Source organism: Salmo trutta, chromosome 31 (genome assembly GCF_901001165.1).
Source record: "Salmo trutta chromosome 31, fSalTru1.1, whole genome shotgun sequence".
NCBI lineage: Eukaryota > Metazoa > Chordata > Actinopteri > Salmoniformes > Salmonidae > Salmo > Salmo trutta.
The window spans coordinates 10,300,910-10,444,465 of record NC_042987.1 but is presented as its reverse complement, the minus strand read 5'-3'; the positions used below and the strand labels follow the sequence as shown (position 1 = coordinate 10,444,465).

The following is a 143,556-nucleotide window of genomic DNA, read 5'->3' as shown; positions in this document are numbered from 1 at the left end:
GACACAATACCTGCTAGCAAAGGTGTCAGCTAGAGATGACGTGCAGGAGCTTGCATGGATTTGTTGTCTTGCAACAAATTCTACTTTGATGCTAACTAGCATTTTCGAATCTAAAAGTAAATATGGATAAAAGTCACCTAGAGAGATTTACGTGGTTATCAAAACGTCACACCAGGATAAGCTTACATGAAACACAGCCCTTATTTGAAATGTTAATTAAAATCCCTATTGAAAAAATGAATGGTGGAAAAACAACCGCTATGTTTTATGGGTATTATGACACCTCCACTGTGGGGCTTTATAGACATTGAAATGTAAAATGGTTAGGGTATGGGTTTAAGGTAATAATATCCTGGAACCCGGATAGCACTAACCATTACATTTCCCATAAGAGTCATTGGGCAAAGGCACCCAGTGGGCATACGTGATACAGACGTGTTTTACTGGTTGAAATCTGGTGGAGACATGATATATATCCAGATCACAACCAGATTAAGAAGTCTTCATCGTGATGTCTTTTTGACGTCATGAAATGGTTGAAATCTGATTAAACTACTGACCAGCTTTCTAAATGCTACTCAATTAATAGAAACCAATCTATATAAACATGTGCATAGTGACTCCGACTTGGGTGGGGCGGGAGAGCATCATGCTGGCTGAGCTCTTCCCAAATCCAGCAGAATCATATTAGTCTGGGCTCTGGCAAATGGGAGTCAGGCCGACTTCACTTCAGCTTATCAGGCCCGATTAACTATTTCAGGAGTGAGGCCTGTAAGGGAATTCTGCCCTATGCACGTAAAATATACCACAGGAAACTTCTTTGATCAGAGGTTAGTTTGTTTAATAAGGATTGCAACCCGGAGTACACACTTACAGCAATTTGCAAGCAAGACACTCAGTTCTAAAGATTTTGTTTTCACTTTTTATCCCCTACTATGGTTCACCCCGCCCAGGGTGATGTCCCTTAACTTAATACCATATAAGCTCATAATTATCAGTTGCTAATACAAAATTGTCTCTGCTTAGGTTGAGTTCAGCTTATTGTGCAATTGACAGTTAGTTTCCCAATCCTTCTTTCTCTTATTGCTATCATGTTGTAGCAGAAGACTGGAACATAGCATCAACAGAAACTGGCTTAGTTCCCTTTATCTGTTACCAACAGTATCGTTCAACACACAGGCATATGACTGTGCAGAAGTACAATTGACCTCTTAATGCACTTGTAATGTGTCTACCACTGATCCTTAATCTCAAGCTAAAGCAACACATCAAACATTGTACTTTTGTAATTACAGGTGTTCCTAAGTAACAGTTCATGCATAGTATGTCTTTTCCACGCCCAAGCATCTTCCTATAATGTACAGATATTATAAAATTCCTTACAGGCCATTTGAGGTCTTTATTCGGCAGGTGATGAAATGTGATATATTTCACCTCCAAGTCATCGAATTTACTAGGTCATTAAAAGCAAAAATGTGTAACTGTCACGTCTGCTCCCGCTCTTCCCTTCCCCTAGCGCTTCAGGACGCCAGATTACCCTGCATCACACGCTCCTGCCATCCATCACTCACACCTGCCCTCCCTCGTCACTCGCATCAGCGTTATTGGACTCACCTGGACTAACTTATCACATGTTGTTTTTGTCTGTTCCCTTGCTCTGTTCCCTACTGCTGCATTGATTGTTTTTGTCTTAGTTGTATGAAAAATGTTCCTAATAAAATAAAGAGATTTATGACATACTCACGTTCAATTGTGGAATCAGTGTAGGAAAATAATGTCGAACTTAGAAATGTCAATGGTTGTATGCAATTTGAGGCCAAGATATAGTTTTACATCAGTCCAGAACACTTCACTATATAAACAATGACAGAATAAGTGTTCAATAGATTCAGTTTCTAGTTCACAAAACTGCATTCACTGGTAACATCAGGTATATATTTAGAAATCAAGCTATTACACGGATAGAATCTATGGATAATCTTAAAGGAGATCTCCTTTACTTTATTGGTCACCATAAATTTGTGTGGAATGAGCCAAGCATGGTGCCAGTTTACATCAAACGATGAAGCCCAACAAAATATCGCAGAGGGAATAGACTTCCTGTAGAAAATATCCCTTAATAAACGATTGTTGAATTTTGTATCTAGTAGACCTATGCCATTCACCTGGATATCGCTTACAATCGGAGATATTCCAAAATATGCATTATTCTTAAAGTTTTTTTATCCCACTAGGTATAGCTTTAATAACAGTGTCATATTCCTTGCTTGAAACCTCAAAGTTGAATCTTTCCATAAATTCCATCCTCATAAATAGATTCCCACTAATATTAACTAATTGGCTGACAAGGACAATGTTTTTCGAGAACCAGTTATGGTAAAATAACATCGTGTTTCTATGTAATATTGACCCATTGTTCCATATAAAACATTTATGAGGTGAAAAGTTGTGTTTATACAACAAAGCCCAGCATATTAAAGCCTGCTTGTGAAAAGCCGCCAGTTTCACAGGAAGTTTACCCACAATATATGGACATTGTAGTACAAAATTAAGCCCTCCGAACTTCTGAAAAACAAAATGAGGTATAATATTCCAGAAACTATGAGGATTTTATGTACCTTTTAATCCAGTTGACCTTTGGTATCTGATTGAAGAGAGTGAAGTCTGACATGCTGACCAGACCGGACACGTCGCGTGCGCGAGCGTCGCAAAATAAATTTAGAAATCCATGTTATTAATTTATTGCACCCACACTGCTCGCGCGCCAACAAGCGTCTGCGATGCCAAGGGCTAAAATAGAACTCCTTTCTATTTCTGACGCAGATCGCGCTGAAAGTCCTGCCTCTCCCATCTCCTCATTGGTTTATAGAATTAGGTACCCACGTGCCATCTCCTTATTGGTTATACCCACGTGGGTGATTGAAAAATGAACTGTTTTGCCCATCGTCGTGGTAATACTATGAAAGTTTGGATGCAATCACCATATAAATTCAAAGATGAAAAAGCCTGGAGGGAGGAGAGATGACTAGAAACGATTTGGTTGGCCGTTTTATGTGTGGATTAATTGTCGGAGTAGAGGACCTTGTGCATTTCAGGTAAAATAACAACTCAATGTTTATATCCCGGGACAAATTAGCTAGCAACAGCAAGCTAGCTAAATAGGACAAATTAGCTAGCAAGTGCAAGCTAACTAGCTAAATTGCCATACATGTTTAATGCTTTTCGACCTGTCCCTAAATTAATGTCATTGGTTCAGAGTTTGTTTTGATATTTTAACCTGCGTGTCGTGATCGCCTTTGGTGTGGGGGGACAAAATAAATGTATGCACAATAGCGCACGCGCGCAGCAGCCGGTTTGGGTTCCGTGTAAGACATTTAGACCGCCATCACAAACCCTGTTGGTGATAACATCTCTTTTTATCTTATGTGGCTTGTTTTTCCATATGAAGTTGTACAATAGCCTATCTAAGGTACAGCAAGTGGATTTGGGAATGTCAATAGATTTAAAAAAAGATAGCCCCTCAGAAAACACCCTTCCTTGAAGACTTAAATCCCTCCCTAACCATGAGGATATTTTTTTTTGACAGATTCAGTTACAGGGTTCAAATTAAGATCATTCATAGCCTTAAGATTTTCGGTAATCTCTACACCGAGGTAGGTTACAGTATCTTTTTCAGAGATGTTACAATCTGCTAGATTGACAGCTCCTTTCAAAACAAACATCTCACATTGTCACGCCCTGGCCATAGAGAGGGTTTTGTTCTCTATTTTGGTTAGGCCAGGGTGTGACTAGGGTGGGCATTCTATGTCCTTTTTTCTATGTTTTGTATTTCTTTGTTTTGGCCTGGTATGGCTCTCAATCAGGGACAGCTGTACATCGTTGTTGCTGATTGGGAGCCATACTTAGGTAGCCTGTTTTCCTTGGGGTTTTGTGGGTGGTTTATTTCTGTTTAGTATACCTTACAGAACTGTTTGGCTGTTGTCTTTTGTTTCTCTGTTTGTGTTCTCAGTATAATAAATTCATGATGAGCACTAACCACGCTGCGCCTTGGTCTACTCCCTGCAACAGCTGTTACACACATTTGGAAAGATTTAATACAAAACCTGAGATTTTGGAGAAATGCTTCACGATATCCAATGCTAATCTAGCTTGTGACACATTTTTCAAAAAAAGTGAGGTGTCATCCGCCAGTTGGGATATCTTGATCTCTTTGGCCTGGAATGTAATGCCTTCAAATTGACTTTTATGAACTAATGAGCATAACATTTGAGATACTAACAAAAATAAAAAAGGTGAAATTGGACAACCTTGTCGTATTCCTTTGTAAATGTTCAACCTTGAGGATGTTCCATGACAGAGTTTGATACAGCTATTGCCACCATTATATAGAGTTCTAATAGCATCAACAACAAAAAAGACCACATTTCAAATGCTTAAGACAATCAAAGATAAAATTGTGACTTACTGTATCAAATGCTTTCTGAAAATCCAAAAATAGGATAACAGGGAAGTCATCCAATAGATCACAATACACAACCAAGTCTAACACCAGCCTCAGATTATTAGATATATGGCGCCCTTTCATAAACCCTGATTGACATTCATCAATCAGATCATTCAAGCAAGACTTTTAACCTTTTTGCAAAGATTAAGGCTATAATTTTGTAGTCGTTATTTAGGAGAGTGATTGGACGCCAATTATCAATATTTAAGAGATCCTTGTGTGGTTTAGGTATAAGAGTAATAACCCCTTGCTTCAGAGAGGCAGGTAGTTCTCCCATCTTTATAGCCTCCTTAAAGGTTTCAAGTAAAAATGGTGCTATTTCCTCAGAGAAGGTTTTGTAAAATTTAGAGGTTAATCAATCACAACCTGGAGATTTGTTATTTTTTAACTGAGCAACCCCGTACTGGATGTCCATAATGGATAAATCTTGACAACAAGAACGAATGAATTCTTCAGTAACCGAATTAACATTCTCTATAGAATCAAGGAGATCCTTAGAGTCACTCAAATTGTTATCTAAGGAGTAAAGATTCTCATAAAACTTAGGCTTCCTTAAGTTTCTGAAGTGTGTTGAGTTCCCCTCTCCTCTTTTCCAAATTAAAAAATGATCTACTGTTCTTTTCGCCTTTTTCAAGCCATTGTTTTCTGGATCTTATGAAAGCTCCTCTAGCCTTTTCCTCATACAATGTATCTAGTTGATTCTGTAAATCATTCAATTTAGCTTTCTCATTAAGATCAAGACGCTCAAACTCTGTGATATCCGCAATTGTCTTAGAGAGTTCAGATACCTCACATCTCCTTCTTAAAGCAAGCCATTTTCCATAAGTAATACAGGCTGAACGGATTTTACATTTCAGCAGTTCCCAATATTTCCCATATTCTGCATTAGATGTAGCTAAACTCCAGTAAACAGAAATTAGATTCTTAATCACATTTTTTAAATCATCATGCAATAACAATGAGTTATTTCATTTCCAATAACCACCAGAGTATTTCTTACCATCATTACTGCACATTCTTACAGTCAACCATATGACTTTATGATCCGTCAGGAATGCAGGCAGTATTTTTAACTCTACATTGTTGGGCTCATGACTAGAGGTTATCACCCACAAATCAATTCTTGATTGTAAAGAACGATCTCTATTACTCCATGTGTATTATTTCTCTCCAGGGTTTTTAACTCTCCATATGTCAATTAAGTCCAGGCTTTGGCAGAAATTCACCAACTTGTTCACACCAATGTTAGGCCTATGGGGCAATCTATCAGTCTCATTAGAATAAACCATATTCAAATCTCCACCAACTATAATCTGACTGGATGGATATTTTCTCAGAAGACTTTTAAGAATTTCTTCAATTTCCTCTAGAAGTAAGTTATTTGGAGGACTAGAACAGTATCCATATACATTACACAACACAAATAATCTGTCCATGTGGTTGATGAACGCTACTAGCCAATGTCCATTGGTGTCCATTTGAGTAAACAAAAATGTCCCTTTGAAATTGTGTGCTAAAATTGCAACCCCAGCTGAATGATTAGCCCGTGGGCCAAAAAAATGACATTGCCCCACTGATTTTTCCAATAATTTTAGTCCTCTTTGCATGAATGTGTTTCTTGATCTGCGTTGCAGTCCTTACAAAAAAAAAAGCTTTTCTCTTCAACAGGTTTCGTATCCACCTGGCATTGATTGACATAAACTTCAAGTCCATATCTACAGAATAGAAAGAAAAATCCTATGCAATCTCAACTCTACCCTCTCTATAAAAAGTTGCTTCATATATATATTAACAGAAGTCTTAACCTGTAAACATTAACACCATAATTCAAAACTAGAACGCTCAGTTTGCAGTGGGGAAGGAGCTACCTTGTAAACCTACCGACAGAACAAATCACCCCGGTCCTATTTATTTTCCATCGGCGAAAAATACATGTAAAGATGTATAGACTACTTGACATTATGTTTTGCTAGATTACCTGAGTCAACTGTGCCACTTCTGTGGGGAGGTGGACAATACTGAGGAAGACACTAACTGGGTAATTGCTTGTTCACTTCTAAAGGCACATTTTTCCGAGTATGAATTTGTATAAGCAGTAATATTTCTAAAGGCAGTATGATCCGCTCTGTCTGATAATGAAATAATTGTATTTCATGTTTTAAATACATAACTTTTTCATAAATTTCAGATTGGTTGTGACTGCTGCCCACGATGGTTCCACCAGTCCTGTATGAAAACCATCCCATCATTGGAGGATTATGTCTGCGCTGCCTGTCAGGACTAGGTTAGGCTTGAGTTCCAGTCGACGATATCACCTGGAAAACTTTTCATAAAAAGTGGACTAAATGTTCAGTCGAGCTGTTGCAGGTTTCCAATATTTGTTTATATTATTTGTCTTTTTATATTTGATTTATTGTAATTGTATATCTTATTATGCAAAGATCTAAATTTGTATTTCTTAATGTTTGTTAACAAACTTAACTTTCTGTGATGTTTTTGTGTTATTGTGTGATAATATTTGTGTATTATCTTTATTTTCTTAAACCTTACAAAATGTTTCTAAAATAAATGTTTGTTTCTCAATACTTTAATTTTGCTTTCTGTGAAGGGAGAATTTCGGCAGGCAAGAAACTAGCCTTGCCGAAATCACCCCCCCCCCCCCCTTCTAATTTCCTTAATTTTGTGGGTAGAGTCAGATACTTTCTGTGGCACACACTACTGGTCAACATGAGCTACCAAAATTATTCTGAAGTGTGCCAGACCTTGCAGTCCCAAGATAGAAGGGGGAAGAATTTCGTGTGCCAGGACTTGCTGTCACGCGTGCTCCCTCTCTGGCCTCTAGGTCACTAGGCTGCTCGTCATGGCGCACACCTGTCACCATTGTCACGCACATCAGCGCATTATGACACTCACCTAGACTCCATCACCTCCTTGATTACCTGCCCTATTTATGTCACTCCCTTAGGTTCATTCCCCAGGCGTCATTGTTTCTGTTTCTGTGCATTGTTCGTGTTTTCTTGTTTTGTATTATGTTACGTTTATTAAAACACTCATTCCCGAACTTGCTTCACGACTCAGCGCACATCGTTACGCTTGCAGTCCCAAGATAGATGGGGGGAGAATTTCAGCTGGCAAGGAAATGGCCTTGCCTAGCCCCCCCCCCCCCCTTCTAATTTCCATACTTTTGTGGCTAGAGTCAAATACTTTCTGTGGCACACATCAGAGTCAAATACTTTCTATAGAACAAACTTCACGTCAAGATAGGCATCCGAAATTAATAATTCATGTATGTGTGATATATTAAACATAGAGGAGTGAGTAAAATGTAGGCAAGCAATAAACATTTCTGAACAACTACTAGTCGAATAAGACATGGGAGAGATGACGAATCTTGGCAAAGATATTTATTTATAGACTAATACACTTGAAACAAATAGCCAAACCGAAAACTGCAGACATTACTAGTGCCTCCACCGTGATCAAACCGACATTTGCGTTCACGCGAAGGGGGGGATTCTGGCAGGGGGGAGCTTTTTGGCACACAACAACAGCTGGAAAACAACGACAGTTTCTTGAAATGTACACAAAATATTTAAAAAAGGTTTGACTGCTAAATGGTAGTCCCTGTTCTCCTGCATTCTTGTTTAACTTTTGTAAGTTAAGTGGCGGTTTGTTGGGGAGAAGAACGTCAAGGAAAGATTTGCTAGCTAGCTACTGTAACGTTAGTTAGCTACAGTACTTGCTAATTTAGCTGGCTAATGTTAGCTCTTTGTAATCCTCCATGGACATCTTACATTTTCATGTTGACCTGTTGTAGACCTTGGTTGTAGCTAGCTAGCAGACATTTGATTTATGTTTAGTTATAGTAAATACGTGCGTGTCTGTGTGTGTGTGTGTGTGTGTGTGTGTGTGAGAGAGAGAGAGAGAGAGAGATATGATCACTAACCTTAGAAAACATTGTCATGTCAACGTTGTCATGCTAACTGTGTGTATCTATCTGTAAGTGAGAGAAAGCAGGGGAGAGATGATGATTATGATCACAATAACTTACAGAAAAGATTGTCATCATGTCAACCGTGTGTGTGTGTGTATGAGAGAGAGAGAGATATGATACATGAATACACAAAACATTGATTGACTGTTTGTGTGGGTAAGACATTAAGCTAGACTAATTGTTGGAACTTTTACCCAATTTGGATGTGAGTTTCTTGATTTATCAGAGATCTTTGTATTTTTGTGTATTTTGTATTTGAGAATACCATATTTTGCCAGTCCCTGCTTACCCTCAACACACATTCTAACGTGACACATCTCAACTGCCTTTGTCAATTCTTGATTCTCTGTTTTTGCAGGAATCTTCTAGCTTGGATGACAGGATGGAGGAGGAAACAAAGGGAAGGAAGTTATCCAGCCGGCTGACTAAAAAATGTAAATAGCCTATTCTTTGCTGTCTATCGCTCTCCTTCTGTGTCTGACTGCCAAATTGCTGAGGGACAGCATAGTCAATGTACTTGCTAGGCTAAGCCTAACTTAGTGAAGACCTTAGGTAATGGTTAATCATGATTTGTCTCTGTCTTTACAGTTCCTGAAACACGTCATTGACCGGATGCGTGGCCTCTACAGCTGTGCTTGGCCACCCACTCAGTTACCAGTGACCTATTCTGCAACATCCCAGGGAAAGGAGAGAGCAGAACCACCCCGCCTTAAATCCATACTCATTGACAGTAAGTTGTGTGCAAAATGTTGATGTTTGATACTTTGATCTTCAATGTGTATAGATTCCTACTAACCAGCTTTGTAAGAACTACAGTAGGGTTGTACTAGCTATGCTGATGATCATGAACGTTTTTTCTCTGCATCAGGTCTCACTGAGACTGGATTTCCCAAGAGACATGCTATTCAGCTGCCCATGATTGTTTGATCTTACACTCTTAGAAAAAACGTGGTATCTAGAACCTAAAAGGGTTCATCGGCTGTGCCCACGCTTTGAAGTACCCTTTTGGGTTCCATGTAGAACCTTTTCCACAGATGGTTCTACCTGGAACCAAAAAGGGTTCTCTGGGGACAGCCAAATAACTATTTTTTTATTAGAGTGTAGTATAAGTAAACTCAGCAAAAAAAGAAACGTCCCTTTTTCAGGACCCTGTCTTTCAAAGATAATTCGTAAAAATTCAAATAACTTCACAGATCTTCATTGTAAAGGGTTTAAACACTGTTTCCCATGCTTGTTCAATGAACCATAAACAACTAATGAATATGCACCTGTGGAACGGTCGTTAAAACACTAACAGCTTACAGACGGTAGGCAATTAAGGTCACAGTTATGAAAACTTAGGACACTAAAGAGGCCTTTATACTGACTCTGAAAAACACCAAAAGAAAGATGCCCAGGGTCCTTGCTCATCTGTGTGAACGTGCCTTAGGCATACTGCAAGGAGGCATGAGGACTGCAGGTGTGGCCAGGACAATAAATTGCAATATCCGTACTGTAAGACGCCTAAGACAGTGCTACAGGGAGACAGGACGGACAGCTGATCGTCCTCGCAGAGGCAGACCACGTGTAACAACACCTGCACAGGATCGGTACAACCGAACATCACACCTGCTGGACAGGTACAGGATGGCAACAACAACTGCCCGAGTTACACCAGGAACGCACAGTCCCTCAATCAGTGCTCAGACTGTCTGCAATAGGCTGAGAGGGGCTGGACTGAAGTCTTGTAGGGCTGTTGTAAGTCAGGTCCTTACCAGACATCACCGGCAACAACGTTGCCTATTGGCACAAACCCACCGTCACTGGACCAGACAGGACTGGCAAAAAGTGCTCTTCACTGACGAGCCGCGGTTTTGTCTCACCAGGGGTGATGGTCGGATTCGCGTTTATCATCCAAGGAATGAGCATTACACCGAGGCCTGTACTCTGAAGCGGGATCGATTTGGAGGTGGAGGGTTCGTCATGGTCTGGGGCAGTGTGTCACAGCATCATCGGACTGAGCTTGTTGTCATTGCAGGCAATGTCAATGCTGTGCGTTACTGGGAAGATATCCTCCTCCCTCATGTGGTACCCTTCCTGCAGGCTCATCCTGACATGACCCTCCAGCATGACACTGCCATCACGCACAGAACGAGCAGTATGGCTGATTTCCTGCAAGACAGGAATGTCAGTGTTCTGCCATGGCCAGCGACGAGCCTGGATCTCAATCCCATTGAGCATGTCTAGGACCTGTTGGATCGGAGGGTGAGGGCTAGGGATATTCCCCCCAGAAATGTCAGGGAACTTGCAGGTGCATTGGTGGAAGAGTGGGGTAACATCTCACAGCAAGAACTGGCAAATCTGGTGCAGTCCATGAGGAGGAGATGCACTACAGTTCTTAATGCAGCTGGTGACCACACCAGATATTGACTGTTACTTTTGATTTTGACCCCCCCTTTGTTCAGGGACACACTATTCCATTTCTGTTAGTCACATGTCTGTGGAGCTTGTTCAGTTTATGTCTCAGTTGTTGAATCTTATGTTCGTACAAATATTTACACATGTTAAGTTTGCTGAAAATAAACGCAGTTGACAGTGAGAGGACGTTTATTTTTTTGCTGAGTTTAGATCCAATTGAAACGGCACCGCTTCTAATAACTTAAAGCAAATCAAATCCAATTTTAACTCACCTTTTTTTTCAGCTACAAAACTCTTGTGAAATGATTCAACAGACACCTCCCTTGGTGAGTCATGTAAAGTTTCTTCCATTTCTCTCTTGCTCATTCTCTCTGTCGCTCACGCAAACTCACACACGTGTGCAATTGCAAAGAAGAGGAAGAGATTTGCCAATTACATCCATTTCTAACACTGTTTGTTGCAGGAATGATATGACAGACATCTCTAAGCTATATAACTGCTACAAAATTCTTCAACTAGTACCATGGAAATACTTTTAGCCAGCTGAGTCCACAAAGTTTCTTCAAGAAAGTCCTTTTATAGTTTACTTATTAAATCTCAAATGTATAAAGTTGTAATGCGCTGATTCTCTTCACTTCAGATGACTCTTCGAGAGGGCCACTACGCTCCAGATCGCCTTCTGTGCTCAGAGGTCCTTGATGAGCATCTACCCCATCACACCACTTTTATTAATCATTAAACAAATACAACAATGGGCCTTTATATACTCCCAGTATTTCTATGCATGTAATTTCTGTGGGTGAATTATGAAACAATTACTGTATGCAGATGTGCAAAATTTTTTATGTAGATTTGTTTTTTCCATTGCTTGATCTGTTTTAAATGTAAGAATATGATGCAGATTAACTTTAGTTGGTAACTATGGAAACAAATAGAAATGTAATGAAACATGTTTTCAATATCCAACTTTATCCTCTGCAAAACTTTTACAGTACACTCTTAGAAAAAAAGGGTCTGTCTAGGACCTAAAAGGGTTATTCAGCTGTCCCCCTAGGATAACCCTTTGAAGAACCCTGTTTGGTTCCAGGTAGAACCCTTTTGGGGCTTCACATCGACAGGGCTGTAGTGGAGCGGGTCGAGAGTTTCAAGTTCCTTGATGTCCACATCACCAACAAACTATCATGGTCCAAAGACACCAAGACAGTCGTTGGACGCACTTTTATTGTACAGTATAATTAAATGTAGTTGCTCATATTATGAACATTATGGTAGTTGAGGCGTGGTTACATGGGCTGATTTCCATATCAGTGCATATACTTGGCCATGTACATATTCAAAACAGTCCACCATTATCGACTGGCGATACAAGAGGAGTCTCAAGCAACTGTTTACGCCAACGTTTTGAAACTGATAAGAGGTAAAACAACAATCGTACAGGATTATTTTAGGACGTGATTGAAAAATGCTACGTTTTTTTTAACGTAAAAGGCAGTAAAGCCCTGTTTAGAGTCTATGTTGTGTTATTTTTCTTGTTTGGTAACCAACCAAATCTTAGTTAAGGCGATATGTTAAGCGTGTTTTGGTCTTTCTCGCTCAACCGCTGGTTTACCAAATTATGCTCTTATCATAATGTAACATTAATTGTATTTAAATACGGTATCATACTGAGGTCCAGAATGACGTCGTTACCCACGATACGTTGTCAAAAGGTGGCGCTATATCCCCCTATTATTTAATCGTATTTTCCTCCAGTGTAGGCTCAGTTTCAAACATCACGACTTAAATTCACCATCCATTTTCATTTCCTTCCCTTTTTCCCCTCATCAGCTAATGGCCCTCTCAGGCTGGGTGTGTTTGGTGACAGGTGCCTCTCGTGGCATTGGAAGAGGCATTGCCCTGCAGCTGTCAGAGGCAGGAGCTACTGTCTACATCACTGGCCGACAGGAGAAGACCCTGAAGGAAACTGCTGCTCAGGTGAACTTTCATACTTTCATGTGTACTAAATGTCCCTAGTACACATAAAAGCTTAATGGAGGTCTCGTGAGAAAGGTGACAAACGAGGCTGAAAGATATTTCCACTGAATACTGTTGTTGGGGGGGGGGGGGGGGGGTCAGAGAGACAATTAGACGACATATTGACCACTGTTGTTTGGTTGAAGACTAATTAACCACTGTCCTTCTCCAATCTCAATGGCAGGTGAAGGAGAGGGGTGGGAACTGTGTGCCAGTTGTATGTGATTCTACAAGTGATGAAGACCTAAAATATCTATTTGATCAAATCCAACGTGAGCAGGATGGCAGACTGGACATCCTAGTGAACAACGCCTATGCTGGTGTACAGGTCAGTGACATCGTTGCAGGGAAAACTGTCAATAGACTACATGACAATAAGTTATTGACAGGGTTTGTAAAAACAACACTGGTTGTTTGAAGTGACATTAGTGTATGGAGAGGGAATTTCAATCACCTTATCAAAAAAGTGTAAAAAGTATTTATGACTAATGACGATGATGATTTCTAATGTTATTTCAGGCTATTTTCACTAACATGGGGAAGAAGTTCTGGGAAACCGATCCAACCATATGGGATTCCATAAACAACACTGGCCTTAGGTACTCTCTCATTAGTTTAGTAAGGTCTTACTTTGAACTGCACCCTATTGCAGTGTTTCAGTCTCTTTGTTCTGATGGGCAGACCGCTTTCAGCTTCTGACAGTCCACTCCACCTTATACTCACAAGTCGGTAGCAGATAAGTAGATAACAGTGCTTTGGTTATCTGTAAGCTTTGACACTTTGCATTTATTTCTGTCAGGGGACACTATTTCTGCTCAGTGTATGCTTCACGGATGATGGTGGCACAGGGCAGGGGCTTGATTGTGGTCATCTCTTCTATGGGAGGGTTGAGGTATCTCTTCAATGTGTCGTATGGGGTTGGTAAGGCTGCGGTGAGTTCTGCCATCTCTCCTAATTATTAATTATCTGCTCACCTCAATGACATTTCCTATTTTTAGTGTGAAATAACTGTAGTCATCCAAAGTAACACAGATCTTGAACATATCACTCCATCTTTTAAGTTCAAGTTCGTGTATTAGTTTGTTCAACTTTCAACAAGTGCATTTTATGCTTTGTTTTTATCTCAGCTCTGATACTCTAATCCATATCCTCTCCAGTGTGACAGGCTAGCTGCAGACACAGCAGTTGAGCTGAGAAGCAGGGGAGTAGCCTCTGTCAGCCTGTGGCCGGGAGCAGTTCAGACAGAGCTGGTGTCTCAACTCATCATTGAGAAGGATGCTCCACCAGGCGTTGATCCTAAGGTAGATGATAAACCATTAGTCAGCGCCTAAAATTTACTTTTTGGTCCACCAGCCACTGTGGCAGGTAGATTTAAACAATCTACCCTTTAAGGGCGGGAGGTTACCGTGGTAATGGGGCCACTGTGTGTGTGTGTGAGATGGGATCTGACTAGGGCGTCTCCGCTATCAGTTAAAGCAGCAGACTCAAACTAACTTTGAAAAACAACCTGAGCTTTTGAACAAAACTATATCAATAGCCAGTGTAACTGGTGTGAAATGGCTAGCTAGTTAGCGGGGTGCGCGCTAATAGGGTTTCAATCAGTGACGTCACTTGCTCTGAGACCTTGAAGTAGTTGTTTCCCTTGCTCTGCTTTTCTGGAGCGATGGGTAACGATGCTTTGTGGGAGGCAGTTGTTGATGTGTGCAGAGGGTCCCTGGTTCGAGCCCAGGTAAGGGCGAGGCGAGGGATGGAAGGAAAACTGTACACCAAGAAACACGAAGACAAAGTCTCACTTTGTAGACTTTCGAGTAAATTAGACAACTTTTATGCCTGTGTGCAGCGCCTACAAAAAGGAATATATCAGCACTTCACTCAGAGTGCACAGCTCTCCATCCAGGCGGTGTTGCTGCGTGAGGGGGGATATAGGATTCGTATTTCTTTGTGTGACTAGCAGCTATGAAAGAAAACAGCAGAAATACTTTGAAAACAGGTACTGCAGCATTTTTCTACTATAAATCGCAATATACACATGTGCTCATACTTGACTTTTGACTATTTTTATTCGCAAATGTCATGCTCGCACTGTAGAGCCTGGCAAATTGACCAACTGCCAACATGGCTGGACATTCTTACCTTCCAATACTTAAATCTACCTGCATTTGGCTGATGGCGGGTGTTCATTTTATGCCTTGATTAGAGTATTGCCATTCAGTATGGGTGGTTTGAGAGGCTGATGCAGTTTTCTCCATGTTCATTAACCAGATTATTTGCTAAATTATACATTTTCATAGGCTTTACTAGTTCTTATTCTCTCTTACTGTATTGAGTTTGTGGAAATGACATAACTCCCTGTTTCTCTCAGTTCAGAGCCTTCTTTGCCAATGGAGAAACCACAGAGCTGAGTGGGAAGTGCATTGTTGAGCTGGCGAAAGGTACATTATGCTACAGCATGTACATGGCCATGCACCATTATATTTCTACAGTTGATAATAAAGCCACATTTTTATTAAAATGGGAAAAAAATAAACAAAAGTAGCTTCTAAGCAAAATACAATTTCTCAAGCAAGAATTTAGCTATGACTGTCTGGGAGTGGCCTGAGAGAGGGGTCTAATTGGATGAGCCTAATGGGAGGGTTGTGTAACCTGAAAAAATGATTTTATTGGCAGAGAGGATGGCAAACTCTTTGTTATTGGTCTATTAACTTATACCATGACGTCCAAAAATCCCACTCAGTCAAACAAGCTGAAATTTCAGGTGTTTTATTTCATACAGCTCTTACACTAAAGGTGTAAACATTTTAGCAGTCGTGCTTATCCAGAGCGACTTACAGTAGTGAGTGCATACATTTTCATACTTCTTTTTTCATACTGGGCCCCCATGGGAATTGAACCCACAACCAACTGAGCTAGACGAGACCATAATTTTCACAATTTTACAGTATTATTGCAAACTCAGTGTGGATACATGCATGCATACAGTTGAAGTCGGAAATGTACATACACTTTGGTTAAATGAAAACTCGTTTTTCAACCACTCCACAAATTTCTTCTTAACAAACTATAGTTTTGGCAAGTCGGTTAGGACATCTACTTTGTGCATGACACAAGTAATTTTTCCAACAATTGTTTACAGACAGATTATTTCACTTATAATTCACTGTATCACAATACCAGTGGGTCAGAAGTTTACATACACTAAGTTAACTGTGCCTTCAAGCAGCTTGGAAAATTCCAGAAAATGATGTCATGGCTTTAGAAGCTTCTGATAGGCTAATTGACATAATTTGAGTCAATTGGAGGTGTACCTGTGGATGTATTGCAAGGCCTACCTTCCAACTCAGTGCCTCTTTGCTTGACATCATTGGAAAATCAAAAGAAATCAGCCAAGACCTCAGAAAAATAATTGTAGACCTCCACAAGTCTGGTTCATCCTTGAGAGCAATTTCCAAACGCCTGAAAGTACCACATTCATCTGTACAAACAATAGTACGTAAGTATAAACACCATGGGACCACGCAGCTGTCATACCACTCAGGAATGAGATGCGTTCTGTCTCCTAGAGATGAACATACTTTGGTGCGAAAAGTGCAAATCAATCCCAGAACAACAGCAAAGGACCTTGTGAAGATAATGGAGGAAATAGGTACAAAAGTATCAATATCCACAGTAAAACGAGTCCTATATCGACATAACGTGAAAGGCCGCTCAGCAAGGACGAAGCCACTGCTCCAAAACCGCCATAAAAAAGTCAGACTATGGTTTGCAACTGCACATAGGGACAAAGATCGTACATTTTGGAGAAATGTCCTCTGGTCTGATGAAACAAAAATAGAACTGTTTGGACATAATGACCATCGTTATGTTTGGAGGAAAAAGGGGGAGGCTTGCAAGCCGAAGAACACCATCCCAACCATGAACCACGGGGGTGACAGCATCATGTTGTGGGGGGTGCTTTGCTGCAGGAGGGACTGGTGCACTTCACAAAATAGATGGCATCATGAGGAAGGGAAATTATGTGGATATATTGAAGCAACATCTCAAGACATCAGTAAGGTAGTTAAAGCTTGTTCGCAAATGGGTCTTCCAAATGGACAATGACCCCAAGCATACTTCCAAAGTTGTGGCAAAATGGCTTAAGGACAACAAAGTCAAGGTATTGGAGTGGCCATCACAAAGCCCTGACCTCAATCCCATAGAACATTTGTTGGCAGAACTGAAAAAGCGTGTGTGAGCAAGGAGGCCTACAAACCTGACTCAGTTACACCAGCTCTGTCAGGAGGAATGGGCCAAAATTCACCCAACATATTGTGGGAAGCTTGTGGAAGGCTACCTGAAACGTTTGACCCAAGTTTAAATTGTTTAAGGCAATGCTACCAAATACTAATTGAGTGTATGTAAACTTCTGACCCACTGGGAATGTGATGAAAGAAAGCTGAAATAAATCATTCTCTCTACTATTATTCTAACATTTCACATTCTTAAAATAAAGTGGTGATCCTGACTGACCTAAGACAGGGAATTTTTACTAGGATTAAATGTATTTGGCTAAGGTGTATGTAAACTTCTGACTTCAACTGTATATGTAAACACAGGAAAATCCCTTTTGACTGACTATCCTTTGAAGAGTACATTGTTTTAGATCTGGGCTTTCACCTTTACTGTTTCGATTTGCAGATTTGTCATTCCAAAGTTTTATTTGTGTTTTGCATTCTTTTTATGATTTGAAGATAAAAACCTGATGTCGCTGTCAGGAAAAGTGTTGATGACCTGTGACCTGTCTAGACGATACGGAATACAAGATGTTGACGGTAAAATATCACTCCCATCACTAATTTTAGTTAATTGAACGGTGATCATGCACATTTCCAATAGGCTAAATATCGAAGGTAGGCTATTATTTGAATGCTGGTGACATGATGGTCGGTGGTGCTTGGCTGCCAATTATCATATAAAATGATATTGCTCTTAAGCCATATGCCATCATATAACCCGCTGTCCACTTAATCAGCAAACTCTTGTCTAGAGAGCATGTGCCAAAACCAGATTGGGCAAGTTTGCTATTTATTGCAACAGTTTTTGTGACAAAACCATCGGTAGAGTTGAAAATGCAATGGAAACCCATTTAACTTGTCTTCTATTCAGTGCATTGGAACTTATGTGCACTCTGTCATCATGCACAGCCTTTTATCTGCAACAAGTCAGTTTGATGGCAACACCTCTAGTGGGAAAATATGCATATATTTTACAATATTCACATAAATCTGTCCCCAATTGGATGGAAACCTAGCTATTGTAGTGTGTATACATTTTATTATTATTCCCCCAGGACTGTACATAGGCCTACACAACACACTCTGTCTTAATCCTTTACGTACTACTCCCTCTTTCTTTCAGGCCGCAGTGTGACTGACTACACCTCCCTTAAATTCCTCCTGACCCAGGTCCCATATCTTTCCTGGCTCTCCTCGATGGTACCCTCATTCTTCCGGGTTCCTCGGTTTGTTCTTACCCTCACCAACGGACGTTTCTGAGCCACCCCAAACTCCTCTGTGACACACAGATTACTGACACTGCAGTAATGTACATTTATGGTATTCCTATACATAGAATACTAAATCATTTATAATTCTGTGTTCATATGCATAAGAAGGATTTGCACCAGTGTACTGAATGTACCGTATTATGAATATTACAAGAGTTTATAAGCTTGTATGTGATTAAACTTGTCTATTGCCTCTGACTGACATACGTACATTGGGAAATGCCCCATACAGTACATGTCAAAACCAATGAGTGGAATGGTATCCAATACATCAAACACATGGTTTCCATGTGATTGATGCCATTCCATTCTCTCTGTTCCAACCATTATGATATGTCCTCACCTTAACAGTCAAAACAAAAGGACTGATAACTTTCTTTGACAAAATGCTATTTTTGAGGTGATCAAAATGAAGGTATGCTAAATAAAAAAATGAAGTTATGACTATAACACTATACTGAATATTTCATCGTATGAAGAGAAATTCCAGCTGTGACGTTTTTCTGCATTTAAAAATACTTAAGCAAATGTGAGCGCATTTTGTAATACTGATAAGTAAATAAAATTCTCTACATTCCTATACCAACTTGATACTATTTGTTATGTCTGTGAAGCAGGCTCTTTACTTTTCACTCATCTAGCAAACTGGGGCCATACTTGCGAACATTAGAAACCGTTTCTCCGGCCTCACAAGTGGTGCAGCGGTCTAAGGCACTGCATCGCACTGCTTGAGGCGTCAGTACTGACCCAGATTCGATGTCAGGCTGTGTCACAGCCGGCCGTGACCGGGAGACCCATGAGGCGGCGCACAATTGGGCCAGTGTCATCCGGGTTAGGGGAGGGTTTGGCCGGGATTTCTTTTGTGTCTTTGCAAGCTGACCTCGGTTGCCAGCTGGACGGTGTTTCCCCCGACACATTGGTGCAGCTGGCTTCCGGGTTAAGCGAGCGGTGTGTCAAGAACGAGTGCGGCTTGGCAGGGTTGTGTTTTGGAGGACGCAAGGCTCTTGACTTTCGCCTCTCCCAAGTCCGTAGGGGAGTTGCAGCGATGGGACAAGACTAACTACCAATTGGATATTACAAAAAAGGGGTAAAAGTTTTCTCCATCTCAAAATGCGCATCAGCCAATTAAAATCGTTGATTTTACTTGAACGTGATAGGTTACATTGTAGCTGGGCCCATCAGATAAACTTGTACACATCAAATATGGTGGATAAATAAGACTGTTTAACATTAAAAAAACTTGTCAGAGTCCTGTCTGTGTAATTTAGTAGGCGTTTCCTCTCGGTTCTCGCGGGAGTTCACAGTTCCGCCATAATATCTAGGATGCTGCTTGGGTCATCACCAATGATGTGTATAAACCCTGGATGACTGACATGGGGCACTGTATTGAAGCCACCGCACAGCCTTCTTGGTACTCCTCAGTTGTCTTTTTTTTGGGGGGGGGGGGGGGATGCTATAGAAATGCATTAATGTCTACATTTGTTTTTGACACATTTATTCTATTACAGATGCATACTTTGATGCATAATGCATACTTTTACATTTTATTGTGAGCTAAACATAAATATATAAACATTTTCCTTTAGTATTTTTGTTGTTGAGACTACTAATGTTACTGTCCCCACTACTATAACAAAAATGCTTAAATACATGTAATTTTCTCCTTGAAACATTTAATTGAAGTACTGTAGAATTCCATTCATTCCTACGGAGGACTGCTCCTACTAGGGAGTGCCAATATAGACAACCGGTGGCTTCAAAGCCTCTCAATGGCCAATACATAGCATCAGCAATCCAGGGTTATGTACAGTGAGGGAAAAAAGTATTTGATCCCCTGCTGATTTTGTACGTTTGCCCACTGACAAGGAAATGATCAGTCTATAATTTTAATGGTAGGTGTATTTGAACAGTGAGAGACAGAATAACAACAAAAAAATCCAGAAAAACGCGTATCAGTGTAGAACACTAATTCAAGGGTTTTTCACCGTATCAGTGTATTTGTCAATGTTTTTCTCTGAGGCTACCTGGAACATATCCAGGTCGGCCATGACATCATTTTCTGGAATTTTCCAAGCTATTTAAAGGCACAGTCAACTTAGTGTATGTAAACTTCTGACCCACTGGAATTGTGATACAGTGAATTATAAGTGAAATAATCTGTCTGTAAACAATTGTTGGAAAAATTACAAGTAGATGTCCTAACCGACTTGCCAAAACTATAGTTTGTTAACAAGAAATGTGTGGAGTGGTTTAGAAACGAGTTTTAATGACTCCAACCCAAGTGTATGTAAACTTCCAACTTCAACTGTGTATGTACACTACCGGTCAAAAGTTTTAGAACACTAATTCAAGGGTTTTTCACCGTATCAGTGTATTTGTCAATGTTTTTCTCTGAGGCTACCTGGAACATATCCCAGTCCGCGTGATCAAAATCCCCAGCTACAATAAATGCAGCCTCAGGATATGTGGTTTCCAGCTTGCATAAAGTCCAGTGAAGTTCTTTGAGGGCCGTTGTGTTATCGGCTTGAGGGGGAATATACACGGCTGTGACTATAACCGAAAATAATTATCTTGGGAGGTAATACGGTCAGCATATGATTGTGAGGTATTGTAGGTTGGGTGAACAATAGGACTTGAGTTCCTGTATCTTATCACAATCACACCATGAGTAGTAAATCATGAAACATACACCCCCGCCCTTTTTCTTCCCAGAGAGATATTTATTCCTGTCTGCGCGATGAACTGAGAACCCAACTGTCTGTACGGACTCAGAATGTATATCCCGAGAGAGCCATGTTTCCGTGAAACAGAGTATGCTACAATCCCTGATATCTCTCTGGAATGAAATCTGTGAGGAAACCTGATTTCTCTCTGGAACGAAATCTCTGGGGTACAAACAAATGATCCGATTCGGGAAAGTCGTATTCCTGGTCGTAATGCTGGTAATGCTGGTGAGTTACCGCCGCTCTGATATCCAAAAGTTCTTCCCGGCTGTATGTAATAACACACCAACAATTTCCTGGGCTAATAATGTAAGAAATAACACACAAAAAATACTGCAAAGTTTCCTAAGAGCTAGAAGCATTGCAGCCCTATCCGTCGGCGCCATTTTCAGTCTCGAAGCAACGCTGCCGCCACTGCTGATTCCTTGCTTCTACCAGAGAGCTACAGTACCTGGCTGACAACAGTGGAGCTGTTAACATCACCAGGCAACGTTCCCACACCACATCTGAGCAGAGGATCCAATACCGACAAACCTATGCATGTTCTCTATCCCAGTTAACCCGTGATTTTTTTCAATACTGCTTTATTGGCGTGAGTGTAATTTACCGACTCGGTACTGATACCCTGTTTATATAGACAAGTTATCATTATTCTTTGTTTATTTATTATTACTTTTATTATGACGTGTTTTACTTTTATATTTCTTCATCTCTGCATTTTTGGGAAGGGCCCGTAAGTAAGCGTTTCCCTTTTATAACAAGATGCCCAGCGCTTCAAGCCTCCTCCTCAACCCTCTTGCTCTCTCCCCACCCGCAAAATTGCAGGTACATCTTGCGCCATAGGCTATACTAATCTGTCCATCACGCATGTAAACAACTACACCTGTTGTTTACCTGTGAAATATATATTTTTTTACATTTATCTTATTAAATTACATCACCAATCAGTGCGGATAGAGCAAGCAAGCTAGTTGTTTACATGCGTGATGGACAGATTAGTATAGCCTATGGCGCAAGATGTACCTGCAATTTTAACAGTCAAACATAGATGCATAAAGTACCAGTCTGAAGTGAGCTCTAAATGGGCCTTCCTTATATAGTGCCTTATATACGGTTACATAAAAACCAACATAAACATGATTCATTGGATTGGTTCCTACATGTGACTGTCTCCGTCTCCTATCTTAACTTAAACATATTCTGGCCGTTCTGCCAGATGTTCCTAAGGAGAGGGTCATGGCCGTCTCCCCCTCAAATCTCTACCCGGCACCTACAGGAACCAATAATTGTATGTACAATTCAAGGCTATCTCTTCAGACAACAACATTTCCCTCACATTCCCTCCTCATCACTCTGTGATAATAATCTTTACATTTTATGGTAAGCATTAGATTATAGCTTCGTTCAAAGGGAAGTTCTATCAAAATACCTCATTATAAGTAAACGAAATCAACACATAAAACAGGCACTTAATCCTTTCAAACCCTTAATTCTGGGTTGACAATCCAATTTCTAAAACCATTGCAGTAGAATGGCTTAACTTAAGACCTTCACTTCATTCAGTTACACATATGCTTCTTTATGATCCAATTCCATTCATGGTAATACTATCATCATAATAAATCATAATAAAGGTTATACTTCTTTTAACGGGAGTGAATCTAATTTCATTCATAATCATCATAAAGCTAAAATCTACAATCAAAGGTTATAATCAACGGGAGTGAGTATATCAAAAATGCACACACATACACAAGAGATCTGTAGATTCAGAGGTGAATAAATCTCCAAAGCTCTTACCGCAATCGGGTTGCATTGACATATGTTCCACGTAATATAGACAGATTATTGGTTTAGATGACATTACCTTCTAAACTTGTTAAAATGAAAACAGCATTCTATCATTACTCATCCTTCTCTACAGGGGGGAATGAAAGCTGATAGCTGCTGAGATCTTATTAGCCAGAGAGGCACAGATAGCCTTACAGCATGTTAGTAATTAGGCAAACTAAGCAAAAAATGCACGCTGTAGCACATTGGGCAATTTGGGATCCCCAACTTCCAAACAGGGATTCCAACCAAGTTGCAAGCGTCCGCTCTGATTTTGGGGGATTTTTCTTAGCAACAGTGGCAATGTATTCAGCAAGATCAGTCACATTAGAAGAGTGGTCACCCTGAGGAAGGCACAGTGATGCCGAAACATTGGTAAAAACCCATTCAATTGCTGGGAGTTTATACATGGAGTGTGCGACTTTCTTTATTTTGATAATTTATTCGCCGTTAGTCGTCTCCACACAAACTATTTTTTCTGGGTGTGTGCCAGCTCATGTTTTTGAATCTGGGACCAAAGTACAACCTTCATTGTCAATCATTGCACAAGTTCCCCCTTAACCTGCCAGAAGAGAGGGTTTTGCAGAGCTAACTTACGCAATTATTTTAGTTCATTGCCAATTTTCTCAATGTGTCTAGAGATGTCACGAATTTGGTCTAGGGCACATGCAACTCCATACCCAGGGAAGAACACACCAAATAACCTGGAGGCAGGTGTGTGAGTGATGTCAGTTAGAGACCTCTCATCTCTCCTCATTCCAGGAGGTTTGTAGTCTCTTAACAGAGCCTTCAGATCCCTCTAATTATTTGGAACGGTTCTCATAGCTGTCACCACAAACCCAACAGCACCTCCCCAGTTCGAGGGAAGGCTATAAGCCATCTTACCACACAGCCAATAGGTTCCATCAATAGGTTCCATTCGGAGCTCCTCACAAAGGGATAATAACATTATAGACTGAAATACCATAAGTAACATTACCAGGTTCCCCAGTGTCGGCATTGTTAATGGTTAACTGTGGTTGTGTAATGCAGAAAATGTCATTGGGTCAGGGTTATGTGGCATCTCTACTAAGAATGGTAAGTCCATTTGCATAGTCAGACTTACCCCTATGGGAACTCCCACAAGTGGTAAACCTGCTCCTACCTTAACTGGCCCCAACCCACACATCCAACACACTTTTTGTCCAGACGTAAGATTAGCAACCATTTCTGCTCTAGAGAGGAATAGATTGTCATCATGGTTATGGGGGCCCAGCAGGGCTCTCCTTCTCCGATGACCATCTACTTCTTGGCCACTACTCCGGGCCTGCGTTGTTCCCATTGGCTTAGGACTCATCTCATCTATTTCTGTCAGGTTTCTCACAAGAGGACAGCCTACTGTTCTTATTAGCACTCCTGTGCTAATGCAGAGGAGGGCCACACTGCACCACCGGAACTGGCGAGGGCCCATCTTCTTCTGGATCAGGAACTCGTCTGCAGTGCAACTCATGGATCCAGGTTTCTCTCTCAGCAACCTTCACCGCAGTGGGGGTGGTCAGATGAACTTGGTACGGGCCTCTCCACCAGGGTTCCTTCCAACTCTTTCTCCTAAAGTCTTTCACCACCACGAAATCACCTGGATTCAAACAGTGTTCAGCTCCACCTGCTAGATTTGACAAATTCACCCGGGGGAAAAGACTCTTAATATATTATTCCAAATAAGTTGGGTTCATGGAATGCCTCTGCTGATCCTATGCAGTATGCAGTAATCATGTGCCTATGAACCAGAGTGTCCTAGTAGGGAGTCCACTGTGTGCAGCTCACCCTGCACTAACATAACATGAGCATGTCTACTTCTGCTAAGCTTCCCAGTAAAGCAATGAAAACAATCAAGCATCCCAGAAAAGTGCAAAAAATAGCCCACGTTAACATATGTAGCTTAAGAAACAATGTTCATGAAATAAATAATTTGCTAGTAACAGATCACATTCATTTTCTGACAATCTCTGAAACTCACTTAGATAATACCTTTGATGATACAGTGGTAGCAATAAATGGTTATAAACAAGCCAGAAATGCCAAAGGTGGAAGTGTTGCCGTTTTATATTCAGAACCACATTCCTGTAAAGCTTAGAGAGGATCTCATGATACTGTTGAAGTAATATGGCTACAGGTTTATCTGCCTCACCTAAGGCCCATTCTGGTGGGAAGCTGCTATATAACAGTCAACAGAGAGGTATATTTTCTGGGTGATTTTAATATTGACTGGCTTTCATCAAGCTGTCAACTCAAGAAAAAGCTTCAAACTGTAACTAGTGCCTGCAACCTGGTTCAGGTTATCAGACCAACCTACCAGGGTAGTTACAAACAGCACAGGAATGAAATCATCAACATGTAGTGATCACATTTTATTAATGCTGCAGAAATGTGCATTAAAACAGTATCCAAATCCATCAGATGTAGTGATAACAATATAGTAGCCATATTTAGAAAAACCAAAGTTCCAAAGGCTGGGCCTGATATACTGTATAAGAGGACATACAATAAGTTTTGTAGTGATTCCTATGTTGTTGATGTAAATAATATTTGTTGGTCTGTGCTGTGTAATTTGGAGCAACCAGACGCTGCACTTGACACATTTATGAAATTGCTTATTCCAGTTACTAATAAGCATGCAACCATTAAGACAATTACTGTAAAAATTGTTAAATCCCTGTGGATTGATGAGGAATTAAAAAATTGTATGGTTGAGAGGGATGAGGCAAAAGGAATGGCAAATAAGTCTGGCTGCACAACCAATTGGCAAACGTACTGCAAATTGAGAAATCATGTGATGAAACTGAATAAAAAGAAGAAACTATACAATTAAACAAAGACAAATGATAGTAAAAACCTTTGGAGTACCTTAAATTAAATGAAAAGACAAGCATTGTAATTTTGAATTCCGTAAAGTAAGTGTGAAAGAAATAAAAAAATGTTTGTCTATCATCAATGACAAGCCACTGAGGTCTGACAACTTGGATGGAAAATTACTGAGGATAATAGCGGACGATATTGCCACTCCTATTTGCCATATCTTCAATCTAAGCCTACTAGAAAGTGTGTGCCCTCAGGCCTGGAGGGATGCAAAAGTAATTATGTTACCCAAGAATAGTAAAGCCCCCTTTACTGGCTCAAATAGCCCACCAATCAGACTGTTATGAACCCTTCGTAACTTTTGTACAAAATTGTGTTTGACCAGATACAACGCTATTTTACTGTAAACAAATTGACAACAGCTGTTTTGTTAGACTTCAGTGTGGCTTTTGACATTATCGATCAGTCTGACAGAAAAACATATGTGTTATGGCTTTTCATCCCCTGCTATATTGTGGATAAAGAGTTACCTGTCTAACAGAATACAGAGGGTGTTCTTTAAAGGAAGCCTCTCCAACACAATCCAGGTAGAATCAGGAATTCCCCAGGGCAGCTGTCTAGGCCCCTTACTTTTAAAAACCTTTACTAATGACATGCCATTGGCCTTGAGTAAAGCCAGTATGTCTATGTATGCGGATGACTCAACACTAAACAGGTCAGCTACTACAGCCAGTGAAATCACTGCAACACTTAACAAAGAGCTGCAGTTAGTTTCAGAATGGGTGGCAAGGAATAAGTTAGTCCTAAATATTTCAAAAACTTAAAGCATTGTATTTGGGGCAAATCATTCACTAAACCCTAAACCTCAACTAAATCTTGTAATAAACAATGTGGAAATTTAGCAAGTTGAGGTGACTAAACTGCTTGGTGTAACCCTGTCATTGACAAAACATGCTGATACAACAGTAGCTAAGATAGGGACAAGTCTATCCATAATAAAGGGCTGCTCTGACTTTTCAACAACACTATAAACAAGACAGGTCCTACCGTTCAGTCATGTGGTCAGGTGCCACAAAGAGGGACCTCAGAAAATTACAATTGGCTCAGAACAGGGCAGCACGGCTGGCCGTTAAATGTACTTGGAGAGCTAACATTAATAATATGCATGTAAATCTCTCATGGCTCAAAGTGAAGGAGAAATTGACTTCATCACTACTTGGTTTTGTAAGAAGTGTTGACATGCTGAATGCACGGAGGTGTCTGTTTAAACTACTAGCACACAGCTCGGAAACCCATGCATACCCCACAAGACATGCTACCAGAGGTCTCTTCACAATCCCCAAGTCAAGAACAGACTATGGGAGGGGCACAGTACTACATAGAGCCATGGCTACCTGGAACTCTATTCAACATCATGTAACTGATGCAAGCAGTGGAATCAGATTTAAAAAACAGATGAAAATACACCTTATGGAACAGCAGGGACTGTGAAAAGAAACACACACAGGCACAGACACATATACACATGATAAGACACACACACTGCACACACTTACACATGGATATTGTATTGTAAATATGTGATAGTGGAGTAGTGGCCTGAGGGAACACACTAAATAAATTGGGTAAAGTTTTATGAAATGTAATATCATGTCATAATTTCAATTGTATATAACTTCCTTAATGTTGCTGGACCCCAGGAAGAGTAGCTGGGGATCCTTAATAAATACAAATACAAATAGAACAAAATGTATAAGAACTCCTAAGCCTGTGTTAACCTCAGACCTTATTTAAGGCACTGATCCCAAAACCCCATTCTTTCCCCTATTCATTTCCTCCATAGGAATGACCAATGAACCAGAAGTAGAAACCGCTAACTCATATCCGTTTTTTAGGACTACAAGCTGGCGAGCTCTATTGGTGGCGTGATCCACTAAGGCGGTAAGACCAGAGACCCTATACGGAAAAGTAATATATGGCCATATATGACCTTATATACCAAAGTATGTGACATATATTTAAAAAATATATGATCATACAGCGCCTTCGGAAAGTATTCAGACCCCTTCCCTTCCACATGTTGTTAAGTTACAGCCTTATTCTAAAATTCATTGAATAAATGTTTTTCCTCATCAATCTACACACAATATCCCATAATGACAAAGTGGAAATAGGTTTTTAGACATTTTTTCAAATGTATTAAAAGTAAAAACAGAAATACCTTATTTACATAAGAATTCAAGTGCATCCTCTGGTGGATCCTGTTTCCATTGATCATCCTTGAGATGTTTCTACAACTTGATTGGAGTCCACCTGTGGTAAATTCAATTGATTGGACATGATTTGGAAAGGCACACACCTGTCTATATAAGGTCCCACAGTTGACAGTGCATGTCAAAGCAAAAACCAAGCCATGAGGTCGAAGGAATTATCCGTAGAGCTCAGAGACAGAATTGTGTCGAGGCACAGATCTGGGGAAGGATACCAAACAATGTTTGCAGCATTGAAGGTCCCCAAGAACACAGTGGCCTCCATCATTTGTAAATGGAAGAAGTTTGGAACCACCAAGACTTTTCTTAGAGCTGGCCGCCCGGCCAAACTGAGAAATCGGGGGGAAAGTGCCTTGGTCAGGGAGGTGACCAAGAACCCGATGGTCACTCTGACAGAGTTACAGAGACCCTCTGTGGAGACGGGAGAACCTTCCAGAAGGACAACTATCTTTGCAGAACTCCACCAATCAGGCCTTTATGGTAGAGTGGCTAGACAGAAGCCACTCCTCAGTAAAAGGCACATGACAGCCCGCTTGAAGTTTGCCAAAAGGCACCTAATGGACTCAGACCATGAGAAACAAGATTTTCTGGTCTGATGAAACCTTGATTGAACTCTTTGGCCTGAATGCCAAGCCTCACGCCAGGAGGAAACCTGGCACCTTCCCTACGGTGAAGGATGGTGGTGGCAGCATCATGCTGTGGTGATGTTTTTCAGCGCCAGGGACTGGGAGACTAGTTAGGATCAAGGGAATGATGAACGGAACACAGTACAGAGAGATCCTTGATGAAAACCTGCTCCAGAGTGCTCAGGACCTCAGACTGGGGCGAAGGTTCCCCTTCCAACCGGACAACGACCTTAAGTACAGTCGTGGCCAAACGTTTTGAGAATGACACAAATATTAATTTTCAAAAAGTTTGCTGCTTCAGTGCCTTTAGATATTTTTGTCAGATGTTACTATGGAATATTGAAGTATAATTACAAGCATTTCATAAGTGTCAAAGGCTTTTATTGACAATTACATGAAGTTGATGCAAAGAGTCAATATTTGCAGTGTTGACCCTTCTTTTTCAAGACCTCTGCAATCCACCCTGGCATGCTGTCAATTAACTTCTGGGCCACATCCTGACTGATGGCAGCCCATTCTTGCAAAATCAATGCTTGGAATTTGTCAGAATTTGTGGGGTTTTGTTTGTCCACCCGCCTCTTGAGGATTGACCACAAGTTCTCAATGGGATTAAGGTCTGGGGAGTTTCCTGGCCATGGACCCAAAATATCGATGTATTGTTCCCCGAGCCACTTAGTTATCACTTTGCCTTATGGCAAGGTGCTCCATCATGCTGGAAAAGGAATTGTTCATCACCAAACGGTTCCTGGATGGTTGGGAGAAGTTGCTCTCGGAGGATGTGTTGCTACCATTCTTTATTCATGGCTGTGTTCTTAGGCAAAATTGAGAGTGAGCCCAATCCCTTGGCTGAGAAGCAACCCCACACATGAATGGTCTCAGGATGCTTTACTGTTGGCATGACACAGGACTGACGGTAGCGCTCACCTTGTCGTCTCTGGACAAGCTTTTTTCCAGATGTCCCTGAAAGAGGATTCATCAAAGAAAATGACTTTACCCCAGTCCTCAGCAGTCCAGTCCCTGTACCTTTTGCAGAATATCAGTCTGTCCCTGATGTTTTTCCTGGAGAGAAGTGGCTTCTTTGCTGCCCTTCTTGACACCAGGCCATCCTCCAAAAGTCTCCGCCTCACTGTGCGTGCAGATGCACTCACACCTGCCTGCTGCCATTCCTGAGCAAGCTCTGTACTGGTGGTGCCCCGATCCCGCAGCTGAATCAACTTTAGGAGACGGTCCTGGCGCTTGCTGGACTTTCTTGGGCGCCCTGAAGCCTTCTTCACAACAATTGAACCGCTCTCCTTGAAGTTCTTGGTGATCCGATAAATGGTTGATTTAGGTGCAATCTTACTGGCAGCATTATCCTTGCTTGTGAAGCCCTTTTTGTGCAAAGCAATGATGACGGCATGTGTTTCCTTGCAGGTAACCATGATTGACAGAGGAAGAACAATGATTCCAAGCACCACCCTCCTTTTGAAGCTTCCAGTCTGTTATTCGAACTCAATCAGCATGACAGAGTGATCTCCAGGCTTGTCCTCGTCAACACTCACACCTGTGTTAACGAGAGAATCACTGACATGATGTTAGCTGGTCCTTTTGTGGCAGCGCTGAAATGCAGTGGAAATGTTTTTTGGGGGGGGATTCAGTTCATTTGCATGGCAAAAAGGGACTTTGCAATTAATTGCAATTCATCTGATCACTCTTCATAACATTCTGGAGTATATGCAAATTGCCATCATACAAACTGAGGCAGCAGACTTTGTGAAAATTCATATTTGTGTCATTCTCAAAACTTTTGGCCACGACTGTACACAGCCAAGATACCGCATGACTGGCTTCGGAACAAGTCTCTGAATGTCCTTGAGTGGCCCAGCCAGAGCCCGGGCTTGAACCCGATCGAACATCTCTGGAGAGACCTGAAAATAGCTATGCACCGACGCTCCCCATCCAACCTGACAGAGCTTGAGAGGATCTGCAGAGAAGAATGGGAGAAACTCTTCAAATTCAGGTGTGCCAAGCTTGTAGCATCATCTCTGCCAAAGGTGATTTAACAAAGTACTGAGTAACGGGTCTGAATACTTATGTAAATGTGATAGCAAAAATGTAATATTTCCATATTTTTTTAATACATTTGCAAAAATGTCTTAACCTGTTTTTGCTTAGTCATTATGGGGTATTGTGTGTAGATTGATGAGGGGGAAAACTATTTAAGCAATTTTAGAGTAAGGCTGTAACGTAATAAAAAGTGGAAAAATGAAAGATGTCTGAATACTTTCACGAATGCACTGTATATTTAAAACTCATATAAACGTGACATATTTTTTAAATGTATGATCATATATTTTAAGAACATAAATATCACACCCCCATACAAAAAAATATTATATGGATATGTATTTTCATCATGCAAAATGTTCCACAATTTTTTTTCTTCTTCTTCAATTAATTTATTTGAACTGTATTCCAGAAAAGTTCGTTTTATGTCATATTTTTTAAAACCACATAAATCACACACATAGGGACGAATTCCTTTCTAATTGCATTTGGTGTTAGGCAACTTTATGATTACTTTGTTCCTTGTAGGTACTGTAATTGATACTTGCTATCTCATTTTGAGACTAGATTGAGATGGCGTAGACAACAATAGAGGGCTCGCAGTTGACGTACGACGCCTCCTGGCTGCCATGTTGGAAGACCACCGCATTTATTCTTCTGACAACAGCCGAGTGGCTTCCCCAAACTAAATGATAACAGTGCCTAAAACTAGTTGATTCATTACCACGGTAATTTTCTGTAGAGTATTTGGCTGCTCTAACAAGGCAGGAAAGACAACGGGAAAAAATATGTTTAAAGATTCCCCGCAATCATGAAACACCATTGGTGACACCAGTGAGATAAGACTCAAAAACTGTCAGAAAAGCGAAGAAGCCGTTTTTCTTGTAAAGGCCTGATCAGACAGCTGTCAGTAACTGGTCTGCTACGATCATTTCATCACTGGTAAATCAAGTCTGATCGATTTCGAGTTTTGTTAGCAACAACACTAAATTAGCTAGCAAGATAGCTTGTAGTCTATCAATTAGCATGTGTCGCGTGAGTTTAAAGTTGTAGGGAAGCTATTTTTCACCATTAAAATGCACCTTTATAACAAAGAATCGTGTGCCTCTATCATCGCATTTGCAGACTAATGTAAATCTACTATTCATAATGTGATGAGTAGATTGTATAGTGATAATTTAGGCTATTAATAAGCGCGTAACGGTAGTGACATAGGCCATATCAGAGCCGTTTCCTTCGCATGGGAATAATGTGGCCTTTTGATAAACTTTTCATGCAATTATACTACACTTTATATGACCGGCGAAATTAGCAAATGTTTTTTAATACGATGGTAGCCTACCGTAATCAAGGCCTATGAAAAAGGGTCCTGGCTAAAAGGGATCCATCTTTTGTCAAAATAAAAAATGTTTGTGGGGGGGATTTTATCTAACCGTAAACTAATTCTCCTAATCTGCTACGAAATATCAAATATGACGTTAATTTTACAAAAACTGGATCCCTTCTAGCCATGACAATGAAAAGGGGAGCCACAAACTGTACAATATGACATCCATATTGCCTGGAGGACATTATTTAAAAAAAAAAAGCTCCAGTGGTTGTCATATATTCATATAATAACCCAATGGAAATTTGTTGAGAACTTTATTCATAAGAGTGAAAATGTGTGGACATTACAACATAGGAAAAAGGCCTCAATAGGATAGGACAACCTGCTGTGTTGACTATTGCTTGTTCCAGCCCAACAATAGGTATACTCTTTATATTGCATTAAAACACCAGAATGAATTAAACACAACCAAACAATTAAGAGCCCTGATGGTATAGGTGACCTGAAGAAGGGATATTGTAACATCAGGTGTGCTTTTCATTTGTTGATGTACTACTGTAGGTTCCCAGCTGACCTCTATTATTAAGACACCCATGCTGACTGGATTCCCACTGTGAAGATGAGCAATGCTGCAGAAGCATCCGTTTCTACTTCTACTACTTTGTCCTTTTCCAAATATGAAAGGAGACTCCCTCAATTATACAAGATGGTTGTTATATGTGCTTTGGTCAATCTGAATGATTCTGTTGTGCCATTTGAGTAGAGCACCTTCACCTTGTCATGACAAAAGTGCCCCCTTAAACTGTATGAATATATAAAATGTCATTTGGAATGTGTAAAATACTGTTTATGATATTGTAAACATACTGTACTTTAAAAATAGGCTACATTGTTGTATGGGTGAATTGAAAATAGTAATATTTGCTTTGCCTAATCCCATTGAATAGAAAGTATTTCTTATAGCCCAACTATTTTATTTCTTAACAATTTAAACACATTTTGCAAAGACAATGTAATTGTTGTGGTAGTCTTAGTCAAACCATCTTCATTATCACAGTGCCACGCAGACCTTCTTGGAGAAAAGTATCTGGCATTGGACTTGGTAGTAGTAGTTGTGTATGTTTTAAGCTAAGGATCCCATCTCCTGCTTCCAGACATTTCACCACCTAGATTACAAGGGTTGAATTTGAAACAAAATATGGAATGTCAGCACAAGGCATGTACAAAATCTAGTATAATGATTAGCTTTACAAACATTGTCTCCTGGTATCATTTTTAAATTGAGAACATATAGCTGAACAATATGTAAACAGTGTGATTGAAGCTATCCTATGCTTCAGATGCATAATGTCAAGGGGTGCATTGCAAATGCCCAAAAGGCAAAGGCCATTATACTGTGGGCAAGTGGTTCCCTACTCCGGTCCTTGAGTATCCCCAACAGTACAGCTTTAGTGTAGCCCCGGACAAACACACTTGTCAACTAATTATCAGGCATGTTTGTCTGGGGCTACAACAAAAATGTGTGCTGTTGGGGGTATTCAAGGACTGGGAACCACTGCTGTAGGCCTATGGCTGCACTGGCATTGTATGATATTATCAGCTGCAAAATGGGTTCACATGGTTGATATCCTGAAAAAAATTGCGAGAATCAAATAAAACTAATTGGAGAGTTTATGACTGAACAAAAAGGTAATGTTCATTTGAGAAAACAGACATATTTGAGACAGATTCCCCTCTTTATTGCAGGAATGTGATCTGTGATTAATCAACATCAACACTAGTTAATCTTTAATAATAGTTAACAATTAAAACAAGTTTAAAAACAACTTCAAAGAATCAACAATTTCATATAATTTCAATGTGTATAAGTAAGCTAACGCATATGTAAAGGTTAGACATTTTAGTAACAAGTAGGCTATTATTACCAAAACAATTTCAGGTGAACCAAAAAGAGCCAATAGCAGTGGTGGCCAACCTCGAGCCACTGATCCCTGATCTACTGGGTGAGCAGACTAGGCTTATTAACTAATTAGGCTTGATATATTGAATCAGGTGTTTTAGTGCTGGGCTAAAACAGAAGCGTGCACACCCAGCAGGGTTGGTCTGCTCCAGTTATAATAGGTTTACACATTGTGTGACTTTTAAAAGTGTATACCCTTACTCTCCAGGGACATTCACTGGGACCTCTTCATCTGCAGACAGGCTTTGACAGCTCTCTGCATCTGAAGACAGAAAACATCACTAGGAAACAGGCTGCATTTTTTTCCCTTTCCATTATACTCAAGTTAGACAGCCCTTAATATTACGTTGCTATATCACTCTGTCCTCAGTTTCTCGCTATGGACAGGAACTTCCCTATCCCGAGTAGCCTACTCTCCCTTCTCTGACACCTGGACGTGCTAGCTAATCCTTTCACCCTCTTCCATGGCTGTTAGCTAGCTAACGTTACCTACCTAGCTACAAATGCATTTGGTGTTACAACGATAAATAAAGTGCATCAAGATAGCTAATATGAAGTTAGCAAGCTGGTGATATGTAAAGTTAACTAACTAGCGACATTTTTACTTACTTGAATAGGTTCTCCCACTGCCTCTGTTTTATGGGTCCTTAGAAAACTAAATAATGATTGTAGCAAAAGGCAGCCAGTCATGTTGACGATTAGAGGACTTTCCACTTCGATGGAGGTTTAACGACGGTTGGCATCCAATTTGTTGCATTACTGCCACCCACTAGACCTTATACTTTACTTAAAATAGAAAAATGTACTAAATAAATACCCTACCATCTAACACTATATTCACTAATTTCAAAATGATATAAAATAAAATTAACACCCCCCTACCTCACTAATTAAATGTATTTATTCCTACCTCATGCCATCACCCTAAAAGGATGGGACATCACCACATCCTGTAACTCTCCTGCTGTCAAGTCCTGCACACCCAAATGCCTCTCTGCACCACAACCTACATTTTCTGAGACTTCTGATCTATTCCTGCAGTACAATTAATAACCATTGCTATAAATGCCAAAAATACAATCTTACTGAAACTTATTTCACTTTTTGGCCTATCCCTCTGTACTGGTATATCTCTACTCTCACCACTTCTCCCCCTTAACCCATCTTCCTCTACTTTCTCCACTGCCTCAGCATATGACGACTTCTGCTCTACTACAGAAACCTCAACCTGCTTCTCTAGCACGGGACATTTCTGATCCCCAGCACCATGGGCACCCCTACAATTAACACATACCACTACTTTCCCCAATACTACACATTCCTTTGTCTCATGCCCTTCTGCACATTTCTCACACCTTGGACCCTCCCTACACACTGCTGCCACATGCCTATAAGCTTGACACCTGTAACATCTTAACATATTCGGCACATACGCTCGTACAGGATAACTTATATATCCTAACTTCACTTTATCAGGCAAAGACTCAGCTTCAAAACTCAAAAGAACAGACTGACTCTTCTGTTTCCCCACCCTGTCTGCGTCGCATCAAACGCCGAGCATCACTTATACCGGGAATCTTTCCCCTCGGCTAGTCAACGTTTATATCTACTGCTACCCCACTTATATCTCCTTTCATTGGTGCCTTTTTCTTGAGAACGAAACACTTTACTTACCCCCATTCGTTTTACTTCAAGCGCATTCTTCCTCTGCCCAACAGAAACACAAACAATTAATTATCACTAGACCATTTCTAGTTACCCTCACCGATTCCACATGACCCAACACTTTTTTCCCACCCACCGTGAAACCACAAATGGATCAGCCAAAAGGCAAGAGTTCACTTTCTCCATAAACTTCACTCCTACTATCACAGATTCTTCTTCATCCTGATCCTCGGTGCATACATCGATCTCCGATACTTCGCCCTCATTCACTTCCATTTCTCCTCCTGTCTTCTATCCGGCGTACAGCTCACTCTGCTTACACTTTCTACCATTCTTCTTTAACAAACAAACCATATTTTTTTCCCGCCCACCATTTCTAACCTACTCACACCCTTTTCCTCCTTCTCTCTCTTAGACCTCATCTGCCTCTCTTTTTCCCTCTAATCCTCCCCCGTATTCCAAGTATACCTTTCCTTGTGATAATACTGCACTTTTCATCCTGACATACATCTTGTTCTTGTCCTCTCAAGGGATGCCATTTAACTGGCTTTTCCAGTTACATGTGCTTTTCCAACCACCATCTACTGTTTCCCTCCCGAAAAGTCTGATGTTATTTTGTGATGTAGCTAGTAGTCCATGGCCGTGTTCGAGAGGATCAAAACCACAATGTATCATGGGTAAATTGTGACTGACTGACTGATCTACAAATACCAATTGTAGGTTTATAATTTGTGATGTACAAGTTTTGAAAAAGCTCAGAAACCTATCTTAAGTATGAATGTTTATTTTCATACAGTATAGTTGTGGCTGCCCATAAGGTAATGTAAACACGGTTTAGATATTGTTGTGTCAAACAGTGGGTTGCGCCCACAAGGGGGAGCGCGCGAGGTCTGCAGGAACTCAGTCCGGCTTTAAACTTACTCTTGAAAGTTTTAATAGTAGAACGGTGCAATTTTGAAATTGGGTCAAATGCATCATCATTGTCATGTTAGTCATTGCATACCTTAGAAAGAGATGTATAACTTTTCAGAAATGTCCAGATCAATTAGCTCATGTCAGCTACAGTGTTTTTATTTAGATTTTTTAGACCATAGATATTGTTGTCATTTTTTAGTCACTCAAATATCACATGATTACACATTAGACATGGCAAAATGTATAGAATTGCAAGAAAATGTGGCAACATTTTCTTTGCAACCCATGACAAAATGTGTAGAATTGTAGGAAATAAGCTTTAAACCTGAAAAATTCTCTCCATCAACAAGAGGGGTGTAAACAGTTTGTGTCATGAACAGTGTTTGTGCCCACAGAAATAGACTTGCACGAGATGGGGGTGCACGGGATGTTCCCCAATTCTGGAAGGGAGGAGCCGATTGAAAAAGTTGGGGAACCCCTAGTAAAATCCACTATTATTTTGGTCTTCCAACGATTTCCATTGGGAATTGTTTATACCTGTTGCCACCAGCAGGCGTCGCGAAGGAGAATGAGCACAGCGGTTTGCTTCTCCCCTCCCTCCTGTCTCCTATTTCTTTGTTCTGTTAAACAGGTTGGTACACAGGTAACAATTTCAAAGATTTTACTGAGTTACAGTTCATATAAGGAAATCAGTCAACTGAAATAAATGAATTAGGCCCTATGCTATGGATTTCACATGACAAAATACACATATGCATCTGTTGGTCAGACACCTTAAAAAAAAGGTAGAGGCGTGGTTCAGAAAACCAGTCAGTATCTGGTGTGACCACCATTTACCTCATACAGCGCAACACAACTCCTTCGCATAGAGTTGATCAGGCTGTTGATTGTGGCCTGTGAAATGTTGTTCCACTTCAATGGGTGTGCAAAGTTGCTCGATATTTGTGGGAACTGGAACACGCTGTCATACACGTCGATCCAGAGCATCCCAAACATGCTCAATGGGTGACATGTCTGGTGAATATGCAGACCATGGAAGAACTGGGACATTTTCAGCTTCCAGGAATTATGTACAGATCCTTGCGACATGGGGCCGTGCATTATCATGCTGAAACATGAGGTGATGGCTGCGGATAAATGGCACAACAGTGGGCCTCGGGATCTCATCATGATACCTCTGTGCATTCAAATTGCCATTGATTAAATGCAATTGTGTTCGTTGTCAGTAGCTTATGCCTGCCCATACCATAACCACACCATGGGGCACTCTATTTAACACATTGACATCAGCACACTGCTCGTCCACACGATGCCAAACACACTGTCTGTCATTGCCCGGTACAGTTGAAACTGGGATTAATCCGTGAAGAGCACACTTCTCCAGTGTGCCAGTGGCCATCGAAGGTGAGCATTTGCACACTGAAGTTGGTTACGACGCCGAACTGCAGTCAGGTTAAGACCCTGGTGAGGACGACGAGCTAAGACGTTTTCTAACAGTAATTCTTTGGTTGCGCAAATCCACAGTTTTTCATCAGCGGTCTCAGACGGTCCTGCAGGTGAAGACGGATGTGGACGTCCTCGGCTGGGGTGGTTACACATGGTCTGTGGTTGTGAGGCCGGTTGGACGCACTGCCAAATTCTCTAAAACAACGTTGGAGGCAGCTTATGGTAGAGAAATGAACATTCAATTCTCTGTCAACAGCTCTGGTGGACATCCCTGCAGTCAGCATGCCAATTGCACACTCCCTCAAAACCTGAGATATCTGTGGCATTGTGTTGTCTGAAAAACTGCTAATTTTAGAGTGGCCTTTTACCAGCACAAGGTACATCTGTGTAATGATCATGATTAATAATCAGCTTCTTGTTATGCCACACCAGTCAGGTGGATGGATTATGTTGGCAAAGGAAAAATGCTCACTAACACGGATGTAAACAAATTTGTGCACAAAATTTGAGAGAAATAAGCTTTTTGTGCATTTGGAACATTTCTGGGATCTTTTATTTCAGCTCATGAAACATGGGACCAACACTTACATGTTACATTTATATTTTGTTGAGTGTAGTATACACAAGCACATTATCTATAAAAATGTTAGTCGAAATGGTTATCTGAGTGATACCCTTTTATGTTGAAATTGTAAAGTTTAAATGTTGACATTGATCGAGTGAAATCTGTCAGCGATCTTGATATAGAGATGAATGGGTTTGCGGCTAAGCTAGGCTAGCCCATGGAATAACAAGACAAAATGCTAATATTCTGGTTTGAATTGATTGATTTATAGCTCCTCTGGAGGAAATATTGTTGTTTCTTTTTTATTTATATGGTCCTAACATCTCCCCAATCAAGTGTTATATATTACAGAGCTGTATTTTTACAATACACTCTAAGCTAACTACGGCTCCTAACCTAATAGCCATCATTGTAAATAAGAATTTGTTCTAACTGACTTGCCTAGTTAAATAAAGGCTAAATAAATAAATTAAAAATGACAAAGGTTGAGAGAATGCCAAGTGTGTAACGCTGTCATCAAGGCAAAGGGTGGCTATTTGAAGAATCTCATATATATTGTTATATGTTATTTCATAGTTTTGATGTCTTCACTATTATTCTACAATGTAGAAAATAGTATAAATTAAGAAAAACGCTTGAATGAGTAGGTGTTCTAAAACTTTGGACTGATAGTGTATATGTTAACACATATTGCTAACATATATTTTGAAATATAAAGGGACATACATATAAGGGAAATACACATACAATAAACATTTCAATAATATGTGTCACATTCAGACCCCTTGACTTTTTCCACATCTTGTTAGGTTAAAGCTTTATTCTAAAATTGATTAAATCGTTTTTTCCCCCTCATTAATCTACACACAATACCCCATAATGACAAAGGAAAAACTGTATATTTATTTTGCTAATTTATTAAAAATAAAAAACGGACATTTTACATTTACATAGGTATTCAAACCATTTACTCAGTACTTTGTAGAGATGGGACAAGGTATCAGCTTTGATGTTTTTTTAACCTGGGCGATATGTCAGTGTGAAATCAAATCTGGTGAAGAAAAGGGCCCACTTGGCTTGGTGCGGGTTCAGTCGCCTCACTGTCCGTATGTACTCCAGGTTCTGATCGTCGGTGAGGATGAGAAATGGGTCCTCTAATGCCAACTTCACCACCAGTAGCTCCAAATCATCAACATCATAGTTACTCTCTGCAGGAGACAGCTTCTTAGAGTAATATGCACGTTTTCTTTGGATTACCTTGACGTTGGGACAGGATAGCTCCCACACCTACTTCTGAAGCATCCACCTCCACCACGAAGGGCAGCGTAGGATCTGAATGTTTGAGCAATGGGGCGGAGGTGAAACATCCCTTCAGTAGGCGGAAGGCTTCGTCAGCTGCAGGATTCCACCCCAACTTCCGGGGACAACCCTTGAGGAAAGAAGTGAGGGGAGAGGCGATCGAGCTAAAGTTATTAATGAATTAGCGGTAGTAGTTGGCAATCCCCAAAAACGTTGGAACCCCTTTATGGGGGTTAAGACTGGCCATAACCTGACAGCCTCCATCTTCTTCTCATCCATCATGACTCCTTGCGGGCCGATCTAGTAACCCAAAAAGGAGACATCCTCCTGATGGAATAGGCACTTCTCTGCTTTGACATACAGGTGGTTGGCCAGGAGGCATTCCAAGACCACTCGGACGTGAGCAATGTGATCCTCCAAGGTAGCCGAGTAGACCAGGATGTCGTCGATATACACGACCACCTGGCATCCAAGCATGTTCCGGAGCACCTTATTGACGAATGCCTGGAACACTGATAGAGCATTGGCTAATCCAAAAGGCATCACCAGCTACTCGTAGTGACCATCTAAAAAAGAAAAGGAGAGCCGCACACTCTAGGATCTCAGATGCAATAATTTAATAACCTAATAACCAACATTTCGACAGACAAGCTGTCTTCATCTGGGTATAATGACAAACACTACGGGTCACTAGTTTATAAAGTGTCAAAGAACACACACAGGTGTCTGTAATCATGGCCGGGTGTGGCCTGATAACATTGGTTAATTCTCAGATATAAGAACATACAAAAACTGGAATGGATAGCATACGATAATAGATACATAGTCCTACAAAGATTTACAATGAATAGCGAAATCACAAGAATGGCTTCAGATCAAAGTCAACGTTGAGACCGAAGGGAGCAAGGGTCTTCAAATTAAAGATCCATGCAGCCTCTCGATTTAACAATAAATTGTCGAGGTCACCCCCTCTCCAAGGGAGGGCGACATGTTCAATGCCGATATACAGTTGAAGTCAGAAGTTTACATACACTTAGGTTGGAGTCATTAAAACTCGTTTTTCAACCACTCCACAAATTTCTTGCTAAGAAACTATAGTTTTGGCAAGTCGGTTAGGACATCTACTTTGTGCATGACACAATACATTTTTCCAACAATTGTTTACAGACAGATTATTTCATTTATAATTCACTGCATCACAATTCCAGTGGGTCAGAGGTTTACATACACTAAGTTGACTGTGCCTTTAAACAGCTTGGAAAATTCCAGAAAATGATGTCATGGCTTTAGAAGCTTCTGATAGGCTAATTGACATCATTTGAGTCAATTGGAGGTGTACCTGTGGATGTATTTCAAGGCCTACCTTCCAACTCAGTGCCTCTTTGCTTGACATCATGGGAAAATCAAAAGAAATCAGCCAAGACCTCAGAAAAACAATTGTAGACCTCCACAAGTCTGGTTCATCCTTGGGAGCAATTTCCAAATGCCTAAAGGTACCACGTTCATCTGTACAAACAATAGTATGCAAGTATAAACACCATGGGACCACGCAGCCATCATACCACTCAGGAAGGAGACGCGTTCTGTCTCCTAGAGATGAATGTACTTAGGTGTGAAAAGTGCAAATCAATCCAAGAACAACAGCAAAGGACCCTGTGAAGATGCTGGAGGAAACAGGTACAAAATATCTATATCCACAGTAAAATGAGTCCTATATCATCATAACCTGAAAGGCCGCTCAGTAAGGAAGAAGCCACCGCTCCAAAACCGCCATAAAAAAGCCAGACTACGGTTTGCAACTGCACATAGGGACAAAGATCGTACTTTTTGGAGCAATGTCCTCTGGTCTGATGAAACAAAAATAGAACTGTTTGGACATAATGACCATCGTAATGTTTGGAGAAAAAAGGGGGAGGCTTGCAAGCCGAAGAACACCATCCCAACCATGAAGCACGGGGGTGACAGCATCATGTTGTGGGGGTGCTTTGCTGCAGGAGGGACTGGTGCACTTCACAAAATAGATGGCATCATGAGGATGGAAATTATGTGGATATATTGGAGCAACATCTCAAGACATCAGTAAGGTAGTTAAAGCTTGTTCGCAAATGAGTCTTCCAAATGGACAATGACCCCAAGCATACTTCCAAAGTTGTGGAAAAATGGCTTAAGGACAACAAAGTCAAGGTATTGGAGTGGCCATCACAAAGCCCTGACCTCAATCCTATAGAAAATTTGCGGGCAGAACTGAAAAAGTATGTGCGAGCAAGGAGGCCTACAAACCTGACTCAGTTACACCAGCTCTGTCAGGAGGAATGGGCCAAAATTCACTCAACTTATTGTGGGAAGCTTGTGGAAGGCTACCTGAAACGTTTGACCCAAGTTAAACAATGTAAAGGCATTGCTACCAAATACTAATTGAGTGTATGTAAACTTCTGACCCACTGGGAATGTGATGAAAGAAATAAAAGCTGAAATAAATCATTCTCTCTACCATTATTCTGACATTTCACATTCTTAAAATAAAGTGGTGATTCTAACTGACCTAAGACAGAGCATTTTTACTAGAATTAAATGTCAGGAATTGTGAAAAATTGAGTTTAAATGTATTTGGCTAAGGTGTATGTTAACTTCCGACTTCAACTGTAAGTAGGGACAAAATCGAGAGGTTCGCTTCCAAAAAGTGGGCTGCAACTGGGTAAGTCGTGTTTTTGCACCTAATGGTACTACGATGCTCTGAGATTCGTACTTTTAATTTGCGCTTTGTTTTACCCACATTTTTTATCACAAGGACAAGTTAAGATAAATCCGAAAACACATTTCCAATACTGTCATCGGATCTTAGAATGTGCCAATGTTTGTGAACTATTCCCTTAATTTGTTCAGAGAACTTTGAATAGCGGGTAATTAGAACGCAAGAATGCTTATTTTTGCGAGACTGTCCTTGAAAGAGATCATGTCTCAATTTGTTTAGAATTTTCTCAATGGCAGTATTAATCTGACCATTTTTGTACCCCCTCACCTTGAATTTTCTTTGCATCTAGGCCATATTCTTGTCGAAATCTGTTTTTTGCAAATTCTTTTGATTCGACAGAATTGGCTGTAGGGCAAACTGTGTTTCAAGAGAAGCAGGTGACAACTCATAGTGACCAGACATCGTGCTGAAGGCCATCTTCCATTCATCCCCCTTCCGGATGAAGATCAAATTGTAGCCCCACGGAGTTGTTCGATCGCGGCCGGCACCAACGGGAGAGGGTAGCGGTTCTTCGTGGTGATGGATTTCAGATTTCTGTAATCGATGCACGGGCGCAACCCTCCATCCTTCTTGGCCATGAAGAAGAAGCCTGTTGATGCAGGGGAGGTGGACGTGCGAATGAAACCCTGCTGGAGCGCGGCCACGTGGAGGCGCAGAGCCTGCAAGCAGGTCGATAGCACAGTCCCAGAGGTGATGAGGAGGGAGACAGGTGGCGCAGGTCTTGGAAAAAACCTCCTGAAGATCAATCAATCAAATATATTTATGAAGCCCTTTTTACCTCAGCCTATGTCGCAAAGTGCTGAACAGAAAGCCAGCCTAAAACCCCAAACAGCAAGCAATGCAGATGTAGAAGCATGGTAGCTAGGAAAAACTCCCTAGAAAGGCCAGAACCTAGGAAGAAACCTAGAGAGGAACCCGGCTCTGAGGGGTGGCCAGTCCTCTTCTGGCTGTGCCGGGTGGAGATTATAACAGAACATGGCCAAGGTGTTCAAACGACTTGTGGTAGAGAATTCTCTGCTGTTTGGAGATGATGCCGCTTAAGTGATGTTGACTCATTGAAGAACGCGGAGGACCTCATCCATAACCATTCCCAAAAATGAGCCAGCTGGTCATGGTGTTGACAAAGTAGGTGTCCCTGTTTGCCGACCATCTGGGAGATTAACTGCTGCTTCCATTTGTTAAGGTAGTATTCTGTAACGTAGACGCAGGGAGTCAGGTGCAGTTAGTGAGTTTAATGATAACGAATATGGAACGATACAAAACAAGAGAAGAGTGACCTGAAAACACAAACAATACCACCTGATGACTGACAAAACAGTGTACTAGATTACTTATAATTTATGTAGGTAGTAATGAAATTCAGGTGTGACAGATTTTTTAAAAAACCTTTAATTAACTAGGCAAATCAGTTAAGAATAAATTCTTATTTACAATGACGGCCTACCCCGGCAGACGCTGTGCCAATTGTGCGCCCCCCTATGGGACTCACAATCACAGCCAGATGTGATACAGCCTGATGATAGGATGCATGTGATCGTAATGATGGGTGCCAGGTGTGCATAAAGATGTGTTGCCAGGACCGGTGGTTACTAGACCGGTGATGTCAAGCGCCGGAGCGGGAGTAGACACAACAAATATGTGTCACACATACAATACCAGTCAAAAGTTTTGCCACACCTATTCGTTCCAGAGTTTTTCTTTATTTTTACTATTTTCTACATTGTAGAATAATAGTGAAGACAAACTATGAAATAACACATATGGAATCATGTAGTAACCAACAACAAAAAGTGTTAAATCAAAATATATTTTATATTTATCATGACACTAGGCGAGACCCAAATGCAGACAGGAGGCAGATGGTTGGAGTTTAAGATTTTTAATAAATCCAAAGCGAATAGGCAAGAGAATGGTCGTGGACAGGCAAAAGGTCATAAGCAGATCAGAGTCCAGGAGGTACAGAGTGGCAGGCAGGCTTGAGGTCAGGGCAGGCAGAATGCACAGGCAGCCGGTAAACAGAGTCCAGAACAGGCAAGGGTCAAAACCAGGAGGACTAGAAAAAGGAGAAAACGCAAAGCGGGAAAAAACGCTGGTAGGCTTGGACATACAAGACAAACTGGCACAGAGAGACAGGAAACACGGGGTTAAATAGACTGGGGAAAACAAGCGACACCTGGAGGGGGTGGAGACAATAATGAGGACAGGTGAAACAGATCAGGGTATGACAATATTTGGGATTCTTCAAAGTAGCCACCCTTTGCCTTGATGACATCTTTGCACACTCTAGGAATTCTCTCAACCAGCTTTATGAGGTAGTCACCTGGAATGCATTTCAATTAACAGATGTGCCTTGTTAAAAGTTAATTTGTGGAACGTCTTTCCTTCTTAATTAATTTGAGCCAATCAGTTGTGTAGAGGTGGCATACAGAAGATAGCCCTATTTCGCAAAAGACCAAGTCGAAATTATGGCAAAATCAGCTCAAATAAGCAAAGAGAAATGACAGTCCATCTTTACTTTTAAACATGAAGGTCAGTCAATACGGAAAATCTCAAGAACTTTAAAGTTTCTTCAAGAGCAGTCGCAAAAACCATCAAGCGTGTGTGATTCAGGCCTTCATGGTCAAATTGCTGCAAAGAAACCACTACTAAAGAACAACAATAAGAAGAAGAAAGCAATGGACATTAGACCGGTGGAAATCTGTCTTTTGGTCTGATGAGTCCAGATTTTTGATTTTCTGAAATATTGAAGGTCCCCAAAAACACAGTGGCCTCCATCATACTTAAATGGAAGAAGTTTGGAACCACCAAGACTCTTCCTATAGCTGGCCGCCAGGCCAAACTGAGGAATCGGGGGAGAAGGGCCTTGGTCAGGGAGGTGAACAAGAATCCGATGGTCACTCTGACAGAGCTCTAGAGTTCCTCTGTGGAGATGGGAGACATTTCCAGAAGGACAAACATCTCTGCAGCACTCCGCCAATCAGGCCTTTATGGTAGCATGACCAGACGGAAGCCACTTCTCAGTAAAAGGCACATGACAGCCCGCATAGAGTTTACCAAAAGTTACCTACAGACTATCAGACCATGAGAAACAAGATTCTCTGGTCTGATGAAACCAAGATTGAACTCTTTGGCCTCAATGCCAAGCGTCATGTCTGGAAGAAACGTGGCACCATCCCTATCGTGAAATATAGGCATATATGAATCCTACTACACTAGCTTTGACGCTCGTCGTATGTGGCAGGGCTTGCAAACTATTACGGACTACAAAGGGAAACCCAGCTGTGAGCTGCCCAGTGACGCGAGTCTACCAGACGAGCTAAATGCCTTTTATGCTCGCTTCGAGGCAAGCAACGCTTAAGCATGCATGAGAGCACCAGATGTTCCAATGTGATCAAGACTTTTAAACAGGTCAACATTTGCAAGGCCGCGGGTCAAGACGGATTACACGGATGTGTACTCAGAGCATGCGCAGACCAACTAGCAAGTGTCTTCACTGACATTTTCTACCTCTCCCTGACAGAGTCTGTAATACCTACATGTTTCAAGCAGACCACCATAATCCCTGTGCCCAAGAAAGCGAAGGTAACCTGCCTGAATGACTGCTGCCTGTAGCCCTCACGTCGGTAGCCATGAAGTGCTTTGAAAGGCTGGTCATGGCTCACATCAACACCATCATCCCGGAAACCCTAGATCCACTCCAATTCGCATAACGTCTCAAGAGATCCACAGATGATGCAATCTCAATCGCACTCCACACTGCCCTTTCCCACCTGGACAAAGGGAACACATGTGAGAATGCTGTTCATTGACTACAGCTCAGCGTTCAACACCATAGTTCCCACAAAGCTCATCACTAAGCAAAGGACCCTGGGACTAAACACCTCCTTCTGCAACTGGATCCTGGACTTCCTGACGGGCCGCCTCCAGGTGGTAAGGGTAGGCAACAACACATCTGCCACGCTGATCTTCAACACAGGGGCCCCTCAGGAGTGTGTGATTAGTCCCCTCCTGTACTCCCTGTTCACCCTTGACTGCGTGGCCAAGCACGACACCAACACCATCATTAAGTTTGCTGATGACACCACAGTGGTAGGCCTGATCACCGACAACGATGAGAGAGTCTATAGGGAGGAAGTCAGAGACCTGGTGCCAGGACAACAACCTCTCCCTCAATGTGAGCAAGACAAAGGAGATGATTGTGGACTACAGGAAAAGGAGGACCGAACACGCCTCCATTCACATCAACGGAGCTGTAGTAGAGCGGGTCGAGAGTTTCAAGTTCCTTGGTGTTCACATCACCAACAAACTTAATGGTCCAAACACACCAAGACAGTCGAGAAGAGGGCACGACAACACCTTTTCCCCGTCAGGTGACTGAAAAGATTTGGCATGGGTCCCCAGATCCTCAAAAAGTTCTACAGCTGCACCATCGAGAGCATCCTGACCGGTTGCATTACCGCCTGGTATGGCAACTGCTCGGCATCTGACCGTAAAGCGCTCCAGAGGGTAGTGCATACGGCCCAGTACATCACTGGGGCCAAGCTTCCTGCCATCCAGCACCTATATACAAGGCAGTGTCAGAGGAAGGCCCAAGAAATTGTTAAAGACTCCAGTCACCCAAGTCATTGACTGTTCTCTCTGCTACCACACTGCAAGCGGTACCGGAGCGCCAAGTCTAGGTCCAAAAGACTCCTTAACAGCTTCTACCCCCAAGCCATAAGACTGCTGAACAATTAATCAAATGAAAACTATTTACATTGACCCTCCCACACACACTTTGTTTTTACACTGCTGCTACTCGCTGTTTATTATCTCACTTCACCCCTACCTACATGTACAAATTACCTTGACTAACCTGTACCCCCACACATTCACTCGGTACCGGTAACCCTTGCATATAGCCTCTATATTGTTATTTTATTGTGCCACTTTTCATTTTTTGACTTTAGTTTATTTAGTAAATATTTTCGTAACTCTATTTCTTGAATTGCATTGTTGGTTAAGGGCTTGTAAGTAAGCATGTCATGGTAATACCTGTTGTATTCGGCACGTGACAAATAAAACATAATTTGATTTTATATGTGGGCAAATACACTACATGACCAAAAGTATATGGACACCTGCTCATCAAACATCTCATTCCAAATTGTGTGCATTAATATGGAGTTTGTCCCCCCTTTGCTGCTGTAAAAGCCTCCACTCTTCTGGGAAGGCTTTCCACTAGATGTTGGAACATTTCTGCAGGGACTTGCTTAAGCCACAAGAGCATTAGTGAGGTCAGGCACTGATGTTGGGCAATTAGACCTGGCTTGCAGTCGGCGTTCCAGTCGGCGTTCCAATTCATCCCAAAGGTGTTCGATGGGGTTGAGGTCAGGGCTCTGTGCAGGCCAGTCAAGTTCTTCCACACCGATCTCAACAAACCGTTTCTATATGGACCTTGCTTTTTTGCACGGGGGCATTGTCATGCTGAAACAGGTAAGAGAAAGCGTTTCCACTGCTCCAGAGTCCAACGGAGGAGAGCTTTACACCACTCCAGCCGATGCTTGGCATTGTGCATGGTTGATCTTTGGCTTGCTCGGCCATGGAAACTCATTTCATGAAGCTCCCGATGAACAATTATTCTGCTTACGTTGCTCCCAGAGGCAGTTTGGAACTCAGTGGTGAGTGTTGCAACCGAGGACAGACGATTTTTACACACTATGCGCTTCAGCACTCCACGGTCCCGTTCTGTGAGCTTGTGTAGCCTACCACTTCGCAGCTGAGACATTGTTGCTCCTAGACGTTTCCAACAGCACTTACAGTTGACCAGGGCAGCTCTACCAGCACAAAAATGTGAAAAACTGACTTGTAAGGAAGGTGGCATACCATAACGGTGCCACGTTGAAAGTCACTGAGCTCTTCAGTGAAGCCATTCTACTGCCAATGTTTGTCTATGGAAATTGTATGGCTGTGTGCTCGATTTTATTCGCCTGTCAGCAATGGGTGTGGCTGAAATGGCCGAATCCACTCATTTGAAGTGGTGTCCACATATTTTGTATTTATAATGTATGTTTCCACCACATATGCCCATATAAAACATATAAGTAATATAAATATATTGCCATATATTACTTTTCTTAAAGTACGATGGCCGTGTGGTCGAATCCCCCTAGGGCAACATTTTTATTTGATCACAAAACGCTCCACTGTTGGTCTTTGAGTCAAATAATGCTTATGTGACAAAGTAGATTATTTTAGAACGTTGTACATTTAGTTTACACGTCTATGTAGTCTGCGCTCACTGGAGTCTGAAAACACTTTCGAAAAACTCTATATTTATATAACCTTACAAACATGGCGATTGCAGTGTCCATCAGTGTGTTTTAGAAGAGTTATTTTGCTGACCAGTCCTTTACAAGCGCTTTCATCCAATCCCAGTCCTGCTTTGCATAGAATGCCACACCCTCTCTATCGTCACTCAGGAGATGGTGGGCCTGTGTGAGTTTGTGGTACTCGTCTTGGCAGGACAGGGGAAACGCTCGGATTTTCAGAATTAAAGCAACAACTGACCGAGAGGGGTACAGTAAGGAAACGGGTTCAACCAATTGCTGATTCACTTCTAAAGGTGTATCTTATCAAGTATTCGTTTGGGTCTTATTAAACTTGAGACATAAAGTTCTAGAATTGTTTCGCGTCATTGTATCCGAAACGAGAACCCCTTTGAGGTTCGACGGATAGATAAAGCGACAGGCTCAGACAGACTATTGTTTCCCCGTGTTTTCTCCCCAACTTCAGCCATTAACAGGGTTAACAACAAACAAAAAAAGACTGGGATATAAAAAATAAAAAAATAAAAAACTTTATACAACGCCAGAGAATAAATGGGACAATACATGATTCCGGTAAGTTTGTTTCTTTGTTATTACTGAAGCGTGTCCGAGTGAGTGCGCCTGTGCAGTCTGACCATTTGAGCTAGTACGCCACAAAGGATCAAAATATCTGTTCCAACTTGTGAGCTGTTCAGCATTATATGCTGTCTTGATGTTACATTTGTAACAATGTTAAAATTATGACGGCTGTTTAGGCTACTATTAGCAAAGCGCCGGATATCTTTCTCTGTCTTCGGCCACATTTGTACCTAGCATTTTTTGTTGTCATGGGCTACTAGTTTGCTCGCTCACTGATTGACCCACATCATTTTGGGGAATATAAATGTATAATTTCCGAAAACGAATGACTTGCAACAGAACGCAGCATGATACATTTAGTTCGCTAATCACTTGAGTGATTTGGTTCTGGGTTCGGAGATTATATAGCCCAGCCCCTGACCGTCAGTCTCGTAAATTGGATCAGGGCCAGCGCCCGAAGGAACCAATTGGACTGCCGTTTGAATTCTATAGGCGGGACCGTTTTTTATCAATGGGTGTTCTAGTAAATGGGTGTCACAATAAAGAAATAGGCAGCTCCTGAGTTTCAAATTTGGGCAAGCTTACAATTGATCCTACATTTCTACCTATCTGCGTGTCAGTTGAGTATTTGTAAATGCAAATAAAAAGTTGGAGAAGATGGACAAGTTTCATTTCAATAATTGTCACGTGGTTAATCATAAAAATCTGAGTTAATTAAAATGAAACGAATCAAAAAGTTTAAATGTAACTAATGCAAGGTCACCAACCTTTGCCATATGGACACATTGATTGCCTACACCGTGATCCATTGGCGGCTAAAGAAATTAGCGCTTGGAACTCCGATATAGCCTATAGGCCAATGGCGCAGTAGACCTATCACTTCCATCGTCAACTAAGTAAAATGCATAGGCCTAAAGCCAATAAATAGAAACATCAGGAAATATCCTGATACATTCAGGTTCTTTTAATCCCATTAATCTATTTTGCGTCTGTCTGCCTCGGTCTTGATTTGAGCTATCTCTCTCTAGTGAAGTGCAATTTTGTATGAACTCAGCAGTTTGGTGTGCTCAAGCGAGCACACTCCCTCAACGTTATCAGGACAGAGAATCCGCTCACATGAAGCACTCCAAACAAAAGACAATGACAACATTTACAAAACTCGTAGATGATGGTTATGAAATTAACCCAAAATTGTTTCTCACAAGTGTAGCAGGTTGTGAACTCTGCAAACAACCTTTCCACTCCGAGAATATGAACGGTAAATGACTGTAATACATGCGTTAACAGAAATGAATGTAACCAAATGACTGGGATTAATGGTACATTTACTAGGCCTACTGGTTAAATATGTAAAAGGGAATTTATAAAAATAAATAATCAAAGGGCAAACAATTCACACAATGAAGCAATGAATGTGCAAGAATTGGCAGGAGACAATGGGGCACATTCTGGAAAGCTGAGTGCATGCATTCTGGAGAGCGATGACCATATCTTTGCCACACAACCCTTCCCTTCTAGGCCTATGCACTTGTGTTTTTTATTTAACCTTTATTTAACTAGGCAAGTCCAGTTAAGAACAAATTCTTATTTACAATGATGGCGTACCCCGGCCAAACCCTAACCTGGACGACGCTGGGCCAATTGTACACTGCCCTATGGGACTCCCAATCACGGCCGGTTGTGATACAGCCTAGAATCGAACCAGGGTCTTTAGTGACACGTGATTTGTCACATGTGCCGAATACAACCGGTGTAGACCTTACAGTGAAATGCTTACTTACAAGCCCTTAACCAACAATGCTTTAAGAAAAAACAAGTGTTAAGTAAAAAGTAAATAAAAAAGAACTAACAAATAATTAAAGAGCAGCAGTGAAATAACAATAGAGGCTATATACAGGGGGCACCGGTACAGAGTCAATGTGCGGCGGCACCGGTTAGTCAAGGTAATTGAGGTAATATGTACATGTAGGTAGAGTTAAAGTGACTATGCATAGATGATAACCAGAGTAGCAGCAGTGTGAAGGGGGGAGGGCAATGCAAATAGCCTGGGTAGCCTTTTTATTAGCTCTTCAGGAGTCTTATGGCTTGGGGGTGGAAGCTGTTCAGCAGTCTAATGGCTTGGGGGTAGAAGCTGTTCAGCAGTCTAATGGCTTGGGGGTAGAAGCTGTTCAGCAGTCTAATGGCTTGGGGGTGGAAGCTGTTAAGTCTTTTGGACCTAGACTTGGCGCTCTGGTACCGCTTACCTTTCGGTAGCAGAGAGAACAGTCTATGACTAGGGTGGCTGGAGTCTTTGACCATTTTTAGGGCTTTCCTCTGACACCGCCTGGTAAAGGTTGAGGTTCAGCGTGGTGAATGTGTTTGTTACTTGCCTCGAAGCGAGCATAGAAGTAATTTAGCTTATCTGGTAGGCTCGTGTCACTGGGCAGCTCACGGCTGTGCTTCCCTTTGTAGTCTGTAATAGTTTGCGAGCCCTGCCACATCCGACTAGCGTCGGAACCGGTATAGTATGATTCAATCTTAGTCCTGTATTGACGCTTTGCCTGTGATGGTTCGTCGGAGGGCAGAGCAGGATTTCTTATAAGCTTCCGGGTTGAGTCCCGCTCCTTGAAAGCGGCAGCTCTTCCCTTTAGCTCAGTGCGGATGTTGCCTATAATCTATGGCTTTTGGTTGGGGTATGTATGTACAGTCACTGTGGGGATGACATCATCGATGCACTTATTGATGAAGCCAGTGACTGTGGTGTACTCCTCAATGCCATCGGAAGAATCCCGGAACATATTCCAGTCTGGGCAAGCAAAACAGTCCTGTAGCTTAGCGAATGACGGTGATGAGGGCCTTGTCGGGTGTCTGGAGTAAATCCTTTGCGTCCTACTCGTTAAAGAAAAAAACATCTTATCCAGTATGGGGTGAATAATTGCTGTCCTGATATATAGAAGCTCTTTTCTCATCATAAGAGACGGTGGCAGAAACATTATGTACAAAACATTATGTACAAAATATGTACAAATAATGCGAGGGGGGGAAAAAAACACGCACAATTGGTTAGGGGACCGTAAAACGGCAGCCATCACCTCCAGCACCATTTGGACAGGCAAGGAGGTACGGTTGCCCGCCCATAACGCCGGCCCAGAATTAGACCGCATATCTTAGTCAACTTGATCTAATTTCTCAAATACTTAGCTAATTTCATTTTGGGTTAGTTTCGGCTTATGTTATTGTAATCATCATGTAAACTCCTATCTGGAAGGCTGCAGGGTTTGCATATTTTGTCCCATTTATGCCCTTATTCATTCATCGTATACAGTTGTGGCCAAAAGTTTTGAGAATGGCACAAATATTAATTTCCACAAAGTTTGCTGCTTCAGTGTCTTTAGATATTTTTGTCAGATGTTACTATGGAATACTGAAGTATAATTACAAGCATTTCATAAGTGTTAAAGGCTTTTATTGACAGTTACATGAAGTTGATGCAAAGAGTCAATATTTGCAATGTTGACCTTTCTTTTTCTGCAATCCGCACTGGCATGCTAGCAATTAACTTCTGGGCCACATCCTGACTGATGGCAGCCCATTCTTGCATAATCAATGCTTGGAGTTTGTCAGAATTTGTGGGTTTTTGTTTGTCCGCCCGCCTCTTGAGGATTGACCACAAGTTCAATGGGATTAAGGTCTGGGGAGTTTCCTGGCCATGGACCCAAAATATCGATGTTTTGTTCCCCGAGCCACTTAGTTATCACTTTGCCTTATGGCAAGGTGCTCCATCATGCTGGAAAAGGCATTGTTTGTCACCAAACTGTTCCTGGATGGTTGGGAGAAGTTGCTCTCGGAGGATGTGTTGGTATCATTCTTTATTCATGGCTGTGTTCTTAGGCAAAACTGTGAGTGAGCCCACTCCCTTAGTTGAGAAGCAACCCCACACATGAATGGTCTCAGGATGCTTTCCTGTTGGCATGACACAGGACTGATGGTAGCGCTCACCTTGTCTTCTCCGGACAAGCTTTTTTCCAGATGTCCCAAACAATCGGAAAAGGGATTCATCAGAGAAAATGACTTTACCCCAGTCCTCAGCAGTCCAATCCCTGTACCTTTTGCAGAATATCAGTCTGTCCCTGATGTTTTTCCTGGAGAGAAGTGGCTTCTTTGCTGCCCTTCTTGACACCAGGCCATCCTCCAAAAGTCTTCGCCTCACTGTGCGTGCAGATGCACTCACACCTGCCTGCTGCCATTCCTGAGCAAGCTCTGTACTGGTGGTGCCCCGATCCCGCAGCTGAATCAACTTTAGGAGACGGTCCTGGCACTTGCTGGACTTTCTTGGGCGCCCTGAAGCCTTCTTCACAACAATTGCACCGCTCTGCTTGAAGTTCTTGATGATCCGATAAATGGTTGATTTAGGTGCAATCTTACTGGCAGCATTATCCTTGCCTGTGAAGCCCTTTTTGTGCAAAGCAATGATGACGGCACGTGTTTCCTTGCAGGTAACCATGATTGACAGAGGAAGAACAATGATTCCAAGCACCACCCTCCTTTTGAAGCTTCCAGGCTGTTATTCGAACTCAATCAGCATGACAGAGTGATCTCCAGCCTTGTCCTCGTCAACACTCACACCTGTGTTAACGAGAGAATCACTGACATGATGTTAGCTGGTCCTTTTGTGGCAGCGCTGAAATGCAGTGGAAATGTTTTTTGGGGGATTCAGTTCATTTGCATGGCAAAGAGGGACTTTGCAATTAATTGCAATTCATCTGATCACTCTTCATAACATTCTGGAGTATATGCAAATGACTTTGAATATTAATATTTGTGTCATGCTTAACTTTTGGCCACGACTGTACACCTGATTCAGCTAATGAAGGTTCGGTATTGGCGATCGAAGTTGAATTAGATGTTAGTTAATTTTTGTCATTTAGCAGATGTTCTTATCTAGAGCGACTTACAGGAGCAATTAGGGTGAAGTGCATTGCTCAAGGGCACATTGGCAGACTTTTCACCTCGTTTCCTCTGGGGTTCGAACCCAGCGACCTGTCTGTTACTGGCCCAATGCTCTTAATCGCTAGGCTACCTGCCGTTAGTGCCAGGCTAGGACATCCACACTGCAGCCCTCCAGGACCAGGGGGGCAAAAAGGACCGTATGGGATATTGGATTTAATCCAAACTTTGTAAATATATTTGTCAGGGGGAAATGTGCACATGATACACATGGTGTACACACCACAGTACAATAAAATGTTTACTTCCAGGTTCCCTCTCAATAATGCTACAACAAAAGGAATATACAAAATATGCACTTGTTGCGTTCCATAGAGTTTTCTCTGTGAATTGACAGTTAAATTAATTTATGCTTTTGGTCAGATCAGGGCAGAGTTGTACATAAATTCTCCCTAATAGCCAGTCTCGAGTTTGCCTTTTGTATGAAGTCAATTGTCCTCTGCCATAGCTGTTTTTCAAAAAGAGATTATATTATAAAACATCTTACTCTATGAATGACAATTTGTATATATTTTGTCATGTATGAATCGCCTACACATTGAACATTTGACATTTTCAATCTTTCTCTTTCCATAGGTGTTTCTGTTGTGATTCACTGCCTCTGGTGGGGGGTCAAACTTGATTCTCAGAGGACAGAGAACTTGTGAAAAGAGGACATAGCGCTTTGAAAAGTTGATGTAATTCTACTTTACTGTGGATATATCGTCTCACATTCCTACCGCCAAAAGGACCAACTGCACGGACAACCGGTAAAGTACATTAAAATACATTTTTTTAAAAAACATTCTTGCTTGTAGAGGTTGTGAGAGCACACTTTCCTGATTCAAATGCTAATTTCAGCCCGACAGGCAAGCGATCTACCTGTTGGAGACCCCTGGACTAGACATTGGCAAACTCCAGTGCGATTGGTCATATTTTTTGTTAGTGTGATAATCAATTTGAGCACAATGTATTTTACATCTTTGTCTTATCTCTACTAGACTGGAGTGACGTGCGGTGACATCACGTTGACCGTAACAGAAGAATAGGCCTGGAGGTGAACATGGAGTCATTCCAGAGTGACGTCACGAAGACAGCATGTGAAGGAAAGCATGCCTCCCCGCGTTCCTCCAAAACTCCACACCAGCAGATAACCAATGGAAAGAGCCATCTATCCTTTGACCACAGTGCAACAGACAGTGATGGAGGCAAGGCCAGAGATGGTGGTGTTAGTTTCAGCACCAACCACAACTCTGTGGTGTGTCTGCCTTTGGTCTCTGAGGGCCTGAAGCTAGTATGGACACAGTCAAATCAGACACGTGAGCTTGACACCATCCAAGAGCTGGTCCAGGCATTCAATGTGTTCCCATACCCAACATCTCGTGAGGTGAATGCCTTGGCACGGCTCTGTGCCCTGCCTCTGGACAAAGTCAAGGTCTGGTTCATGGTGCAGAGAATCAAATACGGCATCAGCTGGGCCTCAGAGGAGATTGAGGAGACGCGTGGCAAGCTGGCCGGACCTGAGTGGACTAACGACTATGCAAATGAGAAAGAGGAGATAAAGATGAGGAAGGGGTGTGGGGAGATGTCTGTGGAAGCAGAGGACAAAGGTCAAATGAATAATGGTTTTAACTCTTCCCTGCTCCACCCAAGAAAACGAGCCAGACATGAGACTCCAGAACACTGCAAACCAGCCTCCACCGTCCGACATTTCAGTTCCTCTCTCCCACCCCCTCAGGATTCATACTACTACCACCCTCCTGTAGACATGCCAGCAGCTACCGCAACAGAGGCTTCCCTGAGCCTCTCTGAGACCTCACTTGGCTCTACACAGCAACAGCAACGCGGACGCTACAAAAAGACCAAAGCTCAGCTTGCAGTCCTTCGCAGCAGCTTCCTGCGGGAAAACTGGCCTGCGGAGACAGAGCTTCGATGCCTGCAGAATGAAACGGGCCTGAGCCGCAATGACATCCGCAAGTGGTTCAGCGACAGCCGGTACCAGCTTAGAAATGGGCGCGGACTGCTTAGAACATCTATGGTCTACCCTCAGCTCATCATAGGAGAAGCAAAGGACAAGTCTCAGCAAGTTCAGTCTTTTCCACTCGTAGCTCACAGGCCTCGGGATCAAAAAAATGGTATTGAAGTGCAGAGAGGGGCTCAAGGGAAGGGAGCTCGCAGCAATGGGGTGAAAGATTCACATTTCTTCCAGAACTTCCTGTCAAACAGCCTGGAGACCTTTGGGGAGGGAGCAGTGGAGGAGGTTGCAGAGGAAGCCTCTGTTCACACTGAGACTGTTAAGGAAGAGGTGAAAAAGGAAGAAAAGCCCCTACAGTTTATTAGAGGCAACAAAGACCCAGAGATTAAACAACCACCATCAGCCGTTACCATCTGCGCTGCTTCTTCCTCCCCCTCTCATTCTACCATCCCTCCCCCTTCGACTACTGTCCCCACTATTAAGCATAGTTCCACTAGCACCAGCACCCTGCAGAAGTCTGCTTGCTCAGCCAAAGCCTCACTCACAGACCTGTCTCTCTCCAGTCCTCCCTCATCCTGGTCTCCTCTTACACCTGCTGGCCGACCACGGAAGACCAAGGAACAACTGGACATACTAAAGGAGCACTTCCTGCACTGCCAGTGGCCTAAGAGTGAGGACTACACCCAGCTGGTAGAACTCACAGGCTTGCCCCGTGCAGACATCATCCAGTGGTTTGGGGATACGCGCTACGCTGTTAAAAATGGGCAGCTACGCTGGGTGCAGGGGGTCCGTGAACAATTTCTGGCTGAACTAGCCACACAGCAAAATGGCAGTGGAGTCACCGGTGGAAACGGTTCCAGTGGGATCCCTCGGGTTATGGGTAGCCGCAAACGTAAGACTCAAGCGAATGGCGCCACAGCAACATCCACTGCAGATTTCCCGGACATCAAGCCACTGGGGGTTTACCATCGCTTGACAGGGGTTCTTCATGAGAAAGACCTTGATGCCCTTTGCAAAAAGTCACGAATGAGCTACCAGCAGGTGCGAGACTGGTTTGCATCTCAGGAGAGCAAGGAAATTGACCCAGAAACCAATGTTACTGATTGAGATGAGGAACTTGTGGGCGGCTAAGGGTTGGAAATCAGCACCCTCTCTTTTTACAGAGGACAAGACTGATCATGTCTTACGCAGAACGATGACGCTCATTAGTTACAAAAACGTTTCATATTGAATTTACTTAGCTTTAATGTGAGCAGGTGTGACTCTTAAATGCTTACTGTCTTTGTAGTATAAGCACAGATCTGGTGACTGTGCTGAATTATTGCTGCATTCAGTGTTTTCTTTCTCATAAGCTTGGTCTTGAGGTCCTGCTTGTGCTGCCTGCCTACTATAGATAGGACAGTACCTAGTGCACTGGTTCAATTCCCCCACCCCCTTATGTTGTTTGTGTTATGATATAATTTGTAGTCTAGTATTGTCGCAAAATATAATTAACTGGATATAAAGTATGTATTGGTTGGAGCTCCTTAGGTAGTGTAGTTCTCCATTTTTCAGAAGTGAAACTGCACTGTGGAAACCTAAATAGAACAATTTATGAGTCAAAGGGTAAAGACACTGACTAATCAGTGAAAGTAGTAATCATTCCTTTACAACCTACAATTCCTTTCCACTAGATTAACAAACTGGACATTAACACGTTATCCTTCTAAATAGACACGTTGCACTTGAATATTTTTAACCCTGACATTTTAGCTGCCATAATGTTCATTAAATGTATTCCTTTTTATAAAAGTTTGAATTCCTATTAAAATTGTTATGCAGTTTGCACTGACCTACAGATGTTTTAAAGTGAAGTTCAATGTCCGTGCAGACCACACATGTTTAAAACATTTTGATCAACTGAATTGCACTCTTTGGTCCTGTAAAATCCTGTATTTTTGGCCTCTGCTCACCTCTGAAAATGAATTATGTTCTGAAGGGCTGCAATGTAGGCTTATTTTATCGTTGTGTGTGCAGTTTATTTCTCCTTGTTCATACCCCAGATTGGTGGGGGTAGAGTATTCTGCCTATATCGAGCATTTGTGTGAGTAGAATGATTAGGGGCACAGAAGTCACTGGAAATGTGTAATCCAACCAAATTCAAAGTTCAGGCATAAAGTAATAGGTTGGCTTAGTCCACTATAATCCAAAGCAATAACTGGTGTTTTGTGCAGGCCATTTCCTATGTCTTAGAGATTAAAAAACATGCAAATGTGTCATTCAAACCGGTATACTAGAAAGTATTTAATCAATATTTTCTAGTGTAGAAGTTTGTTCTGTTAGCTATGAGAAGATTACAAGAATACTGAAGGAGAAATGTTTGTCTTATTACACTAGTCATGTTGCAGCCTTCAGTTGTAAACAGTTTTTTACATTTGTACTTCACTGGATAGATGGCACTCATTTTCATAAATTAATGTTTGTTACATTTCAAATTTGCCCTACTGTGTCACTAGAAACAAGTAAAAAAAAAACATATTTGCAATTGTGTGAATGTTTCCTTGTTTGCGTGAACTGGTTCGAGGGAGGCCTTTCATTCCCTGAACTTTCTGAGATGGGGTCAGCTTTTCATCACAGATGCTGCAGGAAGAGGTAAGAACTATGCCAAAATACTTAGTTGTCTTTTGGCTTAATGTTATGTTAGGTCACATACTGAAATTGATCAATTGGATCTCTGTTTTGTCATTTGACGAAATGTAATTTTAATTCCAATGTTGTTTACTTGCCATTTCTGAAAGGACTTGCAGAGTGTTGTGATAACCCAGTCAAGAACTGGAATTCGATAATGTTAGCTACAACATTCAATGACGCACCATGGAAATCTTACCGGATGGGAGTGTTAATAATGGTGGGTGTCCCTATGAGGAGAGATGAAAAACTATAAACATTTCAGTCCCACATTTGATGTTCGAAGTGATTTACAGAAAAATAAAGTATTGTTCCTTGAATGGACAACGATGACATGCTAAGACAATTTTGTGCCAATCTTTTACCATCTGTATGTGGACTTTAAAAATATATATTGATACCAATCATGAGAAACGGCAGTAGAATGAATACACACTGAGCAAAAATATAAACGCAACATGTAAAGCGTTGGTCGCATGTTTCATGAGCTGAAGTTAAAGACCCCAGTAATTTTCCATAAGCACAGAAATCTTATTTCTCTCAAATGTTGTGCACAAATTTGTTTACATCCCTGTTAGTGAGCGTTTCTCTTTTGGCAAGATCATCCATCCACCTGACAGGTGTGGCATATCAAGAAGCTGATTAAACAGCATTATCATTACACAGGTGCACCTTGTGCTAGGGACAAAAGGACACTAAAATGTGCAGTTTTGTCAGACAACACAATTTTGCAGATGTCTGCAGGAATGTCCACCAGAGCTGTTGGCAGATACTTGAATGTCTCTACCATAAGCCACCTCCAACTTAGATTTTATTATTTTAGTAGGACAGGCAACTGGTCTCACAACTGCAGACCATGTGTATGGCGTTGTGTGGGTGAGCGGTTTGCTGATGTCAATGTTGTTAACAGTTCCCCATGGTGGTGTAAGCTACGGACAATGAACACAATTGCATACAGGGAAGAGAGGCCAGTTTATTTTTAAAGGTAACTAACCAACAGATGCATATCTGTATTCCCAGTCTTGTGAAATCCATAGATTAAGACCTAATGAATTTATTTCAATTAAGAAACTAACTCAGTAAAACCTTTGAAATTGTTGCGTTAAAATTTTTGTTCAGTGTACAGTTTGGTCATTTTTTTTACGGTTAGAAATTATACGATTTGAACATGGCAATGTGTGAAAATAATGGTTGTGGAAGACCCTTTTCCTCCCCTGATCCCAACCCCTCCTAGCTGTCACTTTGTGGACTGTTGAATTATTTCTGTGACGTCTTTAAAAAATGTTTGGCATAAAAATGTGGCCGAAATGTATTTTTTTAATGAGATCAAGTAATCTGGTGTGTACCACTCACTGAAGCTACCACGCTCGTGCAGAGAGCTCAGGTTGGAGATTGATGTGGCAGAACCAGGTGGAGTCTGGGAGCAGGCAGGATTGAGACCATAAGCAAAGGCACTACTGGAGGAAAGAGTTAGTCAGCTGCAGAAGAATGTCAAGACAGAGGACAGGGACGTGAAACCCGCTTCAGCAAAGAAGGAATGCAAATTCACTGCAAGGGTGAGTAGAGTTTCTGTCTCTGAACATCCCCTGGGATTCAGCAGAGCCTGGGTGTGTCAAAGTTATTGACGGGTGAAAACATCTCTGAATTGAATAAATTGAGACCATATAGTACATTGTTTGACAGACTGTTTTTTTAGTACGCATACAGATGTAGGATCTTAATTTTAGCCAGTTTGCTACAGCATTAAACAATCATGCAATAACAGGACATGGGAATTATATGGATTAGGATTAATCAAATCTGAACGTCAGAAGCCTTTTTAAACCTCAATTACACTACACGTTTTACATTTCCTGCATTGAAGAAATCCTGCAACATGGTGGTCAAATTAAGATCCTACATCTGTACATGCAACCATATCTTCAATCTAATAGGATGTGAGCGAGAGGTGGCTGTAAGAGTAAGGATAGATACAGAAAGTTGCACACCATTGCTCATCATCTGAGGTTTAAAATGGATTTCCCCATGGGGATTCAGTTAAATTGTATTGTCATGTTAAGATCTCTAAGATGCATCTGACAACACATCAGTGTTCCCCATTCCCTGGGGAGATGACAGCCACTGGTAGACATACTTTTGACACTGCTGGGGAAACAGATCCCAGTTGTCAGTAAACACTTTGAGCTCATGAGATAAGGACAGCATATTGAAAAGCAATATGTGATAAATAGTAGAGACCCCCCCCCCCCCCCCAAAAGTATAATATATGCAGTTGAAGTCAGAAGTTTACATGCACTTAGATTGGAGTCATTAAAACTCATTTTTCAACACTCCACACATTTCTTTTTAACAAACTATAGTTTTGGCAAGTCGGTTAGGACATCTACTTTGTGCGTGACACAAGTAATTTTTCCAACAATTGTTTAGACAGATTATTTCACTTAGAATTCACTGTATCATAATTCCAGTGGGTCAGAAGTTTACGTACACTAAGTTGACTGCCTTTAAACAATGATGTAATGGCTTTAGAAGCTTCCGATAGGCGAATTGACATCATTTGAGTCAATTGGAGGTGTACCTGTGGATGTATTTCAAGGCCTACCTTCAAACTCAGTGCCTCTTTGCTTGACATCATGGGGAAAATCAAAAGAAATCAGCCAAGACCTCAGAAAAACAATTGTAGACCACAAGTCTGGTTCATCCTTGGGAGCAATTTCCAAACACTTGAAGGTATCATGTTCATCTGTACAAACAATGGTACGCAAGTATAAACACCATGGAGCCACACAGCTGTCATGCTGCTCAGGAAGGAGCCGTTTTATCTCCTAGAGATGAATGTACTTTTGTGCGAAAAGTGAAAATAACTGCCAGAACAGCAAAGGACCTTGTGAAGATGCTGGAGGAAACAGGTACAAAAGTATCTATATCCACAACCTGAAAGGCCACTCAGCAAGGAAGAAGTCACTGCTCAAAAACCGGCATAAAAAAGCCATACGTTTGCAACTGCACATGGGGACAAAGGTCGTACTTTTGAGAAATGTCCTCTGGTCTGATGGAACAAAAATAGAACTGTTTGGACTTGGTGCAGATCAAAGGGATCATCAGTTAGTGGCAAACTTCCCAAGCCCATTTATGGGTAAATTCATTGTTGGACCCGTCGTAGGAGCAAACCATTTTTGGAAATAATCTTTCAAAATTCTCACCGACAAGAGGGTTTTGAACAGTGCGCATTTCCATAGAAAGATGTGCTCAATGGTCCAACAATGAATTTACCCATAAATGAGCTTGGGAAGTTTGCCGCTAACTGGTGATCCCTTTGATCTGCACCGAGTTGGGTAAATTTGCCTTAGGTTTACACTTTACTGTTGGAATAATCTCCATGGCACTCAAACTGGTGCCTCTTGGGCAATTCAAAAGGTCCAATTGAGGACCTTTAACTGAAGGTGTTCGCTATGATTGCGTACACAGGGATTATCTACAGTAACAGATACCTTGGTAAAAGGTTAAATATAACTGAAAGACTAGTGGAAGAAATGGAGCCATGTCAAAGTGATTGTACCTACAAGCCGAGTGTTGTGGCTCAGGCTTCTTGTTAGCAGCCAAGTATAACTAAACTCTAGTGAAGGCTGCACTTAGTTCATTTATAGCCACTTCAACTGCTGTGTCACGCTTTCACAACGGCAGGCATCAGGGCACTGTTGTAGTCTACTTCAGAATCACTAGCACCAATCTAGTGTGGCTCAGTCATGAAACATAACGGCCAAGGCATAATACCAGGACTACTCTGCCAATGCAGTGGTGCTATAGGAGAGCACTTGAGCCTCGTCAGGTTAGAGCAAGAACAAATTTAAGTGGGTTTCTGCTCTGTAAGCATAGTTGAATTGTCCGAGCTCTAGCATGTTATAATTAAAATGCATAATTTACTGTCACTGCATCCTCCATCACCGCACAATGTTAGCCACTGACCTGCTCCCAAAACCAAGTTCAACATCCACTCACTATAGCTTTAGATGCTTAATGAGAGACTTAACCAAGACAACATTGTAAGTATTAAACATTTATTTAAAATCAAGTCAAACACTACAGAGTCAGGCATGCGTGGTAGATGGCTGCCCACCTCCCAGGAGTCACAGCTGGCCTCAGGTTCAAACCTGAAACAAAGACAAGAACTGACTTACAGGTCAATGAAATAATGCATATCCAACAACTTTCAAATGTTAATTGGGGAGGAATAAAAGCAAACCATTCAATCTTCTCAGGCCAGTGATTTGTCAATGACTACAAGTGGTCCAATAAGAACAGCATTTTGCGTTATCCCATGTTTCTCTGAAAAGATGAAGTTCAAACATTTAACCTGATTGCTGGACAGAAATTAAGGCATCCCAGTCTATTGCCCTGGGACAATAAGTAAACATTTTAGTGGGGTGCACAAAGAACAGTACCTGATGCAATTCCACTCGTCTTCCGGGACTCGCAGCTGGAGTCACAGCAGCCACAGAGTGTACTATGGTAGGGGTCATCGAGGAGCACCCAACTGGAGGGGGAAAACAAACACATGAAACCAGAGTAGTAATCAGTACTTTAACTTGCTAAAAGTTCTAAATATTTAGTCTTTGTAACGTGTACACATTATTTTTACCCATGCCCTTTCACATAGTGGCAGGCCTTCTTGCTTGTGTCAAGGCCACTGGGGTCCCAAGCCAAAAGATTGCAGTGAATATACACCTGAGAAGAGAGTAAGGATATTACTGCACATTTAAGGTGTCAAATATGTCACTCATGTAGATTAGTACACCCACTTCCTTGCCAACGGTGAACTTGAAGGCTTGCAGAGACAGACGGATTTCAGAGGCTTTCTGTCTTGGTTCAAACTTTGAATTTGAAGTCTTGCTAGCGACAAGACATCTGAGGAAAACAAAACATTTGACAATCACTAATGATTCTTTGCACAAATCCAGATTCACTTGTAGCAAAAGCATTAACAGCATCCTGCTGTATAGCCCAGTGGTACATACCCCTTGTTGGTGATGATGGGGTGCACCAGGCCCTCAGACTGCAGCTCTGGTGTTGTGGTTGCCACACACTCCTCCAACAGTAGCAGCAAGGGCTGATGGAACATCTGCTCCACTGCTGCAGAGATGTGGATGAAGGAGCCCAGGGGGTATTCACTAGACAGATGTGGTCCAGAGAAGTCATCTGTAGGATACATATCATGTGGTCAGGCTTACATCTACAGGATTCAAGTTGTGTACTTCAGGCCGTGTCAAACCTACCCTTCATAAGTTCCATGTGGAAGACGAGATCTCCTTGACCATATGTATGAAACACTGGGTCAAATATGCGAGGCGCCCAGTCTGCAGGCCTACACAGACCCAGGGAAATAGATAGAACATTTAGCCAAGAGTCAGTTCATGGTTAAACTTGTTCTAGTCCAGCATTAGGACACTTGATGCAACATCAATAAAATAGAAAAATGTATTCTTGAGTATGCAAACAGCCACAAATCACCTTTCATAGGCACAAACCACTAGATGAGAGAAAGACTTCAGTTGAGCTTTGGGACCAGACATATAGGTCAGCTCATTCATGTACATCAATGTGTCCCCAGTCACCTGTAGTGAGGTAGAAGGGATAGGGGTTAAACACCATTGCTGACATCCAAATATACATGATATAACTTTAGCTAAACCCTACCAGTCTCCTGAAGTTACAGTCACTGAGTTCCACTTGAAACATGGCCTCCCCAGCAGAGATACTGCTTGGATAACAGCCTCCCAGCCGGAGGAGTGAGGTGTCAATCTGTGACTGGGCCACCCTCCATCTCAGGGTGACTGAGTCACGGCCACAGTCCACCTTCAGATCTGCCAGGAGGAAAATAAGAGGCTGTCTATTTATAGTCTCAAATATAAAACTCCTGCAACATTGCCATTATTATTATTTTTTTATGTCAATGCTCACTTCCAAAACAAAAACAGAATGCACAAAGAAAATAGAACACATTACCATCCAGTGCCACAATGGTAGCAACAGCCATGCCCAGGAGGACCACACTATGCCAAAAGTAAGCCTTCATGACTAAATAGTATTCATTGAATGATAATGTTCAGTCGAAGAGACTTATTTATACCTGCCAGCAAGCACTCAAGTTAATCACTGTCGTCCGTGTGTTTGCTGTTAACAACCTCCAGCTGCAGGCGATCAGTCACTGATTTGGCAATCGTTATGAACTCATCCCATTCTCCTAACTCACTTATTATCAGATAGGCTGCATTTACACAGGCAACCCAATTCAGATCTTTCTTTTTCGCTTGTTTGTTTTTTGACCAATAAGATCAGCAATGAAACAGAGCTATTGTGAAAAGATCTAATGTGATTGGTTAAAAGACCAATTACTGGGGGGAAAAATATCAGAATTGGGCTGCCTGTGTAAAGCAGCCATAGTTCCTAAAGCAAAAGGATCAGTTGGTTTTCATTGCAACAATATCGTTGAACAGTAACATCAAGCAAATGTAATCTTGTGCAGATTTAATATTGTGCAAATAAAACTGAGATAGTGGTTTCTATCGGTAAAGAAAATGGTTAAACACTTTTTAACCTTTTATTATGGTGGAGTGCTTTCACTCAGTCATGTCAGATCAGTGATTAGCTCATGGAAAGAAGCAAACAATAATGCATTTTCAAAGTATTTGTACAGGGACAGAAAGATTAAAAGGGGACTGCCTCGTAGAACCAACTTGTGGGTTCTTAACAGCCTATGTGGCATTGATATGAGTCAGAAATATTCATAATCGTGTCAAAATGGACTACAAAGTGTACATAGGATAATTTTGGTCATAAAGTCAGTCTCGTCCAAAACAAGATTTGGAAGTGAGTATGGATGGGTTGGGTATGGATTACTTGCATGCCCACTTTTGCCAATGATGTCCAGTTGCCCAGAGACAATAAAGTGTGGGCCGCCACCCAGCTGCCATGTGTTGTGGACATGTTGTCAAGTCTGCAACGGACAGTGAGGTATTGCTGCCACTCAGATTTTTTTATTATAATTATTACGAGATAAGATCGCGTTAATACAAAATAATTAAATAACTCGTTATAACGAAATAAGCCATTAGCTCATTATTACGATAAAGATGACATTACTATGAAATAATCTGGTTGCACATTATGAGAACTATTCTATGCCTTTATTATGCTGAAATGTTAGCAAAGGTTACTGGGCAGGCTTGGCTTCCTCTCATGCACAGGTTGACATTATGAGTTGATCAACTTTTATTTTCTCCTCGGTTTTAGGCATTGGGAGATATTAGTGTCACTGTTCAACTATTTATTGTCTTTCTCTCTCTTTGAGTCGACTACTCAACACATTTTATGCACTGCAGTGCTAGCTAGCTGTAGCTTATGCTTTCAGTACTATAATCCTTCTCTGATCTTTTGATTGGGTGGACAACATGTCAGTTCATGCTGCAAGAGCTCTGATAGGTTGGATGACGTCCTCCGGAAATGATCATAATTACTGTTTATGGATGGGGTGAAAACCATGAGCCTCCTAGGTTTTGTATTGAAGTCAATGTACCCAGAGGAGGACAGAATCTACACCATGGTGCTACCCTATAGAGTGCTGCTGAGGCTCCTGTAGACATTCATTTAAAAACAGTGTGTTTTACTCAATTATTTGGTGATGTAAATATATTTAGCATAGTGTTATCTAAAAATGATAACTTTTTTAATGTTTCACTATTATTATTTGTATGAAATTCACTGAGGAGCATGGTCCTCCCCTTCCTCCTCTGAGGAGCCTCCACTGGTGTGAGGTGTATACTTTTGTTTAAGACTACCAAGAAACACTCTGTGTGACCCTGATTAAGCACACTGCAGTAAAATGTTTAATAACAACCACACCAAACCTTCACAAAAGTTTCTCAACTTTATTAGGGTAATATCAAAAGTCAGTCAAGCTATTGTTTACAGGGAAAATACAAGCAGGCTATTACATTACAGCAAACACAGCATTACAGTTGGAACTTAATTTGGCCAAAGAAAATGGCTCAACAGAATGAAGCAAAACAAGCTTTCCTGATCAGTGAGAATATTTGAAATAGATAAGATTGCGGCATACACATTGTTGGATTACTTCACGGAGCCAAACATTTGGTGGGTCAAATTCTTTGTGCTATGCTTTACACCCCTCAAACTAAACTCTGGACCTTGAAGCCAGTTCCACACATTTTTTTTTTTATTGTTTAGAGACCTAGGACACCGGGTGGGTGCATTTAATTATCATGTAGAACAGAAAACTAGCAGGTTTCGGACCTCGTATGGTAAGAGTTGAATACCCATGCTCTACACTACCAAAGTAAGTCATCAAAGTAATCCAACAATGTGTATGCCGCCATTCAAATCTTCTGTCATTGATCGAGACAGGCGAGAGTCATCATGACATGAGGCACTTTGGGGTGGACTCACCTGTCTTAATTAATAAGAGAAGATTACTTCATGGAGCAATGAAAAAATATATATTTTCATAGCAGGCATCTTCTAAAATGTCATTTTAGAAGATGCATGTTTGGCCGAATAAAGAACGAAGATAGTCCCCCAACTGGCGGCCCGCGGTTGATTTTATGTTGCCCCCCAAGTTTTCTGTGCAAAAGAAATAGATTTTTTTAAATTAATTTTTTATTATTGTTGGACATGAAATACATAAAAGATCAGCTCCAAGTGATTTTAATTTTGGAAATCTGTTACGAAGTATTCTCACGCATAATAGAGAAATATACAGTATGTGAGTGTATACAAATGTAAGCAAGGTTTGGAATTATTCTGTTTTAGTTAAATATTTTATCCGTATGGGCTTCTTGCTGTTAATTTGCACTTTGCAAATTATTTGTAATTATGTTACTGCAGTACAACTGCAGTTAGAGTGCAGTATAACTGCAATATGTTGCAAATACCATCCACTCAAGAAAAAAATTGTCTTGAGGCTGAATCTAGTTAATGATCCCTGCACTAGTTGATGTTTTCATGATGGAAACACTTGAGTAAATGAGGGATACAAAATGTATTGAAAGCAGGTGCTTCCACACAGGTGTGGTTCCTGAGGGCAAAAAGATCATCAAGGATATCAACCACCCGAGCCACTGCCTGTTCATCCCGCTCTCATCCAGAAGGCGAGGTCAGTACAGGTGCATCAAAGCTAGGACTGAGAGACTGAAAAAGGCCATCAGACTGTTAAATAGCCATCACTAACACATTAGAGGGTGCTGCCTATATACACAGACTTGAAATCATTGGCCACTTTAATAAATGGAACACTAGTCACTTTAATGATGTCACTTTAATAATGTTTACATATCTTGCATTACTCATCTCATATGTATATATTGTATTGTAGTCCATTCAACTGTAACTTAGTCTATACCGCTCTGACATTGCTAGTCCATATATTTATATATTCTTAATTCATCATTCCTTTACTTAGATTTGTGGGTATTGGGTATATGTTGTGAAATTGTTAGATATTTCTTGTTAGATATTACTGTTCTGTCGGAGCTAGAAATACAAGCATTTCGCTACACCCATAATAACATCTGCTAAACACGTGTATGTGACCAATACAATTTGATTTGAGTTAATTCATTAATTAACATCTTATCATGCTTAAGGGCATGTATAAAAATGCTGGGCAGGCCATTATTTTGGCTCCCATGGCTATGCTCTCATAGGATGAAGATGCCCCCATTCGCAGGGCACGACTGGTAACTGAATGGTTTGATGAGCATGAAAACGATGTAAACCATAAGCAATGGCCATCTTAGTCACGAGCTCTCAACCCAATTGAACACTTCGTTTCTGGAGTGGCGCATGGGACTGTTTTTTCCGACACTGTCAATAAACATAAAATCATGGAATTTCTAGGATAGGGTCTGTTTGGCATAGCACCACATTTACAGCCAACCTTAACTTGGCGATACTATCTTCGTTCTCAATACAGCCAAACATGTATCTTCTAAAATGTCAGTGTCCAGTTGCAGGTGGTTTGTTTGAATTTCGAAAAAAATGCTCCAGTATTAAAATACTGTAAATGATTGTTTTGCTCCATGAAGTAATCCAACAATGTGTATGCCGCCATTCAAATCTTCTGTCATTGATCGAGACAGGCGAGAGTCATCATGACATGAGACACTTTGGGGTGGACTCACCTGTCTTAATTAATAAGAGAAGATTACTTCATGGAGCAATGAAAAACATTTTAGAAGATGCATGTTTGGCCGAATTGAGAACAAAGATAGTATGGCTTAGATAATGTTGGTCAAAAATTCTCCGCCCTACACCAAACAGTACCTATCCTGTAACGACTAATGGAGCATCAATCTGCTAGCTAGATTTGAACCAGCCGTGGGCAGCATCGCCTCTTCTAGGGAATCTGAGTCACACTCACCATTAAGGGTTGCAATGTGGAAAACCAATCCTCCATGAGCCTCGGCACTACCAGATGCAGGGATAGGTAACAGGGGCATCCACCCCTCTGGTCTACAAACAAGGGGGAATGTTTGGTTGAATTATTTGAGTTGAAAAGGTGACAAAAGCTAAACTGGATCAACACTGCACCCCATAGATGTTTACCTTTTGTAAACACACAATTGGGTAATTCAATAGCAGCAGGTTTAGGCCTTAAGTCAGGTCTGTTAGTCAGGTTGGTTGAATATATATGTTTATTTCCAGTCATCTGGGGAATAGGAGGAACAGTCTTTGAGGGATCCAAGATGGCATACATTGGGGTCAATATACAGTGCCCTTGGGTCCTGTTGGAAGGTGAACTTTTGTCCCAGTCTGAGGCCCTGAGTCCTCTGGAGCAGGTTTTCATCAAGGATCTCTTTGTACTTTGCTCCATTCATCTTTCCTGCGATCCTGACTAGTCTCCCTGCCGCTGAAAAACCTCACCACAGCATGATGCTGCCACCACCCTGCTTCACTGTAGGGATGGTGCCAGCTTTCCTCCAGACGTGACACTTGGCATACAGGCCAGAGAATCTTGTTTCTCATGCTCTGAGAGTAATAAGGTGATGCTGTGACTTTACTTTCATTAATCTTTAGACTGTTATTGTCACGTCCTGACCAGTAAAGGGGTTATTTGTTATTGTAGTTTGGTCAGGACGTGGCAGGGGTGTGTTTGTTTAGAGTGTTTCGGGGTTTGTTGGGCTATGTTCTGTTTTAAGAGGGGTGTTTGTTTAGAGTGTTTCGGGGTTTGTTGGGCTATGTTCTGTTTTGAGAGGGGTGTTTGTTTAGAGTGTTTCGAGGTTTGTTGGGCTATGTTCTATGTTAGTATATTTCTATGTTTATCTAGTATGTCTAGTTCTATGTTTAGTTAATGGGGTTGACCTTCAATTGGAAGCAGCTTCTTCTAGTTGCTTCTAATTGAAGGTCCTATTTAAGAGGGGTGTTTTTCTGTGGGATTTTGTGGGTAGCTGTTCCTTGTTTAGTGTTTGTGCACCTGACAGGACTGTTTCGTTTTGTTCTTTTTTTGTATACGTATTTGTTTCTCCTTCTTCAAAATAAAAAGATGAGTATACATATTCCCGCTGCGTTTTGGTCTGATCCATATGACAACTGTGACAGAACTACCCACCAACAAAGGACCAAGCAGCGGGGTAAGGAGCACGATGAAGAAGGATGGACATGGGCGGAGATGAGGATGAGCATATAGCCCTGTGGTGCGTGTCCCTAGTCTGGCGCTTCCTAAGCCAGCCCCACGCATCAGGCCTTCAGTGCGCAGTGCCTCATCCAGAGTGTCCGGCGACAGTGCCTCGTCCAGAGTGTCCGGCGACAGTGCCTCGTCCAGAGTGTCCGGCGCCGAGAGAGACGGCCCACAGTCCGGCGCCGAGAGAGACGGCCCACAGTCCGGAGCCAAGAGAGACGGCCCACAGTCCGGAATCGGCGCAGCCAGGTTCGCGCATCAGCCTGAGGTCTTCGGCGACACACATCAGCCCGAGGTCTTCAGTGATGCGCCATAGCCCAGAGACTTCGGGAGGGGTAATATTTAATAAGCGGGGGTGGACAGGTTAGGTTGGGGAGTAAGGCCTGAGCCACCTCTGTAGGAGGGGGGGGGGGTGTAGCACAAGAACCGTCGGTGACGGTGGCCACCCTCCCTTCCCTCCCTTTAGGTTGGGATTATTTTTGTTTTGGGGTTTATTTTTTTGTGTTTATTTTTTTGTGTAAGGTGCATCCGGGGTCTGCACCTTTGGGGGGGGGGGGGGGGGGGGTACTACTGTCACGTCCTGACCAGTAAAAGGGTTATTTGTTATTGTAGTTTGGTCAGGACGTGGCAGGGGTGTGTTGGGCTATGTTCTATGTTAGTATATTTCTATGTTTATCTAGTATGTCTAGTTCTATGTTTAGTTAATGGGGTTCACCTTCAATTGGAAGCAGCTGCTTCTAGTTGCTTCTAATTGAAGGTCCTATTTAAGAGGGGTGTTTTCTGGGGGATTTTGTGGGTAGTTGTTCCTTGTTTAGTGTTTGTGCACCTGAAAGGACTTGTTTTGTTTTTTTGTATACGTATTTATTTGTTTCTCCTTCAAAATAAAATATATTCCCGCTGTGTTTTGGTCTGATCCATACGACAACCGTGACAGTTATTTATCTAATCAACCAACTATGTTTAATTGTTACCCAATTAAATCAATCATGTAACAATAAACTCATTAGAATTTGGGGCACCACGAGAGCAGTTCTTTAAAAGGTCCTATCACATCCATTAACAGTCAACTTCTTAATCATAACCTCGTATCATATCGTCATTCTGAACAGTCGCAACCTCCTGCATCTGCAAAACCCCCAGCCTTAGTTATGATTTAGTACTACAAATTTACTAGCTAACTAAATTGTAACACAGGATAAACATACACACAGGTCCCTAGTGGACTGATACAAAATGGCGGCTTGTTACAAAAGACATGGAGAGGGCAAGAGAGAGAGGGACGGAGACGTAATACTTTGGTACATTTAGAAACTTCTCTCACAGTAATCATATACTTTGCACACAAACTTCCACCCGTTTGGAGTAAGAAATTATGAATGTCTTGGTTCTTTGTGTATTTCTGTCGGAACCAGTCCTTCTTGGAAAGGGTGTTGGGCCTTTTCGCGGGAAAGCTTGTAACGCTCCGATTGTCCAAAAGGGGTCCCTACCCGTATCCTACTGTTGCACTCCTCTGCCGTCGCTTGGCATCCGGCGACCCATCGTGTAGTCCTGAACAGAACTTCAGAGCTCACTCTACTTTCACTCGCTCTGGAAGATGATTCTTTGAAGATAGGCTATCCAGCCGTGTTGATGGTTCTCAGTGGGGTGATAAGAGTAGCGTACTACGGTGATTTGAGAAGAGTAGTAGAATGGTCCCACTTAAATTCGCTTTTCTAGATACTTTACATAGGACAGCTAATCAGCCGTACCAGTGATTGTTCAGTGGGGGTGCTACGCCCCGAACCAGAGCCGCCGCCAAGTACAGATGCCCACCCGGACCCTCCCCTATAGGTTCAGGTTTGCGGCCGGGAGTCCAAACTTTTGGGGGGGGGGGGGGGGTACTGTCACGCTCTGACCTATGAGAGCTGTGTTTCTCTGTGTAGTTAGGTCAGGGTGTGATATCGGTGGGCAGTCTATGTTTGTTGTTTCTATTGTTTAGTTCTTGTTTTTCTATTTCTATGTTGAGTTTTGGGATGATCTCCCATTAGAGGCAGCTGGTTCGTGTTGTCTCTAATTGGGGATCATATTTAAGTTGGAGGTTTTTCTATGGTGTTTTGTGGGTAGTTCTTTTCCGTTTTGTGGTTGTTGCCTGACGGAACTGTTTGCTGTCGTTTTTGTTCCTTTGTAAAGTGTTTCATTTTTTTCATTAAATAATAATCATGAGCACTCAACACGCCGTGCCTTGGTCCCCTCTATACAACTGCCGTTACAGCTGGCTTGCCGGGTACTCCATATTACGTCACACCCCCCAAATGTTTTTTCCGGCGTGACATCGGCATTCTTTGGAATTCTGATCAGTTTTATGTAATAACAAAAAAAATTGAAAAGTGAGGTGTAACTTTGCATTGGTACTTTTGATTCTAATGAAAATCCAAAATCCAAAATCCATGTGGTTAAGTTTATTAATGTCACGTCCTGACCAGTAAAAAGGGTCATTTGTCATTGTAGTTGGTCAGGGCGTGGCAGGGGGTGTTGTTCTTGTGTGTTTTGGGGTTTGTTTGTTTCCAGGGGATATGTTCTAGTTTTCATTTTCTATGTTCGTTTTTCTATGTGTGGCCGAGTATGGTTTCCAATCAGAGGCAGGTGTCTTTCCTTGTCTCTGATTGGAAGCCATACTTGTTCTTTCCTGTGGGTTGTGGGTGGTTGTTTTCCGTAAAGTCTATGTACCTTACGGAACTGTCGTATGTCGTTGTGTTATATTTTGTTTAAGTGTTCACTTTACTCTAATAAACGAAGATGAGCACTCAACACGCTGCGCTTTGGTCCAATCCTTCCGACAGTTGTGACAGTTGTGACAATTAAGTATATTTTTTTAATCATCACTGTATAATAAATCAATGTGTGTGTTTATTTCATTAAATTAACTCAAAATACATTTGTAATCATTTATTTCCCTGAGCCTCCTTTTGTCATTGAAATGCTCAGTCTGATCGTGTGGGCGTGATGATAATCTTTTAAATATATTTACATAAACAGCACTGATTGGCGGATAGGATCATCTAAACTCTAGCGAGCCTACCCTATTTCCCCTTTAAAGTAGAAGGATACATATGCAAATAAAAATGACTGGTTATTGGTCAGAATAATCAGATCAGAACGTGGGCCAAAAACTCTATCCCATCTGAAGAGGTTGAAATTCCAGGCACTTTTTCCCCAAAAAAGCTGACACTGAAAGGCCATTATCATCATTCTCTCAATTTCAGAGTGTTATTTCGATCTCATAGCATGGAAATATCTTCTTTCTTTTTTTTACAGGAAAATCACGTTTTTGACTGCACTGCCCCTGTAACAAAAAGCACATCTCAATAGATGGTCCAGGTCAGACATGACATGGCACAAGTGGCGGGGTGGGCCTTCCCTCTTTTGTTCTCCTCAAGGGGGAGGCTGATGACATCACATTTGACCATCAGACCAACTCCTTGAATGTCTACTCCTCAAAGTTTGCAGATGTTTTAAAAAAACACTATTTTGCTCAAAACATTTGTGTGCGTGTGTACTTTACTGTATTTATACCAGCATTGAGCTCAATTAGAATTTGGCAGTCAATTCAGGAAATAATCTAAAATTATAATTAAATAATAAAAAAAGGGCATTTATTTTCAATGACTTCTCAATAAACTGAAAAGTATAAGCTATTTATTTCAAAACAGGGCCGGCTCCAGGCATAAGCGACATAATTGGTCACTTAGGGCCCCATAAAAACCCCATATATGGAACTCAGTCGGGGTCTCAATTTACTGTTGTGAGTTCAAATAGTAGAATTGCAGGCAATTTGCTTTAAATGACCAAGAACCCAATGGTCACTCTGACAGAGCTCCAGAATTCCTCTGTGGAGATGGGAGAACTTTCAAGAAGGACAACCATCTCTGCAGCACTCCACCAATCAGGCCTTTAAGGTAGAGTGGCCAGACGGAAGCCACTCCTCAGTAAAAGGCACATAACAGCCAGCTTAAAGTTTGCCAAAAGGCACCTTAAGACTCTCAGACTATGAGAAACAAGATTCTCTGGTCTGTTGAAAGATTTAACTCTTTGGCCTGAATGCCAAGCATCACATCTGGAGGAAACCTGGCACCATCCGTATGGTGAAGCATGGTGGTGGCAACATCATGCTGTGGGGATGTTTTTCAGTGGCAGGGACTGGGAGACTAGTCAGGATCGAGGGAAAGATGAACGGAGCAAAGTACAGAGAGGTCCTTGATGAAAACCTGCTCCAGAGCGCTCAGGACCTCAGACTGGGGCAAAGGTTTACCTTCCAAAAGGACAATGACCCTAAGCACACAGCCAAGACAATGCAGGAGTGGATTCGGGACAAGTCTTTGAATGTCCTTGAGTGGCCCAGCCAGAGCCCGGACTTGAACCCGATCGAACATCTGTAGAGAGACCTGAAAATAGCTGTGCAGCGACGGTCCCCATCCAACCTGACAGAGCTTGAGAAGATTTGCAGAGAAGAATGGGAGAAACTCCCCAAATACAGGTGTGCCAAGCTTGTAGCGTCATACCCAAGAAGACTTGAGGCTGTAATCACTGCCAAAGGTGCTTCAACAAAGTACTGAGTAAAGGGTCTGAATACTTATGTAAATGTGATATATATTTTTTTCTACATTTGCAAAAAAAAAAAAAGAAGCTATTTTTGCTTAGTCATTATGGTGTATTGTGCGTAGCTTGATGAGGAAAACATTTTTACGTTTACTCCATTTTAGAATAAGGCTGTAAAGTAACAAAATGTGGAAAAGGTCAAGGGGTCTGAATACTTTCCGAATGCACTGTATGTGAAAACGGCAAAATTCTATGTTTTGAAGAAGTAAATACAAAGTTAAAAAGTTCTAACCAATGAAGTCATCAAAAGTCTAGAAACTTGTTACAGGTTTTGAAAATCACCGTTTTTTCTTTTAATCCAACCAAGTGATGTTACAAAGAAGCATTGTTTTAGGACCTTATCTTTTTATCCACAGATCATAGAAATGTCTCTGCCTGGCCGATTCCCCTCTCTCCACTGGGATTCTCTGCCTCTAACCCTATTACAGGGGCTGAGTCACTGGCTTACTGGTGCTCTTCCATGCCGTCCCTAGGAAGGGTGCGTCACTTGAGTGGGTTGAGTCACTGACGTGATCTTCCTGTCTGGGTTGGCGCCCCCCCTTGGGTTGTGCCATGACGGAGATCTTTCTGGGCTATACTTGGCCTTGTCTCAGGATGGTAATTTGGTGGTTGAAGATATCCCTCTAGTGGTGTGGGGGCTGTGCTTTGGCAAAGTGAGTGGGGTTATATCCTGCCTGTTTGGCCCTGTCCGGGGGTATCGTCGGATGGGGCCACAGTGTCTCCCGACCTCTCCTGTCTCAGTCTCCAGTATTTATGCTGCAGTAGGGTCAGTCTGTTATATCTGGAGTATTTTTCCTGTCTTATTCGGTGTCCTGGCCGTGCTGCTGCTCCAGTTTCAACTGTTCTGCCTGCGGCTATGAAACCCTGACCTGTTCACCGGACGTGCTACCTGTCCCAGACCTGCTGTTTTCAACTCTCGAGAGACAGCAGGAGCGGTAGAGATTCTCTTAATGATGGGCTATTAAAAGCCAACTGACATTTACTCCTGAGGTGCTGACTTGTTGCACCCTCGACAACCACTGTGATTATTATTATTTGACCCTGCTGGTCATCTATGAACATTTGAACATCTTGGCCATGTTCTGTTATAATCTCCACCCGGCACAGCCAGAAGAGGACTGGCCTCCCCTCATAGCCTGGTTCCTCTCTAGGTTTCTTCCTAGGTTCTGGCCTTCCGAGGGAGTTTTTCCTAGCCACCGTGCTTCTACACCTGCATTGCTTGCTGTTTGGGGTTTTAGGCTGGGTTTCTGTACAGCACTTTGAGATATCAGCTGATGTAAGAAGGGCTTTATAAATACATTTGATTTGATAGAAATGTAATGTTTTTACGTATGTATACGCTGGTTTGGTGCGGAAGATGATGAATATGAGGTTGAAAAGTTGTGGAATTGTCCTTTAAAACTGCAATAATTCCTCTCCACCCCATGGCAAAAAGTGTAGAACTGCATGAAAAAAAATTTTTTACTGCAAAAATGTCTCTCCACCCTATGGCAAAATTAGGAGAATTGCATGAAATTTGTTATAGAATTGCTAAATGTTCTCTCCACCGCATGGCAAAATTTGTAGAACTGCAGAAATGTGCTTTAGAACTGAAAACGTTTCTCTCCGCCCCATGGCAAAATTAGTAGAATTGCAAATTCCCTTTAAAACGTAAATATTTCTCTTCGCCATCAAGATGGGGGCCACAAAAAATGTTTGATGGGAGGGCCTCTGTCTTCGGTTGCAACACTCACTACTGAGTTCCAAACTGCCTCTGGAAGCAACGTCAGCACAAGAAATGTTAGTCGGGAGCTTCATGAAATGGGTTTCCAAGGCCGAGCAGCCACACACAAGCCTAAGATCACCATGCGCAATGCCAGTGGTGTAAAGTTCACAGCAATTGGACTCTGGAGCAGTGGAAACGCATTCTCTGGAGTGATGAATCACGCTTCACCATCCGACGGACAAATCTGGATTTTTCTGGATGCCAGGAGAACGCTATCTGCCCGAATGCATAGTGCCAACTGTAAAGTTTGGTGGAGGAGGAATAATGTTCTGGGTCTGTTTTTCATGATTTGGGCTAGGCCCCTTAGTTCCAGTGAAGGGAAATCTTAACGCTACAGCATACAATGACATTCTAGACGATTCTGTGCTTCCAACTTTCTGGCAATAGTTTGGGGAAGGCCCTTTCCTGTAACAACATGACAATTCCCCCGTGCACAACGTTTTTTAAAGTTAACTTTATAACAGTCACATACAGTATTTTCCCAGAAAGTAATTATTTGCAAAGCGGAACCTATGTCTCTCAAAATACGGTAGATGGACAACAGACAAAACAGTGACTTACACAGGAAGTAAAGTTCAATCAGAAGGTTTGCTGAATTTGACATCAATACCACAACACTATAATTGTGGATTAGGTATTTAATCTTAAATTGATTTAAAACGTATTTAAAGTCAAAATGCTGATCAAGGTTAAGGTAAGACCAGCCATTTAATTTGTGGCCATGCCCTCTAGTTTACAGACTGTATGTTCGTATCTCACCATCGTCGAGCTAACGTTAGTTGGATTGTAATATTAGACGTAGTTTACATGTTAGTTATACATATCTTTGGTAAATGTATTGATCTGAACAGCGCTAGTTATATAGTGGACATTACAGGTCATTGGCTATTGAACCGTCATCCCCGTATAGCTACAATGTTGTAACAACAGCCATGTTAGCTAACTAGCTACCTAACGTAACGTTAGTTAGCTAGTTAACGTAATTTTTCTGTTTCAGACTCTCACTGGCAAAGAAATAGAGATCGACATTGAGCCCACAGACAAGGTATGAAACATCATTACTCTGAAGGTTGATTTTAATCTAATGCATTTTCTTTCTATGTGTAATATAAGGATTAAGTTACTCATGTCAGTAATACATTGGAGAGTCATGTCCTGTAATGATGTGCTTATATGCGCTCTTGTACACGTATGAAGGTGGAGAGAATTAAAGAAAGGGTGGAAGAGAAAGAGGGGATTCCACCTCAACAACAAAGACTCATCTACAGTGGAAAACAGATGTAAGTGATAAACCCTTCCATCACAATCTTGTCATGTTAAATAAAGGTGAAATAAAAATAAACATCTGCTCCCTTTAACACCAGAAGCGCCTGGCCTTTCTGCCTATAAGTACCCTCTAGAGCAGTTGTTCCCAAACTTTTTCTAGTCCCGTATCCCTTCAAACATTCAACCTCCTGCTGCGTACCCCCTCTAGCACCAGGGTCAGCGCACTCTCAAATGTTGTTTTTTACTATCATTGTAAGCCTGCCACACACACACTATACGATACATTTATTAAACATAAGAATGAGTGTGAGTTTTTGTCACAACCTGGCTTGTGGGAAGTGACAAAGAGCTCTTATAGGACCAGGGCACAAATAATAATATAATAATAATCGATAATTTTGCTCTTTATTTAGCCATCTTAAATATAAACTTTTTGTTCATTGAAAATTGTGAATAACTCACCACAGGTTAATGAGAAGAGTGTGCTTGAAAGGATTCACATAACTCTGCAATGTTGGGTTGTATTGGAGAGAGTCTGTCTTAAATCATTTTCCACACACAGTCTGTGCCTGTATTTAGTTTTCATGCTAGTGAGGGCCGAGAATCCACTTTGACATAGGTACGTGATTGCAAAGGGCATCAGTGTCTTAACAGCGCGATTTGCCAAGGCAGGATACTCTGAGCGCAGCCCTATCCAGAAATCTGGGAGTGGCTTCTGATTAAATTCAATTTTCACAGAACTGCTTGTTGCAATTTCGACGATGCTCTCTTGTTCAGATATCAGTAAGTGGACTGGAGGCAGGGCATGAAAGGGATAACGAATCCAGTTGTTTGTGTCATCCGTTTTGGGAAAGTACCTGCGTAATTGGGCACCCAACTCACTCAGGTCCTTCGTTATATCACATTTGACATTGTCCTTAAGCTTGAGTTCATTTGCACACAACAAAATCATACAGTGATGGAAAGACCTCTGTGTGTTGTCCTTTTTGACGCAGACAGAGAAGAGCTCCAACTTCTTAATCAAAGCCTCAATATCCATGTATAAATTTAACATCAATAGTTATTTGTTAGTCATGGATATGTTTTAAATTATTCTACGACGTCCTCGTGAAAAACGCAGGCCTAAAGCCAATTTTTGACACTTCCAGCCAATGACATTATAACAGTCTAATAAATACATTTCATATATGCAATCTGAAGAATAATCATTTGGTTGTGTTTATAAAGGTCTTAGCTAACATTAGAATACTAAATAATTATTTCAAAGAGCATAATAGCATTTTCATTAGTTTGTCAAAACTAAAAAAACACTAGTTCAAGTCCATCACAAATAAGTCCTTTATAATTTAGTTTTGGCAGGTCTACAGAAACATTGTGGAAATAAGAAAATGTATTTAAATGGAAACAGAATACCGTATTTTAAGTTTATTATGTTACTCATCTTTTCTTAGTAGCCAGAGAAATGCTGCCCCTGAGTGGGCATGTGCTGAGTGCATGGACAGCAGATATTCTTTTAAAAAGTGAAATTTGGAAATAGAGCTGCACCTCTTGAATTTTGAGTTATTTGACAAACGTAAGCATCATAGAAACTGCACAATATGATCTTTCTGATACTATATAGAAATCAAAACGTTTTACCTGCATGTGATGATTTGATGAAGTGATGCTTCTTTCCCTGCATCTGTCAATTACAAAATGTGCCCGTCTCTTCGTGTGCAATTTGACAACTGATAATATTGTCACTCAGACTGTCAATTTAATCTTGTTTATAGGCTGTCTTATTACGTGTGAAATTAGTTTCGGTATAGTTTCGATGGGCCGGCTTCACCCTCCTTATCATTTAGTTAGGCCTATTTTAAATGACATTGTGAAGTAATGTGCAATTATCGCCCATTCATTCAGTGGGCTGGCACCGTTTGAGTCCCTTGGCTGAACAACCTGGATATTCAAGGATATGTTTGGAGTTATTCTAAGGACCTACTGCAACACGTAGCATGTTTTCCGTTCTAGTAAATAAAACAGGCCTGTAACAGCTTCTTTTTACAAAGTAAAACGTGAAGAATGATAAACCCGCAAGGAGCACGGTCAATTTAAATTCAGTTGTGAAGTGCACAATTTTCATCCATCCGTCGTTAATTTAGTGAGGAGAGTGACACGCATCAGCGCCTGGCTGCGTACCAACGTCTTACAGAGCATTGTCTTGGCAGGTTAAGTTGGGAATAGGTGTGGATTTTTTAAAATGTTTGTGATAAACAAAATTCGGACAAATGAGCAATGTAAAATACAACAGGGAAGGAGCAGGACATAGCTTTTTTTTTGGGGGGGGGGGGGGGGGGCTGATTTATTTTATTTACAATATCAAACACTGTTGGTTTAGGGTGGTTCTAGCGTTAATCAAGTGGCAGCATTACATCTTGGATGCAACACTTGTTTTATCTGCTCTGACTTAATCCCATCCCTCTCAGGAACGATGAGAAGACGGCTGCGGACTACAAGATCCAGGGAGGCTCAGTGCTGCATCTGGTCCTGGCGCTAAGAGGAGGGCTAGTCTGCCACTGTTCCTGCATCCACCTCATCTCCTAGTGGGCAGTGGGGCCAACCGTAGTGGGCAGAGTTTGTCATCGTCACACCACAGAGCAGCAATTTGGACTGCTATAATTCCTCTGTGTAGATTGTTTTTGTAACCAACCATACACTGTTGGAATTTAAGTAAGTTGGACACAGCGAGAGACTTTGGACACTGGTTATTTTGCTTGTGAATAAAAGGTGAAATGTACCGTTTTTCTTTTGAAGTACATGCATGGCTGCTATTGCATGAGTGTGTGATTTAGCAGTGCATTGTAAAACAACTTTCCATATAGGCAGGTACAAACTCTGGAAAATAATGCATTCATAATTCAATTTGATAACCTTTAATTACAAAATGTCAAAGGCAATGCACACAAACTGAATTCTCTTTCCCGGTACTACACATCATTCACAGATAAAACAGCAAGTCCCACCTCAAAATAAAGTCTATATACACATACATGACAATACCTCAGCTCCAAAAGGGGTTCTGAGTGACAGGCACAGGGGAAGAGAGAAGCAGTTGGTAAATAGAGGTAGGGAGGAGGAGAGCACACCAATGGAAGGCATGTACCGTTAAGTGTGGATAAGGTGTAGTGTTAGGGGATGCTAATCACGTGGCTCAGATGGATGCGAGGGAACTACAACAGCAGGTAGGTAAGTAGTCCTGGAGTGAAAGAAAAGTTGTCACGGTTTCATGGGTCAAGACTTCACGGTACTCTCTTAAAAGATGATCCAGGTGGACAGTCTCGGTTGCACAGTTCTCAGGATAGATTTCTCTTCTGATCGGACAAGTCCCACAGGCCCAGGCAGACGGCTGCATATTACTATTGCTGATTGATGTGACACCAAATACACACCAAAGATAGTGCCATTAATACTGTTGGTTATGCTATGGGAAATGTAATACCAGTAGTCCAATCAGAAGCTGAAAAGGTAATGGTGACAATGGCTTTTAGGGTGACAGTATCAAGAGTTTACAGAAATCCCTGCCAACTGTAGGGGAACATTTTCCACAGTTCTTGAGGGTCAGCCATTTAGAAAAATAAGATAAGAGTCATTTGGAAAAACATTGGGATGTACTGTAGAATAGTTGATTGACAGGCAGCTGTCAGGTAGAATGGATCCCCACTCCTGGGCCTGGTCGGCTGTCGATCCTTCCATGGTCTGATGTCAACGTTGATGGACAGGTTGATTTCAGCAGTCATTACCAGGCGGGGCTGGGAAATGAGTCGATCTGCACCGTGTCCTGGCAGACAAAGTCCTGGCTGGTGTAGCACACGCGCACCCTCATTTTCAGACTCACCTGGTTGGGAAGGAAGTGAATGTTAAGTTCATTGTGAGTGTGGCAACCACGGACTGACTGAACGAAGACCCACCTTGTTAGGGTTGTTGAGGAGCACAGTCTGGGTCACCTGACCTAAGCCGTGTGCGGGGATGACGTCACCACTCGGAGCCTTCATCTGTAACTGGACGCTCTGAGGTGGATGGAAGTGAGAGACAAAGGTCATGAACAGCCTATAACTAGGGCCCAGAGTTTTTTCTGGTCTGGTCACATGGTCTAGAGGAGCCTACTCATGACGTACAAGTTTGGAATACCAAATAAGGTAAGTAAGGTAGTCTGACAGGTGGACACAAATACAGACGGACAGACCTTGGGTACTGCTGCTTGCAGGGTGAGGCTGGTGATGTCCCTGTCAGTAGAGTTGGTGGCAGTGAGGGTAATGGTCATGCCCGTGTCTGTCTGTTTGTCAGTCTGTAGTTTCAGTGTCACGCCGTTCTTCTCATACACTATAACACTAGGTGGCACTATGGAAACAAAGAAACATCCGTCACACTGGGGGCTCATGTAATTCAGCACCAGAAAACAGACCATCATTAAATACATTAGGAAGATGTGCTGTATCTTTCGCATAAAGCTACTGGTGTGTTCATTCTAAAATCCCCAAAAAGTTAATCTTCAAAATGTTTTTCTGATGGCTTAATGATGGCTTTGTCCATCTCTCTGAAAACCCCCCTCTCCGTTTCTCATTCAGTCTCACTCAACAGCTCCGTGTCTCACCAGGCGTGACGTCCAGGCCTCCCAGCAGGTCCAGTAGGTCTCCCCCAGCCGTGCTGCTAACAGGGCCTAGCGCTGTGGTGGACAGGGCGGGGCTGGGCTGGGGAGGCTCCCCAGAACCACCTAGCAGGTCCAACAGATCACACACCTTGACGAGAGAAAATGAGGCAAATATTCCACATCGAGTTACTTTTGAGAGGTTTAGCTTGAGAAAGTACACAATAGGTCAAGTCCATACTTCATATCCAGATAGCTGAACTACCAAAGTTTATTGCAGTCATTTTCATCCCTTACCTGGTTAGCAGGTTCCTGGGGTAATACTACTTCCTGTGTCCGTTTGGTTGGCTCCATCTCTTTCATAGACCCCCCTGCTGATTCTCCATTGGTATGTCCCGGTGAGCTCTTGTCTATCACTGGCATTCTCTCCAGAACAGCAGCCCTGCGAACACAGAGCTCTCTTAGCAGTGTAACGGGCAAAGCAAAAGTGGCTACCATGATGAAGACCATAATTGAGTCACTGAGGGGCTGCCATTTCCCCTCAGTGTTGTATTCATAGATATAATAATATATGTACACATCATTGGCTATCACTGACAATATACTGTATGTATATACATATGGTCTACCTCATGTGGTCGTATTTCTTAAACAGAGCGTTGTATTCCACTGCCCTCTGCTGGAGTTCCACGTCAATGCAGCTGCCGTAGATGCTGACGATGCTCCTAATGCGACTGCCGGACAGGGACGGACAGGGCCGGACAGGGACGGGGAGAGGAAAAGCAGCAGGAAACAAGAGCTATTTTAGTATTCTCTACATCAGCAATGAGAGTCACAAGTCCCAAGACCCCCACGCAGTGGGCAAAACTGACAAAGCCGTTTTCAGTAGCTGCGGTCTAGCGGTTGCAGCAGTGTTCTGAGGGGGTGTGAGTTAATGATGCTTACTCCACGTTGTGTGTTATGCGTGTGCTGAGTTTCATTGTTGCCGTGAGAGCAAAGCCCCTGGTTGCCGGCGACGACATATGTGACTGTAGAACCATTTCCAAGGCGTCCAGGACATCGTCCTCTGCCACCTAATGGCAGGAAGGAGAAACAAGAAGAACTGTCTCGGTTTTATGACAGTTAAATACTGTATTGTCAATGGTTATTAACCATGCCTGTGTTAAAACAACCACAGCATCCTCGGTCGTGTACCTGAACAGGTTCTGTCTCCTCACACTCTCCTCTGAGAAGCAGGTCTCCATACTCCCCAATACACCAGCACGCCACCTGTACCAGGGATTGCTGCACACACAAACCAACAACATTTTCACAGTTCCACAGCTGAGAATAGAGGATAACCAGGGCACTGAGGTTTTCCTGACTGATAACACAAATCCCATTTCGAACAGAGCGTGGCACACAAAGCACATTCACACTAAAGCCATACCACTGAGATGTCTGTAATCAGGGCTCTGTACAGCTTGTGGACCGTGTAGCAGTGTAGTTCTGTTGCTGTGGTGATGAGCTGGATCAGGTTGGGAACCGTCTCATCCCTCACGTCGCCCCCTGCCTAAAAGAGATGGTACTACTGTCAAACACAGGAATGTCTAGACGAGTCCAGACAGGGCAAAAAGTGGCAATGTGGACGCTGCCTAGTTTCCACCCAGACAGCTTGAAGTACAGTGGGGTGATATAAGTGGGCTACATCTTGGGGTTATTTACAATAGCTGGCCATAGTTAAAACAAGTCGTACGGTAGTTAAAACAAGTTGTGCAGTCACCGGGTGATTGCGGTGCAGTAGAGCGTCAGTATTTACCGTGGTGAGGACATGCAGGATGGTGTCAATGTGCCAGCGCTGAGAGGGAGCATACCTGACAGAGACACGGAGGCAAGAGACTCAGTGGTGTTCAGTGCTGCGGCTCAGACACAAAACACAGACAGTGGCACACAGCGAGGACACAGGCTACTGGCTAGGCCTGTGTGTGTGTTCAGTGGTAGAACAGCCAAATAGCAGTGAGACATATACAGACACAGAGAGCGAGTCAGAAACACACTACCACACCTGGGACAGGGAAACATTCACATAGACATAGATACAAAATGAGACATCCAGATACCCAGAGACATTTAAAGCCCCCTAGACAGGTGACGGCCGGCCCAGTACCTCTCTGCGGCGTTGAAGATGCCTGAGGTGGTGTGTGCTCGGAGCTCTGGGGGACAGCTGGAGAGGAAGAGGAGCAGCTCTTTCATCAGAGAGCGGATGTTGACAGCTGACACCAGGGCCAGAGAAAGCTCCAATGCCCGGCTGAGGGATAAACACAAAGAAGATTGTAACTATATACTGTCATTCTCTACAGTTATATGCCACCGTCCATTGTCGCTCGTGAATAGGTGACGCGTGGCCAACTGGCAGTACAGGCTCAGAAATCAACACAGTACCGTTTGACAGAAGCATCCTGGTCCTTCAGGCAGTCCACTATGGTCCCTCTGTGACGCTGCACTGCATTGTGGTCCGTCTGAACAATCTTCTGAAGGGAAGTCATTGAGATGTACCTGCGCCCAAATAAAACATATTTAGACATAGAAAGAGAAAGACGTGTTACATGTGTTTGTTTCTGGACGTGTAGAAGGGCTGTGATAGTTTATCAACGCAACTGGTGCATGGATACATTTCATGGAACAAACTTCCCATCTGCAACTTCCATTTCCAAGGTCTCCCACCTCACGCATCTTCCGCAAACATTTTTAGCTGTGTGCCGTCTTCCCGGATGGTGAGCGTGACCGCTCTCCTCTAAGTTTTAAGGTCTTTGAAATGTATATCTGGTGTAACGATCTGCGATCACTCTGCATGCTGAGAGAATGGTCATATCTGCTCTGAACCAGTCTAGCAGCTTTCCACCAGCCACAGGGAGGACGTGGTTAAGCCTGGGACCAGACCAGAATAACCTGCTGGGCCAGACAGACCCTACGGGAACAATCCCAACAGGAACAGACGGATAAAAAAGGAAACTTATATGTAATCGCTAGCCCATAACGTACAGATAGCCCCACAACCCTGTCTGTCACTAAGGCCTCTAGCTAAATAATCACAGAAATAGACGTTACGGACTGTGTTTAGATTTATTAGAATACACAGATTTGTCTGCCTCAGGCAACAATGAGCTTCTAAGCAATGGGCTAGAAACCACGAAGAAGGACCAAATGAGGACCAGATGAGATAAAAGGAAGAGACAGAGGGAAGGAAGGAGGGGGGGGGGTGAGGAGGCACCAACCGGATGTTCCTATCGTTGTTCAGAAGAAATCGCCCCAGGATGTTCACAGCTAGGACCTGTCGCACACACACACAACAGACACAACCTAGACATACGGCCTCTGATGTACATCCATGTTAGCTACATTGGCCTCTACCATTTGTAGCACATTCAAAAAGATGTGAATACATACAAACAAGAAATGACTTGATGATGGTATCACATGTGGCACTTACCCTCAAGCCACTTTCCGATTTGATGTCCATGACAGTGAGAACGGTTTCATACAACACAGCACTGCCTGCAGTCTTACTGCTGTCTGTGTTCGTGGCCACCTGTATAAAGAAGCAGTATATAAATATCGAATCATAAACTGGGAGGTTTGAGCCCTGAATGCTGATTGGCTGACAGACGGTGCTATATCAGTTTGCATACCACGGGTATGACCATTTTCTTTTTTTTACTGCTCTAATTACATTAGTGATCGGTTTATAATAGCAATAAGGCACCTCGGGGGTTGTGGTATATAGCCAATATACCACGGCTGAGGGCTGTGTCCAGGCACTCCGAGTTGCGTCATACATAAGAGCAGCCCTTAGCCGTGGTATATTGGCCATATACCACACCTCCTCGGGCCTTTATTGCTTAAATAGAATAATTCAACAACAACAACAACAACAACAACAACCCTGGTGAACTGGTGAAAATCCTGCAGTGTGAATCCTTGTGTGTGGTTTCATTACTGTACCTGGGCCAGCAGGTCATTCACGGCATCACTAGCTGTATCGTTATTACGACCCAGGATCCTCAGCAACCTAAGAATGCGCACCTAATGATGGATAGACAGAAAGAGAAATACACTATATATACACACAAAAGTATGTGGACGCCACTTCAAATAGTGGATTCGGCTATTTCAGGCACACCCGTTGCTGACAGGTGTATAAAATCGAGCACACAGCCATGCAATCTCTATAGACAAACATTGGCAGTAGAATGGCCGTACTGAAGAGCTCAGTGACCTTCAACGTGGCAGCGTCATAGGATATCACCTTCCCAACAAGTCAGTTCGTCAAATTTCTGCCCCGGTCAAGTGCTGTTATTGTGAAGTGGAAACGTGTAGGAGCAACAGCTCAGCCGCGAAGTGGTAGGTCACACAAGCTCACAGAACATGACCGCCGAGTGCTGAAGCACCTAGCATGTAAAACCCATCTGTCCTCGGTTGCAACACTCACTACCGAGTTCCAAACTGCCTCTGGAAGCAACGTCAGCACAATAACTGTTTGTCGGGAGCTTCATGAAATGGGTTTCCATGGCCGAGCAGCCGCACACAAGCCAAAGATCACCATTCGCAATGCCAAGCGACAGCTGGAGTGGTGTAAAGCTCGCCGCCATTGGACTCTGGAGCAGTGGAAACGCGTTCCCTGGAGTGATGAATCAGACTTCACCATCTGGCAGTGCGATGGACGAATATGGGTTTGGTGGATGCCAGGAGAACACTACCTGCCCAAATGCATGGTGCTAACTGTAAAGTTTGGTGGAGGAGGAATAATGGTCTGGGGCTGTTTTTCATAGTTCAGACTCAGCCCCTTAGTTCCAGTGAAGGGAAATCATAACGGTACAGTATACAATGACATTCTAGATGATTCTGTGCTTCCAAATTTGTGGCAACAGTTTGGGGAAGGCCCTTTCCTGTAAGAACATGACAATGCCCCTGTGCACAAAGCAAGGTCCATACAGAAATGGTTTGTCGAGATCGGTTGTGGAAGAACTTGACTGGCCTGCAGAGCCCTGACCTCAACCCCATCAAACACCTTTGGGATGAATTGGAAAGCCGACTGCGAGCCAGGCCTAATCGACCAACATCAGTTAACGACCTCACTAATGCTCATGGCTGAATGGAAGCAAGTCCCCACAGCAATGTTCCAACATCTAGTGAAAAGCCTTCCCAGAAGAGTGGAGGCTGTTATAGCAACAAAGGGGTGGACCAACTCCATATTAATCTCCATGATTTTGGAACGAGATGTTTGACGAGCAGGTGTCCACATACATTTGGTCATGTAGTGTATGTATGTTCAGTCACAAAAGTGACTCCAATTCCCCTGGTAAAATAAATGATTTAAAAACACTGACCTGTAGGAAGGGGTCACTGATACCAGCCACGTTGTGTTCTGGAGAGTAACCAGACATCACCAGGCCTTTCATTATCTGGACCAGCTCCGGCACCGCCTAGACCAAACACACACCAGGAGTCAAAAATCACAGATCAGCATCTAAGGATGTGGGAGAATGTGCAACCGTCTGCCCTTTTTCACAAGTATCGATTTTGGCATTTGTTACAGTGTATAACCACATCTATAATTTTCAAGGGACTGAAATGTAATGTCTCATGTTGAGTGGGTGTACTGGAATGGGGTGAGATGAGGTGGGTGAGTGTGTGCGCATTTTACCTTACGAAACTGCTCTAGTGTGTCTGGGTTGCGCTCACACAGCTCAGTAATCAGAACCACAGCTCCATGTAACACCCCTGCAATCAGACCAAACCACGAGGGGAATAATTGCCACACGGACACGGTTTACTATGCTATAACACCCATAGTAACGGCTAACAGTCAGAATGCAAGACTACATACCGTACTCGAACGTAACAGACTGTGAAACAGGTAGGCACAGAAAGATTGACAGAAAGGAGCAGACAGTTGAACAGCTGGTGATGTAAGAAAAGCAAAACAAATGAGGACAGACTCACCGTGGTTCTTTTCAGAGAGCAGGGATCGAGATGCAGGGGTAAACAGCTCTCCTAGTTCTGGTACTTTCCTCACAATGTGCACCGCGCAAAGAGCAGCCTGAAATGTCAATGTCGTCACGATCAGCTTCATAACGACGAAAACCTTCAATGTCAGCGCATCACTTTGCGTCTCACCCGCAGTTCAGTCCGCATGACGGTTTCCTTTAGTCTGTTGCAATGCAGTGTTTTACAGTAGTGCTCAAGATGGATTGGTTTGGGTTTCTGCATTACCAAGGTCAGCCATGAAGGCGTGATGAAAGGAATGGCAGTGTGTGTGTGTGTGTGTGTGTGTGTGTGTGTGTGTGTGTGTGTGTGTGTGTGTGTACAGAGAGTGCTCACCTTCTTTTTGATGTAGGAGTTGGAGGCTCTGAGGAGGCGGTCGATCTCTGGGGCCAGGTCTCGACACATCTCAGCTGAGCCCATACAGCCCAGAGTACACAGAGCCAGAGACTGGACATACTGACTGCTGTGGGACAGGTCACTGAGATGGGGGTTTAATGACAATTGCTCAATTGCTTTGTGCTCAGGTAGAGGTTACTAGACCACTAGTTCAATGTTTATGTATGGCAACATTGATGATTATGGAACTGTCTGAGAACGCTGTCTGACTGTCTCAGCGTTCCGTCCGTCTGTCTCAGCGTTCCGTCCTCCTGTCTGACTGTCTCAGCGTTCCGTCCGTCTGTCTCAGCGTTCCGTCCTCCCGTCTGACTGTCTCAGCGGTCCGTCCGTCCGCCTGAATGTCTCAGCGGTCCGTCCGTCCGCCTGAATGTCTCAGCGGTCCGTCCGTCCGCCTGAATGTCTCAGCGGTCCGTCCGTCCGCCTGAATGTCTCAGCGGTCCGTCCGTCCGCCTGAATGTCTCAGCGGTCCGTCCGTCCGCCTGAATGTCTCAGCGGTCCGTCCGTCCGCCTGAATGTCTCAGCGGTCCGTCCGTCCGCCTGAATGTCTCAGCGGTCCGTCCGTCCGCCTGAATGTCTCAGCGGTCCGTCCGTCCGCCTGAATGTCTCAGCGGTCCGTCCGTCCGCCTGAATGTCTCAGCGGTCCGTCCGTCCGCCTGTCTGTCTCAGCGGTCCGTCCGTCCGCCTGTCTGTCTCAGCGGTCCGTCCGTCCGCCTGTCTGTCTCAGCGTTCCGTCCGTCCGCCTGTCTGTCTGTCTCAGCGTTCCGTCCGTCCGCCTGTCTGTCTGTCTCAGCGTTCCGTCCGTCCGCCTGTCTGACTGTCTCAGCGTTCCGTCCGTCCGCCTGTCTGACTGTCTCAGCGTTCCGTCCGTCCGCCTGTCTGACTGTCTCAGCGTTCCGTCCGTCCGCCTGTCTGACTGTCTCAGCGTTCCGTCCGTCCGCCTGTCTGACTGTCTCAGCGTTCCGTCCGTCCGCCTGTCTGACTGTCTCAGCGTTCCGTCCGTCCGCCTGTCTGACTGTCTCAGCGTTCCGTCCGCCTGTCTGACTGTCTCAGCGTTCCGTCCGCCTGTCTGACTGTCTCAGCGTTCCGTCCGTCCGCCTGTCTGACTGTCTCAGCGTTCCGTCCGCCTGTCTGTCTGACTGTCTCAGCGTTCCGTCCGCCTGTCTGACTGTCTCAGCGTTCCGTCCGCCTGTCTGACTGTCTCAGCGTTCCGTCCGCCTGTCTGACTGTCTCAGCGTTCCGTCCGCCTGTCTGACTGTCTCAGCGTTCCGTCCGCCTGTCTGACTGTCTCAGCGTTCCGTCCGCCTGTCTGACTGTCTCAGCGTTCCGTCCGCCTGTCTGACTGTCTCAGCGTTCCGTCCGCCTGTCTGACTGTCTCAGCGTTCCGTCCGCCTGACTTTTTCAGAGTCATGTCTCTCTAATTGTCTTAGTTCCGTCTGTCTGTCTGTCTTATACAAGTTTCAAGATTTGTTTTCACATGCACAAGTAAAGTGAAATGCCTTTCTTGCTAGCTCTTTCCCAACAATGCAGCAATCACTTCAAATGTTCATACTTCCAATTTCATAGTGAAATTGCTGATAAAACTGTCCTTACTTCTTGATGGAGTTAGTGATGAGAAGGCTAGCATCCTGCTTCTCGTCTAGAAGCATCATGGCACCCAGGTACCCAACACGCTTCTCATTGTACCGAGGGCTGGCAATCAGACGCACACACTCCATCTGAGACCAGAGAGGGACTTGGGGAGTTGCTAGGATACAAATATAGCAAATATACCAACACTACAGACATCTTAAGAGGCGCTGTTCGTTACCTGACCGAAGTGGGCGGGGTAACCCAGCATGTGCACATACAGCAGCTTTGCCAGATTGTGAGAGCGCGTCCCATTGTCAGCCTGTCTGAACTGCGCCCGGATTGCAGCACACTCCCTCTGGATGACACCACGCTCCTCTCCCTGTGTTCGGGCTCCTCTGATCACCCTGATCATCTCCTGCAGACGCACAGACGGAGACATGGCTCCTGTGTGTATGCGTTTGTGTGGGACAGAAAGAGGGAGGTTGCAGAATTAGAGATGTTCAACAGACATACAAAAAGACCCACACATACTAATCTGAATAAGAAAATGCATTGACTATCGGTGCATGTAGGACAACAAAGCAGGTGAAACAACTAATAAGTTATTCATGAGCACCTGTAAAAGCATTAGCATTTCCTGTACAGTCATTTGAAGAGAGAGAATACTCCTGAAGTGCAGTGGCTGTTAATAAATTACAATGAAAAGTGAAACACGAAACAACCATGTACAACTATAAACCTTACAAGATACAGGCAGCCGTGACGTCAATATTATCTTGATACAATGTATCGAATTAATTCGCCTAGCATTGCTAGCCACAACACACCGCAGCAATTGCCTAGAAATTCAGTTCATTAGGCGATCTACTTTTACAACATGTTTAGGGTAAACCCTACAAAAGCGATGTCAACTATGCATTTATTTCGCCAATTAACGCTCGATAACCTCGGATTACATGGGAGCTCGATGCTAGTCTCTTACCTTCAGAAAGTGAAAACGCCCCTAGAAAAATACCAAGCCGTTTCTGTGCTCAATTAACAGCGATGTGTCAACATTAATTAAACTCTTCCCTCACAAATGAATGGGCAACTAAAACTACTCGGCGGCTATCTTGGATGGACGCCTGCTGTACCGTCCCCTAAGCTTCATGTGAAAACCATAATGGCAGCATCACTTCCGCCATCTGATCTCTGACTAGGCTTGAACTCCGCCCCTTAGGAAAAGTGTAGGCTATCGACGTGGAGGTCGGTGTCCTTGACAACAGGTGGAAGATGGATGAGGTGGGGGTGCAGTAACTGATGGTGCATGGTCAGATAGAGTAGTGATCACCTGAATAATTACAATGAAGCTAATGGTCAGTGTGTGCAAGAGCAGTGAGAAGATGATTTTATGTTTTTTTTAAGTTTAAAAGTGTGCAAGCACGGACTTTTCACGTCTGCTACCCTGCCACTGCAGACATGTCAGAATATTCAATGAACACATTTAGGTGGTGTTGGCCAAGAGCTCTATTACATCATGTCGTTTCAAAACAGTGGTGACACATCATATATTGCATAACATGATGAAAGTGGTGCTGAATACCCAGGGCCTGTCCTGACTGTTCTGCAGCCCTAGGCGAGACAGAAAATGATTGGTTCAGATTTGGTCCGGACGGGACAAAAACAACAACATCAGTGGACGTGGAAATCAAGGCAAGTCTGGGCAGGACCAAATAAAGACGTCGGCGTCGGTCCATGCTTATACTGAGGTGTAGCCTACAGTGTCGCCTGAAAAACAAGCGGTTGGCTTTATTAGTCCTGATTCCTGTGACTATTCAATTTGGCTATTTAAGCTCTGCATATCAGCTACCCAACTTTATTAGTAGTTATCCTGAACCTATTTGCAATGTGTACGAAGTGGGAAATCAGAAGTATTTTCCTTTTTACCATGATCAGCTCATAAAAAATGGACAGATACAAACTTGAACCCACTGATCATGACAATTTACCCCACAGGGTGAAACTCCTGGACAGCAGTGGTGAGTAGCCCGATTGTCCATTCAATATTGTCTATTTTACTTTGACCTGTCCTGTTTTTGGGATATGTTGTTTGCTAACATGTCAGCACATTTTCTATTTGATAGGGCGCCATTTAAGTTAGGCTATTTGATCGGAGAAACATGCATGATGTAAAAAGTGTCCGTCTCATTACATTGTCATACATTTTATCTCCAGCCTGTAGGCTACAAAAAGGCCACATACTCTTTCTACCATATAGTATATCCAGGGGTGAAAGTATAAATAATTTATTCCCAGTACGGAACCAAGCGCATGTACCAACATTTACATACACAATCCCTATTAATTCAATAGGATCCATGTGAGCCCAGTCGTACATCCATCCACTCGCAACGTATGAGGTGAATGGAAAAATACATCTGTTACACAAAATGTCAAATTTGGCTGTTTCAGGGCAGAATTGATGCATCCACTGGGTCGTTTCAGTGTCACCCCTTCATCTCTGCCTTGGCAAAATTTGACTGTTCTCGTAGAACCACATTGCATTTGAGAGTAGTCTATACCACCCATTTTCAAGTCCATTCGCTCATTTTTCATGACTCTGACATGCAGTAATGATAAAAAGTGATGTAATGGCCTGAAGTTCTTCACATTTTGCTTTAACTATTGTGAATGTTTTACCCTGGCTACATCTGCTACATGCTTTATGACAATTTTTTTTACTCTCCAACATCACCCTGGAGAGGAGCGCTGGGAAAGGACAAGCAAAATATTTTGCTCCCCTGCCTTTGACCAAGTGGGTACTGCTTATCACAGGACGGCATCAGCGCTCACCTAAAAAGCCCATATGCCACTGGTTGAGAGAAATTGTAATTGTTTTGGGGCACAATTCAGTGAGGTTTTACGTGTTGTTGGAGTTGCATCTTGGTCAGTTTAGCTCAGAAAATGCTGCCCTCGTCAATCTACCGCCACAGGAGGGAACCTACTCCTGCCTAATGAGCGGGCCGACCCTGTGCATATCATATGGAAAGTTAAGTAATGTCCTCTGAAGCATACATGTGACCACATAAATGGAGCAGAGGTAATTGTGTTTGTGGGAGGATTCTAATGTGAACTAAACTAACAGTATGGGGTTTCCCAGCATCACAAGGAGGCAGTGTGATTGGGCATGTTCATTTTCACATCGAGAGGTAATATTGTCATGGAGCGACCTGCCTGTTTGTTGTTGCATTGCAAACTGGGTAACGAAGCATGTGAGTTTTAGTGGCAGTTCACCGTGAGGGGTTACTTCTATTATAAGTGACTGTTTCTGTGCAGGTTTGTAATGATATTGTAGAATACAAGAGGGTAATGAAACTTGAAAGTGTACGGAAATAGCTAGAGCTCAGCACCACTGTAATACCAAAAATGCCAATCAATGCTAAATGTGTACAGCCAAACAAAAAGACATTTATTAATCAATTATTTTCATTATTACATTCAGTGCATGGGTCATGTTAGCTCTCGAAAACTAGGCAGCATTCTGCCTTCTCACTACAGTGATCAGCCATTAACGTCACCCGCGACTGCCTTATGTGAACTACAATTCCGACGCTGAGTTTTAACGTAAAAAAAGATGATTATTTATCTCTTGCGCTACAGCTTTCGAAACATATGGCATTATCTTTCATCAGCGAGAAAGAATCCTTCAAATAAAAAAAGATGCAGTTTTGCACAGATCCATACATCAATGGGTGCCTCCATCCAACGAAACTACACTTCTGCTCCCCTTCCCGAGTTACGCTTACACACAGGTGTTCTGAGCATGCTGAATAGCTACTTAGCACAGGTCGACCTCTTGTCTTCCTTTTTCCGTAAACAAGCGCTGTAACATGGATATGGGGCCGTGTAGGAACCCTAACAAGGTGTGTATCAATTTAACCTTTTTTTGTTGTTGTATTATTTGTCGTTGATATGAAAGATACAAATCCTTATTCTTCCAAAACCGTACCGCAAGTGATGCATATTAATGTTCAGACTGAGCGTCGAGGATCTTAACAAAACGGCCCCCCTACAGAAGACTCCTATCGTCCAATGACTCTTATTTGTAATGTAATGGAACTGAGCGTCATGATCAACGGCTAGTTGGTCATGCGAGTTCTTTCGCAAGAGTGAAAAATAACATCTTGAACATCAATGCATAATGACAAGTTGTGGGAGAGAGAACTTTAAAGTGGCTTTATCATCACATAAAACGATGTGATCATTCAGGAGTTTTCCATACACCTGCCCTCTACAATACAGTACGTTGAAGAACAGACTCCAGAAAATATTACACCCATGAATAACCATAACATAAGTCAATGAAAAGGGGTGATAACAAAAGAAATACAGTAAAACCAAAACATTTAGGGAATTACAATTTGTTTTGGTGTCTTGTGGTGGACAATACATTTTAATACCACTCTTAAACATAAGAACAACTTTGCCACAACTAACAACAGATACCAAAATAATCCCACAGCAACGTTTCCCAAACTCAGTCCTTGGGACCCCAAGGGGTACATGTTTTGAATTTTGCCCTACACAGCTGATTCAAATGATCAAAGCTTGATAAGTTGGTTATTTGAATCAGCTGTGTAGTGCTAGGGCAAAAAACTAAATGTGCACCCCTTGGGTACTCGAGGACTAAGTTAGGGAAACCTGTCCTACGGGAAATGATCGTTACATCTGAATATCAAAAAAAATATATACATTTATCCGTCCAATATTTACATTGCACCTCAGATTCCTGGGAATGGGAGGTAGTATTGCACTGAGGAAGATGTGTAAAGTCTTAAGGCCAGTCAACATTTAAGAGAGAACCCAGTGCTCTAGCATATCGAGTGTATCTGTCCATCTTTTGAAATCTCCCCCTCCCTCTCGATACCCCATCACTAAATGTCTCTGTGTTTCGGTCTGTGCCATTGTTCATTCAGATGGGTCCAATGCCTTCCCCAGTAGTAGTACTTCTTCTCCCTGTTCAGATCGCTCATTCCGTACATTTCTGCTTTCGCACGTCTGGGGACACCACCACACAGAACTTTTGGCACAGGTGGGTTATCTTACTTGGGTGGGAAAAGGAAGTGAGGAGAGACAGAGTGAAAGAGCAGTGGCGTGTATTTATGGATGCCAAGGAAAGCCAGGCTTCCTCCAAAAATTGACATTTTTTTAATAAAATACTTTCAATAATATCTTTCGTCTATGTGTTTCATAATTGTCCTTCAATTCGCAAGAGGGTGAATGTATCTCACTGGAGAAAGCATCCGAACGTACAAAACAGTGCCCTCTCTGTCTCTGTATGCCATTTATCTGATGCTGTCTGGTCCAAAAGAGTGACATTGTTGCTGCCCATAGCATTGAATGCAAAGGAAGCCAGCGAGCATTTGGCCTCCCTTGATAGGAAAAAAAGTATAAAATAATTGAGTGAGCTCAACTGTGAATGGTCCTGGTGCACCAAAAAAAAAAAAAGTGTCAAGGGAAGCCAGTTTGGATTTGTCGTCACTCCTATCAAATTGCATCGAGAGCATATGTCATTGACAGAAACAACTTGAATTGTTGCATCTCATTGTGTTGTTGTCCTCAAGGGGCTAGCTAGCTAGCTAGCTAAAATTTGCCCTCTCCTAAATTAGCCATGGATGGAGATAGGGATTTGGACTCGTGGTTTTACTTGATTCTCCGTACTGGCCAATGATTATAATGGCAATTCTGATCCAACCATTAATTCATACATTGTTGTGCCCCTGGCCTGAGAGGATGGAAGTTCAATATGTAGCTAGATGTAGAAGGTTAATGTTAACTAGCTAACGTTTCCTATGAAAGGAAGTTAGGATACCTGGCTAAAATGCTTGCTCGCTAGCCTAAGACAACAAAAAATTAAATTGTGTACTGTATGACAGAGTGATAAACCACTTCGTCAACATGAGAGGAGGATGGCATTGGTGTTTCTCTACAAGTCGGGTGAGTCAGAAACATGGACAGTCACATCAGATTTAGCTTACGTAGATTGGACTAAATCGTTTTTGGTATCTTTTAGTTGTCACTGTATTAGATTAAGCATTGGTGATTTGATGTTGAAATGGTGCTGGAATAATGGAGGCAGCTTCTGTTTTCTTTGCGACTTGCGGTAACGCTCTGTGGTTCTAAATCAAGTTGTTCAGTTGTCCGAAAATGTTGTAAACATGAACTTACATGACCTACAGCATGGTCAAGCAACAGTTTGTTACATGCGAAATGCTTTGTGGACTTCACCGGTTTTGCGCTCCAGTTTTGTGACGAAATAAAAGTTGTGGTTGAATTTATTCTGCCACTGTGTCTTCTTATTGTCTCGGCCTTCAGGCCCATATATCACGGTCGCAAGGCATATGAACTAACAGGTTATAGAACAAACAACACAATTATCACAACACATAGGTTGTAATATGGCTTTTTTTTTTTTTTTTACTTCCCCATTGATTTTACCCACACACTGCTACTGGGAAAGAGTCGAAAAATAAAAGAGATATTTAATATCAATATAACTTATGAGCTATTTTACTGGGTCCTCAAGTACTGAAGTACTGAATATGGTTGTCATACCCATGAAGGTGTTGAAGCATTGGGGCTTGTTGTCCCAGTAGACACCCAGGAAGTAGACAGGGACTCCAGATGATGGCCAGGCCGATACCACCAGCTCAGAGTACAGCGAGAAGACGACCAGGAAGGCCCAGAACAGCAGGTAGATCACTGGCCACACCGGGCTCACCCAATGACAGGACAGTCAACAATCTATACACCGTGGTAGGCAAATGGATTCAGCCGCAGGCCGATTTTTGTCAGATCGGATGGTTGGGGTCCGGAACATGATGATAATAATTTGTACATGGAAAATTGACCACAATTAAGCCCACAAATAGGTTGTATTTGAAAAGAACAATAATTGTATACCTTGGTTACATTGAGACACGATCACGTCTATTTATTCGTGGGTATACTTCGATTTTCGAAATTAAACGCATTTCTACATGAATTTCTAGTGATTTTATAGTCTTTGTTGACGAAAAAACTAAAACCACAATATTTGTTTAAATCTCCCGCAGGCAGCCTGTTGCAGACCCCTGCTATACACAATCCCATACGTCAATGAATTAATGAATTTAACACACAAACGTTCAATTAATTGTAATACAAACACAAAGTACAGACTACAATTGAACAATGCACAATGCACAGAGAACACAACAATTGCTTTGAACATGATGGCATCGTGCATGTGAACTTGTTCTCAACTTGCCTACCTGGTTAAATAAAGGTGAAATAAATTAAATAAATAAATAAAAATGTGTCAGCGTGTAACTTGTCATAAAACAATAGTAGACCCATTACTCAATACTGTCCTGACTGCTGTCAAGCATTCCTATCAAAATCATGCTCCTCACAAAATGTGCCAGCTGGCAATAACCTTGTCCAACAGGATTCAGTGCACAGATATGGAGAGTTTCTTGATAGGCCGATACAGGTCTGGTTGTTTTGATGCGCAGCACAATCTGCCCAGCGACAGTGACCCCATAGAAAAGGTTGTTTATGAAGCCCACATAGTTGATAAGGGTATACTGTGCCTTTGGAAAGTATTCAGACCCCTTGACTTTTTCCACAGTTTATGTTACAGCCTTATTCTAAAATGTATTACATTTCATCCTCAGCTATCTGCACACAATTTCCCATAATGACAAAGCGAAAACAGGTTTTTAAAAATGTTTTCACATTTATTAGGTAAATAACATATACGTTTTTTATTTTAAGTATTCAGACCCTTTGATATGAGACTCGAAATTGAGCTCAGGTGCATCATATTTAAATTGATCATCCTTGAGATCATCCTACAACTTGATTGGAGTCCAACTGTGGTAAATTCAATTGATTGGACATGATTTGGAAAGGCACACACCTGTCTATATAAGGTCCCACAGTTGACAGTGTATGTCAGAGCTAAAACCAAGCCATGAGGTTGAAGGAATTGTCCGTAGAGCTCCAAGACAGGATTGTGTTGAGGCACAGATCTTGCAAAGGGTACCAAAACATTTCTGCAGCATTAAAGGTCCCCAAGAACACAGTGGCCTCCATCATTCTCAAATGGAAGAAGTTTGGAACCACCAAGACACTTCCTAGAGCTGGCCGCCTGGCCAAACTGAGCAATCGGGGGAGAAGGGTCTTGGTCAGGGAGGTGACCAAGAATCTGATGATCACTCTCCCCAGAGTTCCTCTGTAGAGATGGGAGAACCTTCCAGAAGGACAACCATCTCTGCAGCACTCCACCAATCAGGCCTTTATGTTAGAGTGGCCAGACGGAAGCCACTCCTGAGAAAAAGGCACATGACAGCCCGCTTGGAGTTTGCCAAAAGGCACCTAAAGACTCTCAGACCATGAGAAACAAGATTCTCTGGTCTGATGAAACCAATATTGAACTCTTTAGCCTAAATGCCAAGGGGATGTTTTTCAGTGGCCGGGACTACTCCAGAGCACTCAGGACCTCAGACTGGGGCGAATGTTCACCTTCCAACAGGACAATGACCCTAAGCACACAGCCAAGACAATGCAGGAGTGGCTTCTGTACAACTCTGTATGTCCTTAAGTGGCCCAGCCAGAGCCCGGACTTGAACCCGATCTAACATCTCTGGAGAAACTTGAAAATAGCTGTGCAGCAACACAACACTCTCCATCCAACCTGACAGAGCATGAGAGGATCTGCAGAGAAGAATGGGAGAAACTCCCCAAATACAGGTGTGCCAAGCTTGTAGCGTCATACCAAAGAAGACTTGAGGCTGTAATCGCTGCCAAAGATGCTTCAACAAAGTACTGAGGAAAGCGTCTGAATACTTATGTAAAATGTGATATTTCCATAAAAATAAACTTTTTGCTTTGTCATTATGGGGTATTTTGTGTCGATTGATGAGGAAAACATTTTTCTCATCAATTTTAGAATAAGGCTGTAACGTAACAAAATGTGGAAAAAGTCAAGGGGTCTGAATACTTTCTGAAGGCACTGTACATGTCACTGGTACACAGCATCAGTATGGTTGAAAATAAACACTGAAAATATGATAGGGGAGGTGGAACAAAAAAGAGCCATTCATTTCCCAATCTAATTGGGCATTAAAAGTATACCCTTGAGAGATAAGAGTACATAGAAAGAGAGGCACATAGTGAACTGGTATCATGTTTGTAGATGTGTGAAGTGTGTGTGAGAGACTGTGTGAGAAACTGAGGAAGAGCGATGCGTTGTTGTCAGGTAGAGTAAGTAGGACTCAATGAATAGCAGGGCTGGGATCGGGGTGCAGCGTTTCAGATAAATCATGGCCAGGAGTCGAGGGAGATGGCCTTCCCTCGCTCCAGCGAAAAACAGCCTGAAGAAGAGGGAGTGAAGAACAACATTAACACAAAGTCAGCACTGAGAAACTGGAAAAACAGTTGTTGCTTTTGGGCACACAAAGAATGAAGAAACAGTCCATTGATAAAATATACAGGTGATGACAAATTGGATATTAAAGTAAGGCAGTAGGTTTCCATTGAATTGGCGACAGATTTTCATGCAAATATTCAAAAATCTGCATAAAAACAATATGCACATTTTCCCACCAGAGAGATGTTTCCATCAAACTGACTTGTCGCGGATAAAAGTCTGTGCATGATGACATAGTGCACATCAAATCAACTTTTGCAGTTAAATTCCCATGTACCGCATAAAAATACAAGTTAAATGGGTTTCCACAGCATTTTAAACTCTGCTGATTTGTCACAAATGTTTGCGTTATATTGCGAATGTGCCCACTCTGGTTCTAGCCAACAGCTTGCAGATACAGTGCGGGTAGGCTGCCTACAAAATGTGATTATTATGGACAAAAGAGCGAGATTATTTGTCAAACGGCATGTCAGATTCATGTAACCAGAAAAAGACTCGATATCTATTGGAAAGGAGCATCAAGATCACTGTGCACTTTCACCACCCTGTGAAGTTCATCATAACTTATTTCATCTGTAGCCTTATAAACTGCATGCTTTCCCGAGTCGTAGTGGAAGGACCACACAACAGTATCATGGTTATATCAATATTTTAGCATAAAGGCAGTTCCACAGCCATTTGTCACATAATACATTTTACAGACACAAAAAGGTCCCACCTTTGTTTAGTCAACATTTGGAAAGTATACAGACATATTTTCCGTTTTCATCAGGCCTGTCATGACTTTTTTTTATCCGACATGTACTTTACTTGCATAAAAAGGTTGGATCGAAACATGGTTATTAATAGATATAGTGGCACGGAGAGATGAAATACAAGGGACAGAAATTGAGAAAAGATTGCACAGGAAGAACAAGGAACTGAAATGTGACCACAGGGTGTATTTTTGTCACATTGATTTCGGTCAAATTGGGGTTCTAGCACACCTGTAGGGGGGGGGGGGGGGGGGGGGGGGTCGACGAGCTCCTCTGTGACAGTTGAGGAAGTTCCATCCCCCGTAGGCAAAGGAGCCCTGCAGGAAGGACAGGGCTATCTGGCCAATGTCGTAGGGATGGAAAGTCTCGAACGCATGCGCCGGCTCCAGACAGTAATACTTTCCTGGGTACACACACAACACAGAGTGGGTGGGTGGTGGAATCAGTGTGTGTGTGTGTGTGTATTAAGTTTGGCCGGATGTATGGAGCGTGGTCAGGGATTATGAGTGGGAAGAAGAGGTATGTGGATTTTAATCCCCTCTTTCACATCAGGATAATGTAATCCCCCGGAAAGCACGAGTTGACAGTATTGTGGTGTTTTGGCACTACTTTAAGGTTGTTTAGCCATTTTTCCCCCTCTCACATCTTGTGATTACTACTGAGTGTTTCACATTTTCTGGGTGAATAACAGAGCCGACTAGCTGCTCAGTCTTAGTAGTGCCTCAGAGACACTTTGTCCAGCAGGGGGAGACAAAGATTAAGGCTGTAAAGTGTGTGAGTGGGCCCAGAGTCAACTTACAGAGTATGTAAATGTGAAGTGATGAATAAAACAAATAAAGTTACAGATACATAAAATGAATAAAACAAATAAACAGTTACAGATACATAAAATGAATGAGTGAGACAGAGACAGGGAGAGCCCACCTTTGCTGATCTGCACAAAGGCCATAAAAATAAGCCCCCAGGCCAGTAGCTTCCGATTATGGCAGTCCCCCGCACCTCTCTGATTCAGGTTGGGTTAAATGTGGAAGAAACATTTCAGTTGAATGCCCCCTTTCCTGGTAGTGAAGACATCCTGAACACGTGTGGCCCAGCGCACACTGGAGCAGTTCACCCATGTCAGCAAAACTGGGAAGGGAGGAAAAGAGTCACATCTCATAAAATAGCATTCAGCAACACATCACATGTATACAGCAACACATCACACGTTGCCTATAGTAACATTATACTAGATTGGGTAATATGGGAGTAATTCTGAGAAAGAGAGAACAAAACTGACATAAAAAAATCTCATATCTTTATTGTCCATGTTACAGACAACGACGGAAATGTTTCTTCTGCTCGTTCTCAGAGCGCACTTGTTTACCTGAACTGTTTTTGTTTCTGACTGATGGGAGATCTTCTGGTAGAGGGACTTACGTAGACAGACGGAGGGAGGCCGCTCTCTGGGGGGGGGGAGCAGGAGGGCAAGTGTGGCTGCAGGACGTAGTTGGAGAAGGTGAGGATGATTACAGCCTGGTTGGTGGGGTAGATCACAGTGGGTGGACAGACTAGAATTGTTTAAGGTCATCCTATTTCCCAAGTAAAATGCTCACTAACAGGGATGTAAATAAATTTGTGCACAGAATTTAAGTGAAATAAGCTCTGATCTAAAAGCTCTGATCTTTTATTTCAGCTCATGAAACCAACATGTTGCATTTATATTTTTGTTCAGTATACTTCACAAGAATGAGTAAAAAGCATTATAAATGACAATATGTTCAGAATTGAATGTAATGATCAGACATTTATTTGCTAATTTACAATAGGCCAACATAGCCAAATATTGATCAACATGAACACCCATGAGAAATAATGGTAAGACATAATTTGAACAAGAAACAAATATATTAGAGGCATAGAGCCTAATATAGGCACCTGGCCACCCTACAGTGTGCAGGATCTCATTTATTTGTACAATTTGTAACTCATCTCCCATTCAAATGCTTGAAAAAAACTATAAAAAGTAACAAAATGTGAAATCATGACATAAAAGTTAATTGCTTAAGCAAATGCAACCAACTACAGAGATGGAGCGGGACCCATGTACCTCGCTTCAATTACGCAGGCTTCAGTCACTCACTTTGCTTCAGTCATTCCCAAGATTGAAGCGGGAGACAAATCCAGCTATGGCTTCCTCCTTGTCAGGCCTCTGTCGTGGAGGCCTCTCACACTGGGCACAGGGGTTCTGCGATGGACAGCTCGCACAGCTTCCCCACATACAGTACAGCGCTGGATCGAGGGTGACCTCGTTGAAGAGGAGATCCAGGAGCCTGTTCTGCACAGCTTCCCAGGCAACCATCACAGCAGGAATGCTGTCATACAAAATCAGCCTTCCCAAAGTAAAGAAGGTTGATATGCTGTGAAGCCTGTGAAGACGGACCCAACATGCTGTCAGTCATAGTTTCAAATCAATTGAGCATTTCAGGCACACATATTCCAAATACACTGCAATGTTTCACCCAAAAAATGCACGTCCAAATATTGCCTCAAAAATACCAGAAAAACCATTGTAGAATGAGTAGATCACTACATAAACAAATTGATAGCATCATATCTCAGAGCAGTAAATAAAAAGGAGATTAAATTCACTACCCATTTTAACAAACATTTCCCCTTTCAAAAACATTACAGGCTGTGCAGACAGAGTAGACGTTGCATTATTAAAATGCAACGTTGATGATAGTGGAAAGTGAAATAATAGTAACCCCCCTTAATCAACACCATTATCCCCAATGACACAAGCTACGTAAACTGTAAGACAACAACCCACACAATGGAATGCCAAAATATGATTTTCAGGGGTAAATTACAAATACTATACACACCTGCAACTCCTTTTGTGGACAACTCCTTCGTGCCAACGTGTGTGCTGGCATTTCTCAGACTCGGTGTCGGGGGCTTAGGGACGGAAGAAGGAAAACCCATTTAGTGAATATCAGGTGTTACAGAAGATACACCGTTCACAAATCAAAACAACCACCGTGTCAGACTCATTCAACTCTGATACTTACATTTTGGTCAGCGCTGGCAAGATCCACTGATCACGATGGTACAGCATCCGCCTTCAGGATTAGCTCCCTGGCAACCCGTCAAATGTTCTCCCCCATTGATATGGCAATTTTGCTCGAAATGTGCACCGCACACACACACGTGACATGATTGTAATTTTCGGTGCAGCCTGTCCACCCACTATGAAAAGCAGCCACGGTCTTCATTCTTCGGAAAATAGTGTAACATTAAATGAACACTGTCATCCAGTCACAAAACAGTTGGCTTTTTACGGCATGCTGGTAAGTAGATTGCTAGCTAAAAGTCACAACACAGACGAAAAGGGGTTAGTTACCAGTATCGTTCTGCTTGTGCCATTTTACGGTTTGTAAACAAAGCCGTATGATGCGCACATGTGATGACAGTTTTAAGGTGTTAACACTACATATTTAAATTAGTTCAGATTATAAGACGCTACCATTGGTGTATACAATTACATGGGGGATGGGGGGGACTAATAACTTTATGATAAACTGTGTAAATGTACCAGCTACAGTCATTTTTCATACTTGGGTCACCCTACTATGAACTGGTTTCATCCAAATATCATCCAATTTGATGAAAAACATGATTTTTCACTATTTGGGACCTTTAAGTTGCACATGTGCTCTTCATGACAGAATTGTCAAATAAAAAGTTCTCCCACCAAGTTACACGATCCAAAAATGGATTCATTTCGTGGAATGACCCACATGCATGATCTCATCACTATGCATTTCTCTCACCCGGCAAGTCCTCCAAAGACGTCCTTGACGTATGAGTAGTCTCCTCCAGATTTGGGGATAGTGACGCCCAGTTCGGCATAGCAGAGTGCACCAACGGCTGTGATCACTCCGGTGACAATCCACACGACGAGAGATTCTCCATAACGCCCTTTGGGCTCACTAAGATCCCTGACCCGATTTACCTGAGACAAAGACAAAGAGACAGGGAGGATGAGGAGGGTGGAAATGCTGCATCAATCTTTCAAAAGAGGTGAGTAATACTCACTTTCCTCTTCCTCATTTATATCAGGATCAACACACAACAACTACATCTTCAGACTACTGGTTGTGATTCAGAAACATAAGATCAGGATTATCCGAAAGCTTTTTGGAGATCTCATTATCTGGGTTAATACGGTAGCTCAAAACCGGGCAGCAGCATTATACAACCAACTGCTGACTGTGATCGGGCTCAGGAACAGTCTGGGACTTCACATTTTCTCCCAGGTTTATCTGACCGGCCCTTTGGCCACAAAGTCCTCCAGGAGGTAAGCTCTCAGACTCAGACTGCAAAAGTAATTCTAAAAGATTAGCTCTACATGCAGAGAGAATGGTTGTCGTTATGAAGTTTCTGATTCTACAGCTATCCAGTAAAGATCTTGGTTTTCCCCCCCAAAAACTGTATCACCCATCGGTCTAGCCCAGGGCTTTCCAACCACCGCATCTCTCTGATTCAGAAGGGTTGGGTTAAATGCGGAAGACACATTTCAGTTGAATACATTCAGTTGGACAACTGACTAGGTGCCCCCCTTTCCCTGAAGAGCTACTGCTCTACAGGGGGTAGCTCTCCAGGAACAGGGTGAGCGAGCCCTGGTGTAGCCTATATTATAGAACTGGGTGAGGTTATTATCTTGTCTCGGTGCAGGAGATTTGCAACATGCTTCTTGTGAATGGTGCGGCCTTGGCCACTATGCTGATCCATGCCGATGATGTAAAATGCAGCCGCTACACAGGCCAAGCATTAGTGATATTACTTTTCATCTACTTTCTCTGCCTGTGGGTGGCGTGGCTGCTGCTCTGTGACAGCCATTTAGAACAAATCCACATATTGGTGAAATAGACACGACTCACACATAATGCATTATGTTGGGCCCTGTGCATTTTCTTGCTATGACAAAAAAAAAATGTCCGAAGGATGTAGTTTGGCCAGTAAAGAAAAAGACTGGAAAAAGAGAGGTTTTGAAGATCCTGTTCAGATCAACTGTGATGAAATGAGCACTTAACTGTGCAATCTGTGAAAGGTTCTTTACTAGTTTCTGCAACAACAAAAAAATCCATGTCAGGTTGGATCTCAGGTGGTCACACGAAGATTGAGGAAGTCATTATAGCTTAGATAAAAGATGAGCATGATGATTTACCCACAATAATTTCAAATGCGCTGACATGGCCAATCTCATTCTTCAGGGCTACTCTTCCCAAACCCTCTTTACTGGATTAGGAGGAAGGGGTATCCCCGTCCGCGGATGTGTTGCCCCGCTGCCTAGGACCGTCGGTCATCCAAGATTACTGTTGTTGGATGAAACGCGCAGCTGGAGTACGACCTAGGTCAGTTTCGTGTTACCTGCACTAATGGAGAAAAAAAAATGTTTATGTGGGTCTATAGCAAAACAATAAAAGTCAGCTCCTGGACTACTAAACACACATTTCCAAATGGCAAATGCCAGATTACTCTGTATATTCAACTAATAGAAGGCGTTCAGACATGCCTTAACGCCCAGTAGCGTTTTCCTGCCAGTCAGATAGTGTGATTACACTGAGATTACTGCTATTATTAGAAACTACATCACTTCAGACTGCAACCAGCCAGCCCAGCTCCAACTAGCGGAAATAGGCCACTGAAGACAATATTGTACGCCTACTGTACTCACCGGCTGGTGCACGTCGAAAATAACAATGGTAGGCTGGCAATGGCATGCAATTTACAGTATCAGTAAACTACTTATTTCCAAGAACGCATGTTGTGCCAGTGTGCGATTCAGATTAAATGTTAACAATATAGCCTATGCCACTGCAATCGTTGACAGCCTCAAATTAAAGCAATCGACAAAGTCATTGACCCACCTCACCATTCTCCGAGTTGCCGTGATTTTTAAAATGAAAAATCTCCAGCATCATGTTGTCTGCACACTCGACAGCTGTTTTATCTGGCTAAATGAAAAATTTAACATAATTTGCTTGAAATGCTAATTTCGAACCAATCAACATGGCCGGGGTGTCAATGTATTATTTTACTGTAAGAATGCGTCGGTATTAACTCAAATTCAATTGAATCATTTTTGTTTCTATTAGTTTGGGAAAATTCAAGCGGAAGTAGAATGATAGAAAGTATTCCAATAAATGAAATAGGACGGGAATAAGTAGCCACCACATTATAGCTCTAACACTGAATGATGCCAGTGTTATCTGTGAGTTGTCTGGAAACTAGACTGATCTAAGAGACAAAGGATATTCGCGCTTTCAAACCACATGAGCCACAGACTCGAAATAAGTGTCATGATGTTGGGGAAATTGCGCACAACATTGCACAGGTCTTATTTTCACGATTTGGACATTAATGCGCTTTCCAAAGGTAATTAACATGTGGAAATGTGAGCAGCATTTCGTATTCCAAGTTGAATTAGTTAGGGAGCGTAAACAAAGTACAAACTTTTTTACATTCAAATTTCAATAGCTCCTTGGTCATGTGACCAAGGTTCAGAATGTCCAGTGACTACCCTTCTGTATTGCACACCCTTTAGTTTGTCCATTTTAATCTCACATGGTTTTACATGAATTTTTCCAAATGTAGAATTTCAATAGCTCCTTGGTCATGTAACCTAGGGACTTCAAACAAGGTTCAGAATATCCACTCAGTGGGCCTACCCATTGCACACCCTTTAGTTTGTCCATTTTCATCTCACAAGATTTTAAAATAATTTTTCAAAATGTAGAATTTCAATAGCTCCTTGGTCATGTGACCTAATGACTTCAAACAAGGTTCAGAATGTCTACTGACTACCCTTCTATATTGCACACTCTGTTTGTCTACTTTCATCTCATGCTATTAGACTTAAATCTGTAAGCTTTGCAGGTCAACAAAGTCAACAAATATTCCATCCTCGCAATAACTATCTTTCACATGGACACTGAAAAGATCTTCAAATGGCTGTATGTGGTATGGATCAAGGACAGGAGAGGTGTTCAAACAGGTGCTTAAAGGAAGGCGCACAGGTAGGCCTCATGAAAAACAATGTTTCATATGCTCTTTTTAATGACAGTAATAGGCAGTGGTTTGTCAGTCACAGTGAGCTTGATAACGTGATAGAATCCTTTTCAGAGCATCACTTTCATATACTGTACATTAAGACAAATCCTTCTATGTTGAGTATTAAAACGCAGTTTACATAACCTGACAATGACTTGATATTTGAGTGCATTCACAACAAGCCATCTGCAGACAACTTACAAAATGCAATATTGCTTTTGAGGGTTTGTTTTTCTGATGAACATAGTTATTTGATGCATGGCCTACTACTTCTAACTGGGAAAATAAATTCCTACATCTTTTGTGAGTAAAATCCTTTTTCCAAAATTGATTTAGGTACATTTTTGTGAAGAGGTATGAGGGTTGTGATATGGGTAATTTAATAGTAAAATCATTTAAGTGATCAATACATTTCTATATTGCTTCCCCAGTATCTGCATAAACCATCAGGCCAAGTGTTTTTGGTTGACCCTGCTGGACAGAAAGAGAAGGAGGAATCGGAACCCGCTGCATTCAAATTCAGGTCTTAGTTATTCCATTGTACTGGATCTAATACATATTAGCATTTTACATACATTCGTAAGTGTAATAGTTGTTTATGACATACTGTGAAAAACTCTTGGCTGCTGGCTCTGTCACATTCAGACATGCACAGAGCAGACTTGAACCACAGGGGTTCTCTGTAAAGAGAGAGTAATCCAAAAGGCACAGACACACCCCTTGACTTTCAATTGGCACCGTTGACCTGTATTTATTCTCTCCTGATCCTTTGTATTTATGGGAACAAATATTTCCTAACACTTTGGATCCTATTCTTGGACAGTTAGAAGACACAATGCATCAATGCAAAAAAAAAATGTATTACTGTCCATGAGTAACCTCAACCTTGAGGGTCTGTGGGTGTTTTGGCCAATAAAGTGGCAACTCAATTCTACCACTGACTAGTCTCTCATGCCCCTATGAACGGGGACACAGGGCAATAGTTTTTCATCTAAACCAGTCCTTTTTTACTGGAGTACACTAACCCCTAATTGGGGCTCTTTTCTTGACACATAGTAGCAGTTAACCAGATAAGTCAATAAGATCAAAAAGTAGATTGTTGTAAGGGTGTATTACATCCTGTGCTGGCCCCATTGTCATATGGGGCCAGCACAGTGGTAAAATCATAGCTGAAAAATGCCTCTGTATGTGTATACATTTTCCGCCAAGACAGAACTGCCAAAGGGGGTGGAGTTGCAATCTACTACAGAGACAACCTGCAGAGTTCTGTCATGCTATCCAGGTCTGTGCCCAAACAGTTCGAGCTTCTACTTTTAAAAATCCACCTTTCCAGAAATAAGTCTCTCATTGTTGCCGCTTGTACAGACCCCCCTCAGCCCCCAGCTGCGCCCTGGACACCATATGTGAATTAATTGCCCCCCATTTATCTTCAGAGTTTGTACTGTTAGGTGATCTAAACTGGGATATGCTTAACACCCCCGCCATCCTACAATCTAAGCTAGATGCCCTCAATCTCACCCAAATTACCAAGGAACCTACCAGGTACAACCCCAAATCCGTAATACTCGGGCACCCTCATAGATATCATCCTGACCAACCTGTCCTCTAAATACACCTCTGCTGTCTTCAACCAGGATCTCAGCGATCACTGCCTCATTGCCTAGTCCGTAATGGGTCCGCGGTCAAACGATCACCCCTCATCACAGTCAAACAGTCCCTAAAACACTTCAGCGAGCAGGCCTTTCTAATCGACCTGGCCCGGGTATCCTGGAACGATATTGACCTCATTCCGTCAGTAGAGGATGCCTGGTTATTCTTTAAAAGTGCTTTCCTCATCATCTTAAATAAGCATGACCCATTCAAAAAATGTAGAACCAGGAACAGATATAGCCCTTGGTTCACTGCAGACCTGACTGCCCTTGACCAGCACAAAAACATCCTGTGGCATACTGCATTAGCATCGAATAGCCCCTGCGATGTGTAACTTTTCAGGGAAGTTAAGAACCAATATACACAGGCAGTTAGGAAAGCAAATACTATCTTTTTCAAACAGAAATTTGCATCCTGTAGAACAAACTTCAAAAAGTTCTGGGAGACTAAAGTCCATGGAGAATAAGAGCACCTCCTCCCAGCTGCCCACTGCACTGAGGCTAGGAAACACTGTCACCACGATAAATGTACGATTATCGGGAATTTCAATAAGCATTTTTCTACGGCTGGCCTTGCTTTCCACCTGGCTACCCCTACCCCGGTCAACAGCTCTGCACCCCCCACAGCAACTTGCCCAAGCCTCCCCCATTTCTCCTTCACCCAAATCCAGATAGCTGATGTTCTGAAAGAGCTGCAAAATCTGCACCCCTACAAATCAGCTGGGCTAGACAATCTGGGCCCCCTCTTTCTAAAATTATCCGCCGCAATTGTTGCAACCCCTATTACTAGCCTGTTCAACCTCTCTTTCGTATCGTCTGAGATCCCCAAAGATTGGATTGCCGCGGTCAGCCCGCTCTTCAAAGGGGGAGACACTCTAGACCCAAACTGTTACAGACCTATATATATCCTACCCTGCCTTTCTAAGGTCTTCGAAAGCCAAGTTAACAAACAGATCACCGACCATTTCGAATCCCACCGTACCTTCTCCGCTAGGCAATCTGGTTTCCGAGCTGGTCATGGGTGCCCCTCAGCCACGCTCAAGGTCCTAAACGATATCAAAATCGTCATCGACAAAAGACAATACTGTGCAGCCGTATCCATCGACCTGGCCAAGGCTTTCGACTCTTGTCAATCACCGCATTCTTATTGGTAGACTCAACAGCCTTGGTTTCTCAAATGACTGCCTCGCCTGGTTCACCAACTACTTCTCAGATAGAGTTCAGTGTGTCAAATGGGAGGGCCTGTTGTCCGGACCTCTGGCAGTCTCTATGGGGGTGCCACAGGGTTCAATTCTCGGGCCGACTCTTTTCTCTGTATACATCAATGATGTCGCTCTTGCTGCTGGTGATTCTCTGATCCACCTCTACGCAGACGACACCATTCTGTATACTTCTAGCCCTTCTTTGGACACTGTGTTAACTAACCTCCAGACGAGCTTCAATGCCATACAACACTCCTTCCGTGGCTTCCAACTGCTCTTAAATGCAAGTAAAATTAAATGCATGCTCTTCAACCGATCGCTGCCCGCATCTGCCTACCCGTCTAGCGTCACTACTCTGGACGGTTCTGACTTAGAATATGTGGACAACTACAAATACCTAGGTGTCTGGTTAGACTGTAAACTCTCCTTCCAGACTCATATTAAGCATCTCCAATCCAAAATTAAATCTAGAATTGGCTTCCTATTTCGCAACAAAGCATCCTTCACTCATGCTGCCAAACATACCCTCGTAAAGCTGACTATCCTACCGATCCTTGACTTCGGTGATGTCATTTACAAAGTCCTTGCTAGGTAAAGCCCTGCCTTATCTCAGCTCACTGGTCACCATAGCAGCACCCACCCGTAGCATGCACTCCAGCAGGTATATTTCACTGGTCACCCCCAAAGCTAATTCCTCCTTTGACCGCCTTTCCTTCCAGCTCTCTGCTGCCAATGACTGGAACGAATTGCAAAAATCACTGAAGCTGGAGACTCCTATCTCCCTCACTATCTTTAAGCATCAGCTATCAGAGCAGCTTACAGATCATTGCACCTGTACGTAGCCCATCTGTAAATAGCCCACCCAACTACCTCATTCCCATATTGTTTTTTTTTGCTCCTTTGCACCACAGTATCTCTACTTGCACATTTATCTTCTGCACATCTCACTCCAGTGTTTATTTGCGAAATTGTAATTATTTCGCCACTACGGCCTATTTATTGCCTTACCTCCCTAATCTTACTTCATTTGCACATACTGTATATAGACTTTTGTATTGTGTTATTGACTGTGTTTGTTTATTCCATGTGTAACTCTGTGTTGTTGTTTGTCACACTGCTTTGCTTTATCTTGGCCAGGTCGCAGTTGTAAATGAGATCTTGTTCTCAACTGGCCTACCTGGTTGAATAAAGGTGAAATAAAAAAAATAAAAAATACTGTATGTGGGAATATCTTATGTCCGTCCTACATGTAGTGTTGGTACATGGAATATTCCTCAACTGCATATATCATAAATTGCTATTGCAAATAGAAGTATTATGTTCAACAACTGACATTTTCAGATATTATTTTGACAAACACACTTTGGTGCTTACAATTCATTCTCTATCTCATAGATTTGGTGGGCACTGTCATCTGTGATCTTTGTGATATGACTTTCTTTAAGCACGTACTGATGAAACTGTCACTTTATATTTTTTTCATAGTCTACAAACGCTCTACATTTATTCACTTTGTGATAGGGTTGGATCCTGTATGCTACTTTTATTATTGTCCTGTAAATGTTTCAGTGCCTATAATTTAGGCTGTGTGTAGAATGGGGCATAAAGGAAATTACCTCTACTAATAAATTACTACTAGATTATAGTGATAAGGAAAACAGCATACAAATTTGGCTTGTGTATGTGTCTATGCCATCGGGTTAGCTACAACCAGTTTTGAAAGTGTTAGGAGTAATGGTTAAAGAGCTATTGAAATTTAAAGAATTTGATTTGTCACTATGTTGATGGTCCCTAACTGCTGTTGGTGGACGTAAGGAAAACTACAGGCGAATATCCAACCTGCAACTGTCTTTACCTCGGTCAAAAACCGGTTCCTCTAAAACAGAGGACATGGAGTCAACCATGTCTTCTGTGTGGAGGCTACATATTACTCAACTAGAACGCCACAGCTGGTGGTTTGTTTTTCTCATAATAGGAGCCACTCAGTCATCACAAAACTCTTGCAAAATACCTTAAGGTCACACACAAACAGACAAACATTAAACACTGACTTTGAGTTGGTAAAAAAAAACATGCATCTTATACATGTCATTCTGACTGACTGCCATAATGACACTGATCATGTATGCATACATTGCGTACACGCACCGAGTGATTATGGACATTTTCAATCTCTCCCTATCCCAGTCTGCTGTCCTCACTTGCTTCAGGATTTCAACGGCACAGATAGATATTTCACCTTGTCGAATATATAAACTCAGCAAAAAAAGAAACATCCATTTTTCAGGACCCTATCTTTCAAAGATCATTTGTAAAAATCAAAGTAACCACAGATCTTCATTGTAAAGGGTTTAAACACCATTCCCATGCTTGTTCAATGAACTATAAACAATTAATGAACATGCACCTGTGGAACGGTCGTTAAGACACTAACAGCTTACAGACGGTAGGCAATTAAGGTCACAGTTCTGAAAACTTAGGACACTAAAGAGGCCTTTCTACTGACTCTGAAAAATACCAAAAGAAAGATGCCCAGGGTCCCTGCTCATCTGCGTGAACATGCCTTAGGCATGCTGCAAGGAGGCATGAGGACTGCAGATGTGGCCAGGGCAATAAATTGCAATGTCCGTAGTGAGATGCCTAAGACAGCGCTACAGGGAGATAGGACAGACACCTGATCGTCCTCGCAGTGGCAGACCACGTGTAACAACAACTGCACAGGATCGGTACATCTGAACATCAAACCTGCGGGACAGGTACAGGATGGCAGCAACAACTGCCCGAGTTACACCAGGAACGCACAATCCCTCCATCAGTGCTCAGACTGTCCTCAATAGGCTGAACAGGGCTTGTAGGCCTGTTGTAAGGCAGGTCCTCACCAGACATCACCGGCAACAACGTCGCCTATGGGCACAAACCTACCGTCGCTGGACCAGACAGGACTGGCAAAAAGTGCTCTTCACTGACGAGTTGCGGTTTTGTCTCACCAGGGGTGATGGTCGAATTCGCGTTTATCGTCAAAGGAATGAGCGTTACACCGAGGCCTGTACTCTGGAGCGGGATCGATTTGGAGGTGGAGGGTCTGGGGCGGTGTCACAGCATCATTGGACTGAGCTTGTCGTCATTGTAGGCAATCTCAATGCTGTGCGTTACAGGAAAGACATCCTCCTCCCTCATGTGGTACCCTTCCTGCAGGCTCATCCTGACATGACCCTCCAGCATGACAATGACACCAGCCATACTGCTCGTGATTTCCTGCAAGACAGGAATGTCAGTGTTCTGCCATAGCCAGCGAAGAGCCCGAATCTCAATTCTATTGAGCACGTCTAGGACCTGTTGGATCGAGGGGTGAAGGCTAGGGCCAGAAATGTCTGGGAACTTGCAAGGTGCCTTGATAGAAGAGTGGGGTAACATCTCACAGCAAGAACTGGCAAATCTGGTGCAGTCCATGAGGAGATGCACTGCGGTACCTAATGCAGCTGGTGGCCACACCAGATACTGATTGTTACTTTTGACCCCCCTTTGTTCAGGGATACATTGTCACATGTCTATGGAACTTCTTCAGTTTATGTCTCAGTTGTTGAATGTTCATACAAATATTTACACGTTAAGTTTGCTGAAAATAAAGTGTGTGTTTCTTTTTTGTCTGAGTTTATATTAGCGACCTTTCGGTTACTGGCCCAACGCTCTAACCGCAAGGCTACCTAACGCCCTTTTGATAGGTTTACCTCTAATGCACATCACATTCAATGCCAATATGGCATCCTGCCCTCTCCTACTGGACACTACACAAATCAGTAGTACATTCAATGGTATAGTCTGTTGAGAAGACACTAGGATGAGGATATATTTTATACACACTAGGATGAGGATATATTTTATAGACATACATTTGTGTACAAGTGTGCATTCATGTTTGAAATTCCAAATAGCTTTTGATATATGCTTGGCAATGGAATAGGGACCTTGTCACAGCCTGCCATTTTACTCATGGAGGGGACATGCTAAATAAGTAAGTCAATGAAGCACATACAAACGGTGCAGAGCAGCAAATAGCTAGCATTATTGTCTTTATTGACAACATGGCTCAGACAAAAATTGAAAATGAACACCCGAAAAACATACACCCTGCAGTATCGGAGTTGTAACCAGGTAAGTGTTGAGTGACAATTTAGAGCCATCTCATCCGAGTTCTAGCTTGGAATGTGTGCTCAGCAGACCTAGACCAAATAAATACTTGTACTCTTTCAGATACTTGAGGTGCGCTTGATTTAGCTTGCTCAGCATGCCAAAGTTCACGTTTTTGGGACTATTCTATTGGGTCGTGCACATTAAATCATGCGCACCTAAAGTATTTGATTGAAAACAAGTGCATGTTTGACCCAGGTGTGGTTGTCAGTAAGGCTGATGTCCTGTTGGCAAGTCTGACTGTGATGCCAGGTGACTGAAACAATATAAAAAACATCTTCAGAGGGAGGACGGATGACGACCCACGTAGACAGAAAAGGCTGACAGTCTATGAGATCCACTCTCTAAAAGATATCTTGACTGTCTGCTATACAAGTAACTTAATCTCAGTAAACATTGTATTTGAATGATAGTCCATGCCTGAAACTGACTCCTCTTAACAATACTGTAAAATAGACTCGGTCCCATCTAAACCATTGATTTGATTCTCATTCGCAGATCTAAAGCGTCACCGTGATCCTGGTCGTGATCCGTATGTTTCATGGTATGAGCAGGCTCATTATTACAGACCAATTGGTGAAATGCTGGACATTTTGTGAGAAACTACCTGCACTTCATTAGCAACGAAGTGCCTGTTTAATTGTGTCTGTATGTGTGTGTCTGTATATATATATATATATATATATATATATATATATATATATGTATGTATATGTGTGTGAGTATATGCGAGTATGAGAGTGTGTGCGAGGTCTTCACAGGCCGATGGTGTAGGATCTTCCTGCTGGGTTGTGGATAGCAGAGCATGAGGGCTCTGTCACGGCCCACTCATACCACACCTTCTTCCCATTGTTACACCTCCAGAACCTCACCACGACGTCATCATCCCGCGTCACAGGGATCGGTTGCTGCAGGTGGAAGAAACGGGTCAAAATACACTACATTCTTTTGGGTAATAAAAATGTGCTAAATGTAAAGTATACATTTTACATGACAGTCAATTTACTTTGAGAGGGAACAGGATGGGGAACCAGGAGAACATTCCGGGAGAGTGGGTCTCTGGCTTGATACCTTGACCAAACAGACACACACATTGATGTTAACGATATCCATCCATCTTATATGTCAAAACAATCACCATTCCCACTCTTGGTACTTACTGAGTGTGACGTCTCCGTAGAGAGTGGTCTCGAAGTATCCAGCAAAGCCATGCAGCACTGTGTTACATCCCACAGAGAATCTAAGGCACTGATACCTATTGTTGTTCATATCTAAAAAGGAAAGAAAAGTGCATTTATTACATATCTTGTGTGATCGTTACCCGGTGTTAGCTAGGGTTTGTGTATTACCTATGGTGGGATGTGTGAGTGTTGGTGTGTAAGCATTAGCCATGCAAGGGGGTTTGACGCGTGTATGTTACCTGTGGTGGGGTGTACAAAGGTGAAGCAGGCTTTGGGCTCAGCCAGCTGGTGGAAGTTGTGGAGTCTGACGACGTAGGGGGTCTCAAAGTGACACTCGGGGTCCTTGTCTCGCTCCCTGCAACCCCTAACCTCATTATACAGCTTGGAGGAGGAGAGGGGGGCCAGGAAAGAGGTGTAGGAACAGGGGATGCTAACCCCACCATCTGAGGAACGAGATAAATCGGGACAAGTTTGGATGAGAGAGGGTATAGGCAAAAAAGTGCATTGAATGACAATTAAAATTATGATATATATCATCACTGTCTGGTGAAAACCTCTCATCTCCAAAACAAACTTTTCAGTAAATGGAGAGAAAAAAAAGTCCATATTTTCCCATTATTTTCCAAATATACAATGACATTTCAGAAGCAATTTATTAACTTTGTCATGAAATGTTCAGAGTACAATGAGTGGAGTTACTGCTTACGAGGTTGTCATCCGACAGCGAAGAGATGGCCCTTTCACCGCTCTTTAGTAAGTAGTGTGACATTTCAATATCAACGAGGTGCACTGCAGAAGTGCAATATTTACCCCTACCTTTGAGAAAGTGCTGTGCTCCATCTAGACACTCCGGGGACAGCTCGTTGTCCCCGAAGGACCCGAGCAGCTCGCTGACGATGATGTCCGCCTTCTCAGGTGCCGCCCACTCCCTCATGTCACACGACACCACGGTGACCTGATCGCCCCACTCCTCAAACTTCCAGTTCTCAAGCCTGGGAGAGAGTGGCAGGATCAGTCTCACAGACAGATAGAAGATGGAGCTCAATGGAGATTAACGTTGCCAACCGTCCCATTATAGTCTTGTAATTTACCTGCCAGAATGTATTAAACCTAACTGGGCGATTACTCGTAATACATGAATTAAATGATTACATTAATGAAACTACGTTGAAAAGGAGTTCTATAATCTCCTTGAATGAGGTTGGTGAACAATGGAAACCCAATTAGAGGGTCAGCGAGTTCACTCACGTGACAACGGCGTTGGGGTTCTTTTCCACAGCGTAGATACGGAGCTTCCTGTCAGCCTGCTTGGCAGCACGCAGGGAGGCATTGACCAGAGGACCTCTCCCAGCCCCCAGCACCATCAAAACTCTAAGGTCACAGAGCATACATACTGTTACGCACCAGATACAGAGGGGGAAGGTCATTGTCAGGAGAAGAGATACTAAGAGAGATGACAGACAGGTAGGTGTTGGAGCTACTCACTGTGTATTGGTCGCCTTCTGCTCCTCCGGGACTCTGTCGAGCAGACACTTGTACACAGCCTGCAGAAAGATCAGGAGAACCCAATCAGTACTTCATTATATTACCCTACCAGCCACAGCACCATTGCTAGCTGTTACAATGTATTAGAATGGGAAGACATCTGTGTCAAAGGCTCCTTACCTGCTGGTACTGGGAGTATTTGATGGGATCCTTCTCAAACACTTCATAGGTCTGAGACTCCAGATTGTCCATGAGGGGCTAATGGGAAGAGAACAATTAGAGAAAGAATCCAATGCATACACACAAACAAAATAATAGGGCTGGGAATTGCCAGGGACCTCACGATACGATCACGATACTTAGGTGCCGATACGATATGTATTGCGATTCTCACGATTCTGTAAGTATTGTGATGCGATACGTTAAACATATTGCACTCTGTATGTCTGCTACAGAGATGAGAAAATTTGTTTTGATCAGTCAGGGAAATAAGTTCTGAAAAGGTTGGCTCAATTTAAAAAGACTGAGAACAAGCTATAGGATGAAAAATACCTGCGTTTTGGCGCAGGTACAGCCAACTAACGCTCGCTAACGCGACCTAGCTAAAAATAATACAAAAATACAATTTATTTTTTACTTGGCGTCAAAGTAACAATATAATATTGGCCAAAATTGCAAAAGATCAATTCCCCGCCCATCACTACAATATACAGTACCAGTCAAAGTTTGGACACACCTACTCATTCCAGGGTCTTTATTTCAACTATTTTCTACATTGTAGAATAACAGTGAAGACCTCAAAACTATGAAATAACACATATGGAATCATGTAGTAACCAAAAAAAAGCGTTAAGCAAATCAAAACATATTTAAGATTTGAGATTCTACAAAGTAGACACCCTTTACCTAGATGACATCTTGGCATTATTTATTTCATAGTTTTGATGTCTTCACTATTATTCTACAATGTAGAAAATAGTAAAAATAAAGACCCTGGAATGAGTAGGTGTCCAAACTTTTGACTGGTACTGTAGGTATGACTATTTGCAAACCTCAACACACATACCTGGAGAGGAGACTGTAGGTAATCCTCGTAACCCTTGGCAAACAGTTCATAGGCATTAGGGGCAGGGCGGTTCTGGTTGAGATATTCAAGGTACTGCAGGTAGGAGCGGAAGTCCTTCTCACTGTGACGACTGGTGCCAGTGAAGATGAACTGGGCCTCAAGCTGGGAGAAGAGAAAATGTTTTGTAAAATACATATTAAAGGACAGAGTGAAGATAAAACACTTATTTGCTATAACAATTGCCATAGCCTAGAATTTACAGTACCTTGAAGAGACGGAAGATGATTTTCTGGTGGGGTTTTGAAAGGACTGGGAACCCTTTCTTATTGGTCAAAAAGATGCTGGTGGGAAGAACGGCTGCTTTGATTGGCTCCCCAAGCCACTTGTCAATCACAGCGTCGGAGGGCATGTTTTCTCCAACCTCAATGGCTTCAGCAAAAGGAAGGGAAGACAAATCAGGAACAAATGTGACCAAATCAATTACTTATCAGTTTGTCAACACCACCCCATCATGTTTCCCCGTCCTGCTCCCTTACCTAAACAGATTCTCTTGTTGTAGTCACAAAGAGTTCTGAATGAATGCCACCTGAAAAAGGAAAAACCGAAGGTACATTTAAAACAGAAACTAAAACAAAAAATTCTGCAGGCCCTGGTCAGAGAACAATACTTACCAGGCCCAGGTCTTCTCGTCATCACTGCCATCATCTGTGTGTTTCGTAGGCTCGTTCTCGATGATGTCATCACGCATGTCGTCAGCGGAAATCAGGGGGACCCGGATCCAAAACTGATATGAAACAATCCAGTTGCTTAGTTTTAAGTTAACCGATTTACCTTAACATTGCCCGTCACAATATACGTCAAGGATTAAGAATTAGTTCTAATTCGTATACGCTATAGATAGAGAATGCTTGAGTGCTGTAGTCACCATGCAGGAGTGGTGTCCCGTCTGGATGTGGTTGAGCAGCACGCGGGCCAGGTTGGCACAGTGAGGGCCCTTCAGAGGGACCATGAAGGCTGGCAGACCCAGATATGCTGAAAAGTTCAGCTCCTGTACCAGTGCCTGAGACAGGACAGAGGGATGGCAGGAGAGAGCAACAATTCAACTTGTAGCTAAGATGTTTAAAACTTTCTGCTTGAACTTTTCTTAGTTCACGAACATTCGCTAAACCAAACAGAGCCAAACAGAAGAAAATGTGGAGGGATCCAGGAGTTTTTCCAAAATAAACAATTGTTCTCATTGCAAAAAGTTATTTTGGGAAATGTTTTGCAACTGTTTGCTACGTTGGAAGTTAATGAACACACCCAAAGTCTGTCCAACTCACCGCTTCTGAATTCCTGCGTTCTGTCTCCACCTCTGAGTCGGTCTCAATCCATGAAGAAAGCTTTCCAACAACCAGAGTGTTCCAGTCTGGGTAAGGAAGTGAAATTCAATATCCTGATACTTAATTAAATATACATACTATAGAGCCATTAGATGGCCCTGTAAGTAGATGCTCCTGTGCTCAGTGGAACTGGGGCATGTGCATGAGAATGAACTGTCTACCATTGAGGTCAGTATGAATACAGGTAGCCTCCTCACCTCTCCCACAGAGCAGAAGGTCAGAGCGCGTATGGGCTCCTGATCGGACTTTGGCTGGGTCCAACTCAAACTCCCTCCTGAACCTCGGGTGGAAGAGGGGCATGCACAGGAAGTCAAACCTGAAAGAGAAAGTGACAAATGGGACACATTAGTTGACACATGATCTAACGTTAGTTTATTTTATTAGGATCCCCATTAGTTACTGTACATGCAGCAGCTACTTTTCCTAGGGTCCACATAAAACATACAAATACATGACAAAGTACAGAACAGTTAGACAAGAAAATAAGATATTACATTAAAATTCAATAAAAATAAAACTTGTTGAAAAGACACAAATTACAGTTAAGGTTGGAAGTTTACATACAGTTAGGTTGGAGTCATTAAAAATCATTTTTCAACCACTCCAAAAATATCTTGTTAACAAACTATAATTTTGGCAAGTCGGTTAGGACATCTACTTTGTGCATGACAAGTAATTTTTCCAACAATTGTTTACAGACAGATTATTTCACTGTATCACAATTCCAGTGGGCCAGAAGTATACATACACTAAGTTGACTGTGCCTTTAAACAGCTGGGAAAATTCCAAGAAAATATAATGCATTTAGAAGCTTCTGATAGGCTAATTGACATCATTTGAGTCAATTGGAGGTGTACCTGTGGATGTATTTCACAGCCTACCTTCAAACTCAGTGCCTCTTTGCTTGACATCATGGGAAAATCAAAGGAAATCAGCCAAGACCTCAGAAAAACAATTGTAGACCTCCACAAGTCTGGTTCATCCTTGGGAGCAATTTCCAAATGCCTGGGAGACACGTTCTGTCTCCTAGAGATGAACGTACTTAGGTGCGAAAAGTGCAAATCAATTCCAGAACAACATCCAAGGACCGTGTGAAGATGCTGGAGGAAACCGGCACAAAAGTATCTATATCCACAGTAAAACAAATCCTATATCGACATAACCTGAAAGGCCGCTCAGTAAGGAAGAAGCCACTGCTCCAAAACCGCCATAAAAAAGCCAGACTACAATTTGCAACTGCACATGGGGACAAAGACAGTACTTTTTGGAGAAATGTCCTCTGGTCTGATGAAACAAAAATACAACTGTTTGGCCATAATGACCATTGTTATGTTTGGAGGAAAAGGGGAGGCTTGCAAGCCGAAGAACACCATCCCAACCATGAAGTATGGCGGTGGCAGCATCATGTTTTCTACAGGAGGGACTGGTGTACTTCACAAAATAGATGGCATCATGAGGATTGAAAATTATGTGGATATATTGAAGCAACATCAAGACATCAGTCAGGAAGTTAAAGCTTGGTCGCAAATGGGTCTTCCAAATGGACAATGACCCCAAGCATACTACCAAAGTTGTGGCAAAATGGCTTAAGGACAACAAAGTCAAGGTATTGGAGTGGCCATCACAAAGCCATGACCTCAATCCATCAGAAAATTTGTGGGCAGAACTGAAAAAGCGTGTGCGAGCAAGGAGGCCTACAAACCTGACTCAGTTACACCAGCTCTGTCAGGAGGAATGGGCCAAAATTCACCCAACTTATTGTGGGAAGCTTGTTGAAGGCTACCCGAAACGTTTGACCCAAGTTAAACATTTTAAAGGCAATGCTACCAAATACTAATTGAGTGTATGTAAACTTCTGACCCACTGCGATGAAAGAAATAAAAGCAGAAATAAATCATTCTCTACTATTATTCTGACATTTCACATTCTTACAATAAAGTGGTGATCCTAACTGACCTAAGACAGTGAATTTTTTACTGGGATTAAATGTTAGGGATTGTGAAAAACTAAGTTTAAATGTATTTAGCTAAGGTGTATGTAAACTTCTGACTTCAACTGTATATTTACACAATTAATATACAGTACCAGTCAAAAGTTTGGACACACCTACTCACTCAAGGGTTTCTCATCCAAGAGTGTGTAAAGCTGTCATCAAGGCAAAGGGTGGCTACTTTGAAGAATTTCAAATATAAAATATATTTTGATTTGATTAACACTTTATTGGTTACTACATGATTCCATGTGTTATTTCATAGTTTTGATGTCTTCACTATTACTGTACAATATAGAAAATAGTAAAAATAAAAACCCTGGAATGAGTAGGTTTCCAAACTTTTGACTGGTACTGTATATACACACACATACGCATATATACACTGTACAGTTAAAGTAGATATTTAGAAAAAGGAGACACTGATACAAGATGTTGTTTTAAAGCTAAACTTGCTTTTTGCCTGAGTAACCTCTGGTGGCAGAACATTCCATGACGATATGGCTCTATACATAACTCAACGAAATATTAAATCGGTTTTGGGACAGCGAAGAAACCCATAGTGGCGGGGTCTGTTTGAAGTGTACGCAAATATATTACTCAAGTTAGGCATTTTCAACACACAGATGTTTATTAAAAAAGACTCGAAGAGAAGTAGTCCATTTCTCCTCAACCACGAATGACTATCATGCGTGTTGTTGATGTTAGTTCTTTGTGTGCAGTTAATATGGGCAAGGCATGCTGCTTTGTTTTGAGCCAGCTGCGGCTTTACACGGCCTTTCTTTGCTGCACCTGACCATTACTGGACAGTAATCGAGATGAGACAAAATTAGAGCCTGAACAACTAGTACAGTTTCTCTCTGTGTCAAAAAATATTTGTAGAAACATACATACCTCGCCCCATCTTTACCACAACTTAGTCAACGACTTGATAACGATAACTGGCCATTGAAATAACTTCACGCTCTTGCGTAAAGTTGACTGTAGCTAGGCATATTGCTGTAGCTACAAACGTTTAAGGTTATTTACTTGGATAATACATTCAAGTAACGTCATGGCTCCACTGTCAAATGTATTCTCATCAAATCATATTGAGGTCGTGGTAAGGAGGATCATCTCGTTGTTAGCCATTGTGATGGTGCACGTGGTAATTCACCGTCACCGGAAAATTCACCTAGCTAGCGAGCTACGAGTAAAATAGCTAGCAACATCACATGCAGAAATGAAGCCGAATGGTATATACTAGAATTGTCGGCTCCTGTATTGACCTCCACCTCCCCCCAAATAATTGCTGGAGCGAAACAGTTTACTTACCCAAGTTTAGCCACCGCCGCAAGTGTGTCAGCAACCTCGGGCACACAACTCAAATCTCTCCCGCAGGACACCCTGCCTCCTGTGCTGTGGGACGCCATCGTCAGCCGAGTGAATGGGAAAGAAGAGAGTTGCAGTTTAGTAAAAGGGAAACTGACGCCATTTTGGCTCGGGTTATGTATTAGCTATCATTAGAGATGAGAGTCAAAATGACTTCCTCAGGAATGCAGTTTCACACGTTTCGAGAACTGTCGCGATACTTGCACGTCCAGTGAGATTATGTTAGTTTGAGGCTGTTCGAAAAACATTTGGGATCGTCTTCATCACATACGCTGCGTTCCAAATAATTGGGAACTCGGCAATCTCCAACTTCAGTGCGTTCAATACAACTGGGAATTCGGAAGAAAAAAAAATAGCTCCGACTGGAAAAATCGTTTTGAATGGTCAGCCAATTCGGGAATGTTTTTATTTAACCTTTCTTTAACAAGGCAAGTCAGTTCCCCCTTTGTTTTTTCCCCCTATTTACAATGACGGCCTACCACAGCCAAACCCTAACGACACTGGTTCAATTGTGCGCCGCCCTATGGGACTCCCAATCACAGCCAGTTGTGATTCAGCCTGGAATCGAACCAGGGTCTGTAGTGATGCCTTTTGCACTGTGATGCAGTACCTTAGACTGCGCCACTCTGGCCTCTTTCTAGAGATCAGACCAATGACTGTATATGAGTTCCCATGCCGCGTTCAAAACAACTGGGAGCTCTGAAAAATACAAGGTCAGATCATGACGTCAGTGATCTTCTGGTCGGTAAGTTGGAGATCTAGAATGAGGCCAGAGTTCCTGAGTTGGAATTCTGAGTTGGATGATTGTTTAAATGATTTTTCCCGGTCTGAGTTGTTCCCAGTTGTTTTGAACGCACTGAAGACGGAAGTTAGAGATTTCCCAGTTCCGAGTTCCCAGTTGTTTTGAAAGTGGCACCAGTTGTCTTGAAAGCACCTACAGAGGGGTTGGCTGACAATGTCACGGAAATGATGGCAGGCTTCAATAGGGCTAAAGGAAGTGGCCGTGTTCGAGAGGATCAAAACTGCAATGTGTCATGGGTAAATTGTGACTGACTGACTGATCTACAAATAATAATGAGTCCTTATTTATGATACAAGGTGATTTGTAGATCAGTCAGCATGCAGTCGTTTTGATGCTTTCAAACATGGCAGGTGTGTTGTTGTGATTCTGGATGGAAATGTAGCTAGCAACAATGACAATAATTTGTTGATGTTGCTGTACGTGATCCAACACGTTCATAAAAGCGTACCTAAAGAAGTCCAATGGCACTTCTGATAATCAAAGCAACTAGATCACATGCATTTGACTGACAGCTCAGAGTGATCACTAGTTTTTTTTCCCCCATTGAAATGTAGAATTACATTTATTGTGTTAGTGTGTTGAATGGATAAATGGTGCTGGAGAGAATAGCAGCCGTTTTACGAGCTCCTGACCAATTGTGCAATTTTTTGTGTTTTTCTTCTTCTTAAAGTTTTTTGTAATGTTTCTGCCATCACTTCCTATGACTGAAAAGAGCTTCTGGACATCAGAACAGAGATCACTAATCAATTTGGATGAGGATTTCTACTTCAATGAGTCGGAGGCAGAAGATATATTGCTCATCCTAGACATGGACCAAATGCCCGATACTCGGAAAAGGAAGAGGCGGCATTACAGAGGCTGGCGTGTGGGATACCTGATGAGACTTCGACGGTGAGTTGATAAAATGCTTTTGCCCTCCATTCTATTGGCGAACGTGCAATCACTGGAGAATAAACTGCACGAACTCCGTTCGAGACTATCCTGTCAATTTTTTTTTTAATTAAATTTTTAAAAATGTATTTCACATTTATGTAACCAGGTAGGCTAGTTGAGAACAAGTTCTCATTTGCAACTGCGACCTGGCCAAGATAAAGCATAGCAATTCGACACATACAATATCACAGAGTTACACATGGAATAAACAAAACATACAGTCAATAATACAGTAGAACAAAGAAAACAAAAAGTCTATATACAGTGAGTGCAAATGAGGTAAGTTAAGTCAATAAATAGGCCATGGTGGCGAAGTAATTACAATATAGCAATTAAACACTGGAATGGTAGATGTGCAGAAGATGAATGTGCAAGTAGTGATACTGGGGTGCAAAGGAGCAAGATAAATTAATAAATACAGTATGGGGATGAGGTAGGTAGATAGATGGGCTGTTTACAGATGGGCTATGTACAGGTGCAGTGATCTGTGAGCTGCGCTGACAGCTGGTGCTTAAAGCTAGTGAGGGAGATATGAGTCTCCGGCTTCAGAGATTTTTGCAGTTCATTCCAGTCATTGGCAGCAGAGAACTGGAAGGAAAGGCGGCCAAAGGAGGAATTGGCTTTGGGGGTGACCAGTGAGATATACCTGCTGGAGCGCATGCTACGAGTGGGTGCTGCTATGGTGACCAGTGAGCTGAGATAAGGTGGGGCTTTTCCTAGCAGAGACTTGTAGATAAACTGTAGCCAGTGGGTTTGGTGACGAGTATGAAGCGAGGGCCAACCAACGAGAGCGTACAGGTCGCAATGGTGGGTAGTGTATGGGGTTTTGGTGACAAAACGGATGGCACTGTGATAGACTACATCCAGACTGCAATGTGATCTATAGACTGTAATATCCTATGTTTCTCCGATTCGTGGCTGAACAAGGACATGGAAAATATACATATTTTCTATACATCGGCAGGACAGAACGGCATTTTCGGTTAAATTCAGGGGTGGTGGTGTGTGTCTCTTTGTTAACAACAGCTGTTGCTCGATCTCTAATATTAAGGAAGTGTGTGGAAATTCTACCTTAAACTAATGATGAGGAGAGACAAAATCAATGATCAATCAAGGTATTACTTTTATTAAAAACGTATTATAATGAGGCTGGTCGCCCCACCTACGCAGGTGAAATGGAGTGATGAGTACAGGATCATTTATATAGTCAAGCTACCCCATGCAAGCATCTGCAAAACACGTGACCCTATGTATGTGTGTATGAGGGGGGGTGAAAAGGTTGCCTCAGTCTGTCGCAACTGAGTGAGGACAATAGGGGCCAGAATGACAGGAAGTCACTCCAGACATACTTCCTCTAACAGTAGCTCAACAGTTCCCCCAAGTTGGGCAAGCAAGTGCCTTTGACTGTCGGCCCAGATTATGTATGGTCGTACTGGTCACACACACACACACACACACACACACACACACACACACACACACACACACACACACACACACACACACACACACATATATAAATAAAAAATAAAGGGAACACTTAAACAACACATCCTAGATCTGAATGAAATAAATAATCTTATTAAATACTTTTTTCTTTACATAGTTGAATGTGCTGACAACAAAATCACACCAAAATAATCAATGGAAATCCAATTTATCAACCCATAGAGGTCTGGATTTGGAGTCACACTCAAAATTAAAGTGGAAAACCACACTACAGGCTGATCCAACACAGTAGTGTGTGTGGCCTCCACGTGCCTGTATGACCTCCCTACAACGCCTGGGCATGCTCCTGATGAGGTGGCGGATGGTCTCCTGAGGGATCTCCTCCCAGACCTGGACTAAAGCATCCGCCAACTCCTGGACAGTCTGTGGTGCAACATGGCGTTGGTGGATGGAGCGAGACATGATGTCCCAGATGTGCTCAATTGGATTCAGGTCTGGGGAACGGGCGGGCCAGTCCATAGCATCAATGCCTTCCTCTTGCAGGAACTGCTGACACACTCCAGCCACATGAGGTCTAGCATTGTCTTGCATTAGGAGGAACCCAGGGCCAACCGCACCAGCATATGGTCTCACAAGGGGTCTGAGGATCTCATCTCGGTACCTAATGGCAGTCAGGTTACCTCTGGCGAGCACATGGAGGGCTGTGCGGCCCCCCAAAGAAATGCCATCCCACACCTTGATTGATTTACCGCCAAACCGGTCATGCTGGAGGATGTTGCAGGTAGCAGAACGTTCTCCACGGCGTCTCCAGACTCTGTCAGGTCTGTCACGTGCTCAGTGTGAACCTGCTTTCATCCGTGAAGAGCACAGGGCACCAGTGGAGAATTTGCCAATCTTGGTGTTCTCTGGCAAATGCCAAATGTCCTGCACGGTGTTGGGCTGTAAGCACAACCCCCACCTGTGGACGTCGGGCCCTCATACCACCCTCATGGAGTCTGTTTCTGACCGTTTGAGCAGGCACATGCACATTTGTGGCCTGCTGGAGGTCATTTTGCAGGGCTCTGGAGGAACCCACTCATTACCTGTATTAACTACACCTGTTTGAACTCGTTACCTGTATAAAAGACACCTGTCCACACACTCAATCAAACAGACTCCAACCTCTCCACAATGGCAAAGACCAGAGAGCTGTGTAAGGACATCAGGGATACAATTGTAGACCTGCACAAGGCTGGGATGGGCTATAGGACAATAGGCAAGCAGCTTGGTGAGAAGGCAACAACTGTTGGCGCAATTATTAGAAAATGGAAGAAGTTCAAGATGACAGTCAATCACCCTCGGTCTGGGGCTCCATGCAAGATCTCACCTTGTGGGGCATCAATGATCATGAGGAAGGTGAGGGATCAGCCCAGAACTACACGGCAGGACCTGGTCAATGACCTGAAGAGAGCTGGGACCACAGTCTCAAAGAAAACCATTAGTAACACACTACGCCGTCATGGATTAAAATCCTGCAGCGCACGCAAGGTCCCCCTGCTCAAGCCAGCGCATGTCCAGGCCCGTCTGAAGTTTGCCAGTGACCATCTGGATGATCCAGAGGAGGAATGGGAGAAGGTCATGTGGTCTGATGAGACAAAAATAGAGCTTTTTGGTCTAAACTCCACTCGCCGTGTTTGGAGGAAGAAGAAGGATGAATACAACCCCAAGAACACCATCCCAACCGTGAAGCATGGAGGTGGAAACATCATTCTTTGGGGATGCTTTTCTGCTAAGGGGACAGGACGACTGCACCATATTGAGGGGAGGATGGATGGGGCCATGTATCGCGAGATCTTGGCCAACAACCTCCTTCCCTCAGTAAGAGCATTGAAGATGGGTCGTGGCTGGATCTTCCAGCATGACAACGACCCGAAACACACAACCATGGCAACTCCGTAAGAAGCATCTCAAGGTCCTGGAGTGGCCTAGCCAGTCTCCAGACCTGAACCCAATAGAAAATCTTTGGAGGGAGCTGAAAGTCCGTATTGCCCAGCGACAGCCCCGAAACCTGAAGGATCTGGAGAAGGTCTGTATGGAGGAGTAGGCCAAAATCCCTGCTGCAGTGTGTGCAAACCTGGTCAAGAACTACAGGAAACGTATGATCTCTGTAATTGCAAACAAAGGTTTCTGTAACAAATATTAAGTTCTGCTTTTCTGATGTATCAAATACTTATGTCATGCAATAAAATGCAAATTAATTACTTAAAAATCATACAATGTGATTTTCTGGATTTTTGTTTTAGATTCCGTCTCTCACAGTTGAAGTGTACCTATGATAAAAATTACAGACCTCTACATGCTTTGTAAGTAGGAAAACCTGCAAAATCGGCAGTGTATCAAATACTTGTTCTCCCCACTGTAATGTTATCTTGGGGTTCCATCCATCACTCCCATCATAGAATATCACAGGGTTTTATGGAGTGCGGGATGTTTATTTTATATGTATGGGAAGTAGTGGTAATTCTATAGGTTTTTCTGAGAGGCTAGGGAGTCCTTGATGTTGTAACGGCCGTCGTTCAAATGAGACCAAGGTGCAGCGGAGGATGTGTTCATCTTACAAGATATTTGAATAACCGAATGAACACTATACAAAAAGAACCAAAAAATGACCAGCAACAGTTCTGTCAGGAACAAACTAAACAGAAAACATTCACCCACAATCCCCAAAGGAAAAACAGGCTGCCTATGTATGACTCTCAATCAGCAACAACGATCTACAGCTGTTCCTGATTGAGAGCCATACACAGCCGAAACAACGTAACACACCAACATAGAAAAAGAAACCTAGAACGCCCACCCATGTCACACCCTGGCCTAACCAAAAATAGAGAACAAAAAACCCTCTCTATGGCCAGGGCGTTACAGATGTCCGAGAAACCAATGTTTTTGGAGTTCCGCTGGGAGTATGTTTGCTGCTTGGTGGCGGCGGAGAGTTGTTGAAAACGCATATGGAGTGATTGATGCGAGTACCTAAGAATTTCTAATGTTATATATAGATTCTGTGAATATATGAAAATATGATGAATTGTATGTGTGTATAGTCGATTACTAGAGATTTGATAAAGTAATAATGGGAATAATTATGACATGCAACTTAAACAACCCATACGTAGACATACGTAAGGGGTGTAAAAAAAATCTGAAATGTTCAGAGTGTTCTCTTTATGGATCATTTGATAGAGATAAGGTTAAAGCAGTATATGACTGTCTACAGGATCTGGGAGGTAAAGGTATGTCCACTTTTGGTAAAAGTATGGGGAATTGACTTACACAATGAAAATATAAAGCTTATGGGATTTTCTCCGCCCGGGTAGTACATTTAAAGAAAACTGCCCATAAGGCCTAATAATTAGTTTTTTTTCGCACTAAGAGAGGAGTTGCAATATTTGTCGAATAAACCCTTTTCCCATACAGTTAGAGCGAATTAAGACGGAATGTAGATGTAACTTGTAATGACGTATAAAAAAAACGAATTAAGTTTTTCCATCAAATTAATAATCATTGTGGAGCAAATGTGATGTAATAAAGTAATTTCATTATGTCACAAGGGAAAATATTATCTGTTTTTATTGACCTCAACAGATCTCTTTCCAAAACTCGTTGACTGCTAAATCCCCTTTGTGCATGTGAAATCTTTGCAAAGAAACACTTTTCTGGTAATTGTGTCATTATTATGTGCCAGACGTTAAGACCGCAAACCATTATAATTGGGTTATTTGCGGGATTTACTTGTCATTTCAATAGCATTGGGTCTATGGTACTGACAAAAATCTGTGTTTCTGATTGTAATTCAACTATTACCATGGTTTGCTTAGCTAGATACAGCAGCCAGTGTTTGTTTTACGATGTAAACTGAACAATTTAGCAGCTTGTTTAGTTCAAATTGAAAGGCTAATTTATTCAACATGAATAGCGAGGCGATTTCTTGGTAATACGTTTTTGTATTTCGTATTTGGTATTTTATTAGGATCCCCATTAGCTGTTGCAAAAGCAGCAGCTACTCTTCCTGGGGTCCACACAAAACATGAAACATAATACAGAATGACATAATACAGAACATCATTAGACAAGAACAGCTCAAGGAGAGAACTTCATACATTTTTAAAAAGGCACACGTAGCCTACATATCAATGCATACACACAAACTATCTAGGTCAAATAGGGGGAAGGAGTTGTGCTGCGAGGTGTTGCTTTATCTGTTTTTTGAAACCAGGTTTGCTGTTTATTAGCACAATATGAGATGAAGGAAGTTCCATGTAATAAGGGCTCTATATAATACTGTATGTTTTCTTGAATTTGTTCTGGATTTGGGGACTATGAAAAGACCCCTGGTGGCATATCTGGTGGGATAAGGGTGTGTGTCAGAGCTGTGTGTAAGTTGACTATGCAAACAATTTGGGATTTTCAACACGTTAATGTTTCTTATAAAAATAAGAAGTGAGGCAGTCAGTCTCTTAGCCAAAAGAAAATGGCATGCATAGTATTTATATCAGCCCTCTGATTACAATTAAGAGCAAAACGTGCCGCTCCGTTCTGGGCCAAATGCAGCTTAACTAGGTATGTATTTTTTATTTCACCTTTATTTAACCAGGTAGGCCAGTTGAGAACAAGTTCTCATTTACAACTGCGACCTGGCCAAGATAAAGCAAAGCAGTGCGACAAAAACAACAACACAGAGTTACACATGGGATAAACAAACGTACAGTCAAAAACACAATAGAAAAATCTGTTTGCAGTGTGTGCAAATGAAGTAAGGAGGTAAGGCAATAAATAGACCATAGTGGCAAGGTAATTACAATTTAGCAATTAACACTGGAGTGATAGATGTGCAGATGAGGATGTGCCAGTAGAAATACTGGTGTGCAAAATAGCAGAAAAATAAAAACAAATATGGGATGAGGTAGGTAGTTGGTTGGATGGGCTATTTACAGATGGGCTGTGTACAGCTTCAGCGATCGGGAAGCTGCTCTGACAGCTGATGCTTAAAGTTAGTGAGGGAGATATGCGTCTCCAACTTCAGTGATTTTTGCAATTCGTTCTAGTCATTGGCAGCAGAGAACTGGAAAGAAAGGTGGCCAAAAGAGGTGTTGGCTTTGGGGATGACCAGTGAAATATACCTGCTGGAGCGCATGCTACGGGTGGGTGTTGCTATGGTGACCAGTGAGCTGAGATAAGGCGGGGCTTTACCTAGCAAAGACTTATAGATGACCTGGAGCCAGTGGGTTTGGCAACAAATATGTAGCGATGGCCAGCCAACGAGAGCATACAGGTTGCATTGGTGGGTAGTATATGGGGCTTTGGTGACAAAACGGATGGCACTGTGATAGACTGCATCCAATTTTCTGAGTAGAGTGTTGGAGGCTATTTTGTAAATGACATCGCCGAAGTCAAGGATTGGTAGGATAGTCAGTTTTACGAGGGTGTGTTTGGCAGCATGAGTGAAGGATGCTTTGTTGCAAAATAGGAAGCTGATTCTAGATTTCATTTTGGATTGGAGATGCTTAATATGAGTCTGGAAGGAGATTTTACAGTCTAGCCAGACACATAGGTATTTGTAGTTGTCCACATATTGTAAGTCAGAACTGTCCAGAGTAGTGATGCTAGTCGGGTGGGTGGGTGCGGGCAGCGATCGGTTGAAGAGCATGCATTTAGTTTTACTAGCGTTTAAGAGCAGTTGGAGGCCACGGAAGGAGTGGTGTATGGCATTGAAGCTCGTTTGGAGGTTTGTTAACACAGTGTCCAAAGAAGAGCCAGATGTATACAGAATGGTGTCGTCTGCGTAGAGGTGGATCAAAGAATCACCTGCAGCAAGAGCGACATCATTGATATATACAGAGAAAAGAGTCGGCCCGAGAATTTAACCCTGTGGCACCCCCATAGAGACTGCCAGAGGTCCGGACAACAGGCCCTCCCATTTGACACACTGTACTCTATTTGAGAAGTAGCTAGTGAACCAGGCGAGGAAGTTATTAGAGAAACCAAGGCTGTTGAGTCTGCCGATAAGAATACGGTGATTGACAGAGTCGAAGCCTTGGCCAGGTCGATGAAGACGGCTGCACAGTACTGTCTTTTATTGATGGCGGTTATGATATTGTTTAGGTCCTTGAGCATGGCTCAGTGCACCCGTGACCAGCTCGGAAACCGGATTGCATAGCAGAGAAGGTGCGGTAGGATTCAAAATGGTCGGTGATCTGTTTGTTCACTTGGCTTTCGAAGACTTTAGAAAGGTAGGGCAGGATGGATATAGGTCTGTAACAGTTTGGGTCTAGAGTAACTCCCCCTTTGAAGAGGGGGATGACCTCAGGCGCTTTCCAATCTTTGGGAATCTCTGACGATACGAAGAGAGGTTGAAAAGGCTAGTAATAGGGGTTGCGACAATGGCGGTGGATAATTATAGGAAGAGAGGGTCCAGATAGTCTAGCCAAGCTGATTTGTAGGGATCCAGATTTTGCAGCTGATGAAGATATTGATAAGGAGGATGGATGTCAACTTGGTGAGGGTTGACAGTATGTGAATGGTAATGTGTTGTTAGTGGGGTTTTTTGGATGACACTAATTATGCCATGTTTTAATAAATTGAAGAAGCTGAGGTTTCAACAGAAGTTTAAATGATGAGTAGAGGGATTGAGCCTTGAGATTGAAAAATAGATTCGCTCCGGTTGAAAGCAAGCGGGCTGTAAGGGACGCAGTGGGACATTTGGAGCAGAGGTATGAGACCGAGGTAAAGTTGGTTTTATATTCACACAACACAGACATTCAACAGACTTTCATCAGTTACAAGGCACAACAGTCCTTTATTTACACGTCTCTAATTTAACAACAAATAGTCCCCTTCCAGTCATTTTCTACTTTGGCTTTGTTGAAGTCCTTCTTTGTCATCCCCAGACAAGCTGAATTGTACCATCTCCTGAGGTAATAGATTGAACTGTTCAACACTTACAGCCAAATGTTTAATACCCCGGGTATTCCCCAGAACACATTCTGGAAAGTCTATAGATCCAGTGGTCAGTGTTCACTTCATTAGGTACAACCCCCTTTGTTGATGAAACTGGGAAAGGAGATAAACATCATGACCCCTCCTACACACATTCTGAAATTGCATTTTTGTTCCCCCCCAGTTTTATTATTGCATTGTGATACAAAAAGTGGCATTGGTGTGCTTTAGGACCATGCAGCCTCAGAGCGGTTGAGATGAGTTAATAAGTAACAAACATCTTTGTTATGGCAAGCCTAAATAAGATCAGGAGTAAAAATGTGCTTAAGAAGCAACATAATAAGTTGCATGCACTCACTCTGTGTGCAATACTAGTGTTTAACATGATTTTTGAATGACTACCTCATCTCTGTACCCCACACAATTATCTGTAAGGTCCCTTAATCGAGGAGTGAATTTCATACACAGACTCAACCATAAAGATCAGGGAGGTTTCCCAATGCATTGCAAAGAAGGGCACCTATTGGTAGATGGTGTATTCATACACCCAGTCACTTCAAAGATACAGGAGTCCTTGCCAGAAAGGAAGGAAACCACTCAGGGATTTCACCATGAGGTAAATTGTGACTTTAAAACAGTTAGTTTGATTGATGTGATAGGAGAAAACTGAGGCTGGATCAACAACATTGTATTTACTCCACAATACTAACCTAATTGACAGAGTGAAAAGAAGTAAGCCTGTACAGAATACAAATATTCCAAAACATGCATCCTGTTTGCAATAAGACACTAAAGTAAAACTGCAAAAAATGTGGCAAAGTAATTCACTTTATGTCCTGAATACAAAGCATTATGTTTGGGGCAAATCGAACACAACACATCACTGAGTACCACTCTTTATAGTTTCAAGCATGGTGGTGGCTGCATCATGTTATGGGTATGCTTGTCATCGGCAAGGATTAGAGAGTTTTTTAAATAATAAAAATAAACGGAATAGAGCTAAGCACAGGCAAAATTCTATAGGAAAACCTGGTTCAAACATTGGAAAACCAGCGAGATGTATACTGAACAAAAATATAAACACAACATGCAAAAATGTATACGATTTTATTGAGTTACAGTTCATACTGTATTAGGAAATCAGTCAATTTAAATGAATTAATTAGGCCCTAATCTATGGATTTCAAATGACTGGGCAGGGGTGCAGCCATTGGTGGTCCTGGGAGGGCTACTTGGCAGCCAGTCCTACCCACTGGGGAGGGAAAGCCAATCAAAATGAGTTTCTCCCCACAAAAGGCCTTCATTATAGACAGAAACACTCTTCAGACAGAAAGACAACATTTGAGAGAAACAAGCTTTTTGTGCTTATGGAACATTTCTGGGATTTTTTATTTCAGCTCATGAAACATGGGACCAACACTTTACATGTTGCGTTTATATTTTTGTTCAATATATATTATCCATGTCCTGGTTCACCCACAACGCCAATAAACATAGAATATTACAGTTCTTTAGGTAGCATTGACTGGATAGCCTCGAGCGGAGCTCGTCCAGTTTGTTCTCTAGTGATTGTTTGTTCGCCAATAGAACGGAGGGTAGAGGCGGTTTATTTGATCGTCAGGATGCCGGCTTGTTTGCCTCCCTTGCACCGTCACTTCCTCTTTCGATTCCAACATTTGAGCTTTTGGGACCCAAAATAATGATTTGAATTACCTTCAAATATAACTCATAGGTATAACATTTAATGTGAAACACAAAATGTAATGAGGACATGTTTATTCAAGTGCAAGTGTCACATCACTAATGTGGCTCCATTGACAAGCTGCTTCAGCAGAATAGACCCTGTAAGTTAGTGTTTGTAGAGTCGCTTCTCTGCATCATATTACTCACCATCAAAACAGAAGCACTATCATATATCGCCAAATCAAGCAAAAAGCTTGTAAAAACAGTCTGTCTGTGTGTGTTTGTGTGTGTGTGTGTGTGTGTGTGTGTATGTCAGTCCCCTATATAAAAATACTTCAAGTTCACTGTCATTGTATTTGGGGAGAGTCAATACTAAGCAAGACTGTCATATACAAGGCCGTAAAAATGGATTCCACTGGGAGAAAAATAGAACAATCCTATGGACAGTTTCTCTGGATTATGGGTTTCTCTGAGATGTTAAATTGTACTGCCTCTCCCTGTTAAGAGATTGCACTGAGCATCAACCTTTTACTCAAACTCAAGGGACAGTGAATCTGTTTTGTCGGGACATTGAGTCTGTTATGTGATCAACGTTTATTGCATTGATGTCAACCACAATCCATCAGCCAGAGACAATCATAATCGCTTTACAAGACGTCTGTAGCTTTCAGGACACCCCGATGTCTCACAGGTGGAACACTCCTGCCTCACTCTGTAGACCTATGGGAGATATCACTCCTCTCCTGGACATGGCTGATGGAAAGGAGCCTTGTTTGGGGTGGATTTAAATCTGAGAAAGATGGAGGGGTCCCTCTGCATTCTTTCATACCTACCCCTCAGAGCTCTGTTTCTTTCTGCTGTGACAACAGACACTCGTCCCTTTCCTCCCTGTCCACCTCCTCATCACCGCCCACCCGCCGCCCATTCCCTTTGTCTCACGGAACCCTGGCCTTTCTGTTCCAAGGAGGTGTTATAGCAGCAGCAGACACACATGCCAGCTGCTCAGGGCTTGTCTCCTGCCCATCCACTCCCATTTACTGGTCACCACTTCAGGCAGTGGTGCAGACTGCATGCTATTGGAGAGAATCCTGGCTAGAGAGATCCGCCTTTACCAGTTACGCCACGGCTGCCGCTTGTCAATCACTAGCTCTGCCAAGCTCCTCACTCATATGTTGGAGCCATTTAAGGGGACTGATGTGTGTGTGGCAGCCATTCTATCTGGCTCGGATGTAGAGGAGGTTAGGGTGTAGATATTCAGGGGACAAAACGTTGATAGGATAGGATCAGGCAGAGACAGCATCTCTCCAGCAAAAGTACCCCTTGAAGAGACAGGAATGTCTGCAAGTGATTCTTGCAGGATGACTTGACTGGCAGTGCCAGTGACAGAACAAGACATGCAGTAACTGACGGGAACCTGACAATATCCCTTGTCAGTGATCGTTGTGGCCCAAAGCTCATCTATGTGTGCAGTGACGGCACCCGTCTGCAGGGAGAGTTTTTCTCAGTGGGCTCAGGTTCGCCTTATGCCTATGCATTACTGGATGGAGGGGTCCGGTGGAGCCTGAGTGAGGAGGAGGCAATCTCATTGGCCAGAGAAATTGTGAACAGGGCCACACACAGGGATGCATATTCAGGGAACTGTGTGGACCTCTTTCACATCACTGTCCAAGGATATAGCCACAGAGATAGGGAGGATTTGAGAGAGGAGTACCACAGAGAGAGGGAGAGGGTGCTGAAGATGGTGAAAGAATGAATGAAAGGAGGAGAGGGAGGAAAAAAGGAAATTTGAATAGGGAAAGATGCATGGGGAAAGGGAGAGGTTAGAGCTGGGGAGAGCGTTGCCTGACAGACTGTGATACCTTTGGTTGTTGTTTGGAACATTTCCTCTCACAAGCTCTTCAAGCCAGAATGTTGAATCAAAGGTCCTTTCAACTTACTCTACCAGTTGTCTGTGCGGTGGGTAGGAATTTGAGAAAAAATATCCTCAGGAAAGTATTATTAAACCGACTTACCAAACACTGGTACTACCGTTGAGATTTCTAGCACCTGGCACATGCACAAAACAATGTAAACACCTGCATTACTTCAGTTAGTACGCATGTATTGCTTGCATGTACTTCCGTCTTAGACGCCTTAGATGATGAGCAAACAAATTGTGATAGCCACACAATGGTTTTGAAGAGACCCGTGTTTTGAAGTCGGTTTAATATTACTTTTCTGTAGATATTTAGTCTCACATTTCTACTCACAAAAGGACAAAGTCAGCATAGAGTAAGTTCAAATTAAATTTTATTCAACATTCGTGACAGTCAAGGGATGTCAATACAAATGAACCTGACTATGTTGTCCAAGGGTCAGCATAGGAAAGTCAGGGCTAGGGAGAGGGTAGGAGTAGATTAGAGAAAATAATTTGTGTCAAAAGAGGATCAAAAAGATGGATGAAGAAGACTGGCCACTTTATGGGAGAGAGAAAGTAAGATGCATGCATGTATGTCTGAGCACTATGAATCGTAATGTAATGCGTGTGTCAAAAAACATAATTTCTGTTATGTAATATTATGCATAAAAGTACCATGCATGCAAACATTCATTTGTAACAATTCAGTACAGGGTGAGGGTAGGCAGGGGTGTCATGCACCCATTATTTTAGAGGGGGCACGAATTACGTGAGGATAGGGGGTGTCGGAGAATTTACAATTTTTCTAACAAATGAAACAGATTTTTCATGCAGTCTAGAACCTTAATCATTATGCTTAATTCTATGTAAAAAAAAAAAAAGATTCTGCGTAGGTTATCTAAGCATTCAATTGTCATTTTAATTAATAATGCACATTGATTTATTTCAGAACTTATGCCATTTTGAATAATCGATGAGGGGTGTTGACGTCAACCATCTGTATTCAATGGAGAGTGAGATGCTTTGCTAGCCTCAAGAATATGCATAGAGCGTCTCGAAGTTCAACAGGGACAACTCCGATATAAAGTGTTTTTTTGCCGGGATGTCACGTGCATCACACTTATATCAGTACACTCGTAACAACCTAAACATGACCAAACTTCTACTCGATCAAATCATCCTAACGTATCAAAATAGCTATTCATTTTTATCTTGACAAATTTCGGCTTTCTCTCATTGCCCCCATACAAAACTCCTCACTTGGCGGTCTGCCAAGTTATTTTCGCATGGACAGATTTTGACCTACTCTCGCTCTTCTTCTCTGGTAGAAAGGAGATAAGGGCTGCTACAGTTTGCCAGTGGCAGATGACTCCAATGAGAGTTGTGTGGGGAGGTGAACAGAATTGCTTCTACCAAGAGAGAGAGCTGAAGGTTTTCTGCCTCGACGGAGGTAGAACATATTTGAGTTTGGGGGTCTTTTTTCTGTGTGCAGCCACTGCTCATGCTCTCAAAATATTGGCTCCCGGAGAAGACACGTTTCCGAGGTAGGAAGGACGATTATGAGATGGAGTTACGTTGGGATGCCACCGGCCCGCAATGAAAGAGGAATATTGGGACAGGGACACAGAAAGGTAGATTTCTGAGGAGGAATGGATGGGAAAAAAGAGGAAGAAGAGATCGAAGAGAATGAGGAAAGCAGAGGTTGGATTTGAATTTGAGGAAGATTGCGATAGAAATGAAGATGGGGTGTCGAAGAGTGAAGTGAGGTGGAAGGTGTGGTGAAGAGCTCAGAACCCGAGCCTGGCATCAAAGAAGAATCTGGTCTAGTAGGAGCTAGTGGATCCTTGCCTTTTGGCGGATCCTTTTGTCGTGTCTAGGGTGGGTGGGAAGGGAGTTGGGTACAGTTGAATCCGTGAAGGTAACCTGTAGTGGACTTGTTATATTTGTTTGTGTTTCTCCTGACCAGAGGTAGCGGCGCTCCATATCACGCAAATTAGGAACAGGGCACCATGAAAGGAGTGATTTCTGTGGTAGCTTTAAGTGTGGAGGTGGAGCAATTGAAGTTGAAGATTCCTGGTGTTTGTGATGCCCGCCGTTTGGTGCGACGCAGACCCGGTGGTGAGCGTGGTGAAACAGAGGAGTCACAATCAGTCCTTTTTAGTTCTGACTCGATCTTTATCCAACAAAGTCATGTTAGGATATGTCAGTTATAACCTGTTAGAGCTTTTGTGCCGAATCCACTGCACTGTTTCAGGTGCAACGTTTATGGTCATGTCACAGCAGTTTGTAGGAGGGACATTCCAAGATTTGGGAAGAGTGCAGGATGGTATAGAAAAGAGGATTGTAGTTTCGGTGGATAAAGTTGTGGGTGTCAAGTGTAGTGGTGCCCATGTTGATGGGGATCGGAAGTGTCCGGTGCGAGAGAGGCAGGTTGAGGTGGCTAGAGTCAGAGTAGTGCAGAAGGTGTCATATGCTGAGGCAGTGAAGAAAGTAGAGGAGGATAGGTCAAGGGTGAGGGATCCTGAGAGGATCCCAGTGAGTAGTCGATCTGTGCCAGCACAGAGGGATTAGCCAACGAGTGATATATGTCCTAGTAAGGTTGGCTTCTTAGCGTTCATAGTAATGGTTATGAAATCATAGAAAATATACACTGCTCAAAAAAATAAAGGGAACACTAAAATAACACATCCTAGATCTGAATGAATGAAATAATCTTATTAAATACTTTTTTCTTTACATAGTTGAATGTGCTGACAACAAAATCACACAAAAATAATCAATGGAAATTCAATTTATCAACCCATGGAGGTCTGGATTTGGAGTCACACTCAAAATTAAAGTGGAAAACCACACTACAGGCTGACCCAACTTTGATGTAATGTCCTTAAAACAAGTCAAAATGAGGCTCAGTAGTGTGTGTGGCCTCCACGTGCCTGTATGACCTCCCTCCAACCCCTGGGCATGCTCCTGATGAGGTGGTGGATGGTCTCCTGAGGGATCTCCTCCCAGACCTGGGCTAAAGCATGCGCAAACTCCTGGACAGTTTGTGGTGCAACGTGGTGTTGGTGGATGGAGCGAGACATGATGTCCCAGATGTGCTCAATTGGATTCAGGTCTGGGGAACGGGCGGGCCAGTCCATAGCATCAATGCCTTCTTCTTGCAGGAACTGCTGACACACTCCAGCCACATGAGGTCTAGCATTGTCTTGCATTAGGAGGAACCCAGGGCCAACCGCACCAGCATATGGTCTCACAAGGGGTCTGAGGATCTCATCTCGGTACCTAATGGCAGTCAGGCTACCTCTGGCGAGCACATGGAGGGCTGTGCGGCCCCCCAAAGACATGCCACCCCACACCATGACTGACCCACCGCCAAACCGGTCATGCTGGAGGATGTTGCAGGCAGCAGAACGTTCTCCACGGCGTCTCCAGACTCTGTCACGTCTGTCACATGTGCTCAGTGTGAACCTGCTTTCATCTGTGAAGAGCACAGGGCGTCAGTGGCGAATTTGCCAATCTTGGTGTTCTCTGGCAAATGCCAAATGTCCTGCACGGTGTTGGGCTGTAAGCACAACCCCCACCTGTGGACGTCGGGCCCTCATACCACCCTCATGGAGTCTGTTTCTAACCGTTTGAGCAGACACATGCACATTTGTGGCCTGCTGGAGGTCATTTTGCAGGGCTCTGGCAGTGCTCCTCCTGCTCCTCCTTGCACAAAGGCGGAGGTAGCGGTCCTGCTGCTGGGTTGTTGCCCTCCTACGGCCTCCTCCACGTCTCTTGATGTACTGGCCTGTCTCCTGGTAGCGCCTCCATGCTCTGGACACTATGCTGACAGACACAGCAAACCTTCTTGCCACAGCTCGCATTGATGTGCCATCCTGGATGAGCTGCACTACCTGAGCCACTTGTGTGGGTTGTAGACTCCGTCTCATGCTACCACTAGAGTGAAAGCACCGCCAGCATTCAAAAGTGACCAAAACATCAGCCAGGAAGCATAGGAACTGAGAAGTGGTCTGTGGTCCCCACCTGCAGAACCACTCCTTTATTGGGGGTGTCTTGCTAATTGCCTATAATTTCCACCTGTTGTCTATTCCATTTGCACAACAGCATGTGAAATGTATTGTCAATCAGTGTTGCTTCCTAAGTGGATAGTTTGATTTCACAGAAGTGTGATTGACTTGGAGTTACATTGTGTTGTTTAAGTGTTCCCTTTATTTTTTTGAGCAGTGTATGTTGTGGTGGCAGCTGCAGAAAATTATTTGGGAATATGAGATTTGACTTCAGAAGAGATACAGGGTGTGTTGAGTGGTGGTGTTGGTCCATCCCAGGCCGTTGGCATGGTGCAGCAGCAGAAAAGGTCAAAGTAGTGGAATGGGGTGTTGAGTGTAGGCTTAGTTGGAAGGGTGTTTTTGTATGGTTATTTGTTTTGTTTTGTTTTTCCATTTCCCCTCTTAACATGTGTAAATATTTGTATGAACATAACAAGATTCAACAACTGAGACATAAAATGAACAAGTTCCATAGACGTGACTAACATACATGTGTCCCTGAACAAAGGGGGGGGGGGTTCAAAATCAAAAGTAACAGTCAGTATCTGGTGTGGCCACCAGCTGCATTAAGTACTGCAGTGCATCTCATCCTCATGGACTGCACCAGATTTGCCAGTTCTTGCTGTGAGATGTTACCCCACTCTTCCACCAAGGCACCTGCAATTTCCCGGATATTTCTGGGGGGAATGGCCCTAGCCCTCACCCTCCGATCCAACAGGTCCCAGACATGCTCAATGGGATTGAGATCCGGGCTCATAGCTGGCCATGGCAGAACACTGACATTCCTGTCTTGCAGGAAATCACGCACAGAGCCAGCAGTATGGCTGGTGGCATTGTCATGCTAGAGGGTCATGTCAGGATGAGCCTACAGGAAGGGTACCACGTGAGGGAGGAGGATGTCTTCCCTGTAACACACAGCGTTGAGATTGCCTGCAATGACAACAAGCACAGTCCGATGATGCTGTGACACAACGCCCCAGACCATGACGGGCCCTCCACCTCCAAATAGATCCTGCTCCAGAGTACAGGCCTCGGTGTAACGCTCATTCCCTCGACGATAAACGCGAATACGACCATCACCCCTGGTGAGACAAAACCACGACTCGTCAGTGAAGAGCACTTTTTGCCAGTCCTGTCTGGTCCAGCGACGGTGGGTTTGTGCCCATAGGCGACGTTGTTGCCGGTGATGTCTGGTGAGGACCTGCCTTACAACAGGCCTACAAGCCCTCAGTCCAGCCTCTCTCAGCCTATTGCGGACAGTCTGAGCACTGATGGAGGGATTGTGCATTCCTGGTGTAGCTCGGGCAGTTGTTGTTGCCATCCTGTACCTGTCCCACAGGTAAAGGATGGCAACAACAACTGACAAGACAATTGTGAACAGAGGGCACATATATACAATTAATAATCAGGGGAATTGGAATCAGGTGTGTTTAATGAGACAGTTCAGTGACGCCTAGAGGCCAGTGACATAGACCCCCGGAACTGGTGCATGGAATGAGCAGCAGTACCAGGGGAATCCGTGACAATGCATCAGACGCAAAAAGGTTGATGTCGCCCTAATACAAGAAACCCACCTAAAACATTCTGATGTCTGTAGATTCCAAGATAGATACTATAAATGTGTTGCTCATTCCTCAGCCACTAACAAAACGCAAGGTGTTTTGATATTATTTGATAGAAAACTACGTGTTCAGGATGATTGTTCTGATAATGATGATGCAGGACATTAAGATGTGTTTCCCCTCAATCTACTGTCCAAACATACCTGATTCT

At 42.6% G+C, this 143,556-nt stretch overlaps 7 protein-coding genes and 3 long non-coding RNA genes across 22 annotated transcripts in view; 5 read left to right on the top strand and 5 right to left on the bottom strand.

Annotated features, from left to right (window-relative positions):
- LOC115169489 (uncharacterized) overlaps positions 1-1,739 on the top strand; it is a 5,206-nt gene extending 3,467 nt beyond the window's left edge. Inside the window, exon 4 of the long non-coding RNA XR_003870876.1 lies at positions 1,517-1,739. This is a non-coding gene — a long non-coding RNA (uncharacterized LOC115169489). The remainder of the gene's footprint in view (positions 1-1,516) is intronic.
- Positions 1,740-8,003: 6,264 nt separating this feature from the next.
- dhrs1 (dehydrogenase/reductase (SDR family) member 1) lies at positions 8,004-19,036 on the top strand. Of its 4 annotated transcripts, none has more exons than XM_029725154.1 (13): positions 8,004-8,105; positions 8,857-8,932; positions 9,087-9,228; positions 11,180-11,221; positions 11,536-11,586; positions 12,723-12,869; positions 13,093-13,236; positions 13,428-13,507; positions 13,708-13,840; positions 14,066-14,209; positions 15,271-15,340; positions 17,636-17,716; positions 18,303-19,036. In XM_029725154.1, exons 4-13 carry the CDS (start codon positions 11,198-11,200, stop codon positions 18,437-18,439), a joined length of 1,011 nt encoding a protein of 336 aa, XP_029581014.1. In that variant the 5' UTR covers positions 8,004-8,105; positions 8,857-8,932; positions 9,087-9,228; positions 11,180-11,197; the 3' UTR covers positions 18,440-19,036. The 4 variants fall into 4 exon arrangements, with proteins under 4 accessions (XP_029581014.1, XP_029581012.1, XP_029581011.1 ...); XM_029725152.1 differs by having other exon boundaries at positions 8,013-8,083; XM_029725151.1 differs by having other exon boundaries at positions 8,016-8,157.
- Positions 19,037-32,407: 13,371 nt separating this feature from the next.
- LOC115169485 (uncharacterized) lies at positions 32,408-36,396 on the bottom strand. 5 transcript variants are annotated; one of them, XR_003870872.1, is made up of 5 exons: positions 35,872-36,396; positions 35,745-35,777; positions 34,680-34,856; positions 34,272-34,332; positions 32,408-33,276 (listed from the first exon to the last, which is right to left on the bottom strand). It is a non-coding gene; the product is annotated as an uncharacterized LOC115169485 (long non-coding RNA). The 5 variants fall into 5 exon arrangements; XR_003870875.1 differs by having other exon boundaries at positions 34,680-34,851; XR_003870871.1 differs by having other exon boundaries at positions 35,745-36,396.
- A 12,684-nt stretch (positions 36,397-49,080) lies between these two features.
- Positions 49,081-59,541, top strand: LOC115169484 (homeobox and leucine zipper protein Homez). Its single transcript, XM_029725146.1, has 3 exons — positions 49,081-49,593; positions 55,162-55,334; positions 55,566-59,541. The coding sequence occupies exon 3, from the start codon at positions 55,628-55,630 to the stop codon at positions 57,644-57,646; it is 2,019 nt and encodes a 672-aa protein (XP_029581006.1). The 5' UTR covers positions 49,081-49,593; positions 55,162-55,334; positions 55,566-55,627; the 3' UTR covers positions 57,647-59,541.
- A 3,706-nt stretch (positions 59,542-63,247) lies between these two features.
- LOC115169242 (zona pellucida sperm-binding protein 3) lies at positions 63,248-65,311 on the bottom strand. Of its 2 annotated transcripts, none has more exons than XM_029724713.1 (10): positions 65,210-65,311; positions 64,901-65,067; positions 64,715-64,818; positions 64,480-64,568; positions 64,222-64,402; positions 64,006-64,111; positions 63,846-63,931; positions 63,649-63,740; positions 63,450-63,532; positions 63,248-63,375 (listed from the first exon to the last, which is right to left on the bottom strand). In XM_029724713.1, the coding sequence occupies exons 1-9, from the start codon at positions 65,277-65,279 to the stop codon at positions 63,462-63,464; spliced, it is 966 nt and encodes a 321-aa protein (XP_029580573.1). In that variant the 5' UTR covers positions 65,280-65,311; the 3' UTR covers positions 63,248-63,375; positions 63,450-63,461. The 2 variants fall into 2 exon arrangements, with proteins under 2 accessions (XP_029580573.1, XP_029580572.1); XM_029724712.1 differs by having other exon boundaries at positions 63,248-63,357.
- A 12,518-nt stretch (positions 65,312-77,829) lies between these two features.
- LOC115169483 (NEDD8) lies at positions 77,830-81,345 on the top strand. Its single transcript, XM_029725145.1, has 4 exons — positions 77,830-77,992; positions 78,296-78,343; positions 78,496-78,578; positions 81,030-81,345. Exons 1-4 carry the CDS (start codon positions 77,975-77,977, stop codon positions 81,145-81,147), a joined length of 267 nt encoding a protein of 88 aa, XP_029581005.1. The 5' UTR covers positions 77,830-77,974; the 3' UTR covers positions 81,148-81,345.
- A 115-nt stretch (positions 81,346-81,460) lies between these two features.
- Positions 81,461-92,356, bottom strand: LOC115169482 (AP-1 complex subunit gamma-1). Its single transcript, XM_029725144.1, has 22 exons — positions 92,160-92,356; positions 91,416-91,621; positions 91,199-91,323; positions 89,549-89,690; positions 89,171-89,267; positions 88,872-88,948; positions 88,555-88,650; positions 87,170-87,250; positions 86,658-86,756; positions 86,443-86,498; positions 85,610-85,723; positions 85,335-85,475; positions 84,987-85,041; positions 84,618-84,740; positions 84,383-84,472; positions 84,134-84,261; positions 83,818-83,922; positions 83,486-83,630; positions 83,195-83,339; positions 82,787-82,941; positions 82,512-82,610; positions 81,461-82,438 (listed from the first exon to the last, which is right to left on the bottom strand). The coding sequence occupies exons 2-22, from the start codon at positions 91,614-91,616 to the stop codon at positions 82,340-82,342; spliced, it is 2,373 nt and encodes a 790-aa protein (XP_029581004.1). The 5' UTR covers positions 91,617-91,621; positions 92,160-92,356; the 3' UTR covers positions 81,461-82,339.
- A 9,319-nt stretch (positions 92,357-101,675) lies between these two features.
- Positions 101,676-104,828, bottom strand: LOC115169481 (uncharacterized). 2 transcript variants are annotated; one of them, XR_003870870.1, is made up of 6 exons: positions 104,440-104,828; positions 104,254-104,326; positions 103,509-103,794; positions 102,806-102,901; positions 102,311-102,514; positions 101,676-101,789 (listed from the first exon to the last, which is right to left on the bottom strand). It is a non-coding gene; the product is annotated as an uncharacterized LOC115169481 (long non-coding RNA). The 2 variants fall into 2 exon arrangements; XR_003870869.1 differs by lacking the exons at positions 101,676-101,789; positions 102,311-102,514; positions 102,806-102,901 and having other exon boundaries at positions 103,136-103,794.
- A 10,549-nt stretch (positions 104,829-115,377) lies between these two features.
- On the bottom strand, positions 115,378-124,136 carry prmt5 (protein arginine methyltransferase 5). 4 transcript variants are annotated; one of them, XM_029725140.1, is made up of 17 exons: positions 123,942-124,136; positions 120,835-120,953; positions 120,578-120,663; positions 120,181-120,315; positions 119,927-120,039; positions 119,792-119,841; positions 119,521-119,684; positions 119,256-119,417; positions 118,370-118,447; positions 118,190-118,248; positions 117,953-118,075; positions 117,521-117,696; positions 116,944-117,147; positions 116,684-116,794; positions 116,530-116,600; positions 116,238-116,431; positions 115,378-116,207 (listed from the first exon to the last, which is right to left on the bottom strand). In XM_029725140.1, exons 1-16 carry the CDS (start codon positions 124,037-124,039, stop codon positions 116,279-116,281), a joined length of 1,902 nt encoding a protein of 633 aa, XP_029581000.1. In that variant the 5' UTR covers positions 124,040-124,136; the 3' UTR covers positions 115,378-116,207; positions 116,238-116,278. The 4 variants fall into 4 exon arrangements, with proteins under 4 accessions (XP_029581000.1, XP_029580999.1, XP_029581001.1 ...); XM_029725139.1 differs by having other exon boundaries at positions 115,378-116,203; XM_029725141.1 differs by having other exon boundaries at positions 115,378-116,199.
- A 12,457-nt stretch (positions 124,137-136,593) lies between these two features.
- LOC115169172 (proteasome subunit beta type-11) lies at positions 136,594-137,598 on the top strand. Its single transcript, XM_075074266.1, is given in 3 exon segments — positions 136,594-136,858; positions 136,861-137,083; positions 137,146-137,598. Coding segments are annotated over 3 exon segments (933 nt in total). The 3' UTR covers positions 137,591-137,598.
- The last annotated feature ends 5,958 nt before the right edge of the window (positions 137,599-143,556 follow it).

What these genes read in the sequence shown, in the direction of transcription:
- dhrs1 (XM_029725154.1), top strand. Translation starts at nt 11,198, where the DNA reads ATGATTCAACAGACACCTCCCTTG. An exon ending in ACGCCTATGCTGGTGTACAG is followed by an intron (nt 13,237 to 13,427) that starts GTCAGTGACATC and finishes ATGTTATTTCAG; the next exon opens with GCTATTTTCACTAACATGGG. An exon ending in ATAAACAACACTGGCCTTAG is followed by an intron (nt 13,508 to 13,707) that starts GTACTCTCTCAT and finishes TATTTCTGTCAG; the next exon opens with GGGACACTATTTCTGCTCAG.
- LOC115169484 (XM_029725146.1), top strand. Translation starts at nt 55,628, where the DNA reads ATGGAGTCATTCCAGAGTGACGTCACGAAGACAGCATGTGAAGGAAAG.
- LOC115169242 (XM_029724713.1), bottom strand. Translation starts at nt 65,279, where the DNA reads ATGAAGGCTTACTTTTGGCATAGTGTGGTCCTCCTGGGCATGGCTGTT. An exon ending in ACTGTAACTTCAGGAGACTG is followed by an intron (nt 64,819 to 64,900) that starts GTAGGGTTTAGC and finishes ACCTCACTACAG; the next exon opens with GTGACTGGGGACACATTGAT. An exon ending in GACGAGTGGAATTGCATCAG is followed by an intron (nt 63,533 to 63,648) that starts GTACTGTTCTTT and finishes TCATCTTTTCAG; the next exon opens with AGAAACATGGGATAACGCAA.
- LOC115169483 (XM_029725145.1), top strand. An exon ending in ACATTGAGCCCACAGACAAG is followed by an intron (nt 78,344 to 78,495) that starts GTATGAAACATC and finishes ACACGTATGAAG; the next exon opens with GTGGAGAGAATTAAAGAAAG. An exon ending in ATCTACAGTGGAAAACAGAT is followed by an intron (nt 78,579 to 81,029) that starts GTAAGTGATAAA and finishes CATCCCTCTCAG; the next exon opens with GAACGATGAGAAGACGGCTG.
- LOC115169482 (XM_029725144.1), bottom strand. Translation starts at nt 91,616, where the DNA reads ATGTCTCCGTCTGTGCGTCTGCAGGAGATGATCAGGGTGATCAGAGGA. An exon ending in ATCACTAACTCCATCAAGAA is followed by an intron (nt 89,691 to 91,198) that starts GTAAGGACAGTT and finishes CCCCCATCTCAG; the next exon opens with TGACCTGTCCCACAGCAGTC. An exon ending in CCCAGGAACCTGCTAACCAG is followed by an intron (nt 83,340 to 83,485) that starts GTAAGGGATGAA and finishes TCTCTCGTCAAG; the next exon opens with GTGTGTGATCTGTTGGACCT.
- prmt5 (XM_029725140.1), bottom strand. Translation starts at nt 124,039, where the DNA reads ATGGCGTCCCACAGCACAGGAGGCAGGGTGTCCTGCGGGAGAGATTTG. An exon ending in CCTTCTGCTCTGTGGGAGAG is followed by an intron (nt 120,664 to 120,834) that starts GTGAGGAGGCTA and finishes TTCCTTACCCAG; the next exon opens with ACTGGAACACTCTGGTTGTT. An exon ending in AACCCCAACGCCGTTGTCAC is followed by an intron (nt 117,697 to 117,952) that starts GTGAGTGAACTC and finishes ACTCTCTCCCAG; the next exon opens with GCTTGAGAACTGGAAGTTTG.